Source organism: Euleptes europaea, chromosome 3, assembly GCF_029931775.1.
Source record: "Euleptes europaea isolate rEulEur1 chromosome 3, rEulEur1.hap1, whole genome shotgun sequence".
Taxonomy (NCBI): Eukaryota; Metazoa; Chordata; class Lepidosauria; order Squamata; family Sphaerodactylidae; genus Euleptes; species Euleptes europaea.
The window spans coordinates 9,417,819-9,551,644 of NC_079314.1; the positions used below are offsets into that span (position 1 = coordinate 9,417,819).

The 133,826-nt window shown below is 51.0% G+C and overlaps 5 protein-coding genes across 5 annotated transcripts; all 5 read left to right on the plus strand.

The window, feature by feature from the left end:
* The first annotated feature begins 3,820 nt into the window (after positions 1-3,820).
* On the plus strand, positions 3,821-6,705 carry LOC130474614 (F-box only protein 17-like). The gene is made up of 5 exons (XM_056846307.1): positions 3,821-4,172; positions 4,502-4,556; positions 5,127-5,222; positions 5,633-5,768; positions 6,571-6,705. The coding sequence occupies exons 1-5, from the start codon at positions 3,821-3,823 to the stop codon at positions 6,703-6,705; spliced, it is 774 nt and encodes a 257-aa protein (XP_056702285.1).
* A 3,733-nt stretch (positions 6,706-10,438) lies between these two features.
* LOC130474615 (kelch-like protein 13) lies at positions 10,439-21,631 on the plus strand. Its single transcript, XM_056846309.1, has 4 exons — positions 10,439-10,598; positions 11,547-11,625; positions 19,812-20,039; positions 20,158-21,631. Exons 1-4 carry the CDS (start codon positions 10,439-10,441, stop codon positions 21,629-21,631), a joined length of 1,941 nt encoding a protein of 646 aa, XP_056702287.1.
* Positions 21,632-33,673: 12,042 nt separating this feature from the next.
* On the plus strand, positions 33,674-60,791 carry EML2 (EMAP like 2). Its single transcript, XM_056846310.1, has 20 exons — positions 33,674-33,869; positions 37,935-38,055; positions 43,949-43,977; positions 44,472-44,601; positions 45,439-45,588; positions 46,635-46,704; positions 47,285-47,395; positions 48,672-48,767; positions 48,862-48,996; positions 51,144-51,243; positions 51,498-51,652; positions 54,580-54,705; positions 54,835-54,966; positions 55,327-55,394; positions 56,514-56,602; positions 57,256-57,353; positions 58,083-58,170; positions 59,122-59,217; positions 59,563-59,693; positions 60,666-60,791. The coding sequence occupies exons 1-20, from the start codon at positions 33,674-33,676 to the stop codon at positions 60,789-60,791; spliced, it is 2,247 nt and encodes a 748-aa protein (XP_056702288.1).
* A 45,903-nt stretch (positions 60,792-106,694) lies between these two features.
* On the plus strand, positions 106,695-107,795 carry GPR4 (G protein-coupled receptor 4). Its single transcript, XM_056846311.1, has one exon. The coding sequence runs from the start codon at positions 106,695-106,697 to the stop codon at positions 107,793-107,795; it is 1,101 nt and encodes a 366-aa protein (XP_056702289.1).
* A 17,733-nt stretch (positions 107,796-125,528) lies between these two features.
* Positions 125,529-128,713, plus strand: OPA3 (outer mitochondrial membrane lipid metabolism regulator OPA3). The gene is made up of 2 exons (XM_056847649.1): positions 125,529-125,703; positions 128,382-128,713. The coding sequence occupies exons 1-2, from the start codon at positions 125,562-125,564 to the stop codon at positions 128,708-128,710; spliced, it is 471 nt and encodes a 156-aa protein (XP_056703627.1). The 5' UTR covers positions 125,529-125,561; the 3' UTR covers positions 128,711-128,713.
* Positions 128,714-133,826: the final 5,113 nt, after the last annotated feature.

A 133,826-nucleotide genomic window follows, 5' to 3' on the forward strand; every position in this document is an offset into this window, starting at 1 on the left:
TAATGAATGTATAGAATAGATGCTGACCAGTATTGTTACATATCAGTTACATATCAGACAGCCAAGGGTTCATAATGAATGTATAGATGCTGACCAGAACTTACATATCAGTTACATATCAGACAGCCAAGGGTTCATAATGAATGTATAGATGCTGACCAGAACTGTTACATATCAGTTACATATCAGACAGCCAAGGGTTCATAATGAATGTATAGATGCTGACCAGAACTTACATATCAGTTACATATCAGACAGTCAAGGGTTCATAATGAATGTATTGAATAGATGCTGACCAGTATTGTTACATATCAGTTACATATCAGACAGTCAAGGGTTCATAATGAATGTATAGAATAGATGCTGACCAGAACTGTTACATATCAGTTACATATCAGACAGTCAAGGGTTCATAATGAATGTATAGAATAGATGCTGACCAGAACTGTTACATATCAGTTACATATCAGACAGTCAAGGGTTCATAATGAATGTATAGAATAGATGCTGACCAGAACTGTTACATATCAGTTACATATCAGACAGTCAAGGGTTCATAATGAATGTATAGAATAGATGCTGACCAGTATTGTTACATATCAGTTACATATCAGACAGCCAAGGGTTCATAATGAATGTATAGATGCTGACCAGAACTTACATATCAGTTACATATCAGACAGCCAAGGGTTCATAATGAATGTATAGATGCTGACCAGAACTGTTACATATCAGTTACATATCAGACAGCCAAGGGTTCATAATGAATGTATAGATGCTGACCAGAACTTACATATCAGTTACATATCAGACAGTCAAGGGTTCATAATGAATGTATTGAATAGATGCTGACCAGTATTGTTACATATCAGTTACATATCAGACAGTCAAGGGTTCATAATGAATGTATAGAATAGATGCTGACCAGAACTGTTACATATCAGTTACATATCAGACAGTCAAGGGTTCATAATGAATGTATAGAATAGATGCTGACCAGAACTGTTACATATCAGTTACATATCAGACAGTCAAGGGTTCATAATGAATGTATAGAATAGATGCTGACCAGAACTGTTACATATCAGTTACATATCAGACAGTCAAGGGTTCATAATGAATGTATAGAATAGATGCTGACCAGAACTGTTACATATCAGTTACATATCAGACAGCCAAGGGTTCATAAGGAATGTATAGAATAGATGCTGACCAGAACTGTTACATATCAGTTACATATCAGACAGTCAAGGGTTCATAAGGAATGTATAGAATAGATGCTGACCAGAACTGTTACATATCAGTTACATATCAGACAGTCAAGGGTTCATAATGAATGTATAGAATAGATGCTGACCAGAACTGTTACATATCAGTTACATATCAGACAGTCAAGGGTTCATAAGGAATGTATAGAATAGATGCTGACCAGAACTTTTACATATCAGTTACATATCAGACAGTCAAGGGTTCATAATGAATGTATAGAATAGATGCTGACCAGAACTGTTACATATCAGTTACATATCAGACAGTCAAGGGTTCATAAGGAATGTATAGAATAGATGCTGACCAGAACTGTTACATATCAGTTACATATCAGACAGTCAAGGGTTCATAATGAATGTATAGAATAGATGCTGACCAGAACTGTTACATATCAGTTACATATCAGACAGTCAAGGGTTCATAAGGAATGTATAGAATAGATGCTGACCAGAACTGTTACATATCAGTTACATATCAGACAGTCAAGGGTTCATAATGAATGTATAGATGCTGACCAGAACTTACATATCAGTTACATATCAGACAGTCAAGGGTTCATAATGAATGTACCGTATAGATGCTGACCAGAACTGTTACATATCAGTTACATATCGGACAGTCAAGGGTTAATCGTGAATGTATAGATGCTGACCAGAACTGGTCAGTCAAGGGTTAATCGTGAATGTATAGATGCTGACCAGAACTGGTCAGCATCTATACATTCATTATTAACCCTTGACTGTCTGATATGCAACAAAGCTCGCTACCTAATGCCCAACACCTGGGACCCTCCTAACCCCTTCCTCAATTAAGTGGGGTGGGGCGGGGCTCTAAAACTGGCCCCTCTTCGTTCGAGCGCCGCGCCCGGAAAGCGAGCCTCCCCGCACGTGCGGACGCCAACACGCGCGTCACCCCAGCGGCAGCTCCGCCCGTGCATTCCCTGGCCCAGCCCCGGGCATGCGCGCGGGCGCGCGCGCATGCCCGGGGCTGGGCCAGGGAATGCACGGGCGGAGCTGCTGCTGCTGCGGTGATGCGCGTGTTGGCGTCCGCCACGCCTGCTCGCCCGCCCCGGTCGCGGGTCTTCCTCGCTGGCCGGCCCGGGACTTACCGCCCGTCGCCCCCGGCCCAACCCAGCCCAGCCCCGACGCTGCTGCCAGGCAGGCCGCTCGTCCTAGTCCCTTGATTTCTACCCCGCCTTTCTCCTTTCGCCCCAGCGGGGACCCAGAGGGGCATACCTAGTTCTCCTCTCCTCCACTGTATCCTCACGACAGCCCTGTGAGGTAGGTGAGGCTGAGAAGGCCGCCCAGCACGCTTCCACGGCAGAGTAGGGGTTTGAACCTGGGTCTCCCAGACCCTAGTCTGACACTGTGGCCCCTACGCTGACTGTTTGAGAGCAGTTGGCAGGGCCCCTCTCTGCAGGATGTGGGTCTGCCCGCAAAGAATACCCGAGAGGTTTACTATTTTAGTTAGTGAGCTATAGAAATCAGTTTTATTACTTTTTTATTATACTGTTAATGGAAATTTTAAAAACTGTTAAGACACTTCTTCGGAAGTCTGGTGATGGGTCACTTTTTAAGGTGGGTGGAGGGTCAAAAGGGTATTTTTTGTTTTCTGAATTTTACAATTTTGTAATTATGAATGTATTACTAAGAGCATATGATTGATACTCTTTCGTATTTTTAATTTTATTATTATTATTGTATTTGTTTGTTTTGTTTAATGTTATAAAAATAAAAAAATTATATATATATATAAAAAAGAATACCCGAGAGGAGATGCAAGAAAGGTTGAATCCCCCCCCCCCCATTGAGCAGATTTCGGGGGGTGGTCTGGTAAGGATGCTGGAGATTTGTCCTGCAACACAGCCCGGCTGCTGTCTCAGGAAGGTCCCATTGAGGGTGGTCCCCTCTTCATGGCAGGGCTGGGGGATGAATCAGGGAGGCCTGCCCTCAGGGGCTGTGGGACCCCAGGAGTTTCGGAGATGACCTGAGGGGTTTCAGGAGCATGTTAAGGTGCCGGGGTGGGTGGGGGTAGAATAACAGATTGTAAAACGCTAGATAAGGTTGGTGTGAAAACAAGCCAACACTCATATTGCGTGTTTTAACTACAGGCTTCAGGCAGCCCTCAGCTGGCTACCCCCCACTGCTCAGGGTGGCCCATCCGGCATCGGCCAGAGCCCAGGGCCTTTTCCATCGTGGCTCCAGCTCCATGGAACAGATTCCCTGAAGAGGTGAGGGTGGGTCCCCTCCTTGGAGACCTTCAGAATTCCCTGCCAGGCCTGCCTATTTGCCAGGCCTTTGGAGGGGGGTTAAATCAGCAGGTGTCTTTGGCGGGGGGGGGGAGATTTGAGGTGTGCTAGTTTATTTTTGGTTTTTAAACTGAAAATGTTTCTCAACTATTATTGTAAGCCACCTTGAACCACAAGGGAAGGCAGGAGAGAAATGTATTAACGAGTAAAGACCTGATTTTGTTCGACTCCTTGGTGTCCACAACGGCAAGACAAAGGAGGGGATCTCAGCCCCACATCCTCCCGTTCCAGGCAAGGCTGACCATGGGCCAGGCGAAGAGCAGGAGAAGAACCTGCACGACCCCCCCTCCACGCGGCCAAGAAATCCGGGGCTGGATTGACCTGAACCTCCTGCCTCAAGAGCTGCTGGTGCTGATCCTGAGCTGGGTGCCGGGTCGGACCCTGGTAACCTGCGGCCGGCTGGTGTGCCGGCAGTGGAGGGACTTGATCGACGGTCCCCTTCTCTGGAAGCTCCAGTGGGAAAGGGACCCCTTGAAGCGGGAGGCTCTCCCGGCTGCCCTCGAAGTTGCCCGCCGCTGCCCCCGCATGGAGTGGGCACGGGTGGGCATCCTGCAACCCTTCGGGAGGAACCTGATCAAGAACCCCCGAGGGGAAGGTGAGAGCCGGGCCTGGCGGGGCAGGGGAAACGGGGGGAGTCCCACACTTCTCAGCTGAGAGATGGTGGGGCTGACTGGGAACTCTGGGAATCCTTCGGTCCTCAACACGGATGGGGGGGAGTGATTAGGACCCCTCCGTGGTGTGAGGAAGTGGGCGCTGTCTGTGCTTAGAGCCGCCCAGCCAGTCCTTGGTTGGAAACAGGTCCAGAAAACAGCCTCCTCTGTTGAAACCAAGTCCAAAAAGGGCAGCCGGTGGAGGGTGGGAAGAGGGGAAGCGTGATCCCCTGGGCGTGCCGCATCCACCTCTCCTCTGCATTTGCATCCACAGAACAATTCCAGCACTGGCAGGTTGGACATGGGGACGGCATGTGCCTGGGGGGCAAGTGAGTCACTTTCACGATTGTGGGGGGTGGGGGGTGCCAACTAGTCATTCACTTCAGCTGCCCCTGTTCTTCAGGAAGCCAAGGGGGAATTCTGGCCCATGGCACCCTTGGGCTCACAGGTCAACTATGGAGGGCTGAGTACAGCTTGGAGCTTTTCCTTGCCAAGACCGGGGGGTAGGGGGTGGGGACCTTTAGTAATTTGCCAGGATTTTGGCACCTTGAAAAAGGGTTGCAACCAGCCAAACTTACAGAAAAGAGCAAGGAGGCATTAGGGGGGGGGCAGGGCCTGATGGAGTGGCCCCACATCTGGAGCTTGGCAGTGTCTTCAAGTCAGGTGGGCAGAGCCATCTCTAGCCGGCAGTACTGTGATCGGACCACCTGACTCCGGGGCGGAGCGTGTCCCTTTGTTCAGCACCTTGCACACCATTGGTGCTTAAACTTTCTTGTAGTCTTTAAAGACCCTCACCTCTCCCCCTCCCCCCCCCCGCCCACCAAGGATTTGGGGTGACAGCAATACACTAGATGGGTCCACAGGTTTTTCTGTTTCTCTTCCCCCCTCCCCGCACCCAGCACCTGCTGGATATCACAACTCATCGATTTGGTGAAGGAAGGTCTGTGGGAAGACCTCTTGGACTCCTTCCAGCCGGACATTTTTATCTCTGACTGGTGAGTCCGAACTCCCTTTTAGCCCGGGTTCAGATCGGATCGCAGGATATTTGAAAGTGCCCCAAACACCAGCCAGAAGAGAGGCAGTCCGGCTTCTCAGCAGCTGAGGTCTTGGGTGCTTGTACTGAATGCAAATGACCTCTGGGCAGGGAAACCTTCAGACGGCAGGTACTTTCAAGCCCACGGGGATGGGTGGTCAGGCTGTGGATTAGCAACCTTGGCGGACTTCTCAGGAGCAAGGGTGCATTGCAGACAGCAGCTGATCCCTCACTGCTGTACCTGGGCAACACCCAAGAAGCCGTTTGACAACCATTGCATTGGCCGCCAGGGAATACCCTGCATCCTCTGCCCCTTCGGTCTTCTTCCTTTTATTCTGCCACCTCAACTGTTTGTTCTCCTGCTCCCCACAGGTGGGGCACCCACGAAAAATGCGGCTGCACCTATAACATCTATGTCCTTCTCCTGGCAGCGGACAAAAATTCAGTGATCGCCAGATTTGTCACAGAGATGGACCCCACAGAGGAGTGGAACGTCCCGTTTCAACAGGTGCAGACATGGCCTGTTTTACTCTCAGCTCTCGTGGGTTCCATCTGGCGGGGGGGGTAGGGAGGCAGTGTGCTGCTCCAAACCAAGGCCTGCTCCGTTGCTTGACTGCCCCAAGGTCACCCAGTGAGCTTCATGGTAGAGTGAAGACCTCCGAGTCTAGCAGTACTGTAGAGACCAACAGGATTTTTGGAGTATGAGCTTTTGAGAGTCAAAAGAAGAAGAGTTGGTTTTTATATGCCGACTTTCTCTACCACTTAAGGAAGAATCAAACTGGCTTACAATCACCTTCCCTTCCCCTCCCCACAACAGACACCCTGTGAGGTAGGTAGGGCTGAGAGAGCTGTGACTAGCCCAAGGTCACCCAGCTGGCTTCGTGTGTAGGAGTGGGGAAACCAACCCAGTTCACCAGGTTAACGTCTGCCACTCATGTGGAGGAGTGGGGAATCAAACCTGATTCTCCAGATCAGACTCCGCCACTCCAAACCACCGCTCTTATTTTATTTATTTATTTATTGTTTCAATTTAATACCCCACTCTCCCCGGCCGAGACCGCTCTCTTAACCGCTGCACCACGCTGGCTCCCTTTGTCAAGTAGCTGACTCTGAAACGCTCATACCCCAAAAACCTTGTTGGTCTCAAAGGTGCTGCTGTACTCGAATCTAGCTGTTCTACTGCAGACCAATGTGGCAGAGGGAGAATTTGAACACAGGTCACACCAGTCCTACTCCAGCGGCTACACCATACTGGCACACACCATTGTGTGGTTATTGCCTTGACGCCGCCTTTCCTTTTCTCTTCACAGGCTTCCCACGTCTTCAGACAATACGGCCCTGGAGTTCGCTACTTGCGCTTCCAGCACATCGGCAACCGGCCTGGGGTGGAGCACACAGAAGCTCACATCACCAACTCCACTGTTCTGGTGAAACTCTCACAGTAGACTCGGATTAGGACCCTTATCTGTTGGGAAAATGTATACCCTGCCATGCCGAAAAGACCTTCCAGCAACACCTCCATCCATTCTTCCTGGGATGTATTTCTGAGAATTGAAGACTGGTCTTGTCCAGATCGAACTTGTCTCGAGAATAGTATTTCTGGAAGTGTTTGGAGAGCGGGGGGTGCCCTTATAAAACCTCTTGGAGAAACCTCTAGTGCAGCGGCTCCCAAACCTTTTGAGTCATGGAGCACTTTTCAGGAGAGAAATTAATCACGGAGCACTAATTTTCACCTAGCACCTATAGGGCCAACGTGATGGGCGACAGACGGCAAACTTTTGAGTTTGGCACAATGAACGCTGACTAGCCCTTTATAGTCACTGCTTCACAGCACACTGCAGGAGCTAAATAATTTTTACTCAATACTTACCGACACACAAAATTCACGATTTTGAGATCTTGTCACATTTATTTTATTTGTTTTCCTTTCCAATCTCTTCTCGGAGCACTAGGAGATGTTTCACAGAGCACCAAGTGCTCCGTGGAGCACAATTTGGGAACCGCTGCTCTAGTGGATAAGAAGGGGAAAGATTTATAAGGAGTACTTGGAGGGAGAGCCAGCATGGCGTAGTGGTTAGAGTGTTGGAGTAGGAACTGGAAGACCCAGGTTCTAATCCCCGTTCTGCCATGGTAGCCTGCTGGGTGACCTTGGGCCAGTCACACACTATCGGCCTAACCTAACTCACAGGGTTGTTGTGAGGATAAAATGGAGGAGAGGAGAACAATATAAGCTGCTTTAAGTCCCCATGGGGGAGAACATAAATAAGTAATATCCAGCCCAATAAAATGAAGTAAGTCGCTTTGTCTGTAAACAGGAGATAGGGCAATCGAGACATTCCTCGTATAGACTTTGCTTCTGAAGGATGTTGCCGCTTTTTCTTGCCTTTTTCATTAGATGTAAGTTTGGACATCCTGTGTTACATTTTGACCCTTGGGCTCTTGAGATGCTAAGGAACACTCAGGAGAGAGGAGGGGCTGAGAGGGAGAAGCCGTCCGAGGGGCTGGGACCTCCAAACTAGGCCCATGTTCGTGCCCACAAGAAGGGGACAGATGAGATGGCCCCTTCGCAAATCTTGGGGGAGGGCATCTGTTGGTAAGGTAAAATTTATTTATTTATTTGGGGTATTTGTATCTCGTCCTCCCCCCCTCCTAGGCAGGGCTCAAGGCTGAAACTGTGGACTGGCTGGACGAGGGGGTGCATAGAGATGTTAAAAAGCATTAGGGCGAGAACAGCCCCCGAGGCAGCCAGGTTGAGGTTCTCTCTCCCAGTGCCACCCTCTGTCCCTGACCTTAGAGAAAAGAGCCATTGCAGGGCAGTCCCTCGAATTCCAGTGAGGTGGTGGGTCAACAGATTGTGTTCGGCCATGACAAACGCTGCCAAAAGATTGAGCAATGATAGCAACTGCCTCCTTCAGAGACCCCGGGAAGACGAGCTAAGGGCTAGGTTTATAATAGCTTCCAGGGGAGCTCACCCCCCCTGCACTGGCCTTAACCAGCCAGGAGGGGCAGGGATCCAGGAGACAAGTAGTTGGTTTCACTGCAACCATGATCCTATGGACGTCAGTCCATGAGAGCCGGCTGAATTGGTCCAATGTAGGGCCAGAAGATGGCCAAGGGGCCTCCCGTTAGTTTACAGAACCAAAATTGGCTGGAAGGTCATGGTGGAGGGACGAGACATTGACTGCTAAATAGCTCGCAAATGCCTCACAGCTAAAAGTCGAATTGCTAATTTTTTGGACATTCCCCATAAGGGAAGTTAGAGACCACATTACCCTAATCAGTTGAGCCAGGCAACAGCTAGCAGAGGTGTCAAACATATGGCCTGTGGGCCGGATCCGGCCCCTTGAGAGCTCTTATCCAGCCCACAAGCCAGCCAAGGCAGCCACCCCCCTCCCACTCCCGATCTGGGCTGGCAAGGCATGGCCCGGCCCGACCAAGTGACATTTATGTCATATCCAGCCCTCATAAATGAGTTTGACACCCCTGCTCTATAAGATGTTGCTGCCTCCTCACGAGTACACTGCCAAACTTGCTGTTGCTGTCTAAGCTCCCACGTTCTATCCCTCAGCTCCTCGGTATATTTAGTGCAGGGATGAAAAGGGCATCGGGGAGTGATCCTCTCTATGTCCTTTGAGAGGCGCTGATGCCAGTCAGTCATGAGGGCACTCAGGGAATCGCTGAGGGGGAGGGAATTGGGTCCCACAGAGTATTTTGGAAACCATGTGGATCTACAAAGATCAAATCCAGTGTGTGGCCTGCTTGAAGTGTGGGACCTGATACACCTTGGGAGAGTCCAATTTTGCCAAAGCAGGCACCAAGTCCACGCTTGGACTGCCGTGCTGGATGCATTCTGGCTTTGTGGTGTTATGCCTAATAAGCCAATGGATTTGTACATCTTTATCATAGCTTGTGTGAGTTGTCCCCTCCATACTCCCCCCTACATGCACACAACCTGCCAGGTGACTTTCCCTCCTGCAAATATATCTCTCATTCACCTCCTCAAAGGTGCCCATTCCCTGGATGTGACTGAATTAGGTTCTGGTGGTTAGAAATCAGGTTGTGAGTTCAGGTTATTCCAGGGAAAGCCAGGCTTTGAGAAAGGGCAGCCTGTTTCAAAGGCTGGGACGTGAAGGGGAAGAGCGTACCTTGGGAAACGGGCAGATCACCTTTTCATGTTGAATAACTCCCCCACCCCCAATCTGAAAGAGGCTCTGGGGATTTTGAGGGAGCTTTTAAGGGTGGGGTGGGCTCTTTTCATTTGCAGAGATCTGGGAGGAAAGATGTCCCTAGAAGGTAAGGCGGGGAATCTCTCTGTGTGCGCGCGCGTTCTGATATTTTCATCATGGCCTTCCTCCGAGGCATGGGGAGCTGTTCCTTGGCCCTCGCTGCTCATGAGAATCCAGAACCAGCCCAAAGTCTCTTTGTGGCAAAGTGCAGAATTTGAACCAGGCTGTCCGCTCTATGCCACGTTATCTATGTCACCCTGAGGCTTTTAAAAATATACACAAAATGAACCAAAACGATCCCCTTACAGAGCAAAATTAAAACCATGCCGTCCTCTAGCACCATGCCAAGCCCAGCAGAAATCCCAACAGGTGCATCTTCCCCCTAGCACCATGCCAAGCCCAGCAGAAATCCCAACAGGTGCATCTTTCCTCCTAGCACCATGCCAAGCCCAGCAGAAATCCCAACAGGTGCATCTTTCCTCCTAGCACCATGCCAAGCCCAGCAGAAATCCCAACAGGTGCATCTTTCCTCCTAGCACCATGCCAAGCCCAGCAGAAATCCCAACAGGTGCATCTTTCCTCCTAGCACCATGCCAAGCCCAGCAGAAATCCCAACAGGTGCATCTTTTCCCCAGTCCAGAAGCCGCTGCAAGGCAAGGGAAAAATGCCCCCGCTCACATCCTCCCTTCCCCACCAGGACAGAAAGCAGCCGCTGCAAGGGCAAAAGAAGAGTCTTTTACCGTAGCAGAAGCTTGGAGGGGCTTGGCCTGTCTTCTGTCAGATGCCTGCAGTGGAACATCAGCAAGGTGTGTGTGTGGGGGAACAACTCTGTCAACTGGTTGATGACACTGCTATGTAAAACTCAAAGGACAGGCCCAGGTGTCATGGCAACCATTGTGGTGGTGATGCATCCCCCTGGGGACCCTGCGAGGCCAAGCGGCCCTGGGCCAGAATGCCCTCTGGGCCACAGGAGAAGTCCTCCACAGTGGGCAGCTGCTTGGGCTTCGGGGGCCCAGCTGGCAGCGCCATGGACCCGCCGGGCTGCCCGCAAATCGGATGGGAGTCTGAGGAGCCGGAGCCCTCCGTCTCTCTCAAGGCCTGTTTCAGCCAGGGTGAGTCTGCTGCCGAGACAGCGGCCCGCTGGAGCCGTTCGCTCAGCTGCCTTCAGGGCCAGCCAGGGCTGCCTGTGTTGTTCTCAGCCCAGAAACGCCGCCGTGGTGGGGCTCGATCCTTGAAGCCGCCTCCAGGGCTGGAAGTGGTGCAGAACCAGGCGGGATGAAGCCCCTGAATTGATCGGCCGCCCTTCAGGCTCCTCCTCCCAGCAGCCTGCAGCCGTTCCACTTTCCACGTGCTTCTGGCCGCTTCCTTCCTATTCTTCTCGGCCCCTGTTGGGGTCTCTGTGTGTGTGTGTGTGGGGGGTCCTTGATGGGACACAGGGGGTCTAGTGACTCTGCCTCCTCTTCAAAGTCAGGTTCGGGGTGGTCAGGGGCCATGACAAAGCTCCTCTTGGGCCAATCTCTCTCTGAGCCTGACCTACCTCATAGGAGCGTTGCATGGGTAAAACGGAGGGGGCAGAGAACTATTTATTTACTGATTTATTCGTTTTCTTCATTTATACCCTACCTTCCTCCCCAGTGGGGACCCAAGGTGGCTCCCACACCTCTCCTGTCCTCCATTTCATTCTCACAACAACCACCCTGCAAGGTCAGACAGGCTGGGAGCGTGTGACTGGCCCAAGGTCACCCAGCGAGTTCCCATGGCAGAGCAGGGATTCGAACCTGGTTCTCCAAGATCCTAGCCCGACGCTGTAACCACTTCACCATATCGGCTCTCTCTTTGCATACCTCGCCCTGAGCCCCATAAAGGAAGGGCAGGGGGAAAACAGATCCATGAAAGATGTCCCGAGCTTTTGTGATTGTCCCAATATCATCCCTGTCCCAGACGTTTAGCAGAGGGCTCGATATCCAAGACCAAGCTTGAGTTGTCAGGAGTTGGGGAGGCTTCTTGACATTTTTCCTCCTGGAAAGGGTACCTGAACCACAAACCTCCTCCCCTTCCAGGTTTGAAGCAGCTGCATCACACCCAGGAGCTGTGCAATGCCACCTTGCTGGCAGGAGGGAAGCGGTTTTCTTGCAACAGGTGAGTCTCCGCCCCCCCTCCCCCACAGCCATGCAGGGAGCCTGAAACCACCTCCTTAGCAAAGGGGGGGGGGGACCAGGGAAGAAGTTTCTTCTTTGGAGAAAAATGTCCCATAGGGTTTCCAACTGCGGCCTGGTAAATTCCTGGAGATTTGGGGACGATGCCTGTGGAGTGGGGAATCTGGGGAGGGATTTCACCTAAAATCATGGGTCGCAGAAATTAATTCCAGGGGGGTGGGGAGCAAAGTCTTTTAATGACACCCATGGGTTATCAACTTGAGGTACTGTAGTCTTTACACCCCTGGCAACACAACCTGCCCACCAGATGCCATAACGTGGTGCCGAAGAGAAGCAAATGTAGTGAGTTCTCTCAGAAGGCGATTTACTGCAATGTAGGAGCTTGCACATTTCAGAACTAACCTGTAACAAAGTGCTTTTATTTTTCCATGTAACAATAACAGTGAAAGGCACTAAAAAGACATGGAGCTTTCATTTGGTTAATGAATGACAAGTTCTAGCGCACATTGAACCCCCAAAAGCAAAAGAAACAATTAAACAGCAGCTTTGGGACCGTGCCTTGCAATCAAACAGGGCTCAGATACAGAAATACCCAGTTATTCTGCAGTGGGCCAAATCTTTTTGACCAGCAGATTATCTTAGGTCCCTTGGGATCCCCAAATATCGGAGAATTTTTACACTGGCACGTTTTAATGCTTTACCCTCTGCCCTTCTGGAAGGCAGGTCCCATCGCTTCCTGCTTTCTGAACGACTCTGTCCGTGTAACACTGGGAAGGTAGAGTTCTGCTTTGTGCGTGTTAAGTGCCGTCAAGTCGCTTCCGACTCATGGCGACCCTGCGAATCAACGTCCTCCAAAACGTCCTATCGTTAACAGCCTTGCTCAGGTCCTGCAAACTGAGGGCCGTGGCTTCCTTTATAGAGTCCTCCATCTCTTGTTGGGTCTTCCTCTTTTCCCTCTGCCTTCAACTTTTCCTAGCATGATTGTCTTTTCCAGTGACTCTTGTTCTGCTGTACTGCCCATTTTTTAATAATATTCAACATCAGTATAGACCTCTAGCTTTCTCAATCATACTGGGAAGATCTGAACAATTTTATGCCTTCTTCCTGCTGACTCTTCCCATGAGATAACTTATAAAGTTGCTAATTTTGCCTGCGGGAGGTGAACTCGGATGCCTGAGTCTCAGTAACTCTGCCTGACTGGTGGGGGAGGGCTTTATCCTTCTCTGATTCCCTCTCAATTTATGTTTACTGTTTTTTATTTGCCACATTCTATGTGTTTACTTTTATTTTTATTCTAACCATTTGTTAATTTTATGGAGCTGATTTTGTATCAAAATAAATGTTGATGATGGTATGATGGTGAAACCAAGTTAGAGCCATGCTCCCAATGTTGCATTTCATGGCTTTTACATAGAATCTGCCTTTTTTAAGGTCTTACTGTAATATAAAAAGGAGATCATTCTTGAACAAAAACTGGTGTCTGAGGATCCTGGCCAAAACGGTTTCTTTTAGAAATTTCTCTGTGGATAGGTCTTTCACTTTTCGGTGGATAGGTCTCTGTGGATAGGTCTTTCACTTTTCTCTATGGATGCTCAACAGACAATGCAGACAATTGATTTTCACTAAAATGGGGGCAGTAAGAAAACATTTGACTTCACTTGGGGATGAGATTGTCCCTTCACAAACCTGGATTGTCCCTTCACAAACCTATTTACTGTTACAGTAAAACAGGTATTGCTGGGGGATCTTTATAAAATGGCTGGACTGCATTGCTGTTGCTTGTAACATGAAGTTTTAAATAAGGCCTAGGTCACCAACTTAATTATATCAACTATAATAACTCTCCTTCAGCGTGTCTGGAAGTATCCCTCATTTAAACTGTAAAGCCTCAGTCTGGATGTTATTGAGATGTTGCCTTCCTGGAGACCCTGTGCGAAACTGGATCTTCCAGGAAATTAAGACATACAGTAGGAGGCTTCTTCAAACATTAATTCTCCAGGGTAGCGGATGGGCAAAAGTCACTGTGAGGCGCATCTCTGGGCGTGTCCCTTCACCCACCCTCCACCCTGGCTCAAGCTGGACTAGGGTTGCCAGGACCCTCTTTGCAACCGGCGGGAGGTTTTTGGGGCGGAGCCTGAGGAGGGCGGGGTTTGGGGAGGGGAGGGACTTCAATGCCATCGAGTCCAATGGCCAAAGCGGCCATTTTTTCCAGGGTTACTGATCTGTCAGCTGGACCAGAGCCAAGGCCAAAGAGGAGATGGGCTGGGGAGAGTTGATGGTGCAGAGAACCTGCTGGCCAGTGGTTGGGAGTGGAGCGGCTTTTGCAGTTCCCACCAGCTTTGAGGCCGCAGAAGCTGACAAAGGTCCAGCTTAGGGTTGCCAACCTCCAGGTAATGGGAGAGAAAATAGACACCACTGTACAAGTATCTAGAGATTTGGAAATCAGTACAGGAGCTAAAATAATTTAAACAAAGTGCAAAATTTTTTTATAAGCTACTATATGAATGTAAAGACAACACAAGACAAAGTGTACAGAAAAGACCTACAAAAGCCATCTATAAGTATTCAATTGTACAATAAGAGTAATTGTTCAAATCTTTCAAAGTTGTCTCAGATATGAGAACAAATTCTTTTTTTGAAGGCAATTATCATGTAGTAAGATAGAAGCCACCAATTTATGGAGGATACGGCCGTTTCAAATTCTTGGCTATTAAGCAATTCTTCTTCAGTCCTTCATTAAGCATCCTTCGTATATTTCTACATATTTCATTTTCAAATTGTAGGTTACATCGGATATCCCACAAAGGGTAAAGTGCCAGTGTACGTCCCACAGAGGGTAAGGATACAAAGTGTAGCAGTCTACAGTAGGTAACAGCTGGGGATCTCCTGCCGTCACAACTGATATCCAGCCAATAGAGATCAGTTCACCTGGAGAGTTCCTTGCTGACCTGGACAAACGAAAGGCCTGCGTCTGTAGGAGCGCACTGTTTAGCAGGGGTGCGCTGGAGGGGGTCTGCAGAACCAGTCCTTTTTCCTGAGCTGTGACAGTGACGCCATCAACAGGGTCTTTCCCAACACGCTGGATTTAATCTGTTGAGACAGAACTGAACAGGAAGCGAGGTGGGCGGGATTCAGGGGTTTGGGCAGTTTAGGAGAAAGCCTTGGTTTGTACTGTTGCTTTCTCTCTTTATCCTCTCAGTAGAATAGAGGGGAAAGGTTTTCTGTAGCACTGATTGGGGGCATGGCCATGGGAATTCAAGAAGAAAACCGGCTGGGCTGCCCCTAGGCAGAGTTAGTACACTTTCTAGTGTGCATAAGTAGCTGCTCGTGTTGTATTAGCAATGTGCAAGAAAAATAGTACTTTCCCTTTAAGAAAAGTGCATGCTAGTTACTATAGTTTAGGAACCCCACTAGTCGCATGTCTCTGTATTAGTCCAGTAATGGGCCAGACGTAATTCCTTTCCCCTCCAGCTCCAACTTGCCCGCGAAAATTGCCTTTGTTTTCTTTGTTAACCGGAGGAAGAGAGAAGTGTGTGACTCTATTATGTTTTCACGGACAGCTACAACTGGACTCTTATCAAGAGAATGAACGCAGATGTCTTCTGTTCAGGTCGGGAGTACACTGAACTGTTTGGATGCATGTAGCTTGGAAAATAAAAAAATGATTTGAGATCATGCAGCTTCCAGCTGAACACTTATCTCGCGAAGGATCTTAACTACCGTAACATAAGATTGCGTGTCCTCTCCCCAACGAGATTGAGAAACTGGAGTCGTTTGCATGTGCGTTTGCAGAACAAAAGAAGCAGCATCCCAACCTTCTGGTGCAGTTTCTCTCCTCTGTAGAGCAAAGCAGAGGAGTTTCCCTGCCCCTCTGGGTTCTGCACTTCATGTTGCAAAGCACAAGCCAGCCCACAGCGTCCCCAGCACCTTCAGTTTAAAAACAAGCCTGGCTGGCAGTAGCTTTGCACAGCTACAAGCAAGAGTCCCTCCTTCACCGAGCAGCCCCAAACGAAAAGATCAAACAAAAGCAAGCCTTCTTCCTTAGGGAGCAAAACAAAGGAAACCTGCAGCTCCTTCCCTGCCTGGGTTCATTTGCATGCACAAGCCTTGGGGGCCCCTCCGTGTCATAGCTCAACCTATTGAGTTGCAAATGCCAGTGTAACTGTCTGCAAGCCTGCCTGCAAGTCTATCCAAGCCTGCTCTTCCCAAGCTCAGCCTTGAGAACAGCATGTAAGAAACTGGAGACAAAGCCTCAAAGTTGTAGGGGGGAAAGGGTCAGACCGGAGATTTCCCCCAGCTAATCAGGTCAGCTGGAGAAGGGCATCAAAGCTATACAGCCAAATCTCCTCCAAATCAGAGAAAAACGTCTCTCGTGTGTGTTGCATCGGCCTTTACTTGGTGTGAGCTGAGTGCTCAATGCCATCGAGTGGGCGAGGTGAGCGATTGCAGGCAAATCCCTTTTCAGCCCTCAAGCAGAGCACGCACAGACCGAGGCTAAGCGAGGCAACACCGACGTCTGGTGGGTCAAAATTAGCACTGCGGTTCCCCAGCATTTAGTAACCGGGAAGACTTGTCATGAGTGACTCTTCTGGCAATGTGCCGCCACTCACTGCAAATGACACCATCACCCTAACGACACACGGTTCATCCACGCATGCGCCAATTTCATCCCCCGAATCAGGGCAGTTGACCCAGGCGCAAGGAATCCCCAAAGGCGATGCAGGAGACTCCAGTTCAGCCACGAATGTTGGATTGGAAATAGCATCTCAGCAACTCTTGCGGGCAAAAACGCTGACGTCTAAGATGAGAGACCGTTTGTCCATTGAGAAGGAAGAATTATGTAAAAAATCGGAGAGGGCCTGGGGAAAGGTGCAAGAAAGCTTGGAGGTGAGCTAAGAGCTGGATTCCTCACATGCTCTCAACCCCGGCCCACCAGAGTTCGCACTGGCAGTGCCCCTTTTGCACCAACCCGCCCCTATAGTTCCCACAATGAAGGCCCCAGTAACAGCAGCATTCACTGCAGGGCAGCCAGAGCATGGGAACCTATCTAGAGTGTCAGAAACTGCACAGGCCATTTTCCAGAGAGTCATTGGAGAAATGAGGCTGCGCGCAGATGAGCTGACCCTTTTGACTGTGTGGCTGGGACCAGCATCCTCAGAGCAGGCGAAACGAATGTATGCAGCGAACGTCAAGGATCTAGAGAAAATGCTCAAATGAGTTTGGGAGAGGCTCAATGATCGCTACAGAAACCCAGCGGTGACTGAGAACCTCCTCATACAGAGACTGGAGAACTTTCCCAGGATGACCAAGAAAGACCCTCGTAAGCTGTGGGATTTGGTGGATGTCCTGTAACAGTTGGAAGCAGCCAAGGAGAGTCCAGAGCTACCAGGGCTCGTGAGTCTTGACCAATTCAAGACACAAGAGGGCATTATGGAAAAGCTTCCAACGTTGCTACAAAAGAGGTGGAGCATGGAAGTATACGAATACAAGGTGAAGCACAAGGTCTATCCCCCCTTTTCATTCCTCGTAAGTTTCGTCAGACAGATGGCGACAGAAAGAAATGACCGACAAATCAGCTTGGCCACACTCTACCCCCTTGTAGAGAAGAAAACCACTAGAGACACAAAGGCTAAGACAGCAGTGTCCAGGAGGAAGACGGACGTATCAAGACGCCTCGCCAAAACCCCAAAAGGAAAAACCAACGCATCCATCCTGCCCGCTCCACAAGAAGCCACACCCCTTGAACAAATGCAGAGAGTTCAGAAGGAAACCGCTGGAAGAGCATAAAGCCCTGTTAAAGGAGTACATGGTGTGCTTCAAGTGTTGCGAGTCCAAGGGACATGTGGCTAAGGACTGCCAGGCCAGCATCAAGTGCCGAGAGTGCGGCAGCGACAAACATCCCCCTGCCTTACACCCAGACTCCAATACACTGCAGCCATCAACAACAGACATCCCAGCAGCGAAGGCTCCAGTGGAAAAAATGGACAAGGCGGACCAGAGCATCAGAGGCCTGGGCTTCCAGGTCTGCGGTGCAGAGGTTGGCCAAAGGACCTGTCACAAGGTGTGCTTGGCCAGGGTCTTCCCGGCAGGTCATCCGAAGAAGGCTATAAAGATGTACGTTGTACTAGATGAGCAAAGCAACCGATCCTTGGCCAGCCCAGAGTTTTTTGAGCTCTTCAATTTAAAGGGACATGAGATTCAATACACCCTCAAGACATGTGCTGGGGTCCAGCAGACAGCAGGGAGGGAAGCCAGCGGGTTCCAAATCGAATCACTTGAAGGCAGAACCCTGTTCTCTCTGCCAACTTTGCTGGAATGTGATGCTCTACCAAACGATCATGACCAGATCCCCACACCAGATGCTGCACACTACCATCCTCATTTGAGACTGCCAATCAAATTCTGGAGTTGGACCCCAATGCCCAAATCCTGCTTTTGTTGGGAATGGACTGTTCCGACCTGTTTCCATGCCACAAACAACTCGTAGGGCCTCCCGGCCCAAAGGTTAGGACTGGGTTGGGTTATTATGGGAAGCGTGTGCATAGATCGCCTGCGGATGCCGAACAAGACCAGTGAGCATCTTGAATGCCCACACCTAAAACCATGTCCGGAACGCTTCATGTTGAGTGAGAAGGATCCCGGTTTGGGAACTACGGTGTTCCAGACAACCAAGTAGGCAATGAATCTGCTTTATCCATAGAGGGCAGACGGTTCTGCGGCTGATTGAAAAGGATATAAACCAAGACGAGTCCAGGAGTTGGGTTGCCCCACTACCTTTCCACACACCTAGACAGTGATTACCCCACAACCAGGAACAAGCCCTGTCTTGACTCAATACCTTGCGCAGGACTCTGGCACAGAAGCCCAACATGAACACTGATTTTGTAGACTTCGTGGACAAAAGGCTACAGAATGAGCATGCAGAGCTTGCGCCACTGCTGAAAGAGGGTTAAGAATGCTTTGGAGTGTACCACCCACAGAAGCCTGGCCAGATCAGAGTGGTGTTCGACTCCAGTGCACAATTTTCACTGAACAGAGCCCTCCTTACTGGGCCGGATCTGACCAACAGCCTACTCAGCATTCTCATTACCTCTACACCCCTGGTGTTTAGATGAGGACAGAGGGGGAAAGGTGTAGTTATTCTGACTTCTTTTAACCTGTAGGCTCAGTTCAGTCACTTCAGTTACTAATCCTTTGTTTAGCTTTTTTACTCAAGATTTCCTTCTCAGGACTGCTGCTGTACCCCTTTGAACCAGAACGAAAAACAAAATCAACCCATGTATGTTTATGCGGAACTAAATTCACTACAAAGCTGGCTAGTAGCATCATCCCCGCTTGGCCCTCAAGACAGTAACATCTGGATCCTGGGAGGAGCGGGAGACAGAGGCGCTTCCAACTGCCCTTTGCCGTGAGAGGGGAGCGCAGCACTCAGCTCCTTCCTGCTCCACCTGCAGCAGCTGTGCTGGCCAGCATAGCCACTACTCCGCTTTATGTCTTTTTCTCACCCATTTCTTTTCAAGAAACAACCTGATCCTTTATCAAATGCCATACATCCAGCAGCACAAAAACCTATTTCACACCGCACAATTATTTTGACAAGGCACAAAACATATGTAGCTGCAGATTAGAATAATTCTTGAACGGGAGCAGTCATTAGTTCTGTTGGGCAGAACAAAAAGTGAAACTTGAAATAATTGGTCTGCCCCTGAAACAACATAAAGTTCAGTAAACGAATGTCACCAAATTCTCACAGCAGATATTTTTAAAGAGGATCCGCCGCTCAATCTGCTTGGAGAAGAGGGCCTTAGCAGGGTCCAAACCAAGCAGAGAAATTGATTCAGGTCCTGGAGGGCTTTTGTAAGCAAGTAACACTGAAAGTAAAATGTAGTCTGACCTCTTTGCCTAGAATCTACGGCATACCATAGGGTATGTTCTCTGGAGCTGCCATTTTCTCTGTGGTCCAGAGATCATCTGTAATTCCAAGAGAACTCCAGGCCCCACCTGGAGATTGGCAACCCTTACAACCCATAATGCAAAGGTCTGGGGAATGAATGGGTTGGCAGAAGTGGGGGAGATTGGGGGATACAGCAGAGGGTTAACACCGAGCCAGGGGCCCACGGCTACCCCGCACCTCTGTGGTCCTGACAACAGTCTTGGCTTCTCTTCCAGGGCACTGCTTGCCTCCGTCAGCCCTTACTTCCAAGCGGTGTTCACTAGCGGCTTCAAGGAGTCCAGGGACGGGGAAGTTCTGCTAAAGGACATGGATCCCTCCACCCTCCAGAGCCTGCTCGCCTGTCTCTACACAGGGAATCTGGAGGCCAGCCCTGAGACGGCTGAAGACCTGTTCGTGGCAGCCAGCCGCCTCCAACTCCTGCCCGCCCTGGACCACATCAACAGGTAGCGCGGGCAGCTGATGCTCAGAGAGCCGTCGCGGGCGCGCCTGGCTTCACCTTTGCTTCCCCGTCCGAGTCTTTCCAGTGACGCTCTTTTCTCCCGTTGCATTCTCCGTTGGCAGATATTTAAAGGAGAGTCTCTCTGGGGAGAACTGTCTTCGCCTTTACATGCTGGCTCACGACCACAACGACCCCACTCTGCTGCGGGCCACCTTACGCTACCTGGGCTTCCACTTTGAATCCCTCTCAGAGCACGAGGATTTCCCACGCCTCGACCTGGGCGCCCTGGGTGGCATCCTCTCATCCGACCACCTGGCCGTGGCCTCTGAAATGGACGTCTACCGGGCCATGTGGTGCTGGGTGACGGCTGTCCCCGCCGAGCGCGCTTCCATGCTCAAGGCCCTGCTGCGACACCTGCGTTTCCCGCTCCTGACTCCTGCAGAGGCTGCTGAAGTCCAGGCTGACATCGCAACCTTGGACTCCCAAGTGACGTTGCGGTGGGAGGACCTCGATGGGGCCAGGAGGTTGCAGGCGAGCCAGGGGCTCCGGCAGGGCATGTACCAGGAGCACATTGTGTGCATCAAAGTGCCGCGCTTGAGGGACATTGTTTCGGGAAACAGCGAGATGGACTGTTACATAGAGTGCGTGAATCCAGGCACGGGGTTGCGGATGGCGCTGCCCCCTTTGGAACTGCTGGCCCTCCCTGGCTGCACCTCTCTGGGGCACAAGCTCTACATTTCCGGAGGAAAACTCTGTGACAGCTCCTACTCTCAGGCTCTGCACGAGTACGACTCCCTGGCCGACAGCTGGACTCAGCTCCCTGGCATGTCGATACCCCGCTCCGTCCACATGCTCTTGACCTGCAAGCAGAGGCTTTTTGCCCTGAGCGGCTGGAATGAATCAGGCCCTCTGGCCTCCGCAGAGAGCTTTGACACGGTGCGGCAGACGTGGTCGCCCATTGCCAGTCTGCCCATCATTCTGCGCTTCTCTGCCTCCGCCCCGTTCAGAAACAGGCTGTACCTGATAGGAGGGGACGCAGACTCCGACGAGGTGGTCTATCAGGGCATCCTCATCTACGACATCAGCTCGGATAGCTGGTCACAGGTGCCCCTGGAATTCAGCCTGTACGGGGCGGCCGCAGTCACCATGGATGCTGGGATCTGTGTCATTGGCGGGTTCTTCGCAAGAAAGAACCCATCTCCCAGCCAGAGGTTCAGCCAGCTTCTCCCTTGCACCCCCAAATGCTTTCTCATGCTGGAGGCCGGTGTGATGAGCACGGACATCACCATCCCTCCGCTGCCGTTGCCTCTCGCCTTTGCCGGTGCCACTCACTGGCAAGGGAAAGTGTACGTGATCGGCGGGGTGTGCGCCTCCAGAACGCACGATGCCATTTACCACTGGGAGCCTGGGGAAGCGGCCTGGACCCAGTACTCGCAGAACCTCACGGGCTGTGGGAAAATCATACGGAGAGTGCTGAAGTGCGTGACCCTGAGAGTAGCAGGGCCCAAGCTGAAGGCCCTCTTGCAAGAGACTTCTGCCAGCCGGGTGGCTGTTGGGCTCACAGACCCCGAGGACTCCGGGATGGAGGGAGGATAACCGTCACAGTGGTCCTCCTCTTCCCCTGACATCTTTCAGACTTTCCAGGACTGGAAGGCATCACATAACAAGGGAAGAAAGAGCTTCACCTGGTCTCCTCTAACTCATTAAAAGCCCGTGGCTTCTGTCCCCCACAATCAGCCTCGTTCTGATTTTCCTGCAAGACAGAGGAATCTGCCTCATACAGAACTGGACCACTGGTCTGTCTCGCTGGGCTGGCGGGCAGCAGCTCTCCGAGTGACACCTCCGGGGGGCAGCGGGTCACAGGGGACTTGAGCCTGGCACAGGGGGGATGGTACACCACGCCAGGGGGCCTCGTCCTGGGCTTCAAGCCCATCACGGGACAAGGCCTATTTGTGTCACTTTGGGAATTAAACAGGACATTTTCTCTTATGAGATTGTACGCATGGACTAGGATGTCTGGGAGGTCACCTGACAAGTTTGTAAAAGGAAATAATGTTTGATAACTAAGGCCAAGGGTGGTCTGGCTTAGCTTACACCTTGGATCGTATTAATTTAAAGATTTTTTAAGAGGGAGATTCTGTGGAAGTAATCAGTCAGATCTGCTCAATATATCTTTTTTAAAAAAATACAATAAATAGAAGTAAGTTCCATTTTATTCAATAGGATTTACTCCCTGGAAAGTTACTAGGATTGTATCCTGCACTGCTGAGCAGGTGAAGTCTCTGTTTCTTGTGTAAAAGCAGAATTATCACCATGTTGTCAAACATTACTTTAACCATTCCTAGTCTTTAAATATTTACACACACACACCGAATGACAGGTACAAATGCAGGGAGAGAAACCCAAACCCAACCCAAGTGAGTGGGGCAACTCATGCAAACAGCTGCCATGTAGGTATTGGCACTGACATCTGGAAATCCCAAAGAGAAAAATTGTGCTTGTTTAAAAATATTTATATCCAGCTTCCCCCCTCCCCGCCTTTTTTTTTCTTTTTGTGCTGCAAGAACCCCAAAGTGAGTTCCTTACAGGGGCTGAAAGCTCTCACATGAAACCAAATGCCCAGTGCTCCCTATTCTTTTAGGGTCATGTCAATCCTAAGATCCGAAAGCTGGGTACCCAAGGTTGGGTGGAGAAGGTAAAATGATATAATAGAGAAATATTTTTATTTTAAGGCAATTATATCAGGTATAGGAGCCCCGTGGCGCAGAGTGTTAAGCTGCAGTACTGCAGTCAAAAGCTCTGCTCACAACCTGAGTTTGATCCCGACGGAAATCGGTTTCAGGTAGCCGGCTCAAGGTTGACTCAGCCTTCCATCCTTCCGAGGTCGATAAAATGAGGACCCGGCTTGCTGGGAGTAAAGGGAAGATGACTGGGGAAGGCATTGGCAAAACCACCCCGCAAACAAAGTCTGCCTTGGAAACATCGGGATGTGACGTCACCCCATGGGTCAGGAATGACCCGGTGCTTGCACGGGGGACCTTTACCTTTTTTTACCTTATATCAGGGTTAGGGGGTTAGGGAGAGGGGCTGTGGCTCGGTGGTAGAGCATCTGCTTGGCATGCAGAAGGTCCCAGGTTCAATCCCCGGCATCTCCAATTAAAGGGACTAGGCAAGTAGGTGATGTGAAAGTCCCACTACATGAGACCCTGGAGAGCCGCTGCCAGTCTGAGTAGACAATACTGACTTCGATGGGCCAAGGGTCTGATTCAGTAGAAGGCAGATGCATGTGTGTTCATGTGTTAAAAACATTAAAAATGATAAAAGAAGGCACAATAGCAACTTATAAAGTTGATAGACTTAAACCACACACCATACACGTTTCAGCCAACAGGCCATCAGTGGTCAAATGAAAACCCATGTAATGTTCTACTCTGGGCTGTATTAGTCTCTTACTCCAAAGGTGCTCAGGCTCCGGGGGCCTCCCTTGGACACTCCTGCTTCTCATTCGGCCTTGTTTCGTTTCTTCCTGCACTGGTCAAGTGACTGGCTCTTTGCCACTGAACTCTAGCAAAGGCTGACTTGCTAGCCTGAACTAGCGAATGAGCTCTTGCAGAGCTTATCTTTCTCTTTGAAGCCAATACTTGCAGGGAAATGTGGAATAAAAAAATTAAGAAAATAGAGATGAGCAAAAGGGCTAGGGACTTCCACGCTGATAGTCACAAGGGGGTAGCTGTGGTAGTCTGTCATAGCAAAGTAAAACAAAAGTCCAGCTCTTTTCGGTAAAGGATGTATTAGCAGTGGGCAAATGGAAGAGCTGTAGGTATGTGTGTATGTTATGGTTGCCAGCTCTGGGTTAGGAAATACCTGGAGATTTTTGGGGCAGAGCCTGAGGAGGGTGGGGTTTGGGGAGGGCAGGGACTTCAATTCCATAGAGTCCAATTGCCAAAGCGGCCATTTTCTCCAGGTGAACTGATCTCTATCTGCTGGAGATCAGTTGTAATAGCAGGAGATCTCCAGCTAGTACCTGGAGGTTGGCAACCCCAGTGTGTGTGCGTGGTGATTGATGGCTGGATGACAATATCAGCTCGGTGTGTTGCAACTGAAAAAGGCAAATTCTACACAAGAAAACGCTAGGAAAGGAACTAATAAGACAGTATCTTAACGTGCTGCTATTGAGCTCTGGTATAGTTGCATTTAGAATATTTTGTACAGCTCTGACTACTGCAGGATATTGTAGTATGAGGAAAGATTCAAAAAAGGTCACAGAGCAAGGAAAGGTTTATTTTGGGGGGGGGGACCCCAAACATCCTCTTCTCCCTGCACAATTTCCATTCCGCGCTCTCCTGTGATATTTCAGATGCATGTGGGGAGGGACGTGTTGCTGTTCCATCTTTTGCCACTAGATGTCACAGCACACCCAGCCCTTCCTTTCCAAATTCATTGCTGCTGGAGGTGGTGACAGGTGGTGAAAGGGGTTCATGGAAGAGAGGCCAGCAATGGCTTTATTGGCCATGAGGATTAAAGGAAGCCTCCACATCCAGAGGCAGTCAACCTCTGAATCCCAGTGCCAGGAGGCAACATCAGGGGAAGGCCTCGGCCTCTATGCCCTGCTGTTGAACCTCCAGAGGAACTGGTTGGCCAGATGCTGAACTAGACTTACCCTCACTGGTCTGATTCAGCAGGGCTGCTCTTATGTTCTTATGCTCCGTCGGCTTCAGCAGCTTTTTAAAAGGCTCAGACAAATTCACAAAGGCCCATTTCTCATGGCAGCCAGGAATGTGGGTTCCATGTCCAGAAGGAGCAAAGAACAGGGCAGCACCTCAGAGGCTGGCATAGCTCTTGCCATGTGCCAGAGCCCAGTGTGTGTTGTGGCCACATCGTATCTGGTAGTGAACTGGCTGACCTCTGTGCGGATGAACAAAGCCACACCACAGGGCCACCCACAGACAAGGCCCGGGCCTCGTCCTACTCGGGGTCTCCCTGGGAACCAGAAAAGGATGACTTTGTAAAGTAATCCAAATGGCCTCACCAGGGCTGAGCACATCCCAAGAGACAAGTGATAGTAAGAATCTGGTGGTGTTTTACTGGCAATGCTGGTATCCCGCCCCACCTCCAAGAAGTCCACAGCCACATGTGTGTTATTATCCTTACCACAACCCTGCAAAGTCAGCTCTCCTGCTCCATCAGTTCTCCCTGCAAAAGAGCTGCAACAGAAGAACCAGCCGCTGATATTTCTCTGTCGCCTCTTTGGAAGCCAGTTACAATAGCCCTTATTGCCATCTGGGCCCTGACCGGGATAGTTCAGGCTGGCCCGATCCCATCAGGTCTCAGAAGCTAAGCAGGGTGGGCCCTGGTCAGTATTGGGATAGGAGACCACCAAGGACATCCCGGGTTGCTACGCAAAGGCAAGCAATGGCAACCCACCTCTGAACTTCTCTTGCTTTGAAAACCCCATGAGGGGTCGCCAGAAGTCAGCTGTGACTTGACGGCACTTTCCACCACCATGTCATCCTAGGGCTGCGTGCCCCAAAGGACCAATATGAGCAGGGAAGGGGGTAGAAATGCTTTTGGCTTGGGTTGTTAAACCCCCCTCTGTTCGGAAGCCTCACAAACCCTATTTTTTTGAACATTCAGAGAGCAATTTAGAAGCGAAATGGAAGGGGGGGGTGAGGGTGTACCTCAACCTCTCAGACAGGGAATGTTACTTTGCACGTGCTCAGAGGGACTGCAGGATCACTTGGAGCATGGGGGAGGAGAAGTGGTTCAGTGGTATGGAGAAGGTGCTGGTTCAGTCCTTGGGGTGGGGGGGCGCTGCTGCCCCCAGGCCAGCCACAGCTGCCCTTGAGATGCCCACGGTAGGCAGCTTCACACGTGCTCACAGATTTCACCCGAGTGCAGGACCAGCCGGCTGGCCTGCAGAAGGGGAAAGGGGAGGGGTGGGTGAGGCCGATTGCAGCGGGGAGGGCAGAAGCTGGGAGGGAAGCATTTGGGGGTCAGATGAAGAAATCCCTGGGGAAAGGAGGTTCTGGGGTTGGGGGTGGCAATGCTAGAGGAGGGGGGCGGAAGAGCATTTAAAACTGAGGCAGGGGTGTTGCCAGAAGGGCGGGAAGCAATGGGCTTTGGAGGGTGGGGAGATTCTGCTGGGGGGGGGGGAGAAGTGAGGGTGGGACCCGAGAGATGGATCTACCCTGATCTTCAGGCAAGTGATGGGAAAAGTGCTTGGAGAGTGGCTTCGGAGGGAGGGAGGGAGGGAGGGAGGGAGGGAGGGAGGGAGGGGGGACCAAGAGATGAAGGTTTGGGAAGGGAGGGCTGAGCAAGGAGGGGCTGATGGGGCTTGGTGGGTGGGTCTCTCGGAGAGCTGCTGGGGTGGGGGGCAGAGAGTTCATTTGGTTGGCATAAGTGTGTGTGTGGTGGTGGTGGGGGGAACACCTGAAGACTGAGGAGCCCGAGGAGAGACCCTCGGCAGTGCCCTCGGCGTTGCCGGCCAAGAGGATGCAGGAAAGAGGTGGGTTGCTATGGCAACAGGAGGCAGGCGGGGACCAGGAGGGAGGGAGGGAAGGAGCGGTGGGTGGGGAGGCAGAGCGAGGCGAGGTGTGAGGGGCGGTGGGGGGACAGGGCAGGCGGGCGGGGAGGCCGGGGCCGGAGGGGGGGCGGGCATGGCCCAGAGGATGCCCAGCTGCGGGATCCTATACGACACTTCTCTGCTCCTACAGTTCTGCTACGGTGAGTTTATCCCTGTGGGCCGCCCGTGATGCCCCCTCCCCGTGTCTCCCTGGGGAGGACCCTCCCCAACTCCCCACTGCCGGAGCCTCACCCATGCCTGAGAGTGGAGGTGCAAGGCTTCCGTCTCGTGATGCCAGGGAGGTGCCTGCTTGGCTCCCACGGGCAGCTTTGCCAGGAGGTTGGTAGGGGGGGGGCGGGAGTCTCTGTGCTTTGGCATGGTATGGAAGCCGCAGCCTGGAAGTTCATGGGAGGGACTGGCAGAGCCGGGGCTGAAAAGGAAAGCGGGGAGGGGTCTGCGGCTGGCAGGGCAGGGGGTGTTTGGGCACAGGCTCTTCCCGGCCACTGGATGCAACCACAGGGTCCTCTTCTTGCCCTGCCACTCATCCACCCCATTTGTTCCACCCAGTCAGACCAGTGGATCACCATGCCAGCTCACCCTGGAGTGTGGTCAGCCAGAGGTAACCCAGGAAGTCCCTACCCCCCACCCCCCAGTTATCCAATCCGAGAATCTGTCACTGAAAATGGAGACTCGTTTGAATCACACACAAAATCACCCCCTGGTTAGATTGATCTGCAGTTGCTGGCAGCCCACAGCTACAGAAGTGGATCAGCAGCCCTGCTTCATCCCGAGCATCAATGTACCAGATGAGTGGCTTTTGCCCCCTGGATCATTCCTATGGTTAGTGGGCAAAGACAGGTGGTTCAAGCGTGTTTCAGGACCACTGAGAGTTTTATGAATACTGTGGAGTGTCAAAAAGACAAACCAGCGGGTTCTAGATCAAATCAAGCCCGAACTGTTCCTAGAAGCTAAAATGACTAAACTGAGGCTATTGTACTTTGGTCGCATCATGAGAAGACCAGACTCACTGGAAAAGACAACAATGCTAGGAAACGTGGAAGGCAGCAGGAAGAGAGGGAGACCCAACATGAGATGGGTTGACTCAGTCAAGGACGCCACGGCCCTCCATCTGCAAGGCCGGAGCAAGGCTGTGATTGAGAGGGGGGCGGTTCCCGATAGGGGCTCCGACATGGGGAGAGGAAGGGTCACACGCAAGCAGGGCGTTCCACAGGCCTTTGGGTGGCAGCTGGCATTTCTTGGGCTCCAAATCCCAGACCAGGACCAATGCACTAACAGCTCAGGAGGCAGGTTTGGTAGGGAAATGTTAGGGGTGCCCATGAAGCACACTCTGCACATGCTCAGAAGCACTGTTCTTGAGCAATGATTTGCCTGAGTCCAGGACATTCAGCCCCAGTTAAGCACTGCATACTTCTTTTTAATAGTAAATGTTAACTGGGAGGGGACTTGGGGCTCAATGCTACGGCATCTGCTTGGCGTGCAAAAGGTTCAACCCCCAGCATCTCCAGCTGAAAGGCCCAGGTAGCAGTTGGTGGGAAAGACCTCTGCGTGAGATCCTGGAGAGCTGCTGCCAGTCTGAGTGGGAAAGACTGACCTTGATGGTCTGATTCAGCCTAAGGCAGCTTCCTGTGTCCAAGGGCTGAGCTCCGGCATTCTAAGCAGGTTCTGAGGATCAGGTTTTATTTATGCATTGCTTAAGTATCCCATCTTTTTATTTATTTATTTAAAACACCTTTCTCCTTTATGGAGCTCAAAGCGGCTTACAACATAAATAAAATACATTAAATAGAGTACATAAAAACACACAAAACCAAAATGTAAAATCACAATTCAGTGTTCATGAGGGTGGTTCTATTTGATGCTCACAACAACCCTGCAAGTTAGATCAGACTGAGCTTTGTGGATAAGTAGGGATTTGAACTCGGGTCTCTGCAACCCAATACCTTCTTTGCTTACCAGTCGTACCAGTTTCTCACCAAAAGCTTTCTTTTGTACGTTTCTCAGGACCAGGGACACCCCCCAGCCCCATTGTGCCGAACCTCTGGGGCTCTGGGTTCATAGAATCATTGAGTTGGAAAGGACATCCAGGGTCATCTAGTCCAACCCCCTGCAAAGTGCAGGAAATTCACAACTACCTTGTCACGCTGTCTCCGTTCCACATGTGCACACGCCTTCCCAGATGAGCAACGTCCCCCCAGCCCAAGGTCACTGGGAGCACCTCGGCCACTGTGCTGATGAACAGGCGCCTGTCCATCCCTCTGCCCGCCAGAGCCGGTTCTCTGCCTGGCTGCAGCGCCCGCTGCCTGTGATTGGACCGCGGCTCAGAGATGCTGCAAAGAGGGAGGAGGGAGGGACGGGCTGGGACACCCGACTGCAGAGGAGAGGGGCCAGCTGTGAGAAGCAGGGCAGGGAAGGAGCCCCCCTCGACAGCAGAGGACAGGAGAAGGGCAGGCGGGGGGCACCGCGGGCACTCGCCAGCATGACAGGTGGGTGGCTGGCTCGGCCTCGCCCCGATTTGCCTGCATGCTGCTGCAGCCCCTCCGCAGGGAGCGTCGGGGATGCCAGGGAAGAGCAAGCCTGCAGCCCTGCATGTGTGTGCATGCGAACACGCGTGCCAAGTTTGGCAGTGCCTCTCTCATGCCTGAATGCTGGCAGGCGGAAGGCTGGGGAGGGGGCATGCTCTGGTGGGGAATCGGGAGTGGAGGCTACAGCTGAAGCTCTGCCCAGGGCCAGAACGACAGTCCGGTCACTGCTCGGCTGGGAAATCCCACCAGGATTTGCACAGACCTGACAAAACCTCTGGACGCCCAGCAGCATCACCCCCACCCCTATGCCTCTGACCCATGCCAGGCATGGCCTGGGGGCACACGGAAAGCCCAGTCCTTTCCCCACCCCACTGGGCACATTTATTTATTTCAGGGGTCCCTATCCTGGTGCCTGCCAAGTGTTTTTAGAATGCAGGTGGGGCCAGGTGGGGCTTTTGCCCAGCAAGGCCTCTGATTGGCCATTGGAGATTTGATTGGCTGTGCAGATTTTTGAAAAATGTTGCTTTGGCAGCTGCCGCCACCACAGCACAAGGATCTTCGCTGGGTGACTGAAGGTATACCGTGGCAGCCATTTTTCGGCTGTGCCCGCCACGCTCTGTCAGAATTCCAAAGGTGCCCACAGGCTCCAACAAGTTGATTTGTTTGTTTGATCTCAGTGCTGGAAGGTACCACCAGGGTCATCTAGTCCAACCCCCTGCCAGCGCAGGAACAACCACTATATAATATCCCCAACAGGCAGATATCCACATTTAAAAAAACAGCTTGCAGGCAGGTACACGAGGGAGAGCATGACTTAACGGTCTGGAGCCCAGCCTCAGCCCCAGAACCTGTTTCAATACCAGAGCTGTACTCTAGAGCATGTAGGACGGCAATAGAGACGGATGCCTCTGAGAACATGCACAGTGCCCCTCCCCTGCCCAATCACACCTCTGTACCAAAGGTTTTCCAAAGCTTCTGGGTCAGAACAACCCGTTTTTATAAATTAAATGGGGAGGGTTTGGGAGGATGCAGCTGTTATCTGCAGAGCTCTTTCCCGGGGCCTGAATTAGGGTTGCCAACCTCCAGGTGGTGGCTGGAGATATCCCGCTATTACAAGTGATATCCAGGTGATAGAGATCAATTCCCCTGGATAAAATGGATGCTTTGGCCATTGGACTCTATGGCATTTAAGTCCATCCCCTCTCCAAACCCCGCCCACCTCAGGCTCCACCCCCAAAACCTCCAGGTAATTCCCAGCCCTATGCAACCCTGTTCTAAATGCTACAGAAGTCCAGCTCAGCCGGCTGCAGGATTCTCTGGCGTTTTGGGCTCTTGGGACCTGTGCTTCTTCTGGGGGACAGAGGTCAGGCGCCTTTGGGGTGTCTATGTGCAAAAAGTACACAGTATTTGAGCCTCTATCCTGAAGGGTCTGGAAACATATTTTAACTCTACAGAGACCAGATTAATAGACTCAGGACAGTTTCATTAGCTAACCCATAATGAACTGTAACAATCCCTTGTTATTCCAGTGGAATACTACAGATCCAGCAATGAGAGTTAGTTGCCCCTTAACACCCTTGTACTTTGCTGTGGCTGTGTGTGGAGCCAGTGTGCTGGAGCTGGGATTGGTTGTCCTGGATTCAAATCCTGACTCTGCCAGGGAAACTTGCTGGGTGACCTCTCTTTCACCCTAACCCAGGGGTGGGAAACCTTTTTCCCGCAAAGGGCCATTTGGATATTTATCACATCATTTGTGGGCTGTACAAAATTATCAGCTTAAAAATTAGCCAACCAAGCCCCAAGCAGGCAGCTGCCCCAGATGCCCCCCCCCCGGGGCACGGGCAAGCAGGCACAGGCAACCAGTGGCGCACTTGCCCACCTAGTGGCGCACTTGCCCACCTAGTGGCACAGGATGGTCTGTTGCACCAGCCAGGCATAGCCGTCCAGCTGCATGCCAGAGTTGCTCCTGCTCTGCATGGTTGGGGCCGGATTCTACAGCCGGCTCCTGCTACCTCCACCTGCAGGGATGACATGAGGACACACTGGCTAAGAACTGCCCCCCCCCCAACACATTCTGGCCCTGCCCCCTTTAACCCCTCCATTGTCGCCACTTCTGCCCCCAGCTCTCTTGTAGTACAGAGGGAATACGTTTCTCCATGGCCCGGGTGGGAAAGGGTTAACACATAGGGTTGCCAACTTCCAGGTATTAGCTGGAGATCTCCTGCTATTACAACTGATCTCCAGCCGATGGAAATCAGTTCACCTGGAGAAAAACGGCCGCTTTGGCAATTGGATTCTTTTTTTTTTATATAATAAATTTTTATTATTATTTTCTTCATTTCATTAACATATATAAAAACATCAATTATTTAGAATTTGATAAGGTAATAAAAAGGAAATAATTATAATAGTTAAAACAAAAAATGACTTCCCCCTCACTCTCTTCCATCTTAATTTAAATTGTATATACTTTTGCTAACAAAACTAATCCCCATCTTATTTGATTAGTATATACTTATCTTATCTTGTCTAATATTGTTAATTCAATACCTTGATATAGCCATAATACAAAATATATATAGGGGATTAAACCAAAGAATATCCTTTAAATCACTGGTTCCCAACCAGGGGTCCGTGGACCCCCAGGGGTCCGCGAGAACTAAATTAAGGTCCGCGAAACAAAGTTATAAACCCATAATAAATTAATATTTTCAATTAAAAGTTCTCTATTATAAAAATATATATTCAAATATTATTCTAAGTTAAATGTTTAACTAACAGTTATGATTAAAGTTTATTTTCAAATTCTCAGAATTTTTATTTTGAACCTTGGGGTCCCTGCACTGAACAAAAAAGTCCTAGTGGTCCCTGGTCAAAAAAAGGTTGGGAACCACTGCTTTAAATGATCCCATTAAGAATTGCATTTCACAGTAAGTTCTCCACACCTCCCATTCCCCCCAAAATTGTACATTGTCAGTCTGATTTCTCAAAGCTGTAAGTTTTGCCATTTCTGTCAATTCCAGCATCTTATTTATCCAGTCTGTTTTAGTCGGTATCTCGTCAGTCTTCCATTTAGCTGCATATATCAAGTTTGGCAATTGGATTCTATGGCATTGAAGACCCTCCCCTCCCCAAACTGCACCCTCCCCAGGCTCCACCCCAAAAACCTCCCGCTGGTGGCGAAGAGGGACATGGCAACCCTATTAACACAGTTTCTTGGGCGGTCCTAGCAGCTCCATAGCTAACGACTCTTCTGCAAGGTGGGGGGGGAGTTTCCTTTTCTCAGCAAAACAAACTCACATCCACCTTGAATAGAGGCGATTCCTGTCCGCGGGAGGGGGCGGATCGCCAGACTTAGATCCTTCTGAGCTAGAGATCTGCCAGGACCCACAAAGGGTCAGACCAAATGATTTTGCCGTGTCTGACATTCCCAACCCCTGTCCAAACCCCTCTCGTGGGGTTGCCGAGCCAACAAAATGGGAGGAAGAACTGTATACTATCCTGAATTCCTTGGAGGACTGATGGAATGAAGACAGAGGGGTGTATGACTGAAGGACAGTAAAAAGTGGTATCATCGCCAGCCAGCTCCTGCTTTTTGGGTGTATTATTACTGGTGAGATGGGGATAATAATATACATTGAACATGATCCAGAACACAGAACCGGAGGGAGGGTGGTTGTTGGTGTTACGATTTATATAACCTCATCCATAATATCTATTTATTTAAAAATTAGAACACATCACATTTGTATAGTACTTTATGTATTCAAAGAACTTCACAGATGTTACCTGACAGCCAGCGTGGCGTAGTGATTAAGAGCGGTGGTTTGGAGCGGTGGACTCTGATCTGGAGAACTGGGTTTGATTCCCCACTTCTACACATGAGCGGCAGAGGCTAATCTGGTGAACTGGATTTGTTTCCCCACTCCTACACACAAAGCCAGCTGGGTGGCCTTGGGCTAGTCACTGTTCTCTCAGCCCCACCTACCTCACAGGGTGTCTGTTGTGGGGAGGGGAAGGGAAGGAGATTGTAAGCCAGTTTGATTCTTCCTTAAGTGGTAGAGAAAATCAGCATATAAAAACCAACTCTTCTTCTTCCCGGAGCCCATACAACAGCCCTGACAGGCAGGGCAGTCTTCTCTTCCTCCAAAGGCCACCCAGGGAACTTCTGGCAGAGGCAAGATCTGCACCTGGGATCTCCCAGCTCAGCCTCTCTGCTGCTCCGGCTCCCAATGCAGAGCCGTGTGTGTAGCTCTGGACAAAGCACAAGACAAACAGGTCCCTGACCTGAGGAGCTTACAGATTAACAATTGGAGCCAACCAAGGAAACAGGATGGTGATTCAGTAGCACTGCTTGTATCAGCTTGCACTGACACTGGAGAGCCTTCGGTTAATAGTAATCGCTGTTTCTTAACCGAGCCTACCTCACTGGATTGTCGCATTATGAACAAGGCTCTAGCTGATGCCACAGAAAGTGATCCAAATATTTTTCTATCCCTCCCCTACCCCCCACTCCCTACCCCTGCCTCGACCATGCTTCCCCCAGATGATAACCTCTCTGGCACCAGCGGGATGGAGGTGGACGACCGCATCTCCTACCTGGAACAGCGGCTCCAGCTGCAAGAAGACGAGATCCAGGTGCTGAAGGCGGCCCTGGCGGACGTCCTCCGGCGCCTGAGCACCTGCGAGGAGAATGGGTTCAGCCTGCAGAAGAGAGGACCCAACAAAGGTATTGGGGGGGGGGAGAGACAGCTGAGGCTAGAGCTTGAAAGCCCCCCACCCCGGGAGCCAAGCCTGCTTGGGGTCTGGATTTTTAATTGAACTCAGCAGTCTTTGATGTCACCCGGAGGTTCTTCTCTGCATTTCCCTCCAAAGTGCAGCAGGGTTGGGGGGGGTTGGGGGGGGGAGGTGGCGTGTATTGCTTCTGCAAGACATCGTCATATATTCATCTACCTTCCAGGTGTTTCCTTGCTCAGCTATATCTTTTCCAAAACCTGCTCATGCTCAAAGGGGGTTTGCCACTATGTGGACAGGAAGGTGCGGATTTGCAACCTCAACATCCACATTCAGGGAAATTCCCACCCCCACTCCCTCAAACACACACATACCATTGGCATGCTTTTCCCCAGGAAATTTTTTAAAAATGGTAGTTAGGTGCATTGCTGGAGGGAAGGCAGCCACGGTACAGCCCGATCTCGTCAGATCTTGGAAGCTAAGCAGAGTCGGTAGTTGGAAGGGAGACCACCAAGAAAGACTCTGCCGAGGCAGGCAATGGCAAACCACCTCTGCTTAACCACGTGTCTTGAAAACACCACCAGGGGTCACCATAGGTCAGCTGTGACTTGAGGGCACTTTACACACACGTAAGGGTATAGCAATATGGCAGGAAGTACCATCAAGTCACGGGCAACTTATGGTGACCCCAGGTTTTCAAGGCAAGGGACATTCAGAGGAAGTTTGCCGTTGCCTGCCTCTGCGTAGTGACCCTGGACGTCTCCCATCCAAATATTAACCAGTGCCAGCCCTGCTTAGCAGCTCAGATCTGACCAGATAATGCTAGCCTGGGCCACCCTTGTCTGGGCAACAGACAAACAGAGGTGGTTTGCCACTGGCTGCCTCTGCATAGCAACCCTGGACTTCCTTGGTAGGTCTCCCTTCCAAGTACTAACCAGGGCCGATCCTGCTTAGCTTCCCAGATCTGATGAGATCAGGCTAGTCTGGGCTATCCAGGTCAGGGCATACCTACCATCATTTTTTTCCCCTTTTTTTAAGCTGGCAAACAGCATACCAGTGGCAGGGGGGAGGAAAGGGCAGGCATGAAGGGATACCAGGGAGCAGCCCCCCACACACACACACTCTGTGGATGCTCTGTTGCCACGGTGACTCTATGCATTCACACCAGCAGTGAGAGAGCAACAGGGAACCCTCCCCATGGAGCAGCACGATCCCTCCCAAGGCATCAAGACCTCTGAGTGGTCTCCCCGTCTGTTTAGCTGTCAGGCAGGGACAGGGACTTCTTAGCTGGGGCACATCCAGCGTGGTGCAGCGGTTAAGACTGGTGGTTTGGAGTGGTGGACTCTGATCTGGAGAACGGGGTTTGATTCCCCACTCCTCCACATGAGTGGCAGACACTAATCTGGTGAACTTGATTTGTTTCCCTGCTCCTCCCCATAAAGCCGGCTGGGTGACCTTGGGCTAGTCACACTCTCTCAGCCCCACCTACCTCGCAGGGTGTCTGTTGTGGGGAGGGGAAGGGAAAGTAATTGTAAGCCAGTTTGATTCTCCCTTAAGTGCTAGAGAAAGTTGGCATATAAAAACCAACTCTTCCTCTTCTTTTACTGTAAATACAGTAAAAACAAACCAACCAGCATTTAGTACGACACAAGGTATCACACATTCTATAAGAACACATTTTCCCCCAGCATATTAATTAACTAAATCTGGGAAATGTACCATCTTTCCTTTCAATACTTAATTCCCATTTGACAGCATAAAAGTCATGCAAGTGATATAACTAGCCCTCCTTCAGATAAAAGACAATGTTGTCCTTCTCTGAGAGAATCCTTTGTCTCCAAGGAAATCCCCTCTTCCCCACTCTCTCTTTCCAAACGCCTCTGAACCCTCTTGACCACTTGCCTCCTGGACGTTCCCCTGGGAGAACGGTGGCCGACCAGGCCTGTGGCTTCCAGCCAGGCGGGGCCTTTCAGCTCCTGCCTGCCTTCCAGAGCTTGCCCCCCCCCGAAAGGTTTGGAGTGGCCAATTGACCAAAGGCAGAAAAGGCCTTGCTTCTGGGCAAGCGGCCAGAGAAGCAGTGAAGCTGGGCCAATTTCTACCCCGCTCTGTTGTTTTTATTTTCTAAGGATGTACAACTTTAGTGAACAGACTGTTTGTGCCGGGCTCCGTTCCTAGACCCAGAGGGTCTCTCCCCCTGAATTTTTGATTTGAAGAGCTGGCTACCTTAGAAGAGCTACATGCAAAATCCGGGTGGTTTTAGTAATTCTGGGGCCCTGGGCCAAAGTCCAGAGTGGAGTCCTGGAGTCACTGCCACCCTAGTTCTGACTCCCCTGCCAGGGCCATGCAAAGGGTGGTGTTCACCCCATGGTGGGTGGTGGGTGGGAGCCACCAGTGCCGCTAGAAGCCTGACCCCAAGTTGGGGCAGGGGCAAGTGGCAACAAGACCCTACTCTTCTTCTTCTCTGCCTCCCCTTCAGGGTGGGACAGGGCTATGCACAGTTGGGGACCTCCCAAGTGTGGGGGCAGTTGTCCATGTTTCCCATTGGCTAAGACTGCCCCTGTGTAAAATGGGAATGATTCAGGAGCTGTGTTTTAGTGCCCCTCCCCAGCCTAAACATTGAGGAGCAAATCCTCCAGTGGGTCGGGGATGCCAACAGGGCACTCGGGTGGATTCCTCACAGCCTTGTCCTTACACCGAGGATACCAGCCTGTACACAGAGACACATTTGAAAAAGGCCTCCAAGCATCTCCCCGAAAGGCAAAATAATACCTCACAATAATGTTGACCACTTGGCTCAGACTTTCAGCAGTTCAAGCACTTTCCATACACAATCTGGGTCTAATCCTTGCAACAGCCCCGTGAAGTCAGCTGGTCTTGTAATCCCTATGAAATCTCAGGACTGGGAGAGAGAAGCTTGCCTAAAGCCACCTGTTAAATTTCTGGCAGAGGCGAGATTTGAACCAGTAACCTCCCACTTTACAGAATTCCAAAATCAGGCAGGGACAGGGACTTCTTAGCTGGGGCGCCTCAGCTGTGTAGATCACAAGGATGCACTTGCCACTCATTATTTTTTAGGTTTTGATGCAGGTCAAAATGTGTGTTCGTTGACTTCTGTCTGCATTTCTTGGCTGGATTTTAAATTATCCATATCAATCTAAGGCTGGGTTTTAAGATATTTTAATTTAGTATATTGTATGGGACCCGGATTTTATTATCTTGCCACATGTCTGCTGACTTTTACTCTTTGTTGGAATTCTTGATATTTGTTTTTGTAGGGTTCCCCCCCCCCCTTTGTTTTCTTGTTAACTGGCTTCAGGAACTAATTCGGGCGAGTCATAAGCGCACACGCCATGGAATACCTTACTTCAGAACTAACCAAAAGAACGTAAAGCACAGTGTAACTGTTCACACAATCCCTGGAATTCCTCCAGGCTGGATTTTTAATTAAAAACAACAACAGTGCAGGGGGTGCAGGGGAGAGAAATGTTTGCAAGCCCTGCTCGAGAAATGTTTGCAAGCCCTGCTCGTAAGAGTCCTCTTCCAGGCATCCTGTGCAGAACGCCAGGCAGGCTTCAATAGGGGGTGCTGGGTGGAACTGGTATGGGAGCTGGCACTTTCAGCCTTCTGGGAAGAAGCGGGAACGGCAGCCTGCCAGCGGAAACCTAAAACCCAGCAGGCGATCGAATGCGTCTCCTCCATCTCCACGCCCAGGCCCCTTAAAGTGGAGAACGTGGTAGTGATCCTATTCACTAGATTACTTTAAAAGATCCGCTGGTGAAAGAGCCAATAGAAGCCAAACTGCGTAGAGGGGCAAGAAACCCCACAAACACAGTCTCTTTCCAGGTCATCTTCCTGCAGTTGAAGAATCCCCCTCTTTGTCAGTGAAATGCAGGTAAATGCTTATCATAAACCAACCTCTAACTCTCTTAACTTCCCCCGAAACAGGCAGCGTTTTCTGCCCAGGGGCAGGTGTGAGAAAATGCTGAGACCGAAAGAGGGCCCTTTGGGAGGAGCTGTCTGGAACGGAAAGCAAACCCCTGTCTTTTCCTCTCCGCTGCAGTCTACCAGTTGCTGAGGGGGCTGCCCTCCAGGCCCAGCTTGAGCAATGGGATCGGGCCCCAGAGACGAGGCTACTCCACGTCCCCGTCGTCCCCCAAGAGAGAGCTGCTTCCTGGGAAAAGGTGATCTGCCCATTCCCGCAAGGGCTTTGTTCTCGCAGGCCTCAGGCCTGCTGGTGCCGCGGAAATTATTACTAAATCACCGTCCTCATTTTATCTGCACTGAAAGCGATGTGGGGGAGGGATCTCTCCTGAGCTGTTTAATCTCTCTGAATTTTGTCTCAGTTGGCTGCTGACTTTGACATTAATTACTCATTTGTTTTTGGTTACCCAGTCATAAGCCTGTTTGGATCAAAAAGGTGGGGAATGTATTTTAAAAGAGACAGAGAGAGAGAGAGAGAGAAGATGAGACTTTTCGTCAAATGCCGAATGTCACCACGTTTCCAGTTCTGAATCAGAAATTCCAGACTTTGGAGTTTGGTTCTGAGGAACAGGGAAAACAATCCTAGGTGCTCTTCATGGCAAAATCAGGATTTGAACTCGTGATCTGCTCACAACTCTTTTCTTTTTTGCACTGAAATTTCAGCTAGAACATTCTGCTGGAGGGTTTCCCCTTGCCAGTCTTTTCCCATTTGAATATTGTTTATTTATAGGCTTTTTCTTCCATTTTGCCCTTTCTCCAAGGAGTCCCCCGTCTCCCCCCACCACAACAACCCTGCAAAGTAGGTTAGGCCGAGAGAGAGTGACTAGCCAGGACTTCTCAGATCCATGGCTGAACATGGATTTAAACCTGAAACGTAACCACGGCTCTACACTAGATGTTGTGGGGCCAGGAAAATTCCCTCCCTTTCACATTTTGAAGAGATTTCACAGCTCGGGAGAGATTAGACAAGGCATAAACACAGAATTCGGAGATCAAAAAGCCAGAATCTGCTCCACAAATCAGCCTGGCTTCTTGTCAAAACCTTCTGTATCTTAGAAACCGGTTGATTAGTTTCCTTCTCTCTGTCTCCCTCCCTGCAGATTGGTTCTCAAGGGAGGCTATGGGATAAACAGTCATTTGCAAACAAATGTTAACTGTATACATAGTTGTACCTGTTCATCTCAGTCTAAATTCCTGTATTGTCATTTAGTTGGGGAGGCGGGTAGACGGCAGCTTCCCCCCCCCTTGTAAAGACGTATTTAGAGAAGGGGGGGAATCACTTTCAGTTGCTACTGTTGATCCATGGTGTGAACAACAGCAAAACCCGAAAACAAAATTAACATGCCAGTTTTAAGAATGACTTTGCATCACCACCTGATGAAGAGCCAACTCCTCCTGTCCTGTTCCGCATCCTGTTCCTAAGAGCAGCTGGCCAGGTGCCTCCAGAAGCCCAAACGCAGGCTGTGAAGGCGACAGCCCTCCCCTATAGCTTGTCCCTCTGCCAGTAATATTCAGAGGTAGACTGCCCCCAGCATGGAGGTTCCATTCCAAGCAACCATAGCAAATAGCCTTGTTTTTAGTCCTTTATGCTCCCACAATTGCTCTTTTTCACCAAACATGGTGCAATTTGGGTGTATGTTTGGGGGGGGGTGTGGATCAGACGGCATGTGTTGTCATCTTCCCTCCCCTGGAATTGCAGCATGGCTTTTCACGGGCACCCTGCATCTTTTGCTCCTTGCTGAATCCCTCCTGCTTGCTGTGGTGATGTGGCTTTCCTACCTGGACTGGCAGTAGAGGTGTAGGGGGGCATAATCTACTTTTGGAAAGTCCTGCTCATGAAGTCATGGGAATAGAGGGGAAACCACAGTGGTCTTGGCAGAGGAGGGGGGCCCTAAGGAGAGAGAGGGAGTGGTGGGGACTTGTTGCTCTCGCCGATTTCTGATTGAAGGCACCACCTTGTGCTGAGGAAGGGGCCCGTTCCCCTCCCCAGTTGGGTGGGCCCCTGGAAAAGCACAACTGCCTTTTTGTGAGGCGTGCCCTTTGGCTGGCTTGCTAAAGCTGCCCGGACTCGCCTGCTCTGCCCAGGCAGTGCCCCTGCAGCTAAGCCGGCAGCTGCCTGGCATGGGAAGGCTTGGGCTTCCTGGCCTTCTCCATTTATACTCCCCCTTTCTCCCCAATGGGGACCCGAGGCGGCTGACGTTATTCTCCTCCATTCTATCCCCACACAACAACCCTGTGAGGTAGGTTAGGCTAAAAGAGCCTGATTGGGCCAGGTTTACCCAGAAGAATGGAAGGAAGCCAAAAGGCAGGCAGGCAGGAAGGCAGGAAAGCAGGCCGACATCCCCCCCCCCCGCTTCCACTGCGCCCAGGGCGATTCTCCCGCTTTGCTCCCGCCGGCTGTTGGCACCCGCCTTGGCGGGCTCTGCTTTGCGCTGCGGCCCGAGGCCTTCGGGAAAACCCTCCCTGCGGAGCAGCCCCATCCCCGGTTCAGCCTCTCTCTCCCGCAGCGGGCGCAGCTGCGCCTCCCCGGAGCGGCCGGCCGCGCTCAAGCGCTCAAGCGTCAAGGACCAGCGGAGCCCCGCGCACCCCTCCTCCTCCTCCTCCTCCGGCAGCTCCTGCGGCGGCAAGCGCGAAGGGTACGTGTGAACCCGAGACGCGCGTTCGGCGCCGCAGCGCCCCCCCGCTTGCAGCGCAGCTTCCGCAGAGCGCGCGAGCGAGCGGGCCCCACGGTGCCACTCTTTTTATATATATATAACATTTTTTATTGTTTTTTATATTACAGTAGTTGCCATCATTCATTAAGATTATATGATATAAACAATATTTCTCTATTCTATATAACTAATTAATTCATATACTGACGTTGACTTCCCCTCTCTCCTCTATCTTTCTGAGTTGTCACCTTTGCATTCAATTTAATTCAATACATTACTTCATATATAAATCGGAACCATTCTTAAAATCTCAATCATGTATCTTAATGGCATTTCTACCTTAATCAATTGAATTAGAGCAAAACATAACCTTCAACCCTTCCCAATTTAAATTCATTTGGACAAGATATGGTCCGCGCCTCCCATTCTCCCACAAATTCTGTATTCTCCTTTTGACTTGCTAATGCCGTCAGTTTAGCCATTTCTGCTCGTCCCAACATTTTATTTATCCAGTCCGTCTTATCCGGTATCTGAAAGTTTCCACTTTGCTGCATAAACCAGTCTTGCAGCTGTAGCGGCATAGATCAAAAAAGATCTCGGGGTTAATATGGGGCGAAAACGCACGGTCGCTTTACCCTCCTTTCATCCCTGTTCCAGCCAGGATCGAACCCATGCGTTCCGCCTAATGTGCGCTCGATCCTGGCTAAAACAGGGATTAAAGGAGGATAAAGCGGCCAGGCGTTTTCACCCCATGGTTTCCGGTATAATACTTAATAACCTCATTTCCGGCGTTGGAGGGATATTCTGTTGCAGAATCCGTCTCGATTCATTGTAGATCACATCCCAAAAGTTCTCGGCCCCCGGTGCCAGTCTGGCCAGGCGCCCGGCCTGCCTTCGGAAGGGAGGTCGGGCGCGGGCAGGGGGCCAACGCGGAGACTCGTCCGGGCGCGCTCCTGCCGCTCTCCGGCACGGCCAGGGTTAAAGAGGAGGGGGCGGGAGGCTTCCCGCTTCGGCCCCCCGGGGCCTCCCTCCCGCCCCGCCCCCCCCCCCGGGGAGGCGGCTGGCCGGAGGGCGGGGCCCGGGCGGGAAGCCTCCCGCCGCCGCTCGGCAGAGTCCCGCCGCGCCCGCAGCGGCAGGAGAGCCAGTTGTGCGCCTCCGCCATGAGGAAGGCTTCGGGGAGCAGCAGCCCCAGGTAAGGGGAGCAGCAGCCGCCCCGCCGCCTCTTTGCCCCGCCGGGGCTGCTGCAGAGCCAGGGCGCCTCTGAGCGCGCGCAGAGTGCTTTCAGCGCAGAGCGGCCGCAGCCACTGGCACCGCAGAGCTGGTGGGACAGAATCGCCCCCCGCCCTTAGTGTGCGCGCCCCCTCCTCCGGATCTGCTGCTAGATCTGGATCGGAACTCTGCCCCTCCAGGCGCTGGTGGGGGGGTTGTGGAGTGGGCACATGGCACACTGGGGCTGCGGGCAAAGTTTGGTTGGGGGTCACGTTGGGACAGAAGGAGGGGGGCTGTGGAGCGTGTTCACAGCAGTAGGTGGGTCAGGAGCCGGTTGCCCGCTGGGGTGGCAGAGAAGGGGCGGTCCTGGGCAGCCCGTTTTTTGGGGGGGGGGTCGCGTGGATCCTTGCCCCACCCAGCACCTGTTCTCTGTGCCAGCCGGGCAGGAGTTCAGGGCCAGGGAAGAGGGCAGAAACCCACAGTGGGTTTTTTTTTTAGGGGGGGGGAGTCTATGCAGGAAAACTTTTCTGGCAAGATGGCTCTGCCAGAAGTTGCAGGTGCCAGTTGCCATTCTGGAGGGCTGCCGGGTTGGTGGAGGGAAGATGGCAGCCAGGCTCTGGCATAAACAGGGCCGGAGGTCTCCTGGGCCCGCCAGAGCGCCTGCAGTTGCCAAGAGCAACTTTGGGTGCAGGAAGAAGATAAAAGCCTTGGGCTGGGAAGCTGCTCCCCCCACCCCGCCCCAGTGTTAACCCCTTGGCTGCCCAGACTTTCCATCCCTGGGAGTCTGGCGGCTCCCGTTCAAGAGGAGCCCGTTTCCGGCGGCGGCAGAAGAGCGCCTGGGCCGTCCGAGAAGGCACCTTCAGTTTCGGTGCCCACAACTAGCCTTGTAAGAGGTATTGAATAATAGAGTTTCCACCCTCCCCAGGCGGTGCGCCTGGCCCCCGCCCTTTCCATCTGGAGGAGGCAGCTGAAGGCAGCGATGGAGGACCGCGCTTGGTTCAAGCGGTCCTCAACTATGGTCTTAAATTTGGGTTCTAGATATTTTTACGGGCTCTATTTTATGTCTTTTATTTATGTTACAAGCCGCCTTGAGCTCCCTAAGGAAGGAAAGCAGCTAATAAATAATCAGAGAAGCGTGGGATGCCGCTGGGGTGGGGGACACGGTTCAGCCCTTGTCCGCAATGCCAGGGCCTTTGCCCTCATGGGCCAGAACTCTACTGGCTTCTGGCTGGCCCTCTGTGGGGAAGGGGGTGCTGAACACAGGGGACCCTTGGCCCCCGGGCCAGCCGTTCCCTTCTCTTCAGCAGCACTTGCACGAGCGCATGAAGCTGCCTTATACTGAATCAGAACCTCAGTCCATCGAAGTCAGTATTGTCTGCTCAGACCTGCTCAGACCGGCTCTCCAGGGTGTCAGGCAGGGGTCTTTCACATCACCTACTTGCCTAGTTCCTCTTAACTGGAGTTGCCAGGGATTGAACCTGGGACCATCTACATGCCAAGCAGATGCTCTACCACTGAGCCACAGCCCCTCCCCATGTATTCCTTTGGGATGCTGTTTTCACCTGGCTGATCCCAAGGACTCAAAGGTTGTAGAGCCAGCCCCCCCCCCCCCCGCAGTATCTCTGAACACGCAAACGGGATCTGGGACATAACTCCGCTGCAAAGGATTCCCCATCACTTAGGCTTGGCATGCCGGCATTGTCATCTGGTCAGTCAATTATTGGGGTAATTATATATACGTTAGAGTAAATCAAAACTAATTTGACGGCAGTTGAATATTGTTTCCTCTGCCAAGTATGCCATGGCACAGCTTCCCTTTCTCAAATTTCCTTCTGGCTCCGTTTGTTCGCCAGGGCAAGTGTGAGAGACATGCTTGTTCCTGCAGCGGGTCTGGGGACGGGACCTAAACTAATACGCACTAACATACAACATCTGCAAAGTAGCATTTACTGCCTCTAAGATGAGTTTTTTCCTGCAAGGATTTGTGGCGGGCAGAGGACTGGTTTCCATGCATTGCTGAGCTATTTTGATGTTACAGACTGACTGATATTTGTTAGTTGTTCTTCCCACTGAGAAGGTGTTACTGGGAGGAGCACAGCCCTAGAGAGCAACTGACCCTGGGGGGTGGGGGTGGAGCTGAGTGCAGTGGGGAGGGCATCCTGTTCTCTCCCCCCCTTTCCCTTCCCTTGTGACTTTCATATCTCTCTCTCTCTCTCTCTCCCCCTCACAGCAAACCTAAGGAAGCGTCCTTCAATGCTGGTGAGTGGGGGGCAACAGCCCATCTGTTTTTTGGGCTGGGGCAGGGAACAAGATTCAAGGAAAGAGCCAAAGGATGGGAACTGGACACACCTTTTGAGTGGAGGGAGTCTGTGTGGGAGTGAGTGCTCACGTACTTGAACTGGGGCAGTGAGGGTTGAGCTGGCGCCGGGGAGAGGAACAGTCATGGAAAACCTCTTGCTAGCTTTTCAGGTGGCCCAAGTAGACTTTGCAGAGGTTCCCTGCTTGGTCACCTGTTCGACTACTGTACTGGCCACAGGAGACCCGATCATATGCAGGCCTCCTTTAGGGGGATAAGAGGGTTGGGAAGAAGGAGAGGGGTGTGATCCGTGAGTTTCGGAGGGAGTCCGGAGTCCCACAGAGTGGCGACAGGCTCCCTCTGTAGCCCTCGGAGCTTGGAAGATTGCTTGCGAGAATCTCTTCTCTCATGGTCTCTCTCTTCTCCCCCCCCCTTTCTCTCCTTGGTTTCCACGCAGACGATGGTTACGTGAAGATGTTCTTACGGGGCCGGCCCATCCCGATGTTTGTTCCCAACGCCGTCGTTGCCACCTACAGCCTCGATGCCAAGCTGGACCTGCCCCATAAGAAGCTAAAGCTGGACTGGGTGTATCCTGCCCCACGTGCATGGCTCCAAGAGAGCAGGGAGGGAGCTGGGGGTGACGGGGGAGCAGACGAAGCAGCTTGATACCAGACCTGGGCCCACCTCACTCACTGCTGTCCCCTCTGACTGGCAAAAGCTGCCCGGGGCCTTGGGCACAGTGAGTTCACTCCCATCCCACGCCCTGAGCTCCTGGGCCCACTCAGCCTAAACCAGGGGTTCCCAACTTGGTGCCCACCAACACCTTTCCTTCTGCCCGCCATGTTTTTTTAGAAGGTGGGCAGGGCCAGGTACAGCTTGTGCCCAGCGGGGCTTCTGATTGGCTGTGCAGATTTAAAGGCATCCTATTAAATAGAGCTTCTGCCAGAGATATTGAAAGACTTGCTATTAGAAGTATGCATGACCTCATTCCCTGACGCTTTGTGGTTGCCTAAGCTGCTTCTGGCTCCACCTCCTCCGGCAGCCATTGTGTGGTTGCGCCCACCACCCTTTATCAGAACTCCAAAGGTGCCCACAGGCTCAAAAAGGTTGGAGAATCCTGGCCTACCCTCCCTTCACTCTTCCTTGGCCCCAGAATTTGTACCAGGACTTTCTTTGCTGATTAGGGTTGCCAACCTCCATGTACTAGCTGGAGATCTCCTGCTATTACAACTGTTCTCCAGAGATCAGTTCCCCTGGAGAAAAATGGCCGCTTTGACAATTGGGCTCTATGGCACTGAAGTCCCTCCCCAAACCCCACCCTCCTCAGGCTCCGCCCCAAAAACCTCCCCCAGGTGGTGAAGAGGGACCTGACAACCCTATTGCTGATCCTATTTTTCCCCTTGACCCAACGTTGCACCGTCCAGCTATGGGTATCGGGGCCGCGACTGCCGGGCCAACCTTTTCCTGCTCCCCACAGGGGAGATTGTGTACTTTGTGGCCGCTGTGGCCGTCCTGTACAACGTGGAAGAACAGCGCCAGCGTCACTACCTGGGCCACACGGACGACATCAAGTGGTAAGAGGTGACAGTGAAGACATTATGACACACACAGGCTGCTGCAGATGAGCCGGAAAAAAGGGCTGGCAGTTTGCAGAGGCGTGACCTCCCCACACCCACACCCACACACACAATAATGGGAATTTAGCTTGAATAGCAATAGCAGGATATGGCTTTTAGGTGGGGGCATTCCACCCTCTCTAGGAAAACTGAGTTCCCCTCTCCAAATTGTGTGCCATATAAGAAGTGGGTTTCCTATGTGGATAGCAGTGATGCAGGGTAGATAGATCTTGTTCCCAGACGCCTGGAGAGAGTTGTCTTCTCCGGCTCAAGAGTGGGATCAGAGCATTCTCCCCCTGCAAGGCAGCCATTCTCCCCAGAGGTTTTTATGCGCTGACACCTGAATCTGCGTTACGGGTTTGCTTTTATAATATGATAGCTAGCCTTTCCAGAAGACTCTATCGAAGGCAGTCAGCTTAAAACGGAGTTAAAGGCCATGAGATTTATTTTTTTTTGAAAGCATCCTAGAGTGGATCTCCAAAGCTGAGTGTGAAAATTCCAGGTCGTAGCCAGGACACTGACTTGAAAAAGAAGGTTTAACTGTAACTGCAAAATAGGGGAGGCATTTCTGGGGTGGGGTGGGGGATCACAACAGGGAAGGCGCTAATCTTCCCCCCCCCCCCGCAAATCAGCCCGCAGAAGATGTGCCCCTCCTTGAGGTCTTTGCAAATACTGGGGTCCATATGGGTGTGGGTATGACCAACCTACCTGTTGGATGGACGCAGGGAGAGTCAGATGCGAAGCGTCCAAAGGGGCACCTTGCAACAGCCTCCTGGTTGACCAGATTGCCCCCCCCCCCGGTGCATCCACTGTGCATATGCAGAACAGAAAGATCGATGTTCTCTTTCTCCCACAGGCAAAGGGAAGTGGCAGAGTGTTTTGCAAAGTGGTCTGCGCATATTAGAATCTGAAATAAATTCTGGGAAACAAATGAGCTTGTGGTTGGCTGGAGGCGGGGGGGGGGCATCAGTCTGTGTGACTGAGCTCTTTTCTGTCTCCCCTAGCCTGGCTGTGCATCCTGATATGGTAACCATAGCAACTGGACAGGTGGCCGGGACTTCTAAAGACGGAAAGGTAGGGGTCCCGGTGCAAAGCAAAGAGCCTCAGCTACGAGGTGGGGTTGGCGTGGAAAGAGATCCCTTCCACTGAAACCAAAGGGCTGTGTAGTCCAGCATTCAGTTTCTGAAAGGGGGGCTGCCAAATTCCTTCAAATGCTCATGTGAAGGTCCCCCCCCCCCCCGGACCCCTGTTGCCTCTGGTATTCAGGTAGACTGTCCCTAAGCAAGGAAGTTCCTTTTTGCCTTTGGTGGATAATAGCTGTTGAGAGACCTCATCGTCCATGAAGACAGTTTCACAGCAGAGCCATGTTGGTCTGCTATAGAGCAGCTTGATGTGAGTCCAGAAACACCTTCAAGACCAGCAAGATTTGGGGGGGAGGGGTATGAGCTTTTCAGAGTCAGAGCTCCCTCTGGCTCTCAAAAGTTCATACCCTGCAAATGTTGCTACCGGACTCAGATCTAGTTCTTTTTCCGTGACATTTATTAATTTTTTTTAAAGCCCTTTAAGCTTGTAGGGAAAAACCTGTCCCGGGGCAGTGAATTCCACACTGTAACTGTGTATTGTGAGAAGAAGCTACTTCCTTTTCTCTCCCTAGCCACTGCCTCCCCACGTTCGAGTCTGGGATTCTGTGAGCCTGAACACGCTTCACGTCCTGGGGCCGGGGCCCTTTGACCGAGCCATCAGCTGTGTGGGATTCTCCAAATCTGTGAGCAAGACCCTCTCCCTCTTTTGTCCCTAAACCCCTCTGCCCCCCACTCCACTTCCCTTCTTGCATCAAAAGAAGATTTTAGGAGACGTTTGCAATATGCTGTTTGCCTCTCTGGGGGCTAAGGCTGTTACCGCACTAGGTATTCCCAGCGATATATCAAGAGTTTGGAAATGTTATAAAAAACATCGCTTTAAAAGGGTTTTTGGATGCCACAGCTAAAAAATGGTTGGAAGACGTCTTCACAGCTAAAGGGGCCAAACAAAGTGCGAACAGTATTTTTTATAACAGTTTCAAACTCTTAATAACATCGATGGGAATACATAGAAAGTGCGAACAGTATTTTTTATAACATTTTCAAACTCTTAATACATTGCTAGGAATACCTAGTTCGGTAACAGCCTAAGTCTGGCGCCTGGTCTGTTCCTGTTCAGGAGGTGACAAGCAAGTCCAGGGTTAGAAAATGAGACGGGAATGAACCGCCTCTTGTGTCGTCCCCCCCCCTGTGTGAATCCCAGTTTGCTTTGAGCAATTAGAGCTTCCTCAGGGAGAATATGAAAGCTGCAATCTCCAACGATTGTTGTAGCTGATAACTGCTTTGGGTTTGGTGGGGAATAGGGGAGAGATTAAGAAACTTATTTTGTGTTCCTCTACACACATAGAACAAATAATTGTCTCCTGAAAGCTTCTAGGTTGTTTCTCCCCCTCCCCGGTTTTGTTGTGCTGCCCTCAACGGGCTCCCACCAAAGGTTCCTCTTCTGGCATAGTCAGAATCAGAGCCTTACAGAGAGGGAAAGGCTACATGGGCAAGAGATCATCTAAAGAATCTGGGGCACGGGGTAAGAGATGGCATGATTGGCAGAGCCCGAGATCCAGGCCTTTTTGTATTCTACCATCCCTCTTTTAAAAAATCCAAATTTTGCCACTAAGAGCTCTGCATTCTGCAGTCAAGGATGCATCTGTAAGGTTTTTTTTTACAAAATTGGTTTATTCCTTCCTCCATACGGGAGATCTTTCAAGAAGTCCTAAAGCAAGTGATAACAGAAGGGTGTGGCGAGAGAGGAACAGTGCGAGAGATCCTCTGTTGCCAAGAGGGCTGGAAACCTCCTTATCTCTTCAAAATGAAAGTGAAATTTCACATTGGAGTCTTCATCACAAGACCTTCAAAGATCTGGGAGTGGTTGGGTGGATCGGGTGCAGAAAATGGCTGTAATTCTTTCATGACAAATCCAACAGCAGTTTTAGGCATCTGCCCGTGCCCCCTTTCTCTCCCCAGAATGGAGGAGGCCTTCTGTGCGCGGTCGATGATTCCAACGACCACGTCTTGTCCATCTGGGACTGGCAGAAGGAGCAGAAGCTGGCCGATGTTAAGGTGAGCCGCCCCACCCCTCCCTTCGCACCACACACACACCCCAGCTCCGTCTGCCACAATCTGATGCCCTCTCCTCCTCCTCCTCCTCCGGCAGTGCTCCAATGAGTCTGTGCTGGCTGCCACCTTCCACCCGACGGAGCCCACGCTGCTGATCACTTGCGGGAAGTCCCACATCCACTTTTGGACGCTGGAAGGAGGAAGTCTGAGCAAGAGGCAGGGCATTTTTGAGGTGAGTGGGGGGCACAGTGGGTGGGCTGGGTGGTTCTTTGACCCCCTCCCCCCGGGGCCATTGCAAGCTGCCTTCTGCTCTTGCACAACTTTGCTGATGGGTTGGGTTGAGAAATGTTGCACAGACCCTTTCCCTTGCCAGTCATGTGGGCAGCAGTGAAGCACAGTGCATTTGAAGGCTTGAGTTCAAATCCCACCCTCACCCACCCCAAAGCTCACAGTGTGCTCTTGGGCAACTCCAGTTTGAAGCTCACCTGTGAACTCACAGGAAGCTGCCTTAAACTGATTCAGACCCTTGGTCCATCAAGGTCAGTATTGTCTGCTCAGACTGGCAGCAGCTCTCCAGGGTCTCAGGCTGATATCTTTCTCATCTCCTATTGCCTGGTCCATATAACTGGAGATGCTGGGTATTGAGCCTGGGACCTTTTGCCTGCCAGGTAGAGTTTCTACCACTGAGCCACACACCCCAAAGTTCCCTCTGTACACATGAAGCTTCTACTGAATTAGACCCTTGGTTTATCTAGGCCAGTATTGTCTACTCAGACCAGCAGCGGCTGTCCAGGGGGGTCTCAGGTAGCGAAGGGTCTTTCACATCACCTGTTGCCTGATCCCTTTAACTGGAGATGCTGGGGATTGAACCTGGGACCTTCTGCATGCAAAGTCGAGGCTGAACCTTCTGCATGCCGAGCAGAGGTTCTGCCACTGAGCCTCAGCCTCTCCCTGAAAGTGGGCTTTCACTCTTATTTTGTTTTCTCAAATGGGTCTGGTGGCAGGTCAGCCCCCCACCCCCAAATCATCCAGACCCCGCAGTGAGACACTGCACCCTCCCTCTGATTTTAATCAAAAGCAAGGGGAAGGGAATTGGCTAATTCTGCAAATCTTACCTCTGGTCTTTGAGAGTTCAAAGGGGTACAGAGTCCACAAAATGGACCCTGAGGCCTTCTGTGCGTGCTCGGAGCTGCTGCTTTGCTGCGGTACCTGCAGGCTCGCAGCATAATTTTTGACCAAGCCTCAGTCTCCCAGATGGAGTTAAATGGAAGTAATAAATGGTGTTCTCTGCTGCCTCAAAAAACTGGTGCGGGAACTGGCAAGAGGAAAATTGTGAGACTGTGGCTCAGTGGCAGAGCCTTTGCTTAGCATGCAGAAGGTCCCGGGTTCAGTCTGCGATGTCATCTGCTGAAGATGGAGGGTGAGAGATTCAAAACAGATACGAGGAAGTATTTCTTCACACAACCCATAGTTAAATTGTGGAACTCCCTGCCCCAGGATGTAGTGATGGCTGCCAACTTGGAAGGCTTTAAGAGGGGAGTAGACTACTAGTCAAAATGGATACTAGTCATGGCACATACCTATTCTCTCCAGGATCAGAGGAGCATGCCTATTGTATTAGGTGCTTGGGAACACAGGCAGGACAAATGCTGCCGCATTCGTCTTGTTTGTGTGCTTCCTAGAGGCACCTGGTTGGCCTCTGTGTGAACAGACTGCTGGACTTGATGGACCTTGGTCTGATCCAGCAGGGCTTTTCTTAGGTTCTTAATCCCTGGCATCTCCAGTGAAAACGACCAGGCAGTAGGTTATGTGAAAGGCCTCTGTCTGCCTGAGACCCTGGAGAGCTGCTGCCAGTCTGAGTAGACGGTACTGACCTTGATGGACTGAGGGTCTGATGCAGCAGAAGGCAGCTTCATGTGCTCAAATTCAGAAGTATTTTGCAAAGCAGCAGCTGAGAATATGAAGCTCTTCAGCATGTTTGCCCCTCGGTGCAATATGATGCTTAGCCAGAGAGATCCTCTTGCTAGCTCCGCTGGCCTGCCACGTGAGAGACTGCAGCTCCAGGCAGTTGCGATTTTAATCTTTGCCACTGACAGTATGGTGCGTCTGTCAGAGAGGCGGGTGTTTTCTCCTCTCCCTGCTTTCCAAAACTCAGTTGCTTACATAGCCTGGGAGGACCGGTTCTGTCATGTTTACTAAAGGGGCTGACTCTGATTTCTTGCCTGTGTTTGCTACCCAGTTGGGATACCCTTGCCTTCCTGGCCCAGCCCCCATTGAGCCAGAGCGCTGGGTTGCTTGGGGAGCGGGGGAGGGCTTAATTCCTGGTTTGGGGGCTCACTTCTTCCCTCCTCTCCTCCTCCCCCCTGCATTTCTCCACAGAAACACGAGAAGCCCAAGTACGTCCTGTGCGTGGCTTTCACAGAGAACGGAGACACGGTGACCGGCGATTCTGGGGGGAACCTGTACATCTGGGGGAAAGGTTAGGCTTTCTGCTCACCTGCACTTGTTGCATTAGGGCCGGATCAGTAATGCGCATCGACCCAATTAATCAGCATGTTCTTTCCCCTTTATTCACGGTCGTGTCACATGTTGATGCCTGCATCAAACGGCCAGGCGCTCTTGTGCCCTTTATTGGCGTCTAGCATGGGAGAGAAATTCTTCCAGAGAGAAACGAAGCCCGCGCAGAGACTGAGATGCTCGTTCTGTTTAACAGCGGTGTCCTTTGCCTGGCAGGGGGGAATCGGATTTGCCACTCTGTGCCCGGCGCCCATGAAGGTGGCATCTTTGGCTTGTGCGTGCTGCGGAATGGAACCATCGTCACGGGAGGTGGCAGGGACCGGAGGGTGGTGCTTTGGGGACGGGACTACCAGAAGTTGCAGGAGAATGAGGTAATGGGTGAAAGGGATGGTGCTCTCTCTCTCTCTCTCTCTCTCTCTCTCTCTCTCTCTCTCTCTCTCTCTCTCTCTCTCTCTCTCTCTCTCTCTCTCTCTCTCTCTCTCACTCACATACACACACACACACACACAGCTACCTTATACTGAATCAGGCCATCGAACCATCAAGATTAGTGTTGTCTTCTCAGACAGGCAGCAGCCCTCTCCAGGTGTCGCAGTAGCAGTGATCTCATCCCCAGTATAAGGAGACACCTGCAGCTATGCCATCCTTTGCTTGCAGTTTTAGTGTTTAGCTGATGTAATCCGGGGAAGTTCTGGGAAAGTTTTGAACAGTTATTTCGATGAGAAAGCTTATGATCTTCTGTCTAGCTATTTCAGAAATATATTTATCATGTGATAAAGTAAACAGATGTGTTTATGCTGACTTGCTTATTACAATAGCCAACCAGGCACTTAGCAATAGTCACATGATTGTGATAAGTGACTTCAGAGATTGATCAGATAGATAGGTTTTCTCTATAACTATGCATGAGTCTGAGGATCAAATCAAATTTCCTTGGACTGAAGCTCAGCTGATAAGAGATTGAAGGACCCTTGCTTGGTAAGGTATTAGGATCCTTCTGGCTTATTTGGTATACCTTAAGAGCAATGAATAAGAGACTGAGTTATGATTTATTCTAACAGACTACTAGTTTTAATATGCATTAAAATAATGTTAGGAAAATTTAATATACTTGCCTGCTTAATTGCGTTCTGTATAAGTTCAATAATTTTAGTATTCTATTTTATACTTCCCTTTTTAATGAAACAAGCCTTTCCCTTTTTTAATAAAAGATAGAAAGATTCACACAGGTGTCAAATCATTTGCTGGTTACCTGAACAGAAATACAAAAGACCTATGTCCTGAGAGATAATATTGTATTATCAAAAAAGTTGGAGAAGGTGGCAGCCTTTTCTAATTTAATAAAACGGGGAGGATTGTGAGACTGTGGATGCCAGCCAAGAGCAAAGCCTTGACTTATTCTCAGCTGTTCTCTGAAGTTACGGGCAGAAGCCTTGCTCGTTGCACAAGGTTTCAGGCAACAGCCTTTTGCATCACCTACTGCCTGGTCCTTTTATCTGGAGGTGGCAGGTATTGAATCTGGGACCTCCTGCTTGCCAAGCAGATGCTCTATTTATTTATTTATTTATTTATTTATTTAATCAGATTTCTACCCCACCCTCCCCAGCAGAAGCCGGGCTCAGAGCAGCTCACATAACAATGTAGCATGTAGTAAAACAGAATAAAAACATTTTAAAACAACAATTAAAACTAGCCCTATATAATCAATAAATGAAGGACAACGTGTGTCCGATGGCACCCTTAGTTCTAACTTATGGCTGCAGCAGGGCTTATAGGAGAACAAAACCCCATACGATGGCATAGGGTGAGCAGGGTAGGGTAGGGAGGCCAGCATTGATAAAAAGATACCGTAGCTGGCCTCAACCGTAGGCCTGGTGGAATAGCTGTGTCTAGCAGGCCATTCAGAACTTCTTAAGGTCCCGCAGGGCCCTGGTCTCATTGGAGAGGCTATTCCACCAGGCAGGGGCCAGGACAGAAACGGTCAGCCAGACACTCTTTGGGCTGGGGACTACCAACAAGTTAGTATTAGATGATCGTACGGTCCTCTGGGGCACAAACCAGGAGAGGCAGTCCCACAGATACCATTGAGCCATGGACCTGGCTTCTTCCAGGTCCATCAAAGTCAGTATTGTCTACTCAGACCAGCAACAGCTCTCCAGGGTCTCAGGCAGAGGTCTTTCACATCACCTACTTGCCTAGTCCCTCTAACTGGAGATGCTGGGGACTGAACTCGGGATCTTCTGCATGCCAAGCAGATGCTCGACCACTGAGCCACAGGCTTCTCTCCCCCGAGAACATTTGTGTTGTATTTTAATTTCCGTTTGCATTGGGGGGGATTTTGATGGCTGTGAGCTGCCTGTGGAACCAGTTTGGGATGAACAGCAGGCTGGAACTACCAGTAAAGATGGTGGTCTCTGGAGTCCAGCTTTCCCATCTTGTGGTGGGGGCTGGCCAGAGGCCCCCAGGAGGCCCCCAAATGGTGCCTGAAGGCATCCCGTTGCACCTGGTAACTGGCAAGAAACCACAGGGAGGGCACGTGAGTCGGATGTGCCCGCTGAAAGAGTCATCTTCTCTGGACTTGTTTAATCTTTGCAGGTGTGCTTATGTCTTTCTGAAACACAAATGCTTTCATTCAATGAGGACTTTTTCCTAACGTTTAACCCTAGTGTCAAGACTCAACCTCAGGTGTGCTTACTTGAGAGTAAGCCCCCATTGAATTCAATTGGACATACTTTCTAAGTAAATGTGTGGGATCCAGCAGTGTGTCTTTTTCATACTAATGACCTGGGCTTTCTAGCTTTGCAACTTTAAATCTTAAAAGAGCAGGAACGATTAAAATGTGGAACTGGCTGCCAGAGGATGTAGTGATGGCCACCGGTGGAGGCGGCTTTAAAAGAGGATTAGACAGATTCCTGGAGGAAAGGTCCGTCAGTGGCTACTAGCTATGGTGACTGGAGGGAACCTCCACATTCAGAGGCAGTCAACCTGTGAATCCTAGGTTCTGGAGGCATTGTCAGGGGAAGTCCTCAGCCTCTATGTTCTGCTTGTTGAACCTCCAGAGGAACTGGTTGGCCATTGTGTGAGATTGGGATGCTGGACTAGATGGAGCCTCACTGGTCTGATCCAGCCGGGCTCATCTGATGTTCTTATCTAATTTACTGCTTTTTGGATAGCCAAATATGGTTTGTTGTTTGTTTGTTTTTCTTCATGCATTCTTCTGATGCAAACCACAACTTCGAACTGTGTGCCCATACCGGGTGGCTGACCCCTGAGCTGCTCTGTCCGTCTCCCCCTGCAGGTTCCCGAGGGCTTTGGCCCAGTGCGTACCATTGCCGAAGGAAAGGGCGACTCCCTCTTCGTGGGCACCACCCGGAACTCAGTGCTTCAGGGATCCTTGGCGACCGGCTTTTCCCTGCTGGTGCAGGTAACTGGGCTGTGGGAATGATTGCAGCGATGCACCTCTGGGCTGGGGACGGGACGCCTGGAGTCGAATGGGGTCCTGCCGGCCGGGTCAAATGCCTGAGGGCCCCCCTGTCTGTCTCCTTTTTGCCAGGGACATACGGAGGAGCTGTGGGGTCTGGCCACCCACCCTGCCGTGGACCAGTTCGTGACGTGTGGGCAAGACAAGCAGGTTCACCTGTGGAGCGTGGCCACTCACCAGCCCCTGTGGAGCAAGGGCATTGAGGTGAGCCAGAGGGGACACAGGAAGTTGCCTTCTACTGAACCAGACCCCCCTGGGGTCCATCAAAGTCCGTATTGTCTACTCAGACCGGCAGCGGCTCTCCAGGGTCTCGGGCAGAGGTCTTTCACATCACCTACTTGCCTAGTCCCTTTAACTGGAGATGCCGGGGATTGAACCTGGGACCTTCTGCATGCCAAGCAGATACTCTACCATTGAGCCGCAGCCCCTCCCCTTATGGGTGGGAGAAAGAACGTGGTGTGAGTCGGGGACTGACACATTTCTTGCATCCCAGCTTTGTGGCAGCATCCCCTGGCTTGCGGGTCAGGAGCTATACTTTTCACATCTGTTTTCCTCTTCCTTCAGGATGCGGCACGCTCGGCTGGCTTCCACCCCACTGGCTCGGTGCTGGTGGTGGGCACGGTGACTGGCCGGTAAGTTGGCACTTTAAGAACCACAGACATTATGGATGGTCGCTCTGTAGAGGAGGGAAGAAGTGCGGAGAGCCGTCTGTGGGGCTTTCTCGTGGGCCGTTGTCCTGTGTGGGCCCAGCTGAGGGGGTGAGGAGAGCAGAATGCCCCCCTCCCCAACAAAAGCCAAACTCCTTGGGGCGGTTGTTGAATACATAGCCTGGCCAAATATCCATGGGGGGATCCACGTGTGACCCAGGCCTCGTTCGTAGGGCTGTCTTTGGGGTCCCCAACCTTTTTGAGCCTGCGGACTCCACTGTGATTTGGACACAGTGGAGTGGGCGCAGCCACTGAATGGCCACCACGGGAGGTGGAAACCACAAAAGGTCACCCTGTGAAGATGGTTGCACTGCTGCTGCAGCTGGTGCCAAAGCAAGGTTTTTAAATATCTGCCCAGCCAATCAGATCTCTGAGGGCCACTCATAAGCTACGCTGTGGGCAAGAGCGGTACTTGACTCTGCCCACCTTCTGGAAACACTTGGCAGGCGCCCCTTTGGGGACCCCTACCCTATAGCTGTCGTCATCATCTTTTCCTGCCATCCATCCAATAGAGGTGGTTATTCTCCCCCCCTCCAGCATGGTGTAGTGGTTAAAAGCGGTGGTTTGAAGCGGTGGAGTCTGATCTGGAGAACCGGGTTCGATTCCCCCACTCCTCCACATGAATCCAGCTGGGTGACCTTGGGCAAGTCACACTCTCTCAGCCTCACGCACCTCCCAGGGTGTCTGTTGTGGGGAGGGGGAGGGAAGGTGACTGTAGGTTTGATTCTGCCTTAAGTGGTAGAGAAAGTCGGCGTATAAAAACCAACTCTTCTTCTTCTTCTCCTGGGAGGGGTCCCACACACACACAGATGGTCCAATTACATATTGCCCTTCCCAAAATATTACCTCCCCCCCCTTTTGCAGCGTCGCTCCCCGGCACAAAAGGGCAGGGCCAGAGAGGGGCCCTGGAAAGGCAGGGGTCGAAACCATGCTCTTCTTCTCTGCCTCAGCCTTCCCTATTTCCACCCTGCCCCGTTCAAGTGGGTCATCCCAGCCCTCTCCCACATGTTCCCCACCCCACCCCCCATGTCGCTCTCCTCCCAGGTGGCTGGTGCTGGACACAGAGACCCGAGACTTGGTGACCATCCACACCGACGGAGCGGAGCAGATCTCCGTTGTCAGCTTCTCCCCAGGTAGGAGGGGGCAAGGCTTGGAGAGGTGGCCCCGAACAGGCGGGACGGGGGGCTTACGGGCAGGACTTGGCAGGATCGAGGCCCTGATTTGGAACTCCAGGGATGTCTGCCCCAAGCATCTGGGTGGTGATTCTGGTGGTGGTGTTCTTATAAGGGTCTTTGACGTGGAGGAGGAGCGCTGGGTCTGAAATATATCAGAACTGGTGAGCTGATATTACTGATGGCGCCCCTGTTAGGAAATCTCACGGGAGAGATCTCGGGCCTATCTCCTCCTGGCAAGGCGGCACTGAAGGCCAGAAGCAGCTTGGTACAACTCTGAGAAGCTACTGCTGCCCCCGGGCCCCTGCTCCGAGGCCCCTGCCCATGTTTATTTCCTTCTTTTGTATCTCATTCATATCCTGCTCTTCTCCCCAAAAGGGGACTTGGAAGCAGCTTACATGGTTCTCCTCTCCTCCATTTTATTCTCGCAACAACCTTGCGAGGTAGGCTAGGCCGAGAGTGTGTGGCTGGTCCAAGGTCACTCAGTGAGCTCTCAGGGCATAGGGGGCGGATTCGAACCTGAGCCTCTCGAATCCTAGTCTGACACCCTAACCACTACTCCCCACGGGCGCCTCCCCCCCACCCATGCCTGACTCTGCCTTTGTGCCTTGCAGATGGCAAATACTTGGCCCTGGGTTCCCACGATAATTTTGTCTACATTTATGCCGTGTCGGAAGGCGGCAGGAAGTACGGGCGCGTTGGCAGGTGCTCGGTGAGTGTTTGTGTTGCTCTCGGAGGACGTTTCTGAGCAGAATCTCTTGTGTGCAGTCCTGAGGCCCCCCCCCCCATCCTGACTAGAGCCACGAGTGCCCGCTGTTTAGAGCCACGAGTGCCCACTGTTTAGCTGCAACACTGAGCCGGGCAGGAGGGCGTTTTTTCTCCCTTTGAAAGCAGAGCCCCAGTGTCATACAGAAAGTGGCCAGCAGAGGGCAGTGCTGTACAGGAACAGATGCAAACGCAGGCAGTGCCTTCTTTGGTGGGGCCCCCGAGCAAAGCCCTGGGACCGACACTGGCAAAACTTTCCCATTCTTTGAAGAGCATTTCCCCCTCCCCACCACCAGCACCACCGTTTGATTGGCAGCTGAGGCTCTGCTCCACCTATTTAAAGTTTATTTTCAAATTCTCTGAATTTTTATTTTGAACCTTGGGGTCCCTGCACTGAACAAAAAAGTCCTAGTGGTCCCTGGTCAAAAAAAGGTTGGGAACCACTGTATTAAACTAATTTCTGGGGCTTGATTTGCAGCAGGAAATGAGCACTTCTCATCACAGACAGACTGACTGTCTTGGCCTCGTTTGGGATGAGTGGGAAGATTTTTTTAAATGATAAAAACCAAACCAAAGCACAGCCTAAAAGGTTGTGGAGTGTCTTTTGACAGGGGGGAACGAGCGCTGCTTCGCTTCCAGATCCTAAGTGGTTGATCTTCTTCCTCTTTTGCTCCAGGGTCACTCCAGTTTCATCACTCATCTCGACTGGGCCTTCGACAGCAGCTGTTTGGTTACCAATTCTGGGGACTACGAAATCCTGTACTGTGAGTAGAAGGCCTGGAGTCTGAGGGATGGGGGGGGGTTGTCTGGGTGGGGCCTGTTTTAGGATGGGAGGCAGGCAGGAGGGCAGGGTCTCTCTTCCAAGACACACTCCCCTTTAGGGTCTGTTTCCGCAGTCAGTCAGCAACCTCAGACTCCAGTCTCTGGCGTCTGTTCTCCCATGCTTCAGACTGTAGTTTAAAACGAGAGCTGGCGATCCTGGCATGTTGGGGGGAACTTGAGTTGCACACCCCAATGCCATAGGTGGTATAGACACAGTACCATAACTAGGCAGAGTTTGCTGTTACACAGAAGTTGCCATTGTTATCCTGAGATAATAACCCCACTGGACAAGCATAAGCAGATCTCAGAAGAGGCTCTCTCTGCCCATCAAGGGGGCCTCCAAGTGTCCTGGGCATGGCCCTTTTAGTGTGGCGAGACGGGGCTTCCGGGCCAAGAGAGTTATGCGCCTGGTCAGTCTGCCCATTGCCTTTGGTCCGCACCTCTGCTGCTTGAAAGTTTTGGTCAGCCGGCCTCTCTGCTGCAGACTCAACATGTGCCGTTCCACTCTTTGAACAACCAGCTGCCTGGCATGAACGCATGAAGCTGCCTTATACTGCATCAGACCTTGGTCCATCAAGCTCAGTATTGCCTACTCAGACTGGCAGGGTCTCAGGCAGGGGTCTTTCTACTGCCTGGTCCTTTCAACTGGAGATGGCGGGGATTGAACCTGGGACCTTCTGCATGCCAAGCTGATGCTCTGCCACTGAGCCACAGCCCCTCCTCTCCCTTTGGATTCTGTTCTGGGTGGGGGAGGGCAGCCTAACACAGTCAGCTACCCCCAACCCCCCCCCCCGCTGTTTTTCAATGTTTAGCCTTCATCCCTCCAGCCTTCAGCCCAAATCTTGGGGCATGGGCTATTGTACACGTTCTCTCCTGTCTTCTCCTTCCCCCAGGGGACCCCTCCACTTGCCGGCAAGTCACCAGTGCTGAGGCCGTGCGCAACATTGAGTGGGCCACCGCCACCTGCGTGTTGGGCTTTGGGGTTTTTGGTGAGTGTGGTGAGGGGGGCTGGGGGGGGGGCAGGGTGAGTGGCTCCCTCTGCTGGAAAGAGGGGGCCCTTCTGCCTGGAACGGGAGGAGGGGAGTGTACAGCGGTTCCACAGTCTCATTTTTGGAGAGGCAGGAGCTGGAGGGGAAGGGGAATCCCATTGCCGGGGCCTCTTACTGCACCCCAATGGACAAGAATCCCCGTGTGGTTCAGACTCATGCACTGGAAAGGAGTGGGGGAGATGCCGCCCTGTAACTGCAAACTGCGGGTGCCGTAGGCTGAACCCGAAGCCGGGAGCCGAGATTTCGCTGGGCCCTGGTGGGTCACTAGATATCTGTCCCTTGCAGGGATCTGGCCGGAGGGCGCAGACGGTACAGACATCAACGCGGTGTGCCGCTCGCATGACGGGAAGCTCCTGGCATCTGCCGACGACTTTGGCAAAGTGCACTTGTTCTCGTACCCCTGCTGCCAGCCTCGGGTGAGCCCCCGGCCCCTTCTTGCCTGCGTCCCGGAAGAGAGACTGCGCTGTCTCTGTGGGCCTTTCCCTCTCCCCCTCCTCCTCAAGCCCCCTCTCCCCTTCACACTGGCCGAACTCACGTGTCCTGGCAGTAGCCAGCACCTGTCTCCCGGGGCTTGAACACATGAAGCTGCCTTCTACTGAATCAGGCCCTTGATCCATCGAAGTCAGTATTGTCTACTCAGACCGGCAGCGGCTCTCCAGGGTCTCAGGCAGGGGTCTTTCACATCACCTACTTGTCTACTCCCTTTAACTGGAGATGCCGGGTATTTGAACCTGGGACCTTCTGCATGCCAAGCAGATGCTCCCTGGCATCTTGGTCTGCCCAGCCCTGCCAGGGCTGCTTTCCTGTTGTTCCCTTAGAGAAGGGCTGGAAGAGCACTGGGCAATGTTTGCCTGCTCCGGAGCCTAAACTGCAGCTGCCAGCACCCTGGGAAGACAGGGGAAGCTTCTCTTGCCTGGAAGGGGAAGTGGCAGGCTGTTGTGCATGACCCCCCCCCCCTCCGGGGATCCCATCAGTTTTCCAGACACAGTCCCCCTGGCTGAAGCTATCGGTGTCTGGAGGGGGACCTCCTGGGAAACCCCTCCTTCCGATTTATGCTGGCTTGAGTTGGATTTAGATGTCATGAACCAGGGGTATAGTGGGCACATACACACACACACACACTGCAAAAGAGGAGTGAGAGACCAAAATAAAACCCGAATGGTGGTGGCAGGTGCCGCTGGAATGACGTCATTTCAATCCGCATGGGTCGTCAGCTCTCCAGTGGCCTAGCCCCACCTAGCCATTTCCTGGTGCCGTGAAAGACTTCAGTGGGCGCCCACAGGGACTACATGGGGGGACCCCCGTCATAAGCCATATAGGGGGAGGAGTGGGGGGCTTCCTGCCTTGCCCCCTTGGCCTGGCCTCCCATCGTCTCCCTCTCCCCACAGGCCCCAAGCCACACCTACAGTGGCCACAGCAGCCACGTGACCAACATTGCCTTCCTCCACGACGACAGCCTGCTCTTCTCCACCGGCGGGACCGACACCAGCGTACTCCAGTGGCGCCTGGCCTAGGGATGCTTGGGCGGGGGTGGGGTGGAGTCGGGGATGGGGGGTGGGGACAGCTGATGGGGATGTCCCCTTTCAGGGGGAGGGAGGGGGCAGTGGCACAGGAAGGGTGGGGGGTGGGGGGGAGATTGGACACTTTTAAGGGGGAGTGAGATGGTCACGTACCCTCCCCTGTTTGGAATCGCTGAGAGGTGGGGAATGGAAAGAGGAAGCCAAAAGAGGAGGCGGAGAAGCTATATTTTACAGAAATCTCTATATGAATAATGATAATATATATATATATCCAGATCTATCTCTATATATATATCTATATTTAAAGGCTGAGGGTTGCACAGGCTGAGAATGTGACGTTGGGGAGGACCAGAGGGGGTGGGAAGTAAATGGAGGGGGGCCCTCCTGCCCTCCCCCACTCTAGGGGAAAGTAGAAGGTCCCTTCCCCGGCTGTGTCTAGATGGGTATTGTTGGAGCCGGGAGCCGGTGGGGCTGGCGTATGAATTCCCCAACTGAACTGAGCGGGGGACAGCTGCCCTCAGGGTTTTCTCAGAAGCTGGGCTGAACCCTCACAGTAAGCTACTGCCTTAGACTGAACGGGACCCTCGGTCCATCAAGGTCTGTATTGCCTACTCAGACTGGCAGCTACTGGACCAAGGGTCTGATTCAGTCTAAGGCCAGCTTCCTGTTTCACCTACTGCCTTGTCCTTTTTGACTGGGGATCGCAGGGATGGAACCGGGGTGGGGGGTCCTTCCGGATGCCGAGTGGAGGCTCTTGCCTTGAGCCCCAGCCCTTCCCCTCGTGGACGGTCCTTGTGGCAGTCATGAAGCTGCTAGCCCCCATCTCACCCCCAAGAATACATTAAAGGGGAAGAAAAACAGCTTAGATTTTATTCAGCACCTTTACCCCCCACACACACACCACCACAACCACCACCAAAGAAAAGGAGCCCTCCAGTAAGCTAAGCGCTGGGGCAGGGAGAGAGAGAAAGAAATCCCTCCTGGCTTTCAGAGCCATGAATATGTGGTGGTAGAAGAGGAGAAGATAGGGAGAGCAGGGGCTGCCTGGCACGTCTGGATGAATTTCTACATCCCAGATGTAAACTCGGTTTGAGACCTGAGTCGATTTGCCGTGGCTCTCTTCACCTACCGCCTTTCAGATTTTATGGCAGGCACTGTCTTTTACTGTTTCTGCCGCCTCCCTTTGTGGAATGTAAAGCATTCCCATTGTTTTTTGGGTGGAAGCTGAAGACAGTCTGAATCCGTTCAGGTTTGCAGTGTAGACAGGCCTTTAAAGAAACGGGGAGCGTTCTGCAAGCAGTAGCGCGGAGGAGATGAAAGCCAGTGTGGTGAAGTGGTTAAGAGCGGTGGTTTGGAGCAGTGGACTCTGATCTGGAGAACCAGGTTTGATTCCCCACTCCTCCACATGAGCGGCGGAGGCTAATTTGGTGAACCGGGTTTGTTTCCCCACTCCTCCACATGAAGCCAGCTGGGTGACCTTGGGCTAGTCACAGCTCTCTTAGAGCTCTCTCAGCCCCACCTACCTCACAGGGTGTCTGTTGTGGGGAGGGAAAGAGAAGGTGATTGTAAGCCGGTTTGATTCTCCCTTAAGTGGTAGAGAAAGGCGGCATGTAAAAACCAACCCTTCTTCTTCTTCTTATACCCCAAAATTCTTGTTGGTCTCTGAGGTGCTCCTGGACTCCAGTCTAGCTGTTCTACTGCAAACCAATACAGCTAACCTCTGCAAAAAAAATTCTGTGCTGTGGGGAGGGGGTAACTTTTGCAAGTTTTGTCCTCTTTCCCAATGATGCTATTTTGGATGGAGGGTGGCTCTGTCCCCATTCTGTATACAGCTCTGGCTTAGTTTAAAATTGATTTTTTTTGGGGGGGGGGCTACACTGTGGCTGCCATGAGCCCATTTGAAAGCTCTTTTTGGGTATCCCATCACTCTCTTCCACCTGCCTCCCCCCCAAAAAAATAATAATTCTGAGGAAGAAGAATGGGGAGAATAGATTCTTTGCTTCTTTCTTCCAACTCCTGGGGTAGAAAAAGAAATTGGGGGAAACAGAGGGTGAAAAAGCAAGTGTGATGAAATGGAAAGTAAGCTTTGGGAACTTTTTCATAATTTTTGCATACTGGAATATTAACCTCACCATTGACAGGGGAATGCACGTGTGCGCGCACTCCCTCTGAATGGGCAAGGTGTGCATTGGGGGGGGGCAGGCATGAAGAACTACTTCTTCACCTCTTTTCCCCTTAGCACTCAGCTGGAACCAAGCTAGATGTCACGGGACAGATGTTAGAGTTCTACATGTCTGTCAGATTAACTTATACAACTGAAGGGTGAATGTTGAATTTTTACATCGAAGGCGGTGCATGGGGGGGGGAGTTCAACCCTCCCCCATGTGCCTCCCTAGGCTCTGTCCCTCCCCAAAGTCTCGTTTCTGAGGCTGAGCTGAGACTGTGGTGCTTAAATGACAAAGAAGGGCCACACACCCCTCTTTTCATGTATAGAATGGTGGATGGGGGTGTGTGTCTAATTTTGACATGAATGTGGGAAGGCCTGTTGACTTCTGGAAATGCCAGTTTCATTCTTTGCACAAGGTGCGGGGAGAGAAGAAGAATCAGGAATCTATTGGGGGGGGGGTAAAACTGCTGGGGATAGAGTGTAGGCGATTGGGGATGTGGCATCACCCCACGGGTCAGTAATGACCCGGTGCTTGCACCTTTACCTTTAAAACGGCAGGTGTTCTCTCAGAGTCCGATCCGAGTCACATTTTCAGCCCAGGCTGGCGGTATTTTGCACTGGACGTATTGATGGTTTGGGGGGGGGGGAGGTTGGAGCTGGGTTTTCCTTCAGGTAGAGATTGTGAGGGCCAGGGTGTGGGCAGACGGGGGGGGGGGACGCGGTCCGCAGCACGGCCATCTTCGGTATTTTCCAAAGAAAATGTGGCTGAGAATAGACAGATGTTTAATAAGAATACAACCCAATTAAAAAAAAGCGGTCTAACAAATCACACCTCCTCCTGTGTGTAAATGTCATTGCCGGGGCAACTCTCACAGCTTCAACAAACCCTGCCGGGCGAGTTAAACAAGCAGCTCTTGTGAGGTGAGGCTGCTTTGTCCGCACTCGGGTCCGTGACGCCGTGGGTGTAGATGCGGCTTTACTAAGTAACGGGAATTCTCCCTGCCTCGTGCAGCCGATAATGTAAACGTACATAACATCGGCCTGGATGTGGGGCGGGCGCTTGCTGGACCGGAGCTGGGCCCAATGGTTGCGGGGAGAGGATTTGCACGCTCTGCGGGGCCAAATTCCTAAAAGTGAGTAGGGATGTTTAAGCTGAGGTGCAGTAGTCCGGTTGAGGAATCCGGACCCCTGGCTCCCTTGAGGGGCGCGGATCTGCCCCGCCCTTGCCCTGCAGCCCCACCCGGCTTAATGGAATGCCTCCCACCGGCTGAGAAGGCACCTCCTTCGGTGACCTCTCGCGAAGGGCTTCCAAAGTCCCACTGCTGAGCCTCGAGCACCCTGGGACCAGGCCAAGGTATCTTGGATTGCCACAAATTTCAAGCTCTTAAGAGAAACACAAACACACATACGCCCTGCCCAGAAGGCTAATGAGCCCCAGAGGGGACTTGGAGCCTTGCTTGGCTCCTTCCGAGTCTGCTGCAAGATTCCTCCCCCCTCGCGTGTCCTCCAGATACAGGATTTAAGCAAACAAAGGCAAAAGGGAGGGGGAGGTTGGTATGATTACATAGCCCAACTATCGGGTGACGTTACCTGACATGCAGCACAGTCACAAAAGCAGAGGTCACTGACCCTCTGTGTCAAACTAGGATCTGGGAAACCCAGGTTCAATCTACACTCTGCCATGGAAGCTTGCTGGGTGACCTTGGGCCAGGCTCGTACACACTCAGTCTAGCCTACCTCACAGGGTTGTGAGGATAAAACGGAGGTGGGGGCATTGTTAGCCCTGTTGGCTCCCCAGTGCATAGGAAAGCGGGGTATAAATTAAGTAAATAATAAATAATTATACCTCCAGATTTTGGGGAGGGCCCCCACAAATCAAAATGCCCCTGCTCAGGTTGTTGAGGTGTGGGGCCAAGAAGTGGCATCTTTATCCATCTATAGTATACCTTTAGAATGTCCCACCTGTTCTTAAAAGTTCTCCCAGGTCAAAGCCTCCTCTATAAGAACATAAGAAAAGCCCTGCTGGATCAGGCCAAGGGCCATCAAGTCCAGCAGACTTTTCACACAGGTGCCTCCAGCAAGCCCACAAGCAAGATGATCATTTATCCTGCCTGTGTTTCACAGCACCTAATATATTTGGCATGCTCCTCTGATCCTGAAGAGAATAGGGATGCATCATGACTAGTAGCCAGGAATACCCCTCTCCTCCATGAACATGTCCACTCCTCTCTTAAAGCCTTCCAGTTAGGAAGCCCCACTATTCCAGCTCCTGGGTGGGGGACAACCAATTTTATCCCCCAAACTCTTAGTCAATTTTTGATGCTGAATATCAGCTGGCTATGTCATCTCTCTGTTTGGCATGGTGTCATTTTTGAGGTTTGATTTCAATATTTGCTGCCTGCCCGTTCATTTGACGAATAACGGTGCTGAGTATTTTACTGTGTTTGTTGACGTGCAGCTGGCTGGGTTTATTCTCCGGGAGTTGATGGTTTATGAGATCTTGCCACTGAGGCATGCCAACATTAAACCAAGAGATTCCAGCAAGTCAAAAAAGCGCATGAACCTTAAGGCAGGATTCTGTACACAAGTTTCAGACTTGGTTTTTTGCGTGCGAGGTGCCACATGCAGAACCTGTAATGAGCCGCTCAGGTGAGACGCAGGTGAGACCAGAATCGGCCTCGATCCTTTCAAAGCAGCCCTTCCGCTAGAAGGCTCTTTCGCTGCTCTCGCCGTCCCCTTCTCCCCACCTCTGGTCTTCTCTAGACGAGACCAGGTCGTAGTCGGAGGCCTTGCACGCCGCAAACCAGGCTCTGCTCCTTTCCCCCCTTGAGCTGGGATCCCAGCCCTCAGCCTCCGGCCATCAGAACAAGCCTTGCGACTGATCTCAAGCGCTGGGCCTTTGTTGGGTTGTGTTTTTTAATGCTTTCAGACAGAGGTCAAGCAATTACCTTGGTTTGATTCACTCAGCCGTGTCCACTGTGCGTGTGTTTATTAAAAGGAGACGCTCTCCCTGTGGGGAAGGTGCAAGCACGCCTCCCTGGAGAGGAATTGTTCATGTTGGCAGCAATGCCCTCAGCGTTCGCTAGCAACCGGTGGGAAAGAGGAAAGTGTGGAAGAGTCTGAGCTGGGGACAGGCATCCCGAGGCGGGGCTCCATCAACCCCCTCTTGACCTTCATGGTAAGGCCTCAAGAACCTGGGCAGGGGCATGCCGGGCCTCTTTCTATGGCACTTTGTTCTTGACGAAGCTGGCACGATTCGCCTTCCATTCGCTTGCCAGAATTTGAATTAGCAGCGCCAGTTTTCTTTCAGAAAAGATTCGAAGAACATTCCCCATCGCAGATAGTGTGAGGGGCAAGTGTGGTCGGGCAAGCCAGCATTACTGCATTAAAAGATCTACAAGCTTTTAAGGTCAATTTTTTTTAATGTGGCACAATAAAATACTGAATTAGAACAAGCAAACAAAGATCAAATCTGAAAACTCCTAAATTCTGTGTGGTTTCAGATGTCTGAAATGTTCAACTGGCTGCTCAGACAATCGAAAGGCTCCAGCTCAGGTGAACAAAGTCCGTCAAAAGCCAAGGACACCCCCCACCAAAAAAAAAAACTTCATGTTTAGGTTTAGCCTTTCCCCCTTGTTTAACCCACAGCAGCCTCCAAGCCAGCCAGCAGGCCACCGAACCCTTTTCTCACTGGCCCATTTTTCAGCTCCCAAATTCCTCCTCCCCAAGTTGCCCCCACCCTGCATGTAGGAAAGAGCATCTCGGAGAAGATGGGGTTTATAAGCTGGAAAATATCTGGAAGGTGAAGGGTGCTGCAGCTTCCCCTGATCCCTCCACAGCTCGGCCTCGTGGGCTGCTTTGTAACATCCAAGTGGCGACATCCCTCTGGTCCAAAGACAACCTCGTCAGCTTCTACAGTGATGCCCTGTAGGAGACTGAAGTTGGTTCCCCGTTAGTTCCCAGTTCCTTATTCACATCTCCTAGTTCCTGAATGATATTGAGGACAAATTAAAAGCTCTGCACCCCAAAATAAAGGTTGGGCCACCCCATATCAAACACCCCCACATTCAGGGGACTGTGCCCTCCGAGGGGGTGCGTGCTGGGTCCTGGATCTTGTGCCAGCTGCTCCCAAGTGGGCTGCCCCAGGACAAATGCACATACAGACACTGGGGCCCAGCTACACCCCGAAGCAATCTTTGAACTACCACCCCACATTACATACCCCTACAACCAACTTCAGCCTCATCTGCCCTCTCAAGTGCTTCGCTTCCTGACCCCCTCGCTGGACTGAGCTGCCTCGTCCTCTGAGAGCAGGGACAACGGCCATTCATCTCTGGCTCCTCTCAGAGTAGTTGCTCCTTGCATCCCTCCATCCGGGTCTGGAAATCCCTCTGGAGCGCAGCTTTCTGTGCCATTGTGTATCCTCTGGATTCTCTAGAGCCGGTGCAGGCGCAGCCCCCGCGTGGCTCTGGCATGGGTTTTTTACAGAAAGGTCTAGGATATCCTCCAATTGGGGTGGGGATATCTGGCTTGGTGAAGGGACGGCTGGGGCAGATTCAGGCCGGTGTTCTGCTGACCTGATCCTCAAGACCACCTGTTCACAGCGTGGCTTGGAATCAGCCCCCCCTTTTTTCTGGCGCTGCAGGAATAGGGAGGGAGACGGAGCGCGCTTATCAGATGTGAGGTGGCAGAGGAATGGGCAGCAGGCTGGGTGTGGACTGAGGGGGACTCAGTTTCAGATCATCAGCTGTGGAAATGAAGACGACACATGACCTGTAGAAACTTTAGCTGGCAAACAAGGGAAGAGATTAATATTCAAAACCTTGAAGCAACCGACCGCTGTGCTGCAGGCAATTCAACTAAAGGCAGCCAACAACACTAAACACATGAACACATGAAGCTGCCTTACACTGAACCAGACCCTTGGTCCATCAGTCAGTATTGTCTACTCATACGGGCAGCGGCACTCCAGGGTCTCAGGCAGGGGTCTTTCACATCACCTACTTGCCTGCTCCCTTTAACTGGAGTTGCCAGGCATTGAACCTGGGACCTTCTGCATACCAAGCAGAGGCTCTACCATTGAGCTATGGTCCCTGCCCTAAAGCATTAGACATTGGGGGGAAATGGAAAACGGGGGGGGGGCATATGATATTGCTCCCCCCCGGGTTGGCCCACCTTGTCCTTAGAGTCCATCATCAGAAGTGAGAAGCTGCACCAAGGCAGCCTTCCCCCCCCCCTGCCCCCCAGCCTCATCCTGATAGCAGGCAGCACACCAGAGCGGCACAGAGGCATGGCGGCATCTGCCTGGGGGCCAGGGGGGATGGCGACCTCAAGTGACGGTGTCAGCATCTGAATGGATGTTTAATTGGATATCAGCCTACTGGCAGTTATCCAACGTTACCCTCTCTTGGAGCCTTTGGAAATGGGGAAGAGTAGAGATGCAAAACAGTTAAATTACCTTGGAATCTTGCTGAACAAAAGCAAAGAGGCTCCATTTCCCAGAGATTCTTGATCCCAGGCAATGACGAAACCCACCTTGCTTGCAGTTCTTTCACTCTCAGTTGGAGAAGTTGTCGTGGTACCCACTTTGGGGAAGGGGAAAAAAAAAACCTTTTCCGCAGCTCACAACTTGGTGCAAACTCGCCTCCCGCTGGGACAATAGTGCATCTGGGGTTTTTTTTTGGGGGGGGGGGGAGTTCCTTTGCTTTAGCGTCTGGGCTCAGCCCCACAACATGTAAAAGTTTCCATGGGCTTTTATTCCACTTGAATAGCACTGGAAGTGGCTGCTGCTGCTCTTTTATGACAATCATTCCTGTAGGTTTGTGCTATAAAAAAAGCAACTGAAAGCTTCTGAACTCCCCCCCCCCTTGAGTATGCAGCCTCTGGGTCTCTGCACAAGCATCTTCTCTGGGCTTGCGTCTTGCCAATCAGCCTGGGGAGGGGAGGGACCTCAGCAGGGTATAATGCCATAGAGTCCACCTCTAAAGCAGCCATTTTCTCCAGGGGAACCGGTCTTGGTCATCTGGAGATCAACTGCAATAGCGGGATATCTGGCAACCCTAACAGGCGTGGCATGCCTGTTGTCCTCTCTTGTGACAGCGCCCCCTGCTAAGAGAGGCCAAGGCGGGCTGCAGAGGCTTCACGTTCAAGTCATGTAGACCCCCATGAGCTCAGGATGGTGGTCTTGGCGTCTGGCTTGTTTGCTTTACTTTTGGTCGCTGAGTCAAGCTGGTGACGACATACAGCAACAGGCCATGTTTTTGTGCTGGGCTTTAAACCCTGATCTCTTAAGAGATCTTGTGGTGGAGGGAGGGAGGAAGTTTGACTGGAAAGTGACTCCTTCTGTTTTTTGCCCTTCTGCGTTCAGAGCTCTTCCTTGTTGGTTCCTTTCTTTGCAATGAAACAAAGGGAGATGAGAGCTTCAGATGGAGGGTTTGGAGTGCTGCTAAAGACACCCCAACCAGCAGCAAGCCCACCTGCACAAGCCCCAAAGCACAGGAGCCGCGCAGGAGTGCTGTCACGCCTGTCCCCAGCCAGCTTCCGAGGGGCTGCCTTTGCCAAGTTCTCAGAAACGTCAGCTGGTCCAGAATGTAGCCGCCTCTGTTGAAGGGGGTTGAGCCACTATCAGCCTGTTTCATCAGCCTAAATCCATCATCTCTGGTTCCCGGCTTGTTCTTGGAGGCTCTTGGAGGTGTGGGCTTCAACCTTTGAAACCCTCAAAGATTCAGGGGCAGACAAACTCCAGGGTTGCCGCTTCCTCCTCTTCTCCTAGCTGGAGAGTCACAGCTACGGGATTTTCCACATGGTTCTGGCCCCATAGTGCATCAGTTTATCCCCTGATTTCTGAATGCATTTTGGTGCCTTTCATTTTCACTTCAGGTTTTTGGTTCCCCACCCCCCTCCTGGGGGGAGGTTCTGGCTCTTTTGAGACTGCTGTCTTCACAGGTTCAATGAGCATGCACAGATGACAGGGCCTTCTCCGTAGCACCACCAATCTTCCAAAAACCCCTCCCCAGCACAAGTGCCCGGCCCCTTCCCATCCGAGTTTGAGAAGGCCCTCCTTTTCCATTGGGTGCTTGAGCTGGATTGAGGGTGTTGACCCCTCTTTTGATCTTGGTGTGTGTATTCTGGGTGTGATGGTTTGGACCGGTTCTGTCTTTTGTCTAGATGCAAGATTGGGGGTGGGGGATGAGCGTTTGAGAGAGCTCCCTTCGTCCCTCCACCACAACTCCTTACGAGATCAGGGTTGTCGGTCTCTCCGGGGCTCCTGGACTTGAATCCAGTGGTTCTACTGCAAACCAACACGGCCACCCTTTGAAAAACAGGGTTGCCCCTTACCTGCGACTGTTGTTCATCGAGCGGTCTTCTTTTTTTTTTTTAATCCGTGGCTCTCTTTTGTTTCCTGCTCTTTTATCTGTTTTTGAAATCTGTGGCTCTGTTTTGTTTCCTGCTCTTTTTATCAGTTTGCTGGGTTTCAGAACACTGTTGTGATAAATCGTTGGTTGTTGTTTTTTTAACACTCTGTATTGTAAACTGCTTGGAGGGGTAAATGAAAGACAGAACGTGAATGCTGAGAAAGCTTCCCGAAGGCTCTGTGCTTCCTGGCCCAGGCCAGTTTCTGGATAGCTCCCTGTATAAATTCGTGGAGGGGAGGTATGGGGGGGGGCGCTGGGGTTGCCCACCTTGGGAGTCCAAATGTCTTGCTGCATGCCTGTCCTGCAATTATACACAGAGAGGCAGAATTGCGGGGGGGGGGCTTCCCCACCCGGGCAAGACTTGCTTGGCTTCAGTAAAGCAGCGGCGCTCTCTGCCCTTTGACAGGAAGAGACTGATGCACACACACGCATACGCACACCCTGCCTGCCTGCTTCCAGTTCCCCTCGGCTGCTCCCCGGTACCACCTGCCCTGTGACAAAGCTCTTGTCTGTCCACAGACCTTTCCTGGGCCATCTTCCTCTATTCCTCACTGACTTATTAATGATCAGTTGCTAAACGCCGCGCCAGCTTCCCTAAGCCAGGCTGGCCCAGCTTCTGGCTGCTGTGCTATCATCATATTATTTCTTTCTTGAAGACGCTGCAAAAAGCCCCGCCAGTCCTGGAAACGGAGCCTCAGCTCAAGTCTGGCCTGGCTGGAGGTTTCTTGTGGTTTAGCACGACCAGCGCTCGGGCCGGCCAACAACCCCTGCTGAAAGACCTGAGCAGACACCCAGGCAGCTGGACAAAGGGACCAGTAGTGGGACGGCTCAGGGGCCTGGGAGAAAAGCACTCTTGGGTGCTTAAAGGTGGCCTGCCCCATCCATCCAATAAGTTTCAGTCCAAATGTTGTTTGGATCTGTGATCTAGCAAACTCTCGCTCAAATTAAGGCTCGATTCACTGCGTTGCTGGATCAGACCAAGCAAGCGCTTGTTGCTTGGGAATCTCACCAGCATGTTACAAAGAGGACAACTTCCGGTTTCCACTATATGTAACAGCCCCCTTGTTATGTATGTACATAGTTAGGATAGTAAGCAGGGGGAAACCTAGGAGCTTGAGTTCCAGGCGAAGGCTCCTAAGCCCTGCCCGCGCGATTAACCCGAGCCAACGCGCCCCATTGGCCCTAAGCCGGGTTGCGCTATTGGCGACCCAGGGGTTGTTCCCCCCCCCCCATCACGCGGCCAGGGGGAATATAAGCGGGGCCGGTTTTCACAGTTCTCAGTTCTGTACTACAATAAAGCGTTGTTGTTGAAACTCCGTCTCGACCTCGTGTGTCCTCCCCACGCGGACTGAACACCCCTTCTCCTCTTTAAAAGGCTCCTTCACTACATCTCGTGCTGATGAATGTTGTACATGAATTGCACACTGTAATTAACCAACCTCTGTTCAACCCCCTTCTCTAAATGTCTCTCTCAGTTTGGAACCTGTTTTTAACTCTGGGTTCTGCCTGTTGCTCTTCTCTGTACTCCAAAGGGCCAGTTGTGTTGTAGAGGTCAGCGTTCCAGGCCATGGCCTGAGAGACCCAGGTTCGAGGCCACGGTCTGCCACAAGCTCATTGGGTGACCCTGGGCCAGCCACAGTCTCTCAGCCTGACCTACCTCACAGAGCTGTCGGGAGAATAAAATCGGGCAGGGGGCAGCCACATATGCCATCCTGAGCTCCTTGGAGGAAGAGGAGGGTAAAAGTGCTCAGAAAGAGAAGCCAGCTGCTGTTATGCTGTGTGCAATTTGTGTTGTTTTATTTGCGTTATTTATAGCCCACTTTCCTCCCCGGGACTCAAGGTGGATTACATGGAGAGAGTTAATGCAATCAACACAATGGGACATCTGATAAACGATGCAACAGGATTAGTCTCGAACCAACCAGAAGTCTTAAAGGCAGAACTGAAGCACAGCATGACACATTTAAGTGGTGCAAAATAGGATCCTACTTACAGTAAGCTATCTGCAGCATAGACCACAGTCCCGAATCACTGATCCAGCCAAGTTTGTAAAAACATTTTGTGCAGTGCAACCCTAGGTAATAGGTGCAACCTCCAGGTGGTGGCAGGAGATCTCCCGCTATTTCAACTGATCTCCAGCTGATAGAGATCAGTTCCCCTGGAGAAAATGGCTGCTTGGGCCATTGGACTCTATGGCATTGAAGTCCCTCCCTGCCCTCCTCAGGCTCCGCCCCCAAAATCTCCAGGTATTTCCCAACCCAAACCTGGCAACCCTACTATTGCCTGGGGAGAAAACCCCTCTTGAATAAATCAGTTTTGCACAGTTTGCGGAAAACCAGGAGAGAGGGAGCCCCCAGTCCAGCATCTAGAAGAGGGCAGCGTCAGGAACTGAGGGGGCTGTACCGCTAGGGCAGGGGTCCCCATCCTTTCTGAGCCTGAGGGCGCCTTTCGAATTCTGACAGCTTGGTGGGCACAGGCACAAAATGGCTGCCACAAAATAAATGCCACAGGAGGTGCAGCCAACCACAAAACAGCTGCTGCTGCAGACATTCAGTCCTTAGACCAGGGGTGGGGAACCTTTTTTTCTGCCAAGGGCCATTTGGATATTTATAACATCATTCGCGGGTCATACAAAATTATCAACTTAAAAATTAGCCGACCAAGCCCCAAGCAGGCAGCTGCCCCAGATGACCCCCCCCCCCCGGTGCAGGCAAGCAGGCAGGCATCCAATCAGTGGTGCACTCGCCCACCTGGTGGCACAGGATGGCCTGTTGCACCAGCTGGGCATAGCCGTCCAGCCGCATGCCAGAGTTGCTCCTGCTCCCCATGGTCGGGGCCGGATTCTACAGCCGGCTCCTGCTACCTCCGCCTGCAGGGATGAAATGACACACTGGCTAAGAACTCCCCCCCCCCCACCGTGCATACTGGCCCTGCCCCCTTTAACCCCTCCATTGTCACCACTTCCGTACCCAGCTCTCTTGTAGTACAGAGGGAATACGTTTCTCCATGGCCCGGATGGGAAAGGGTTAACACAGTTTCTTGGGCGGTCCTAGCAGCTCCATAGCTAACGCCTCTTCTGCAAGGGGGGAAAAGGGTTCCTTTTCTCGGCAAAACAAACTTGCATCTGCCTTGAATAGAGGCTGTTCCTGACCACGGGAGGGGGAGGATCACCAGTCTTAGATCCTTCTGAGCTAGAGATCTGCCAGAACCCACAAAGGGCCAGACCAAATTATTTAGTGGGCCTTAAACGCCCCCCCCCCGGGCCTGATGTTCCCCACCCCTGCCTTAGACAGTGAAGATCCTTGTGTGGTTGTGGCAGCTGACACCAAAGCAACATTTTTTAAAAAATCTGCACAGCCAATCAAATCTCCAGTGGCCAATCAGAAGCTTTGCTTGGCAAAAGCCCCACCTGGCCCTAACCACATTCTGAAAGCACTTGGTGAGTGCCATGGGCACCACGTTGGGGACCCCTGAGCCTAGAAGCTGTCTTTGTCCTCATGGGTGGGGAGAAAATTTAGATACTCCCCCCCACTCCCAGGGTGACCCTTGAAGCAAAGCCTGTAAAAGTTTACTTTCTCTTTCACTTTTTATGGGGAAAGTCCAAGCGCTTGTGCAGTTTGGGCAAAATGCGCTCTTTGCCCATGACTGTGAGAAACCCTCACAGACGGGCATCTGACAGGGAGGGGTGCTGTGCGCATCTCCGAGCACAGATGTGTTTATCCTGCTGCCCATCACAGCATCCTTGCAAAAATACTATCCCTCCCCCCTCCATGAGCTTCTTGTTTGATGACACGAGAGTGCCCTGTTCTTTTCGGATCTCCTCTCACTTTCCAGCTGCTACCACCAGACAGTAGGGTTGCCAGGTCCCCCTTTGCCACCGGCGGGAGGTTTTTGGGGGTGGAGGAGGGACTTCAATGCCATAGACTCCAATTGCCAAAGTGGCCATTTTCTCTATTGGCTGGAGATCAGTTGTAATAGCAGGAGATCTCCAGCTAGTACCAGGAGGTTGGCAACCCTACCGGACAGTAATAATCGAAATTATTAACAGAAGCGAGGAGCTGCCTTGTGCGCTTGCTTTCCCTTGTCTGTTGGGCTTTTCATGACACCAAGTCCCCAGGTCTCAAGGTGACTAATTATAACATCTTCAAAACCACCCAAGGGCCCCACAATTAAAATATTAAAGTCCTGAAGCCACAGCACCAGAACAGGATTAAAAGGGGGGCTTCTCTCCCTTGCGTTCTCTCTCTCTGACACACACACACACACACACACACACACGTGCCAGCCAAACCCCGGCCACGAAGCGCAGGCTCCCACAGGACGGGTGTTTGCCACTCCCAGGCTTGAGCAGAACTCTGCCCAGACAGAGATCCTTCCCAGGAGGCCTCTGCTCCAGATGCCACCTCTGGGGGCTGGAATGGGCACGGGGGCATCAGTCTGAGGCAGGAACCAACTCTGCCTCTCACAGGCAAGCGGATGGTCTTCATTCATTAAGTGCCAGGCAGGGCTCCACAGGTCCCTTCGCCCAGGTTCTCTGGGGGGCTTCTGATTTCCCTCCCCCCAACATCATTGCCCTTTCTTTGTATGCATAGCTCGGTCCTTTTTAAGAACATCAGAATAGCCCTGCTGGATCAGACCAGTGAGGGTCCATCTAGTCCCGCATCCTGTCTCACGCAGCGGCCAACCACTTCCTCTGGAGGTCCAACAACAGGGCACAGAGGCCGAGGCCTTCCATGATGTTGCCTCCTGGCTCCGGATTCGGATGTTGACTGCCTCTGAAAGTGGAGGTTCCTTTAGTCACCGTGGCTAGCAGCCACTGATGGACCTCTCGTCCATGAATCAGTCTAATCCCCTTTTAAAGCCATCTCTGCCTCTGGCCATCACCCCATCCTCTGGCAGCCGATTCAACATTGTAATCACTCGTTGTGTAAAGAAGTGTTCCCCTTTGTTCTTTTTGTCAGTCCTGAATCGACTGTCCCTTCAGTTTAATTGGACGTCCTGGAGTTCTAGTATTTTGGGAGAGGGAGAAAAAGATGTTTCTCATCTCTCTCCATCCTGTGGGTCATTTTATATGCACTAGTGGAGAGAGTTGACAACTGGAACTTTTCTCCCTCTCCGGGGCATCCAATGAAGCCTCTGTAGTAACAGGCAAAGGGGAACCTGAAGGTGCAGCAGCCCCAAGTATCACAACAGCTTCCCCACCACCACCACCCCTTATTGCCTGGTGCCAAGCACCTGAAGGCTCTGTGAAAGGGAAAAATCTGGATATGAACCTAAGAACGTAAGAAAAGCCCTTCTAGATCAGACCAAGATCCATCAAGGCTAGCTGTCTGTTCACACAGTGGCCAACCAGGTGCCTCTAGGAAGCCCCCAAACAAGACGACTGCAGCAGCACCATCCTGCCTGTGTTCCACAGCACCTAATATAACAGGCATGCTCCTCTGATCCTAGAGAGAATAGGTATGCATCATGACTAGTATCCATTTTGACTAGTAGTCATGGATAGCCCTCTCCTCCATGGACATGTCCACTCCCTGTTAAAGCCTTCCAAGTTGGCAGCCATCACCACATCCTGGGGCAGGGAGTTCCACAATTTAACTATGCGTTGTGTGAAAAAATACTTCCTTTTATCTGTTTTGAATTTCTCACCCTCTAGCTTCAGCTGATGACCCCCGTGTTCTGGTATTACGAGAGAGGGAGAAAAGCTTCTCCCTGTCCACTCTCTCCATACCATGCATAATTTTTTAGACCTCTATCACGCCTCCCCTTAACTGCCTTCTTGGTACTCAGAGGAAACTGCTCCTGTCTGTTTGCTACAGAAGGAGGCCCTGGACACCTGGTTCGGATCAGCTAGAGCAGAGGTGTCGAACTCAATTATTACGAGGGCCGGATATTACATAAATGACAGTCGGGCTGGGCCATGCCTCGCCAGCCCAGATTGAGAGGGGGGGGGGCTGCCTCACTGGCCGGATAAGAGCTCCCAAGGAGCCGGATCCAGCCCTCTGACCTTATATCTGACACCCCGGGGCTAGAGCCTCTGGGTCACTAAAGCAGCCCCCCCTTCTCCAGTTTTTCAGCTATTTTAAAATACTATGGTGTTTTTTAAAAAAGAAGAAAGAAAAAGGTTTCAGAACAAGAGGAAGACAAATGTACATTTAACTGAATCAATACTTTAAAAATAGAAAAAGACAAAAAGTGTGGAGGGTGGGGGGAGTGAGGCGGAATCACGTGGGCCATGCATGGTGGCAGCAGGAAGAGGCCGGCGGCTTGCAGAGAAGGAAGGTGGCCCCGCTCCTGGTTTTATGGCATGTTTATATGACACACAAAGGCAAATTATGTGAAAGAGATTATTAGGAAAGAACGTGAAAAGGCAACCGCCAGAACCGTCGTGCCCTTGTACGGGTCTGTGGCATGGCGGCTTTTGGAACTTTTTGTCCAGTTCTGGTCACCATGCCTCTACAAGCAGAGTTGTCAACTCTATGTAGGGAAATTCCTGGAGGGTGAAGCCTGGGGAAGGTGGACTTTGGGGGAAAGAAGGGACCTCAGCAGGATACGATGCCATACAGCCCACGTCCACCCCCAAAGCAACCATTTTCTTCAGGGGAACCAATCTCTGTCATCTGGAGACCAGTTGTAACTCTGGGAGATCTCCAGGCCCCACCCAGAAGTTGGCAATCCTCCTCCACACAGATGTTGTAGAGTTGGAAAAGAGCCAGCAAAATGAGTGAGGGGCTGGTGTTCCTTCCCTATGAGGAAAGGCTAACTGGTCAGGGCTTTTCAGCTTAGGAAAAAGACCGTTAAGGGAAGGACAGAATATGACAGATGTTTAAGATAATGCAGGTGGCAGATAAAGTGGTTGAAAAGAACCTCTTCCTCTCTCACAGTGATCGAACTTGGGAGCACCGAATTAAATTGAAGGGATATGGGTTGAGGACGAAGAAAAAATATCCCACACAATGCATAATTAATTTTTGGAACACTTTGCCACAGAATGGGAGCTGCTTTAGATGGCAGTGCCTTAAATTCATGAAGAAGAGGAACATTGATGGCTACTACCTAGGCTGTCTAAATGGAGCCTCCAGGTTTAGAGGCAGTATACCTCTGAATAACAGTTGGGGTTGCAACAGCGGGTGGCTTTGTCCTCTGTGCCCTCCCTGTGCCTTCCAGGGACACCTGGTTGGCCACTGCAGGGAACATGAAACTGGATCAGCTATTTTTATTGCCTTACCAGGTGGGCCTTTTCCTGTGTCTTTGTCGTGGCTTACAAATGTAGCCAAACAAAACACTAGGATGGACCGAACCCCTCGGGACAGCCAGATTTAAAACATTACATTTTCCATGCAGAGCACTCTCTGCAAATTAAACAAAAACCCCAGCAACCAACAACCATCACATCAGGTTGATATAGGTTTGCCAACCTTCAGGTACTTGCTGGAGATCTCCTGCTAGTACAACTGATCTCCAGCCCATAGAGATCAGTTCCCCTGGAGAAAATGGCTGCTTTGGCAATTGGAGTCTATGGCATTGAAGTCCCTCCCCAAACCCCACCCTCTTCAGGCTCTGCCCAAAAAAACCTCCCGCTGGTGGTGAAGAGGGACCTGGCAACCCTAGTTTGACATGTTCAAGCCAAGACAATTCCTTGCAAAGATGCCTTTCTACTTACGGAAACCCCTAGGTTGAAAACCACTAGGATGTAGCGGTTGGAGGGTCAGACTGAGATCTGGAAGGCTGCAGGTTCAAATCCCCTCTCTGCCATGGAAGCTCGCTGGGTGACCTTGGGATAATCACACACTCTCATCCTAACCTACCTCACAGGGTTGTTGTGAGGATGAAATGGAGGAGAGGAGACCAATGTAAGCTACTTTGGGTCCCCATTGTGGAGGAAGGTGGGGCATAAATTAAGTAAGTAAGCAAAGTAAAAGTTTTAACACACACACACACACACACACACACACACACACATAATCTTCCACCAGTGGTCTGAAGTGAAATAGCGCTTGGGGTGGCCAGGTCACCCCTGGCCATGGTGGAGGATGGGGGGCACTGTACCTCTGACCTTCACCACCCCACCTCATTCCACTGCAGCTAGGGTTGCCAGCTCCGGATTGGGAGATACCTGGAGGTTTTGGGGGCGGAGCCTGAGGAGGGCGGGGTTCCTCAGTGCCATAGAGCCCAATGGCCAAAGCACCCATTTTCTCCCGGTGAACTGATCTCTGTCGCCTGGAGATCAGCTGTAATAGCGGGAGACCTCCAGCTAGAACCTGGAGGTTGGCAGCCCTCACTGCAGCTGACCTGCTGCATAAGTGGAGGGTAGGAAGGGGTTAAAAGGCCCTTTCCCCCCCCCCCCCCGCCAAAGGGGAGCAAGTGGAGACAGACAACCTAATGGCCATTTGGCCCTTGTTCAATTCCAAATCTGGCCCTTGTGAAACACCGGCCACAGAAGGCAGTTTCCGCCTAAGGCACTGTGTTTGCCCCCCCCCCATCCAGGCACCCCCATCAAGGATAACAGCATGAGTACACCAACAGCCAAGATGATTCAGCCCCCCAAAAGGGAGGGGGGATGTTGGAAAAGGATAGGGGCAGCAGGAGGAAGGGAAATGAAGGAAAGACGTCTGAGCCAGGCCGGAATTGGGGGAGGACGGTGGAAACTGCAAACAGGTGAGGGTAGGGTGTAGGGTGGCCAGGTCCCTCTTCGCTACTGGTGGGAAGTTTTTGGGGCAGAGCGTGAGGAGGGCAGTTGTTTGGGGAGGGGAGGGACTTCAATGCCATAGAGTGCAATGGCCAAAGCAGCCTTTTTCTTCAGGGGAACTGGTCTCTATCAGCTGTAATAGCAGGAGATCTCCAGCTAGTACCTGGAAGTTGGCAACCCTAGGTGAGGGCCAGAAGGATGACCACTACTGGTAAAAGGCCAGTGAGGCTCTGGCATTCTGCTGCTCGCCCTGGCCACAAAGGAAGCCTCTCTAGCCCCTTCCTGCCCCTGTCTGGATGGGATGAGAGCTCAGTCCAAGAGCAGCCCTAACGGCCACCCCGGGACACAAACGGAAGACTGTTTGGGTTGGTTCCTCAATACTTGGGTCCAGTTCACAAGCATATGGCTCCCTGGTTGGCCACTGTGTGAACAGACTGCTGGACTTGATGGGCCTTGCCGCCTTGGTCTGACCCAGCGGGGCTTTTCTTAGGTTCTTATGTTCTTAAGCTTCTCTCTTGTGGCGTCCCGCAACAACCAGCACTTGCAAGAGGAGCCGGCCTCTGAGACAGACCCGTCACCCCCGCCGCTGGCTCTTCATGGGAGCCTGTTCCCATGTTCAGCCGAGAGAGAGTCATCAAGTCTTGGTCAATTCCTCGTGGCTGAACATGTGAACTGTCAGGATCAGGCGTCTGTCCCTAGCAGCTCATAAGCAAACTCATCCAGGCAGGTAACTCTGAAGCAGTAATACTTTATTAGGAGCAAAAAGACAGATTAAAGGACTGACTGCCTACAGGCAGGTGAGGCTAGTAATGATGAACACAGGCAGGTTACTTGCTTAAGACACTACTGACTGAAAAGGTAAACATTGCTAGGCACCCCTGAGATGTGGTTCCCAGGAAGACAGACTAAACATTGTCACAGCTGCAGAAAACAGGATGAGCGAAACTGTACACAGACGTTCAGAGGCATGAGAACCAAGGACTTGACGTGTGGCCAGAACCTGGCCTAACTCATGTCAAGAGCCTTTGCTCCAGCTAAAAGGCAAAGGCCTGACATGAACTTAGTTGCACCCTGAAAAGGAACGGCATTCTAGGTAACGTGGCAGGTCTCACCATGGTGCTAGATCTGTGGCAGTCCACTCAGTCATAATCACTGTATGGAATTCGCTGCCACGGGGCATCGGGACGGCGGCTAGCTTTAAAAGGGGTTCAGCCTCTTCGTCGAGGGGCTGTCAGCTCGAAAAGCTCAATGAAACCTCAGGGCACATAAACCATGGATTCCAATGTCTCTACGTTAATGCACAGAGTATGGGAAACAAGCAGGAGGAACTGGAAGCCCTAATACAGGAAGGGGATCTAATAGGCATTACTGAAACTTGGTGGGATGACTCTCACAATTGGAATATTAGGATTGAGGGGGACAACTTGTTTAAAAGGGATAGACAAATAAGGAAGGGGGGAGGAGTAGCATTATATGTCAAGGATGTGTGTACTTGTGAGGAAATACATGAATCTGAGCTTGGAAGTTCGGTTGAGATGCTCAACATGGCAAAAACAGATACATGATGAGGGAAGGGAGTTGCAGCCTAAGATCGGCAAAGGGGTAGTACATAAACACCTAGTTTCCTTAAATGAAACTAAGTCCTCAGGGCCAGACGAATTGCATCCAAGGAACTGAAAGAACTCGTGGATGTAATTTCTGAGCCTCTGTCCATTATTTTTGAGAATTCTTAGAGAATAGGTGAGGTGCCAGAAGACTGGAGGTGGGCAAATGTTGTCTCCATCTTCAAGAAGGGGAAAAAGGAGGAACTGGGTAACTATGAACCTGTCAGCTTGACATCTATACCTGGAAATTTTTTAGAACAAATCATCAGTCAGTCCTTGAGCATTTAGAAAGGATGGCTGTGATTACTAAGAGCCAGCACAGTTTTCTCAAGAACAAGTCATGTCAGATTAAACTTATCCCTTTTTTTGAGAAAGTTACTACCTTGCTGGACCAGGGGAATGCTGTGGACATCATTTATCTTGATTTCAGCAAGGCTTTTGATAAGGTTCCACATGATATTCTTGTTGACAAGTTGGTACATTGTGGTTTAGATCCTATTACTATTAAGTGGATCTGTAACCAGTTGACAGATCTCACCCAAAGAGTGCTTGTTAATGGTTCCTCATCCTCTTGGAGAGGAGTGACAAGTGGAGTGCCTCAGGGATCTCTCCTGGCCCCTGGGTTATTCAACGTCTTTATAAATGATTTGGATGAAGGAATAGAAGGGATGCTTATTAAATTTGCAGATGATACTAAATTGGGAGGGGTAGCAAATACGGTAGAAGACAGAGCCAGGATACAGCGTGATCTTGACTGGATGGAAAACTGGGCTAAAACTAATAAAATGAGTTTCAACGGAGATAAATGTGAAGTTCTGCATTTATTTGGGAAAAATCAAATGCATAATTATAGGATGGAGGAGACTTGTCTTAAGAGTAGTATGTGCAAAAAAGATCTAGGGGTCTTAGTAGACCATACACTAAGCACGAATCAGCAGTGTGATGCGGTAGCTAAAAAGGCAAATCAACAGTAGTGTCCAGATCACACGAAGTGATGGTATCACTTTACTCTGCTCTGGTTAGACCTCACCTAGAGTGTTGTGCTCAGTTTTGGGCACTGCAATTTAAGAAAGATGTAGACAAGCTGGAACGTGTGCAGAGGAGGACAACGAAGATGGTGAGGGGTCTGGAGGCCACGTCCTATGAGGAAAGGTTGAAGGAGCTGGGTATGTTTAGCCTGGAGAGGAGATGATTGAGAGGTGATATGATGACCATCTTCAAGTACTGGAGGGGCTGTCATATACAGGATGGTGCAGAATTGTTTTCTGTTGCCCCGGAAGGTCGGACCATAACCAACGGGTTAAAATTAAACCAAAAGAGTTTTCGGCTAAACATTAGGAAGAACCTTCGGACAGAGCAGTTCCTCAGTGGAACAGGCTTCCTCGGAAGGCGGTGGGCTCTTCTTCTTTGGAGGTTCTTAAGCAGAGGCTAGATGGCCATCTGACAGCAATGCTGATTTTGTGAACTTAGAGGGAGGGTAGGAAGGGTTGTGTCAGTGCTTGGCTCTCCTGACCCCTTCTTACATGCCCAGGGTAATGCAGATCACCATTTTGGGGGGCAGGAAGCAATTTTTTTCCAGGCCACATTGGCCAGGGATCCTGGATGGGTTTTTTATTTTGTGTTGTTGCCATCTTCTGGAGATGGAGCAAGGGACACTGGGGGTGTTGGGGGGAGGTAGTTGTGATTTTCTTGCATTGTGCAGGGGGTTGGACTAGATGACCCGGGTGGTCCCTTCCAACTCTAGGATTCCATGATTCATATCCAGAGGCAGTGTCCTCTAAAAACCTGATGCTAAGGACAGACCTCAGCAGAGGGCTATTGTGTTCGTTGGCTTTCTGGAAGCATCTGGGTCATCGCTGTCTTGGACCAGATGGACTCTTGGCCGGATCTAGTGGAGCCTGGCTTTTGTTTTTAACTGGCTATAGTTTAGATGATAAAGAGTGACGGTCAAGGCAGTTCTTAAGAGAAGGAAGCGGGGAAAGAGACTTGACCCTCCGTTTTGGGCAGAACTCAACTCAGCTTCTTTAGGATTTCAGCACCTGTCTTATAGCATTTTCTCCCCAAAGTCCAGTACTCCCAGATCTGACATCTGATGAAGGGAGCTTTGACTCTTGAAATCTCATACCCTGAAAATGTTGTTGGTCTATAAGGTGTTCCCGGACTCAAATCTAGCTGCTTTACTGCAGACCCACACAGCTTTTCTCTGAAACAACTCCTAAACTTGAAGTAAATAATTCCAGTATTTGTTTGTCATATTAAGAGCATCTCTTTATCAGAGAGAGAAAGAAATGGGAACAAATGGACTTAAAAACTTCCTAAAACATCTATCACAAATGCATTGTAAAAGAAAAGAAAAATTAACACCCTTTTTACAATTCAAAGCATTAGAGTTTACAGCAAATGTTTCAACAGCCTGATTCATGATATCACTTGTGGGTTGGAGGTCATGTCAGGAGAATTTCTAGAAAGGAGATGCCAAGATTGGGGGAAAGGGGCTCTTGGCATTTGGGCTGGTGGATCAGCGTTCATATATATTGCTTAGTGGTGCAACTCAGACCTAGGCATGCCCGCCCCTGAATTCAGTTTCACTGTCAGGTCTCAGACTGAGGAACATTTGAATAATAAAGGACGGCATCTCTGAGCATGTCCAGAGTGTGGCTGGAGTTTCATAACTGACCTTTTGTTTCAAACCTTGGCCAAAATTATGCACATACTTGAAATCTGATAAAAATTTTGAATATGTAATAGAAGTTTTAGAATATAGGCATTTGATTATGAAGGACATTTTTTAAGTTGAATTTATTTTTAATTATGAGTGAAGACAACGTTTAATATTAAGCGCTCTCAAAACAATATTTGTAACTCTCCTTTCTGCTTGTTTTAATTTGGTGCTTTTAAAATAAATAAATATATTTATATATGTGTGTATGTATGTGTGCCCTAACCTGGATGGGCCAGGCTAGCCTGACCCCGTCAGATCTCAGAAGCTAAGCAGGGTCAGCCCTGGTTAGTATTTGGATGGGAGACCACCAAGGAATACCAGGGCTGCTGTGCAGAGGAAAGCACTGGCAAACCGCCTCTGTTAGTCTCTTGCCATGAAAACCCCAAAAAGTGGTCTCTATAAGTCAGCTGCAACTTGACGGCACTTAACACACACACACCTGTGTGTATATGTATAAATTATTTTATTTTTCATATTTGTAGTCCGCACACACACACACCGCCCCCCCCCGCAAACCGGCTCAGGGCGGATAACATCATTTTAAAAACTTTACAAACATATAATAATAAAAATAAAACTGTAAATAAAATCATGCCTTAAAACTCTATCTATCTATCTATCTATCTATCTATCTATCTATCTATCTATCTATCTATCTATCTGGCTGGCTGGCTGGCTGGCTGGCTGGCTGGCTGGCTGGCTGGCTGGCTAGCTAACTTTGATTTTACTGTCTTTCTTTTGCCACCTTGAGGGCCGTAACTGGGTGGAAAGGTGGGAAACAAATGTGTTAAACAAATAAACCCTGCTTTTGTTAGGACCAAGTGCACAAGCAATTCACTTTGTTTATACATAGTTTGTGGATTTATATATGTAAAACAACATGAAAGAAAATGTGTTTTTTTGGTAATTAATTCAATATAGAGTGTTCCAAATATATTGAGCCCGTGTGCTGTTTTTTTTCCTATACTTCGTGTTTCAGCACTAGTGTTTTCTTCTGGACCACGGCTGACTTGGGGGATCTGAACTCACAGCAGCCGGCAGTTGTGAGAACATGGAACAGCACGGGCGGAACTACTGCAATAGGGCTCCTCATTTCCAGGAAAATGCATCCTTGTGCTCCTTTTTTGGAAACATTTCCTCCTGAGAACAATCATTTATTGTTGCAGAGATTTCATTTTTAGATTTCCATGAGTCTGAGGAAAGACATGGTCTCTGCCATATCCCCTCGGCCTCTGCCCCCAAAGTTAGTGAATCACCACCTCCTCAGGCCATTAGGGAAATAGGAAGGAGAAAACCCAACTTGTCCTTCTGGCAGAGCTCCTGTGGCTTTAATAGGTATGTGGCAGGCAGACATTCAACAGGTAAAGTTGTCATTCCCTCCTCAGCTCTATTTAAATGTTCTTGCTCAGATCTCATTAATTTCAGCTGGGGGCTTATTTATTTTTATTGATGTACCTAATTCATTTATACCTCGCCTTTGTCTCCAACGGGGACCCAAAGCAGCTTACATTGTTCTCCTCGACTCCATTTTCTCCTCACAACAACCCTGTGAGGTAGGCTGGGCTGAGAGCCCGTGACCGGCCCAAGATCACCCGGCAAGCTTCCCTGGCAGAGCTGGGATCTGAACTCCGGCCTCCCAGACCCTAGCCCACCCTCTAACCACTACACCACAGTGGCTTGTGCAGGAAAAGTAGCCATGCCGCGTTGTACCTGCCCTGGTTGCGTGGGTGGGTGGGTAGGGGGGCTGATGAACACCATTCGGGAAGTAGCTTAAGGGGGGGGATACAGTACTGAAAGGGTTAATCCTTTCCCTGCTTCCTCCCTTAACAGATGGGGGCTAACACAGAGAAGGCTATGCCCATCTATGCCTTTCCAAGCCCTCCGAGGCTGCCATTCGGGAAGTAGCTTAAGGGGGGGATACAGTACTGAAAGGGTTAATCCTTTCCCTGCTTCCTCCCTTAACAGTTGGGGGCTAACACAGAGAAGGCTATGCCCATCTATGCATTTCCAAGCCCTCCGAGGCTGATGAACATCATTCGGGAAGTAGCTTATGGGGGGGGGGGGAATACAGTACTGAAAGGGTTAATCCTTTCCCTGCTTCCTCCCTTAACAGATGGGGGCTAACACAGAGAAGGCTATGCCCATCTATGCCTTTCCAAGCCCTCCGAGGCTGTCGTCTCCCTCTATTCCTGCGCCAAGTTTATTTATTTTTTTCCCTGCCGGATGAATGGTGGCCCTTGAAGAGTTAAAACCGGTGGCCTCCCCATGGGGGAAGCTCTGCCCTCCCCCCGCCCCAGGAATTTGATCCAAAGAGGTCTAACCCCAGTTCCGTGGTCATTTCCGAACCCACAGGTGGTGGCTGGTTCTCAAGGGCCATTGATTCCCGGGAGGTTTTGCCTTGGATTTGCCGCTCTCTCGATGCCCATTTCCCCCATCCAAATGCTCAAAACTCGAGGAAAAAAAAATCCCAAATGCAGAGTTTTGAAGATTCAAACGGGGGAAACGGGCATCTAGGGGGCGGCAAACCCAGGGCCAAACGTCCCATGCAGAAATGGCCCTTAAGGAGTTGAAACCCTCCTCCCTAACCCTAACCCCAAATCCTGACCCTAACCCTAACCCGAAACTCAACCCTAACCCTAACCCTGACCCTAACCCCAAACCCTGACCCTAACCCGAACCCTAACCCGAAACTCAACCCTAACCCTAACCCCAAACCCTGACCCTAACCCGAACCCTAACCCGAAACTCAACCCTAACCCTAACCCCAAACCCTGACCCGAACCCCAACCCCAACCCTAACCCTAACCCAACACTAAGCCTAACCCTAATCCCTAACCCTGGCACCCGCTGGCACTCCGAGGGGTCGCCGCGCCTCCCCGTCCCAGACCCCTTCCCCTTGGGGCGAAACCCAGCATCTCGAGGCTGGATGCCAGCGGGAGGCGGGGGGCTCCTCCCGAAACGCCCCTTGGGCTGGGGGCCGGGGCGCGTCCCGGGCGGGAGGGGCCGGGGAGGCAAGGGTTCAGCGGGGCTGGGCGGCGCCGGTGCAACAGACCCCCCCCCCAGGCACGTGCCCTCGCGGGGAGCCTGGCAGCGACGGGGTTAAGCCCGCCCCGGCAGGGAGGCAGGGAGGGAGGGGGCGAGGAGCAGCCAGCGGAGCGCCCCGCCGGCCGGCCAGGCAGCCAGGCGGAGGGAGAGCGCGCGCCCCGCCGGAGCACCTTCCCTCGGCCAGCCTCGCCCGGGGAACCGAGGAGAACGGTTTGCTGCGGGCTCCGATGGGAGGCGGGCGGGATGCCCCGGCAGGGTGACGGTGCCCCCTCGCTGCCCCCCGGAGACGCCCAGCGGAGGGAACCCGCCCGGAGCCCGGGCCAGCCGCAACGGTAAGCACCGCCGGGCGCGGGACGGAGAGAGAGATCGCGCCCCCCCCCCAGTGGGGCTGAAATCGGGGGGGATCGCTTCTGGAGGGAGGCGGAGGATGGAGAGATCTTGGCGACAGGGTCGGGGGAGCCCGTGCCCCAGGAGTTGGAGGCACATGGCACCCGCTGGGTTTGGCCCCTTCTGAAGTTCACCCCGGTCAAAGCAACTCGCTCTCCTGGCAGCTGAGAAGGTGCCCCTAATGTAGGAGAATGATGAGGACCTCAGAACATGTGTGGAGTGCCTTCCTCCCCTGCCCCCAGCACTGGGAAGGCACCGCCTGAGATTGGGGGAAGGATTTCCAACCCTCGGGGCTTCTGCTCCAGTGCCTCCGTTAGAAATTAAGCCCTGTGTGCACGCTTACCGTTTACCTATCCTTCCTCTGGGTGGCTGGCATGCACCGCATGACCCCATGTTATCCTTACAACACCCTTGCGAGGTAGGTCAGGCCCAAGGGTGCTTGCGAAGTTTCATGGCACAAAGGGAGTTTGCCCCCAGGTCCCTGCTCTCGGTACAGCAGATAATGGACATGCGCTTTCAACACGCCCGTGGCTCTCCTGATGTTCCCCTGACTGGGGAACAAGACCTCGACTTAGCATTCCTTTAACAGCAAACTTTTAATTCGGCCGTTTTAATTTCTTCCTCTGGGTCTGGTCGGGTCCCATGAATGGACGGCACAACCCGTGTTGATTCGGACACAGAAAGCTTCTCGAAGCTGCCTGGAAATGCCACCTATTGACCTGGGAAGTCTGCTAAGTAAGTCAGCAGGCGGTTTCCTCAGCAGGGAGCAAAAGGCACGCCCTCCGCCCTTCAGGCCGCCTTTGGGAAATAGTTTCTGGAGTTGAGACCGGGCTCCAGTCAGACCCGAGCCGAGTTTCACGAATGATCGATCCCGGGGGGGGGGGGAGAAAAACTGCTGAATGAATCTTGCTGTACCCCAGGAGCCCCATCAGCCCTGCTTCTAAATGCCAGGACTGGATTCCCGGCTGGGGGGGCATCATCCCCCCCTTCTCTTGGCCCTCTTAATGACAAAGGTGGGGGGGGGAGGCCACAGAGGCGTCCACCCGATGATAAACTGGGCAGCCTCCACCGTTGTCCTCCTCTGGGACAACTTCCATGTGCTTTGATTACTTAACTCATTTATACCCCGCCTTTCTCCCCAATGGGGACCCAAAGTGGCTTACATCGTTCTCTTCACAACAGCTCTGTGAGATAGGAAGGCTGAGAGAATGTGATGGGCCCAAGGTCACCCAGCAAGCTTCCTCGGCACGAGTGGGGATTCGAACCTGGGTCTCCCGATACGAGTCTGACACTCTTAACCGCTATCCTACACTGGCTCTCTGTGTGGGGGCCCTGATCTGCCTGTCTCCCATGCCACCACCCTTTACGGTGCCCGGAACGCACTTTGCTTAGGAAGCTTCACCCTCTCTGCCCTAATGCTGTCAATCCTGCCCCCCCAACACACACACACACACACACACACACACTTCTTGGAAAACCGGGAGCAGGCACGCTGAGAGGCATGCTGGAGAAGGGAAGGGAGTTCAGATACATCAAAAGCAATTTTCTTCATTGTCCCCTTTTTACTAGGCATTTCTCCACCTCTGCATCTGTTGGGTGTGTGTATGGGGGGTGGGCGAGCAGAGCATTCTTCAGCCACTGAGTTCCAAAACCCCAAACACAACAGTCTTTGGGAGAAGCTTTTCTGCGGCTCCTCGCGGGGACCAGCCCTGGTTCAGCATACAAAGCATTCAAATGGCCCACCATCCTCCCCCCCCCGAGCACCCCCCCCCATTGATTGATTTAGCTTTACATTCCCAGCTTTGCCCCATGGCTGATGGTCTTCAGAGAGGCTAACAAAATTGTAACAGTAAAAAACAAATGGGAGAGTAATGAAATTCATAGAAACACAATACGGAAGTCAGTTTAAAAACCCAGGCCGTGGCTGTCAGTCTGCAAACGCTGTCTGCAAGGTCTGCAAACGCTGTCTGCAAGGCCGTGTCTCTCATTCCCCGAAGATGAGCAGGGTATCAGCCTGGCCACAGCGAGGGCACTGCCGCCAAGAAGGCCCTGCCCCTCCCTCCCCACCAACAGAGGTCAGGAAAACCACGGGAGTGGAGCCTCCTCCCCTAAGATCCGCCCCTGGGCTCTAAAGTTCAAAACCCTGCCTCTAAACGGAAAGGGAGCTGATGTTACTTTTAGAGGAGAGGTATAAGATGCTCCCACCTGCTCACACCCACAATCAAATGGGCAGCTGCATTTTGCACATGCTGAAACTTCCAGATTGCCTTCATGTGCATTACGTATCAGAGGCCGACTTATGGTGACCCCGCAGGGTTTTCAAGACAAAAGACTTTCAGAGGTGGTTTTGCCCTTGCCTGCCTCTGTGAAGCAACCCTGGACTTCCTTGGTGGCCTCCCATCCAAGTACTAACAGGGCCGACCCTGCTTAGCTTCTGAGATCTGATGAGATCAAGCCAGCCTGGACCATCCAGGTCAAGGCAAGAGATGAGCAGAGGTGGTTTGCCATGGCCTGCCTCTGTGCAGCGACCCTGTACTTCCTTGATGGTCTCCCATCCAAGTACTAACCCTGCTTAGCTTCCAAGATCAGATGAGATCGGGCCATCCGGGGCCATCTAGGTCAAGGCACAGCCTAGGGGTTATCAGAGCTCATGTTCCGTGAGTGCATCTGACCCCCCCCACCTGATAAAAGGTACTCTTGGCTGAAGCAGCTATGTGGGAATCCAGGTGCAACGCTGGATCCTGCAAACCATGCAGCAAAGTGCAGCCTCCTCTAAAGCAAGTGGGTTATTCAGCCCCCACTCTTGCAGCTCCAGCCCCCCTTTGCAACTTCCACTGCCTCCGTGGAAAAGGAGGAACACACCTGGGTGTCATCAGCTCTGGCAAAGGTGTCCTTCACCGCCAGCCCCACCCCCACCCCGTCATGGTCAAAGAGCACTGGAGAAGAGAAGGAGCCTCATAGATCTCCCTTCTGGAGCCGACTGGCAGGTCATCAGATCTCCCTCGCTCACCCTTTCGGTTTTAGGGGGCTCTGCAGGGGTTCTTTTTGAAGATGAGAGAGATGGCAGGACAGCCTGGAGTCAGCTGGGGTATGTGAAGCTTGCAGCTCGGCTTGTCAGAAGAAGCAAAGCTCTAGGCCTCACGGGTTGCCAACCTCCAGGTAGTAGCTGGAGGTCTCCCGCTATTACACCTGCTCTCCAGCCGATAGAGATCAGTTCCCCGGGAGAAAAAGGCCGTTTTGGCAATTGGACTCTTATCGCATTGGAGTCCCTCCCCTCCACAAACCCTGCCCTCCTCACACTCCCCCCCCAAAATCTCCAGGTATTTCCTAAACTGGAGCTGGCAACCCTACCTCCCGATCAGCAGTTAATTTCTACAAAAAAGAGAAGCCTGACCGGAAAAGCCGGAATTAAGATGGTCAGAGTCACCCTTGATATTCATTCCCATGCTTTAGGGCTGTTCTCTGGCTAGGGTTGCTACTTCCAGGTTGCAAAATTCCTGGAGATTTGGGGGGTGAAGCCTGGGGAGGGTGGGACCTCAGCAAGTCATAATGCCACAGAATCCAGCTCCCAAAACAGCCATTTTCTCCAGGGGAATTGATCTCTATAGCCTGGAGATCAGTCAGAATTCCAGGAGATCTCCAGCCAGCATCTGGAAGTTGGCACCCAGCAAAGGTTGTGGGGCTTGACTCCTAACCCAGTATGGCCTCCAGAGGGGCATGAGATTTGGGGAAGGGTAGCCATGACTGCAGTCCACTTCCAGACTGGCATGATGCCCTGGGCGTGCCCAACCTGTGCAAGCCTGCAGGGACCTTTGGAATTCTTACAAAGGGCGGTGGGCGCAGGAGTCGGAGCCAGCCACAAAATGTCAGGGAGGGAGGCTATGCACAATTCTAATAGTAACTCTTCAACATGTCGTGCAGAAGCTTTGTTTAACAGAATGCCTTTTAAAATGAACATACTGTTCATAAAATATTTTCTTGCGTATACACAGCTTCCCTTCAGTCACACAGTGAAGATCCTTGTGCTGTGGGGGCAGCTCTTGCCAAAGCAATGTTTTTAAAGATCGGCACAGCCAATCACAATGGCCAGTCCGATCCCCTGCTGGTCTGGCACCACTCACTTTCTAAATACACTTGGCGGGTAGTACCAGGAAAGGGGTTGGCAGGGGACCCCTGAGGGAAGCACAAGGCAGGCTCCAAAACCAGGGGCTGGCCAGGCAGAGGCACGCCCAAAGGTGCCAGCAGAAAGCCAGTGTAGACGGACCTCCCAGTATAGACCAGTGAGCACCAACAGCAAAATTGCACCAAAACATAAGAACATCAGAAGAGCCCTGCTGGATTGAACCAGCGGTCCATTTAATCCAGCATCCTGTCTCACACAACGGCCAGCCAGTTCCTCTGGAGGACCAACAACAGGGCACAGAGGCCGAGGCCTTCCCCTGATGTTGCCTCCTGGCACTGGGATTCAGAGACAGGCTGCCTCTGAACAGGGAGGGTCACCATGGCTCGTGGGCACTAGCATCTCTTCCCATGGCTTTCCTTTGCCTCCTCCATGCAGGAGGTACTTCAGAAGGAAGCATTGCCTCTGTGTCCTGGGGGGAGCACCCATTTGGAAGCAGCGCCCTTCCCTGGAAGAAGAGGTCCACATTTTGCCATTAGTCCCGCCCTTCTGCCAGTCATTTTGTGGCGATGCTCACCCCCTGTGGCACTGAAACAGCCATACAGTGGCGTTATTTTAGGGTTGCCAACCTCCAGGTGGCAGCTGGAGATCCCCCGTCATTACAACTGATCTCCAGGCGAGAGATCAGTTCCCCTGGAGAAAATGGCCGCTTTGGAAGGTGGACTCTATGGCATTATACCCCGTTGAAGTCCCTCCCCTCAGGCTTCACCCCCCCAACCCTAGTTGTTTGCCCCATTGAGGGGCTGCAGCCCTGACCAGACTCGTAGCCAGAAGTCTTGTCTCGCCCGGCCCTTAGAGAGCAGGGCTTGGACAAGACCTTTTGTTGCCTGGGACTTTGGACCACCGGCCCCAGTCAAAGTAGCCAACGCTAAGCTCGATGAGCCAAACCCAGCGGAAGAGGGCTTGAGTGGTTCAACACTACGTTCAGCTCAGGCAGTCGACTGCTTGGGTTTGTGGTGGACGGAAGAAAAACAGAAGTGGAGATAATGGCGGGGTGGAGTCGGGGCAAGGGAGGGGGATGGAAGAGGAAGTGACACAGGGCGTCAAAGGTGCGGCTGGGTCCGAGACCAGGAGCTGGGCCGGATGCTGGCAAACAAGCAGGGCGACGTGGTCAGAATGATTTGCACGGAGTAAGTCTCGACAGGCGGACCCCTTGGGGGTGGGGGGAGGCAAAACGTTATCCGCTCCAGAGCCGTTTGGCTCTGTAGCTCACAGGTGGCACTGGAGTTGCCCACTCTGAGTTGGGAAGTACCTGGAGATTTTGGGGGTGGAGCCTGAGGAGGGTGGGGCTTGGAGAGGGAAAGGACTTCAATGCCGTAGAGTCCAGTTGCCAAATTCCTCCAGGGGAACTGATCTCTATCCGCTGGAGATCAGTCGTAATAGCAGGAGCTCTCCAGCCGCCACCTGGGGGTTGGCAGCCCCACAGGCGGCTGACCTTTCAACTGGCACAGGTGGTACTAGGAAGAGCCCCATGCCTTTAAAATCAGAATCTACGTTCCGAACAAGCGGCCAAGTTGACCCATTAGGAAAAAGTCCAAAAGTGACTGTATGTTAAAAACCAACTGAAATGTCCCAGGACTACAAGGGAGAGCCTGTCTTCACCAGAGGGAGGAAGACGTGGCCCTAACCTGGTGAAGGCCCAGCTTCTAGGCCAGCATGGAGGAGGGGTGATGGAGACATTATTGTGTTAGGCCCTGCCAGGTGCCGAATGGACCTCTGGAGGGAACAATGGGGTTGCTTGCCGTTATTCCTTTCTTCTGCCAACCCTCTGTGCAACCCGAGATGTTTTCTGCACCCAGCACGAAGTAACCCAATTAAGTCTCCATCACACCTCCCCCAGCCATCTTACAAACTGCTGATTCCCCAGGACCAACACTCCCCACCCCTCCTGCACATTATTGTTTCACATGCAGCCTGAAAAAAAGAGTTCTGGTGAACACGGAAACTTGCCGATGCTCACTGCTTGGAGAAGATCCCGTTAGCCCCACGCTGAGAAATGCCTGTCGTCACACCTTAATTAACTTTTTCAAAGATCTGGTCTGAGGAACACCAAAGGAGTTCGGCTAATCGAAGGCAGGCAGAAAACCAGACTCTATTAATTACTTTTTAAAAATCCAGACAGACGTTAAACAGAAAACTTTGCAGTCTCTGAACTGATTGGCTATCTTTAAATAAATTTGCATATCACTGGTCTCTTAATACCAGTGATATTTCCTAAACAATTAAGGCAGTGATAGATGCTGCAATTTAATAAGCAAAAGTTATCACTGGCTAGAAGGAAGGGCCATCCCTTCCACATTTTGTAATAGACGAGAATCAAAACAGCCTCAAAATAGATTAATAGAATCATAGAGTTGGACGGGATCATACAAGGAATCTAGTCCAGCCCCCCACCCCAATGCAGGATCAGCCCAGAGCACCCCTGACAATGTTTGTCCAGCCTCTGCTTAAAGATTCCCAGGGAGGGGGAGCTCACCACCTTCCTAGGTAGCTGATCCCACTGTTGAACAACTCTTACGGTAAAAAAAATTCCCCCTAATATCGAGCCGGTGCCTTTCTGTCTGTAATTTAAACCCATTATTGCAACTCCTATCCTCTGCTGCCAACAAGAACAGCTCCCTGCCCTCCTTCAAATACTTAAAGAGAGCAATCCTGTCCCCGCTCAACCTCCTCTTCTCCAGACTAAACATTCCCAACCCCCTCAGTTTTCCTCATAGGGCTTGGTCTCCCGGCCTCAGATCATCCTTGTCGCTCTCCTCTGCACCCGCTCCATTCTGTCCACACCCTTTTTGAATTGAGGCCTCCAGAACTGCACGCAATACTCCAGCTGCGGCCCGACCAACGCAGTGTACAGCAGAACTATGTGATTTTGATGTTCTGCCTCTGTTGATGCACCCCAAGATCGCAGTAGCCTTTTGTGTTGCTGCATCACGCTGGCTGCTCATATTTAACTTACGGTCCACCCGTACTCCAAGATCTTGTTCACACACACTGCTGCCCAGAAGTGTATCCCCATCCAGTATGCATATCCCTCATTTTTATTACCCAGATGTCAAACTCGGCACTTGCCCTTGTAATAAAGGAACGGGGTTTTATTTAATTCTCCACCCCCTCAACTAAAATGTGTCCCGTCACTGATTAGCTGATTAGACTGCAGAGTAAACCAATTAAAATTAACCAGCACATTAATTAACAAATTTGACAGAGTTAAGCTGTAACTCTAGGCACACTTAATTGGCAGTCAGCCCCATTGGACTCAGGGGCTTGCTTCAGAGTAGACATGCATAGGATTGGGTTCCAATGCGTGATAAGCGCACAGCCTGGCTCTCCAAGGCCTCACTGATGTGGGAAGGGACACTTTCCTGCTCACTTGAGTGGAGAAAGGAATTCTGTGGCTTAATGTCAATGTCCAGAGAGATGCTGCCGATGGTGCAGTGTACCATCCTTGTTCTAAATGCAGCATCCTTCAAATCCATCAATTGTGCATGGGCTAAAACGAAACGAGGACAGCTGCTTTTCAGTGCCGGGATGCCCTCAAACTAACGTGAAGAAATCAGAAAAGTTTCCTCTGAGCACAGGCAGAGTGCTGGTCTTGTGTCAGGCTTCAGGGCAACCAGACGCCGCCCAGGGTTGAGAGCTCCCCCCTGGCTCTCCGCAGGCCAGCGGGAGAGGCCCCACGACCATTCCTCAGGCCCAGGCTTGCCCCAAACCCTAGACATGGTTATTTACTCAGACCTTGGATTACGCTGAGCAGGCGCTTGCGAGGCGCGCCCAAACACTGCTGAGGGACGCAGCGGGGCAGGCCGGGCCCTGCGGCTTCCTGCAAAAGCCAGGCAGACGCTCTCTGCCTCGGAGGAGACCTGCAGGAAGCGAGCAAGAGAGGCTGCGCTGACCTGGGACGAGGAATCGATCATATTTGCTTACTTCCAAATCCTGCCCCTGCCTATTTGGAGAAGTCAGCGCAAAGGTGGGGCGGCTCCACAAACACCAGCTGCCGTTGCAAACGAAACCTCAACAGCCGGCTCCACCGCGCCAGAAACTGACTCGCGCTGGAGCGTCTAGTTTAATAATCTACCCATTACAGCCGTCCGCCTGAATTTCTTCGGCAGAAAATTCGGTCCTCCCCAATCTTGGCTCCCAATTTGGCAACTGACCCTACTCTCCACCCCCTGCACAGCCTTGTATGAGAAATCCTACGGGGCGGCTTCCTCAGGCCAGGAAGCTTTTTAGCAACTGGATTTCTGCTTGCCGTACAGCTATGAAAGGCACTGGGCTGATGGATTGATGCCTCCACCTTGAAGGGGGGGGGGGGCTAGATTAGATTGTTCCCTACCCCAATGCTCTGATCCCATGAGAACGATCTCCTGTGGGAACGGCCAAAGTCCCTTTGGCCAGGAATTCCTACCAGCCCCCACCCCGCACATATAAGAGTCGGACATAAAAAATTTTTAGTCCCTTCAATTCAATCAGCGCTCCCAGATGGTTTGCAGGGCTTCTGTCTGGGCCCAGGTGAGAGGGAGAGTGCATTTGGGGGATATAAATAGGCTTGTGGCAGGCTAATCAAATTGGGGTCTGAGCACAGGCTGTTATCAGGAGGGGGGGGTACAGCACCTGTTAGAGTGGGGGTGGGGAGAGGACCGGCCAGCAACCAACGTAGGGTTGCCAACCTCCAGGTTGTACATGCAAGCACAAAATGCAAAATAAACGTTAGGCAAGAGAACATTAATGCACTAACTATGTGTACAACACTAGTTAGTGCATTAATGTTCTCTTGCCTAACGTTTATTTTGCATTTTGTGCTTGCATGTACAATACAGTGATTGAATAATCAGTATATCTGTGTCTGTTTCGCCATAAGTGCTTGAGAATTCCAGTAGTTACTTTTGGGGCACTAGCTCTTGTTTCGGTTGCACAACCTCCAGGTAGTAGCTGGAGATCTCCTGCTATTACAACTGATCTCCAGCCAATAGAGATCAATTCCCCTGGAGAAAATGGCCACTTTGGCAATTGGACTCTATGGCATTAAAATCCCTCCCCTCCCCAAACCCCGCCCTCCTCAGGCTCCGCCCCCAAAACCTCCCGCCAGTGGCGAAGAGGGACATGGCAACCCTAAACCAACGTCTTTGCAACAGGCCATCCATGCGCTTGGTAGCCTTCAGCACCCCGTGCAATGTGGGGACACAGAGGAAGAGGCTTCCTGACCTCTGCTTTGGGCTGGGGGTCAGGGTGGGAACGTGACATTTCCTGCTTAGGTGCCTGTGTCTATATTTCTGCCACAAAGGCTTCCCAAAACAGCTAAACCTCAGCAAGACCAGCCAACGGAGACTCCACATGGCAGAGAAGGCCCGCCTGTGCTGCAAATATTTAGTTCTTGTATTGACCGATCCCTCTGAATCCTGCCTTTCCTCCCTGGGGAAATGGGTGGAGGTGATCCCACTTTGTCCTCCCTGTAAGCTTCAGTGGCTCCCCCAAGGCCCACCCAGCAATCAGCAGGGCTCAGCAAGGATTTCAACCCAGAGAACAGCAATTAGTCATAAGGCCCCGTCCGACATACAGAATAAAAGTGAAATAGTCAGGAAAGGAGAAGAGGCACGAGAGGGGAGCAGGAGAGGAAAACAACACAGGGGACAGAAATGCATGCGGCCCCTTTAAAGCACCGTTTAAACCCCACCCTGCTCTCAGTTTTGCAGAAGGGAGAATTTCTACCAGTGCAGCTTCTTCCCCTCCCCGGCTCACTGCTTTGTTTTTCAAACAAGGTGCCAGAGATTACCCGGCATGGAGGCTGCTCTTTTCCCTCTGTATACCGTGCCTCCAAACCCATGCGCGGCAGGGACTGGCTGTGGGTAATTGGTCATGCTGGAAGGACATTCGGCACATGCCCCAGAGCACTCTCATCTTGACAACCTCTGCTGAGTCTGATTTCTGACATTTTGAACCATGTCTTGTGCCAAGACCGAACCTTCCTCCCCCTGGAAGATGGCTAGGGGGGATCTAGACATTTTGCAGAGTGCTTCCTAGGCAGGGGGCAGAGCCAGGTGTTTGTGGGGCTGGGAGGGGTGGTGCCTGGAGAGGAGAGGTTGAAAATTACGGATGCCAGAATCCAAAAGACATTTATTTGGAGAGTCCCAGGTGTAGCCAGAAGACCGTGCCCCCCCCCCCACCAACTCCAGCCAAACACAATGTTCTTGGTCCCGTCTTTTAGCACTGCTAAAGTGGTTGGAGAGGCTGGGAACTGTGCTTCAAGGCAGGGAACATGTGCCTTCCGCTGGCTCGTGGCGGGAAGCAGGTGGGCAGTGGAGCTTCGGCTGGCTTAATCTCGTTTGGGCTGGTAATAAGGAAAGAAGAAGCCAATGTCCTTCTGGGGAGGCTGGCCCCCGCCTCCCTCCGCCGTTTCTCTGCCTCATTCCGTAGGAGCTGCTTTCTGCCCAGGCCTGGAGGCTTTCCCGTACCAGCTCCTGAGTCCTGGCCTACGGGCCACCTTGGCCTAAGCCCTCGGGGTGAGTCTTCGGGAGATCCAGCCAGCAACTGGAGAGAACTGGGATCAAATCCCCACTGCGCCATCACACTCACTGGGTGGTCTTGGAGCAGTCGCTACCTACCTCGCAGGGCTGCAATGAGGACAAGGCGGGGGAGAGGAGAAGACGGACATTTAACGCTGCTCCGAGCTCAGGGGTGGAAAGGCAGAATAAAAAGGGGGGTATTGCTAAATTAATCAATCCATATTTAAGAAATGTTGGGTTAATTTTAGAACCCAACCTGTTCCAATTTTTAAAAGGAACTCAATCCCTCTCTACCCAGCCTTGGCTTTCGAAAGGATGCCCTAGGGAACTCTGAACGGAGAGGCACTTGGGAGCTTGTGTGGAAGCCAGGCCGGAGTGAATATTTTTATTTTGGCAAGGTGACCATATGTGTGAGCATTCTGCAAGCAGCGAGATCACACTGGACTGCTTCCAAGGAGTGTGGGGGGTGCCAGCAGTGGTGCGCTTCCGTCTCGCCACTTGTGTGTGCCACGTTAAAGCATTCAAACTAGGGTTGCCAGGTCCCTCTTCACCACCGGTGGGAGGCTTTTGGGGTGAAGCCTGAGGAGGGCGGGGTTTGGGGAGGGACCTCAATGCCATAGAATCCAATGGCCAAAGAGGCCATTTTCTCCAGGGGAACTGATCTCTGTTGGCTGGAGATTAGTTGTAATAGTAGGAGATCTCCAGCTAGTACCTGGAGGTTGGCAACCCTAATTCAAACCTTGGTGGCAACCGTGGCCTTACTGAGGGCTCCGACCCAAGACCCGGACTAGATTCCAGGAGCGAGGGGTTCCGCAGGTGGGAGCAGCCGAGCACTGAGAACCCTTCTGCCGGGTCCCCTTTCTCTTTGAATTAGGTGCACATCAGCTGCACTTTGTATCCTGGGACTGCAACGTGCAAGCGCTGAGATTTGTCTGGAGGCACCCAGGTGATTTCAGTGCTCAGTTTAAAACTAAAACCTGGGGCTTCAAAACCAGGAGAAGACGGAGGAGGATTTACAAGGGTGGCCGAGCCCTGCTCTCTGCATGCAGAAGGCCTCAGATTCCGCCCCCCAGCATCTGAATCTGGATGACATCCTGGACGGCTGTTCACTGTCAAAGGACTGAGCTAGATCAGGGCCCCCCCCCCCAACCTTTTTGAGCCTGTGGGCACCTTTGGGATTTTGACACAGTGCGGTGGGCGCAGCCACAAAATAGCTGCTGCTGAAAGTGGAACCAGCCCCAAAACGGCTGCCGCAGCTCCCACTCAGACACACAGCGCAGATCATAGAATCATTGGAAGGGACCACTAGGGCCATCTAGTCCAACCCCCTGCACAATGCAGGAAACTCACAACTACCTCCCCCACTAGGGTTGCCAGGTCCCTCTTTTCTTCTGGCGGGAGGCTTTCGCGTTTTAGCATGTGCGTGCGCCGACACACGTGCGGCGCTTCGTTTAGAACTGGAGGTGCCACCTCACAAAGGGCCTTTACCTCTTAGTTTGAGTGGTAAAGCGGTCCTTTACCACTCAAACTAAGAGGTAAAGGCCCCTCGCGAGGCAGAACCGGTTCTAAACCAGAAGTGCTGCGTGTGGTATGCACGCATGTGTGCACGTTTGCCCGACGACCCTCAGGTGGTTGGCGGGCAGAGGGGGCAATTGCCGGGGGTTTGCCCGCCAACAGCGGGCACTGGCAACCCTATCCCCCACACATACCCAGTGTCCAGAAGATGGCCAAGATGCCCTCCCTCCCATGAACTGCCCAAGTTCATAGAATCTGCATTGCTGACAGATGGCCATCTAGCCTCTGCTTAAAAACATCCAGGGAAGGAGAGCTCACCACCTCCCGAGGAAGCCTGTTCCACTGAGGAACCGCTCTAACTGTTAGAAATTCTTTCTACTGTCTAGATGGAAATTCTTCTGATTTCATTTCAACCCGTTGGTTCTGGTCTGACCTTCTGGGGCAACAGAAAACAACTTGGCACCCTCCTCTATATAACAGCCTTTCAAGTCCTTGAAGACGGTTATCATGTCCCCTCTCAGTCTTCTCCTCTTCAGGCTAAACATCCCAGCTCCTTCAACCTTTCCTCATAGGACTTGGTCTCCAGACCCCTCACCATCTTTCCTCGTGCTGTGGTGCCAGCGGCTGCCAAAGCAACATTTTAAAACATCTGCACGGCCTGTCACATCTCCAGTGGTCAATCAGAAGACTTGCTGGACAAAAGCCCCACCCAGCCCCTCCCATTTTCTAAAAACACTTGGCGGGCACCAGGAAGGGTGCTGACAGGTACCCACGGGCACCATGTTGGGGACCCCGAGCTAGATAGCCCTGCAGTCTGACCAGCTGGCATAAGAAAGCTTCATATGAGGTTATGCCAAGGAGCACACACACTTGAGCATGATCAATTTATATCGTTTCTTCATATGTAGAACTTGGCATGATTCTTGCCAGCGCACTAAGCTGGGTGACTCTCTCTCCTAATTGGCTGCTCAGTCTAGTTACAGAGTAACGATGTTCCTCCTTTTGTTTAAGCCTCTCCGTCCCCCCCCCCCCAAATCCTCACCATTAGCGATACCAGGACAATTATTAACGGTGGGCACAGAGCAGCACGGATGATGGATGTCTCTGCCTTCCACTTCATTTCACCCTGGCTCTTCCACATCACAGGCTTGGAGAGGGGAACAGATCAGATGGGGGGGGGGGGCAGGAAGCCGGAAGCAGCAGGACGCCAACTCTTGAGCAGTCTGCTGCCCCTATGTCTTGAATGGCAGCTCAATCAGCTAGCGTTGCCAAGTCCCTCTTCACAACCAGTGGGAGGTTTTAGGGGTGGAGCCTGAGGTTTGGGGAGGGGAGGGACTTAAATGCCATAGAGTCCAATTGCCAAAGGCGGCCATTTTCTCCAGGGGAACTGATCTCTATCAGCTGGAGATCAGTTGTAATAGCAGGAGATCTCCAGCTACTACCTGGAGGTTGGCAACCCTATTGATAAGCAGATGTTTGCAAGAACTCAGTTATTGTTAGCTTCACACCCTTGGGCCAGGGAAGCCCTTCTTTTGAATTCCAGGTGCGTTGGAGTTGGCTGAAGTTTCTGAAAAAAGCTCTCTAGCCATGCTCAGAAGCCCTCCTCTCATTATCATCCCTGCCAGGGAAATTAGTTAATAGAGCTAAGCCCTAGTTCAAACGGAGCCCTTGCTTATGTCCCCCGAGATCAGCGGCAGCATCCCGAGGGCAGAAGTCGTGCAGCGAGGCTACCAGCTCAGGGAGCAGATTTTGGATGCAGCCGAGTGGCGAACAATAAAACCTGACCCACAGGGCACCACCCACCAGGAAGTCCTCCGCACCACCCTCTTTGAAATGAACCAGGCGCTCCCGAGTGTTTTAAGAGGGCTTGCATAAGAAAGCTGCTGGCAGATTGCGAGCGGTTAATGAGCGGAAAGCAGTGTGCGTGTGTTGCGCCGGTGGTGGCAAGGACTCAGATTTTCCACCTGGGGCTCCAGAATGGCTCAGGCCAGCCCTGCCTGGAAGGCTGTCGAGATTCCACACTTTGTACGAGACCCCCCCACCGCACCCCTACCCGGGCAAAAGCAAACACCTGCAGCCACCTTTAGTGCTGGGCAGGCAAGCTTGTCAGCAACCTCCGTGCCAGATTAATGGCACCGTGGGATGAGGTGCGCACCTGCCCGTTGGGGGAGGGAGGGGAGATGCAGCCTCATGCAACGTTCCAGCGATTCTTCTTTTAATTCACTTATTATTTATTTACTTCATTTATACCCTGCCTTTCTCCCCAGTGTGCCTCCAAAGCAGTTTGCATCATTCTCTCCTCCTCCATTTTATCCTCACAACAACCCGGTGAGGAAGGTTAGGCTGAGTTTGGCTAGCCCAAGGTCACTGAGAGCTAGGGTTGCCAACCTCCAGGTACTAGCTGGAGATCTCCTGCTATTACAACTGATCTCCAGCCGACAGAGATCAGTTCCCCTGGAGAAAATGGCAGCTTTGGCAATTGGACTCTATGGGATTGAAGTCCCTCCCCGCCCCAAGTCCCGCCCTCTTCAGGCTCTGCCCCAAAAGCCTCCCGCCAGTCGCGAAGAGGGACCTGGCAACCCAAATGAGAGAACGTCTGTGGCAAAGCAGGGATTCGAACTTGGGTCTCCCAGACTTTAGTCTGACACACTAACCACTGCACCACACTTTGTCACGATTTCCTTTTGGATGAGCCAGTTACAAAGTCCGTTCCTGTTTCAGCCCCCTCCCCCTGTTTTCTGCTGCTCTAAACCTGCAGGGAGTGCACGGGAGAAGGGAGTTGACCAGATCTCAGCTTCCTGGCCTCCCTTCCTACGGTGCCCACTGGCAGTCCTGCCCCCCAGCAGCACGAAAGCAGCGCTCTGGGTTATGCCTTGTTTTTTTTTTCTGTGTTAAGTGTCCCTAAACTGCTCTGTCGGAGAACAAAATCCTGGCACCTCACCCCACCCGTGCTGTAACCATTAGGCCCTGCCTCCTGCCAGGTGCACCCCGACACCCCTGATCCACACCGCCGATGCCTCACTCCTTCTCCAAGGTGGAAGTCAGGCCGACCTCTGCTTCTGCTCCTCCACTTCGGCGGCAGAAGCCTGCCTGCAATCCCCCCCCTGCCCGCCCACCGGTGAACTGCTTTAGCCTCCCTCTCCCTCCACACCCACCACATTTCTCTCTGCAATTATGCCTCATTTCAGCAGTCGTGATGCCGGTTCCCGTCTGCTCCTCTCTACCTCTCAGAGGGCAACCAGGCCATTCCCCTCTCCCGGGGAAGGCAGGCTTTGGAAGAAGGCTCCATTAGATATCCTCCGGCTCGTCTCAAAGAACCTCACCTCCCAGGGAGGGGTTCTGTGCCCCAGGATGGCGGTAGAAGCAAATGCCTCCCTAGGTTTCTCTCTCAACGTTTTCGCCGAGAGCCAGCGTGGTTGTCGTGGTTAAAAGTGTCAGACTAGTATCTGGGAGACCCAGGTTCGGATCCCCACTCGTGCCATGGAAACTTGCTGGGTGGCCGTGGGCCGGCCACAGCCGCTCAGGCTAACCTACCTCACAAGGTTGTTAGGATGATAAAATGGAGGAGAGGAGAATGATATGAGCAACTTTGGATCCCCATTAGGGGAGAAAGGCAGTGTATAAATAAATGAATAAAATGAAGAGTTTGGAAAATGTAGGGAGGGCTATTGTATTTTATTGTATTTTAGTTCACACGCCCAGTACAGCAGTCTTCACAGGGTAGGGTTGCCAGGTCCCTCTTTGCCACCGGCAGGAGGTTTTTGGGCCAGAGCCTGAGGAGGGACTTCAGTGCCATAGAGTCCAATGGTCAAAGCGCCCATTTTCTCCAGGGGAACTGATCTCTATTGGCTGGAGATCAGTTGTAATAGCAGGAGATCTCCAGCTATTACCTGGAGGTTGGCAACCCTATCACAGGGTGTTGTAGCACCTTGGAGACTGTACAGACATTTCACAATTTCTGGAAATTAAAAAGACACCCTCCGCAGTCCTTGGTCTGGATTTTTCATGAGTTCCCCACTCCCTCTCCCAGTGTCCTCAAAATGCCTTAGAGTAAACAGGACAGCACCAGAGTGAACTGACATACCTCCTTCCCCCCCTTCTGCTATCTGCAAGGCAGAGCTATCGGTTTACTCATGGTAAGAAAGAGCTTTGTTGAAAGAAAGGACGGCCACCCGGTGAGGGAAGACAAGTGGGGGAGGAAATGAGGGTCCATGACCCACACTTATTGTTATAGATTGAGCTGACGCTGAACTTTTAATCGGAGGGAGAGGCTGAGCGGCGGCTTCTTCCAGCAGCCTGTTTGGGACTGGGGGGGGGGGGTGCTTGCCTGGGTCTTGCTTTGTTCCTTGCCCTTTAGAGCATAACAGGGGAGTTCCAGGGGAGGGGGTCCTGATGACCTTCAACTCCAGCCAGAAGGATTAAGGCCCCGAGAAAGGTCAGCGTTAATTTTTCAGGAGCATTTTGTGCAGAAATTCGAGGTGCTGCACTTTCAGAGGCAAATTAATTAAGGAGCCAACACTTGCAGAGTTAAGACAGGGATAAATTCCCGACAAGTGAGAGACACAGACAGATGCTGGGGCTCAGGGCTGGCTGGAGGCAGAATCCTCTCCCCTGGAAGTCCTTCCATCACATCCCAGGTCTGAGCCCCTAGATGCAGTGGCTTGGCACTGTGGAACTCTGTGCATGTTCAAAAACTTAGCTGGGCAAATGCAGGCAACCGTTTGCAAACAAGTTACCCAGAAGACAGACAACCGTGCAAGAAGCTGATCGGCAGTAGATTCTCCTTGTGTGCGAAGGAACCCCGACTCGCGGATTTAAAATGTGGGGAATTGATAAATGTATATCTGAATCTTCTGTTCATTCTAAGTGCAGACCAGACAGGAATCTGCACAGGTAGAAGTTCTGGGATGTTTGAGACAAATCAGCCCAAAAAAGTTTTTCCTTGTGCATGTGGAGTGGAATATTCTGTAAGTGCACATACAGAAAAGGCTATGCATAACCCTTTTCCCTGACTCGCTAGTTTTCTGTGTGGGTGGTGAATCATTTTTCCCCGGTAGGGAAGAATTCGCACCTGTCTTACCATCATTGTACAGACGTGCTAAAGTGTCTGTTTCATTCTCTTCTGTAAAGCTGCCGAAGGGGCAGGGAGGCAAAAAAGCTCAGGAGGAGGATTTGACCACATTTTCTGAAGCCCCCCCACCTCTACCACCTGTTCCCCCTAACCCACAGCATCTGGTAACTGTGGCTATGGTAACCTTGTTAGATTTGAGGGCGCAAGAGGGAGAGAGCAGCGTGAGCCGGAAACAGCTTTGCCCAAAGGACCAGCTGCTTTCCGTGGCTGGCATGTCGTGGACTCAAGCTGCCCACAAGGAGCTGGCCTGCATACTTACACTCGGCCCATGCTTGCTCCTGCGTTCTTGTTCTCCTGTCCAAAATTTTGGCCCTGGTTCTGATCTTCCAGCTCTTTCCTGCTGTCTTCGCCTCCTAGGCGCACTGCAGCCACTCTCTGGTGAGACAGCCCCTGCGGGTGGTCTCTGCTTCCCAGAGGCACCCAGCAGCACCCCAAGGTCCGGGGATGGGTTGGTTGCTTGCCCGGGCAAAGGCTGCACTTTGGTTCAGCTCTGAGCCACTAATCAGGATGGGAAAAGAGTCTCGTCTAACGTGGTCTGGGAGAAGTTCCCACTTCAGCCTTGCCACACCTCTGACCATGCCCCTGCCCCCTCCCTTGGCCACGCTGTCCCCCTAACTGCCATTCCCTGCCACTAGCTGTGGCTGCCGCCTCTGGTCCCAGGGGGGTCACGTATCCTTGTGGACGGGGCAGCACACACTCCTTCCTACAAATAAACAGAACTGGCAATGGGGCGGTTCAGATTCTGCGCCAAAACAGCTGAAGCCTGATGTTATTCTCAGTGTGTGAGTTGGTCTGATCCTGAATTGTTTGCTTTGCTTTTGCTACTTGTGAGGAGGGGGCAAGAGCTCTGCCAGGCTTGGGAGTCCACCCCCCTTCTGCCAAGAGACATCTTGTTCTCAGGCTTTCCAGCCAGTGCCTAAATACTTACAAGTATCTGCTTAGTGTAAAGGTTTGTTTTTATTTCTTTATTTTTAAGAAAGAGTTCTGAGATGGTCAGGAAATGGAATTCTGCAACCAGCTTTCTGTGTTCTTGAGCTGTTTCCATCCATTTCCATGAGGCTTATGCAGGACACATTCCGATGGAGGTTTGTGTCCTATCTTGGTTACTGGAGGGATGGGGAGGGGGAAGCTCTTTGGATTTTGCATCTCAAGCAGTCAGTGTCTAAGGTCACTCTTAATACCTTTTCTTGTGCGTGTGTAAAGTGCCATCAAGTTGTAGCAAACTCATGGTGACCTGTAGGGTTTTCAAGGCAAGAGACATTCAGAGATGGTTTGCCATTGCCTGCCTCTGTGCAGCAACCCTGGACTTCCTTGGTGGTCTCTCATCCAAGTACTAACCAGAGCTGACCCTACTTAGCTTGCAAGATCTGGTGTGACTGGGCTAGTCTGGGCCATCCAGGTCAGGGCAGGGAGAGTAGAGGGTCCTGAGAATCTGTCCCCACTATCAGCGTTAGAAAGCTGGTAAAGGTTCTTTGTTCCCTCCCACATCTTATGCCTCTGTTTACTCACCTGCCTCATTTCACCAACCCTGCTTAGCTCCTGAGATCTGATAAGATAGGGCTAGTTTGGGCTATCCAAGGCAGGACAGAGATAAAAATAAAGGTGGTTTGCCATTGACTGCCTGTGTGTACCAACCCTAGTATTCCTTAGTGATCTCCCATCCAAGTACTAACCAGGGCCGACCCTGCTTACTCTCCGGTCTTTTATGCATGGCTGTTTCCCTCGATGTCCACCCCTCCAATGACTTTGGGTCTTTGTGTTGATAGTGCATGCCGTTTCTGACTGTCGGAGGTCGTCTCGCTCTCCCCCTGGTTTCCCCGCGTTTTCAAATTAAAGATAAAACAGGTCTCTGAAAATGCGGGAAAATGCAGGGGGAGAGTGAGGTGACCTCTGACGGTCAGAAACGGCATGCATAATCAAAACAAAGACCCAAAGTTATCGGAGGGGTGATGGCGAGGGAAACAGCCATGCATGAAAGACCTCTGAGATCTGACAGGATTGGCCCATCCTGGATTAGGATAAAACAGGATTCTGAGAGGGGGAAATTCCTCAGGACATGGTATTAAGACCTGTTCACGTCTGCAGAGAAGCAGAGCTCATTCAGATGGTGCCGGTCAGTCCTGCCCCTCAGGGATGCAGCTCCCCAGGGACACCCAAGATCTGGTTGCCTCCTGTACCCTGGAATACAAGAAGAGCTGCGCATTATGACAGGAGGTGCGTAGGAGCCACAACTCACGTGGGACACGAACTGCTGTGCCTTCACATAACTTAAAAAAAAAACACTGGTCTTCTTCTTCTTCTGTAGATCCGAGGCAGGAGCCGCCAGAGAGACAGGAGCCGCTCCCAGACCAACCACGCTAATTGGAGTTTCCAGAGCCACGGTGGGAGGGGCCGCCTAGGCTTGGCCTATGGCGCTCCTGCCGCCCATCCTCTCTAGGGACTTCCTTGCAAGGGCCTGCGTGGTCCTGTGGACATACCACTTCCAGCCCCACAAGCTCCTGCCCTGACTTCCTTGCCGGCCCACCCAACCTCCGCCTCGAGGATGTGCAACGTGTCTCTGATGAGCTGCCACGTCGACTCGAAGGTCGACCACCTCTTCCCGCCCACGCTCTACATAATTGTCATCACCATCGGCCTCCCCACCAACTGCATGGCACTCTGGGCGGCCTACCTGCAGGTCAGGCAGAAGAACGAGCTGGGGGTCTACCTGATGAACCTCTCCATCGCGGACCTGCTGTACATCGGCACCTTGCCCCTCTGGATCGACTACTTCTTCCACTACGACAACTGGATCCACGGCCAGGAGTCCTGCAAGCTCTTCGGGTTCATCTTCTACACCAACATCTACATCAGCATCGCCTTCCTCTGCTGCATCTCCGTGGATCGCTACCTGGCCGTGGCGCACCCGCTGCGCTTCGCCAAGTTCCGGCGGGTCAAGACGGCCGTGGCGGTCAGCGCGGTGGTGTGGGCCATTGAGATCGGGGCCAACTCGGCGCCGCTCTTCCACAACGAACTCTTCCACGACCTCTACAACCACACCTTTTGCTTTGAGAAGTACCCCATGGAGGAGTGGGTGGCCTGGATGAACCTCTACCGGGTCTTCATCGGCTTCCTCTTCCCGTGGGTGCTGATGCTCTTCTCCTACCAGGGGATCCTGCGGGCCGTGCGGGGGAACATCTCCACGGAGAAGGAGGAGAAGGCCAAGATCAAGCGCCTTTCACTCAGCCTGATCGCCATCCTCCTCATCTGCTTCGCGCCCTACCACGTCATCCTGCTCTCCCGCAGCACCGTCTACCTGAGCAAGCCCTGTGACTGCAGCTTTGAGGAGAAAGTCTTTGTGGCATACCACACCTCGCTGGCCTTCACCAGCTTGAACTGCGTGGCCGACCCCATCCTCTACTGCTTCGCCAACGAGGGGGCCCGCAACGACGTGGCCAAGGCCTTGTCCACCATGGTCCGCTTCCTCACCAGCTCCAAGCCCCAGGAGATGGCCAATGCCTCGCTCACCCTCGACACCCCCCTCTCCTCCAAGAAGAGCAGCTTCTGCCGGCAGTCCCTGCCCCTCCCTCTGCCCCCCTCGCAGGCTGGGGGAGGGACGCGGGACGAAGAGCTCCAAATGAAGATTTTGACTTTTAACCACTGAACTTTCCCCAGCAAGCTCCTGGTGCTAAATTGTGAAGAAGAGGTATAGCACCCTGCTGGCAGCCTGCTGGGGCAGACAGCCTGTACATACAGTATTGGTAAAATAAAATATTGTTATTATTATTATGACTGCATTGAAACTCCTGTGTCTTGACAATGAATCCAACAGGCTACGTGTGATTGTACTTCTCTTTGGCTGCTTCCACATAGTGAGAATTCTCCACGTTTATTTATTTAACCAGTGTGGTGTGGCTAAGAGCAGTGGTTTGGAGCGGTGGACTCTAATCTGGAGAACCGGGTTTGATTCTCTCCTCCTCCCTATGAGTGGCGGATGCCAATCTGGTGAGCTGAGTTGGTTTCCCCACTCCTGCTCATGAAGCCAGATGGGTGACCTTGGGCTAGTCACAGCTAGTCACAGCTCTCAGCCCCACCTCCCTCACAGTCTTCACATGCTGGCAGGGAACCAGACCAATCTCCCTGGGGAAGGAGTTCCAAAGTTTTGGTGCCATGACAGAGAAGGCCCTTTCTCAGGTTGCCACCTGTCTAGCTTCCAACGGCGGGGGCAACCAAAGCAGGGCTCTGAAAATGACTAGAGTGAGCAGGTAGCCTTTGCCTGCCTCTGGATGCAGAGGCAATGCTCACTGATTATGGAGCTACCACATGTGGGGGTTGTCTCCATAAGCTCTTGTCTTTTTTTGACTTCTGCATGTTCTCCACAGTGGCTCTGTGCTGGCTGTCAGGCCCACGGTCATCACTGTTGGAATATCTGTCATGGAGATATTCCGGTATTTAGCAGAGTGCCTTAAGCTTAGCAGCAGCAGAAGCTACACGTGCGTGCGTGAAAATAAAAGGAGCATCAGTCGTTTGCTCTAATCAAACTAAAGTACATTTATTGTTGAAATACACATTGGATAGGAAAGGACAAACAAGGGTCTCCTATCCTGGTCTACCTTGCTAATTCTCTAGGTATAAAAGGGTATCTGCCTTCCACTCCATCTTGGGGTGGGAAGGCCTGGACGCGCGGAGCTCCCGGCTCCTAGATCTTGCTTGGGTGATGGGCAAAGGGCAAGAGAGAGAGAAGGGAAGTTTCCCTGACAATACATCCTCTAAACATCAAAGGGGCAGGAAATGAGGGCAAGGTGTCACTAGAGATGACCTTCCCCTGTCCTGTCTATCTATCTGACTCTGTGGTCAGTTCCCCCTCTCAATGTGCAGGCAAGTGACACCGTCCTAGAAAGGGCAGGTTTTCCAACAATCACGGCTGCCATTTTTCTGGCTCTTGTCTTCATTTGTGCATCATAATGGTTCTGTTATGAACCATTATGATGCACAAATGAAGAAAAGAGCAAAAAAAAAATGGTTCTGTTGCCCTGACCTGGATGGCCCAGGCTAGCCTGATCTCGTCAGATCTCAGAAGCTAAGCAGGGTCAGCCCTGGTTAGTATTTGGATGGGAGACCACCAAGGAATATCAGGGCTGCTGTGCAGAGGAAGGCACTGGCAAACCACCTCTGTCAAGGCTCTTGCCTTGAAAACCCCCCAAAAGGGATCGCCATAAGTCGGCTGTGACTTGAAGGCACTTTATACACACACACACACACACACTGGTTCTGTTAAAACAGAATAGACAAGTGACAGTAGAGCATTACAGAGCTATACTGCTATAATGAGCTATACTGCTATAATGATCTATTGCTATTTATTTTAAATAGAACCAGTGTATCAACACTACTACACTTATTTTTTTTAAATCACTGATTTTTAAAAAAAGCCCTCTGGTGGCATACTGGGGGTGGGAGAGCTGGGGAATAAGCCCTTGCAAAGAGGTGAAGGCAGGGAAATGGTGCTGATTGGGGGGGGCGGTGGCTCTGCAGGTTGGAAAGGGCAAAACCTGGAAAGAGGACGATTACAGCGGGAGTTTGTGTGGAAGCTCCAAATAGAAAGCTTTTCAGTTTGGAAGCCCTCTGTGTGGAAGTAGCCCTTTTCTTTACTAAACAAACTGCCAGGCTGTTTTTCTGAGGGCTAGTGTCTCACAAGTGAGAACCATTTATTTCCCTCACCATACATTTTTCTGAGGTTTACAAACATCCATCAACCTGGCTCCTTCTCTGATATGAACCAAATTTTCAAGCTGCCCTTAAATCAACCATGAAAAATCTCAGTTTCAAAATGTTCCTGTTCTACTGCACAGGTGTACACTCACATCTAATGTCTTCTAGGAAGCTGGGCACCTTCAGAGACACCCTGGGGCATGCAGGACCTGTGGTATTGATTAGGGTTCATGCCTTATGTTAAAAAAACACATTTCGGGTCCACAGATAACCCCCGCTGCTCTATGAGAAGAGAAGGCAGGAAACTTCTCAAGCCTCTCCACCATGTACAGTCAAGCCCCATTGATCCTTTGCTTTGCATTTTTAATTAGGGTTGTAGCACCACAAAATTAGGGTTGTAGCACCACATTTGGCACCCAATGAAGCCCCACTGTAATCTGGTATGGAGGGCTGCCCCAGGCCCCCAAGTACACCACCCACAGACGGACGCATTTTCAGGGCCAACTGAGTAATGGTGAATTCTGAAAGGGAGACCGCTTGGAAGCCATGTCCTCGGCTCATCCAGATGGGTGGCTCTTCCGTGGGAAGTGGTGACACGGGGCCCGTGCTGTGGGGCTCTCATTGTTTCATGTTCTCTGAGGGTGCGCCGTGGCTGGTGCTGAGCCACTGAGAACAAATGTTCATCTTTGGTCTTCTGTGCAATCTCACACTGAGCTGTGCGCAGGCCGGCCAATCGGGATTTCTTTTTAAAACCACTCGGAGGGAGCCCCTCCTCTCTGGAGTGCGCAGGCCGTTTCCTGCTTAAACGGTCACGTGCTCCAGGGAGGTCCTTCCTCTATCAGTTGTTTCTTTGCTGCTGCATTGGGAAGTTAGTTTTTCTACCGTTCCAAATATTTTCTTTGCCATTGGATTTGCTTCATTTCTGAGACAGTTTCTATTCATCATGTCTCAGAAGGTGCTTTTCAAGGAGTGTTCTGAATGAGGAACAAAAATGACGAGGACGGACGAGCATGCCCTGTGCCCCATGTGCTCGGGGGAAGGCCATAATGTCTCGGTTTGTAAGTACTGAGACGACCGAGCCTCTCAGAAGTTCTGAATGCCTGGCAGCGAAGTCATCTGCCTCGGCAGAACTGGACCCAGCTCCCGAGCCAAAGCCGGACCCTCCAAAACCACATCATCGACTGTCTCAGTTCCGGCATCGGATCCGGCCAGAATGTGTTCCACGTCTCTGGAACCACACTCACCCCTTTCCGCTTTGGAGCCTCCTCCTAAAAAAAGCCAAACACAAGTCTCGGCATAAGGAGAAATGGCTCTCTGTTCCGACTGAGCCTGAGAAATGCTCGGCTCCAGAGTCTCCTTCGGGACTGGAGGATCTGCTTCCTGCTTGAACATCATCATTGCAGTCATGGTCTCCCACACCTTCACTCTTCGAATGGGACATCCGTTCCGAAGTGTGCTGCCTAATGGAACTGTCGGATAGGGGATGTCAGATCGATGGGGCACTGATACTACCCACAGGAATGGGGGGATTAGGCTCACCCTTTGGAACTGAGACCCTGCTCTTCGAAACCGAAGGAGACCCTGCTCTTCGAAACCGAAGGAGACCCTGCTCTTCGAAACCTGCTCTTCGAAACTTTGAAACCTGCTCTTCGAAACTGAGACCCTGCTCTTTGAAACCAAAGGAGTTTCCACTGATCCCTGCAGGGTGGCCCCCTTCTCGGTCTTCATACCTGAACACAGCGGATGTGTCCAATCCCAAGGGCATGTCTTCTGGCACCAGTTCCGAACTACCATTGGATCCCTCCCCTGATGATACTGTGAGGGACCCGGACCCCATTCCCCCCCAGTGAGGACTTAACGCTCTACTCAGAGCAGATATGTCAGTCAGGGCACTGTCCTTGGAAATTAACATCACTGCTACTGATCCTAAGCCAAGAGACAAAATCTTCGGGACACTATGTGGATGCACCTGGGACCATCGCTTCCCCACACCTGGAGGGTATCTCTGAGGTTGCAAAAGTGGTTTGGGAGAAATCTTCATCCATCCCAACCACAGCCAGGCAGGTGGAGATTGTGTACCAGGTGCAACAAGAAGGAGGCTTTTTTCTAGCTAAAAAGGCAAATGCGATCTTGGGCTGTATCAACAGAAGTGTAGTGTCCAGACAATGCGAAGTGATGGTATTGCTTTACTCTGCTCTGGCTAGACCTCACCTAGAGTACTGTGTGCAGTTTGGGGCACCGCAATTTAAGAAGGATGTAGACAAGCTGGAACGTGTCCAGAGGAGGGCAACAAAGACGGTGAGGGGTCCTATGAGGAAAGGAGCTGGGTATGTTTAGCCTGAAGAGGAGAAGATTGAGAAGGGATATGATAACCATCTTCAAGGAGTTGAAGGGCTGTCATATAGAGGATGGAGCAGAGGTGTTTTCTATCTCCCCAGAAAATCGGACCAAAACCAGCAGGTTGAAATTAAATCAAATGAGTTTCCAGCTAAACATTAGGAAGAACTTTCTGACAGTTAGAGCGGTTCCTCAGTGGAGCAGGCTTCCTCTGGAGGTGGTGGTGGGCTCTCCTTTTTTGGAGGTTTTGAAGCAGAGGCTAGATGGCCCTCTATCAGCAAGGCTGATTCTGTTAACTTAGGTAGATCATGAGAGGGAGGGCAGGAAGGGTTGCATCAGTGTTTGGCTCTCGTGGCCGTTTCTTGCATGCCCAGGGTAGTCCCAATCAACACTTTGGCCAAGGATCCGGGAAGGGGATTGGCCAGGGATCTGTTTTTTGGGGGGCATGGTCACTGTGTGTGTGTGTGTGTGTGGGGGGTGGAGATAGTTGTGAATTTCCTGCATTGTGCAGAGGGTTGGACTAGATGAGCCTGGTGGTCCCTTCCAACTCTATGATTCTATGATTCTTTTCTCTCACCCTGCTCCATCCTCCTTAATAGCAGAAGAGATGCAGGCAAAACACTGCCAAGTGTTCACTCCACTCCTGTGGATAAGGAGGGCAGGAAAATCGACATGGTTGGTCGCAAAGCTTATTCCTCCTCAGCTCTGAACCTGAGAATTGCTAACTACCAAGCTATTATGGGAGGATATCGACTCTTCCTGTTGGAAAAGCTGTCCATGTATTTAGACATGTTACCAGATGACAAAAAAAAAATTGGCTTAATTGATCCAGACAGAAGCCATCAGGTTGTCTAAACAACAAATAAACGCTGGTTGGCCATTTTCTTCCAGGTGAACTGAAATAGCAGATCTCCTGCTACTACCTGGAGGTTGGCAACCCTGCATGGGCGGCCGAGCGGGGGGAGGAAAGCAGCTGGAGCATAGCCCCCACCTCTTCAGTTTGGTTCTTTTTCCAACTGTTATCTTCATACAAATTTTAAAAAGACTGTTATGCGGGGGGGGGGGGGCTGATGGTGGGGACAGCCCTCTGCATGCGCTCAGAGGCACCTTCAGTTGCATGTATGAGCAGAGTGGAAACCCGAGCTAAGCGAAGGGCTTGGCTCCAGCACAAACACCAGGCGGGCCCCGGTTTGGCCCTCACTGCCAACCCCCTGCCCTGCAGTCACCAACCAGCCAGCCGCAGACGGCCGCCCAGGCGTCCCACTCCCGGTCCAGCCCTGTCCCGGCTCTACCTCTTCCAGTCCTCGGCAGAAGGCTCGTTGTTGTCTTCACTTCCAGAGCGCGCAGCCGGCGACTGCGGAGAAGGCACTGGGAAGGAGCCCGGCGCTTCCCAGAGGAGCCGGGAAGGTACCGCTGGTCCCCAGCCTCCTCAGCCGGGAGAATGAACTCAGGCAAACTCTGCTGGGGCGACGGCTCGCGTGCCCACAAAGAGGGCTCTGAGTGCCACCTCTGGCACTCCTGCCATAGGTTCGCCACCACTGCCTTAGATCATGGGGGTGCACCATCTATCCCTATTTACACGATTGGCTATTAGTCGCTCAATCTGCTGAATGTTTACAGGAGACCTTGGATTTAACTATCTCCACCTGTCAGAGCCTTGGCCTCATTATTAATGGGGAAAAGTCCAAACTGGTACTAGTACAAAACAAATTATATGTTGGGGCATCCTTTGAGTCTGTGGCAGGGTGCTCCAGGAGACTAGGCTGCTCGTATTAAGAGTCTGGTCACACAGTTTACTAATAACCATTACCAACAAGCTGTTAAAATCCAGAGATTGTTGGGCCTTATGGCGTCTTTGACGTCTGTTGTACCATATACAAGATTGCACATGAGGCCATGGCAGAATTGGTTGGTCAGAGTGTTTAAACCTTGCCTGCATGCACAGGCCCAGAGGTTCTCCATACCACGTTAAGGGGGTTAGGGGCCTCGATGGAAATGTTACAACATTTTTCAGGGGATTCCATTTGAGCCTAACTCTCCTGATCACATAGTTACTATGGATGACTCTTTGGATGGTTGGGGCGCTTATTGTGGCTCTCTGTTAGGGACACGTTACCACACAGAGAAAATATTACATATGAAGGTCTTAGAACTTAGAAAATATTACATATGAAGGTCTTAGTGCAATTCGTACACCATTAAATCTTTTTCCTTCTTGGCAAGAGGATACTTCTACTTACAGACATTATTACAGCTATGTCTTATCTGAACAGGCAGGAAGGCACAACGTCGCTCACATTCTGCGCCAAGGCCATGACTGTATGGATTCATGCTATAGACCACAGGACGTCTTTGCATGCCATCCACGTTGCAGGGTCTGACAATGCGGGGCACATGTACTCAGCAGCACGAGCAGTTCTGTCCACAAATGGTCCCTAAATCCCTGCTACTTGGCTCCCTTATTTGCAATATGGGCCCACCCATCTGCAGACCTATTTGTAACAGGTGCCAAACCAAAGGCCCCCATGTTCTGCTCCAGGGCAAGTATTGACCCTCAATTATTAAGGAGATGCCTTTCAAATACCTTAAGTGGGAACCCTGTTTTATGCTTTCCCACAATTCCCTCTAAGAGAGAGTAGTGGCCAAAATGTGCAGAGATGTCACAACTTGCATACTAATGACCCCATTTTGGCCCCAGAAGGGTATGGTTCCAGATGCTCATGCAGCTGTCCAGGGACAAGTTCATTCACCTACCGGTGGTCCCAGGCTTGTTGCAAACAGGGACTCTGTTACACCACGACGTAGGCCGCTTCCACCTGTTGGCGTGGATGGTGGGACCTCCCAGCTAGATTTTTCCCAAGTGGCAAAGGCCCTCAGAGGACCTCCGCTAGGTGTTCATACAGCCTTAAGGGGAAATGTTTTTACTCATGGGCAGAATCTAAAGGTTTGAGTACAACCACTTGCCCCTTACCATCTATTTTGGAGGAACAGCTTCAGTTAAAAGCTACAGGTTAGTGGTCTCCTCGATTAAGGCAGCGATTGCAGCCTCACATGCCTGGGTAGAAGGGAAATCACTTTTTTCTCACAAGGCATCATGTACATTCCTCAAGGGTTGAATAATGTATACCCCCATGCAGCGCCCATTTGCTCCTCAGTGGTCATTATCAGTGGTTCTGGCCCAGCTAACGCTCTTACCCTCCGAACCCTTAGCAACTTGCTCACTATCCCTTTTGACACTGAACGTGGTCTTTTTGGTGGCCTCCTCCAGGAGGGCTGAGGAATTAGTCCTAAGAGCCGACCAATATTTCACTAAATTCCATGAAAATGGGGCCATCCTACAACCCAGCATGGCGTTCCTGCCTAAAGTTGTATCTTCCATTTAGGGCTGAACTTTGTGCTTCCAGTTTTCTTCCCTAAGCCCACCTCATCGTCAGAAACCACTTTGCACACAACAGATGTCAAAAGAGTGTTGTTGTTTTGTTTAGATAGGACAAAGGGTTTTAGGAAGACACGTCAACTGTTTGTTTTTCCGGCCCTTCAAAAGGGAAGGCTGCGTCTGCACAAACCGTGGATGGTCTCGTCCCCCAAACTATGTTATGAACAAGCTGGTCTATCGCGTCCAGTTCATGTTCGAGTTCATTCCACCAGAGCGCAGTCCATGTCGGCAGCGTTTGTGAGGGGCTTCCCGTTACAGGACATCTGCAGAGCGGCGACCTGGTCGTCTGAGGACACGTTCGTTAGACATTATTCTGTAAACACAGGAAGGGAGAAGTCTGTGGGGAAAGCTGTTCTACATTCTCTCTTCCAATGAGAGCACCGCCACCCCTCCTCGGGGTGAGTGTTGCTTGCCAGTCTCCCAATGTGGGACTGCGCAGAAGACTGAAGATGAAAACTGTGTTGCACTTACCTGTAACTGTTGTCTTCCGTGCAGGCACACACCCCCTCCTTCCTGCGCCACTGTGACCTCTCCTTGGTCTGATAAAGGACTGGCTTGCCGCAGCAGCAGAAGAGAACTGAGGGAGGGAGCGTCTCCCTGGAGCAGGTGATTGTTCAGGCGGGAAGCAGCCCCTGTGCTCCAGAGGGAAGGGGCTCCCTCTGAGAGGTTTTACAAATGGCTAATAAATTGCCGATTGGCTGACCTGCATGTGGGCAGCCCAATGTGTGCCTGCACAGAAGACAACTCGATGAACAACAGTCACAGGTAAGTATAACACTGTTTCCTCTCTATAAAAAGATGCCATAATGACTAAAGGGGGATCTTCCAAACCCAGAGGCGGTCATCCTTGGAATACCAGCACTGGAACCAGGAGGAAGACCTTGGCCTCCCGGCATCTGGCTGGCCACTGAGTGAGACTGGACTAGAAGAAGTGCTTCTCTGTCGGAGCAAGGCTCCTCTAGTGCTCTTCAAGTTTCTAAACCCAAAGCATGCAAGTCTTAAATCCAGCACTCATGTTTGATGCAGATCAGGGAATTTAATTCCAATAAACTAACTGTTAATTCCAATAAACTAACACAGGATAAGAACATAAGATAGACTATGCTGGATCAGACCCAGGCCCATCAAGTCCAGCAGTCTGTTCACACAGTGGCAAACCAGGTGCCTCTAGGAAGCCCACAAACAAGATGACTGCAGCAGCATTGTCCTGCAGCACCTAATAGAAAAGGCATGCTCCTCTGATCCTGGAGAGAATAGGTATGCATCATGACTAGTATTAATTTTGACTAGTAGCCACGGACAGCCCTCTCCTCCATGAACATGTCCCCTCCCCTCTTAAAGCCTTCCAAGTTGGCAGCCACCACCACATCCTGGGGCAGGGAGTTCCACAATTTAACTATTTAACTTGGGATACAAAATTATGCTCTTATGAGCCAGCAGAGCTTCCCAGCATTCCACTGCTATAAAAAAATGGCAAAAAAGGCACCCCATTCCCCAAAGCAACTGCATTTCAGCACTTAAAAAACATCCCTGCCATGTTCAGTGCCCCCCCCCCCCTGCCCACTCTGCTTTCCACCCAGGGCCAGGGATCCCATTATACACCCAGAGGTGGCCTCGACATGCTGAACGAACGCTTGTCAAAATGCTTCCCAGCTTGAGCTCAATCTGGGTCTTGTGTGAGGGGCCCTGGAGCTCTACTGATGATGACTCCCCTTTCCAGGAATGCATGAAACAGAGTTGAGGGCCAGTGAAGTCCCAAGGAGACGGCAGCCGAAACCAAGATTCCGCTGAGAGCGGAGAGCATTCCTGGGAATAAACAGGAAGAGGCCAAAGGCGAGACCGAAGGAGCATGCCCTGGCAAGGAGGGGACATCTCTCGAATTGCCTCTGCCAACCAGCCCACCCTGTGTGCCCTTGCACCTCTGGCCAGGCAAGGGGGAGCTCATGATTAGCCTGTCCTATTCTGAGAGATTGGCCACCCCACCTGAGGATCCCCAGATAATTCTTTGCTGGGGTGGGATGGATTCCAGCATGGGATTATTTTCTGCTTCTGTTTATTTAGTTTGCTCTTTCGGCTAAATCCTCTTGATCCCCTTCCCATTACAGCTGGATCACCAAGGCCATAAAGGGACAACGTTTGCTGGTGCGAAGGGGAGGGACCGTTGGGCCCTTTGGCTCCAATCAGGGCTTGGGATTCCTAATTACAGTTTCCATTCCTTACTTCCAAAGGGCAGTGTTGAGCAATGGTCAAAACAGGGTTGCTGGGAATTCCCAGGACTGTTGGGTTGTATTGCCTGCTCAAGGAGCATCCTGCCTCGGGATGGCATCGTACTAACCTTCTTGGGGAGTCTTTTGCATCTGGCCACTTCGCTCCATGCCTCAGCTTAACTTCTCCCTCTGTAAATCCCATCCGACTTTTCTGAAGTCTTCCAGGAAGGCTGAATGAAGCAGCTGACATCAGACCCAAACAAGGCCGGAGGAGGAGAGTCCTCTCATTCTTGGGCTGACCCCATTTCCTCCCAGCGGCAGCCGCATTTGTTCGCAGGGTCCGAGTGACCCTGTGAGAAAGAACGAGCCGGGTGTCAGTGTCCTGGCCAGGCCAAATACTGCCAGCGACTGAGGGCAAACCAGCAGCCCCAAAGCAGACGGGGACAGCCAACTTATTTTGAAAAATACCCCTTACGCCTATCCATGTGTTTAAAGCCCCATAGCTTCTCAGAATTCAACAGCATCCCACGGACTGAGGGCTAATGAGGCGACTTCTAAACACGTTCAGAAGTAGAAAGCACAAACCACACCTATAAGGAAACGGAACAGATCAAAGGGAAGCCTTATTAATATCAGTCTCAGCAACAAAAATTAATTGGCATGTAGAGCTTATTAATAAAATTAACTGCAAATGCCAGGAAGTGAAAAAGAACAAAAGGATGAAATAAAATCTTTGGAGAAAAGCAGATGGAGATGCTATGATCTGTGATTACCGTATTCATTAATTCTAGCCAGGATTTATAGTGACATATTTTACATTTAAAATACATTAGAATATACGAAGAGGAAAACTGAGAATGCCTGAATTAAGAACACAGAGTGCCAGCCCAAGATCTTTACTCCTCGTTAGGGCTGCAAAACCCGGGCTTTCGGCCTCCTTCTCCGGGTTTCCAAGGGCAGTCAAGTCTCAGGGTGAAGAGCCATAATGAAAGTAATAGGGCTGATGAGAGCTTTTGGTATTGCTGTGTGTTCCCCCCCACCCGCAATCCATCCATGTCCCTCAGACATGAAGCACAGCCAGGCTCCCAGGTACCTCCTCCACCCTCACCAGGCGCCCCAGGCTCGGCTCAATGACCTGCAAGTCCCTGTGACGATTGCCACGGGGTAGCCAAGTCAGTCTGTTTTAGCAAAATAAAACAAAAGTCCAGCAAAATAAGAGATCCCCTTAATATTGGAATAAATGTTGCTGGTTTTTAAAGTGCCACTGGACTTTTGCTTCATTTTGTTATTAAGTCTCCAAAGATAATAATGCTAGGAAACGTTTAAGGCAGCAGGAAAAGAGGAAGATGCAACATGAGATGGGTTGACTCAAGAAAGGAAGCCACGGCCTTCAGCCTGCAAGATCTGAGCAAGGCTGTTAACAAGAGGACATTTTGGGGTGGATCAATTCACAATATATTTTTGCCATCGTCACATCTGACTTATGGTGACCTTTGATGGACTTTTCAAGGCAAGAGACTTTAGGAGGTGGTTTGCCATTGCCGGCCTCCGCGTCATAATCAATTCATACCATCGCCGTAAGTCAGAAGCTGCTTGATGGCACATAACACACATACATCTCCACCCACGATCTAATATGGGTCACTCTTTAGCTCCTAACCCAGCTGCACCTAAGGACAATCTGAGGAAGGGTGGCTGTGCTAAAGATCTACCCTACCGGATCAAAGAATGTCACAGCACCCAGGAATTCTGCAGGTGGAGTTTATTAATAATAATAAACTTTTATTTATACCCCACCCTCCCCTGGCCAAGCTGGGCTCATGGCGGTTACCAACACAGTTAAATACACACATCATGATGTATCGGTTAAGAGCAGTGGTTTGGAGCGGTGGACTCTAATCTGGAGAACCGGGTTCGATTCCTCACTCCTCCACATGAGCGGTGGACGCTAATCTGATGAAGCCAGCTGGGTGACCTTGGGCAAGTCACAGCTCTCTTAGAGCTCTCTCAGCCCCACCTACCTCACAGGGTGTCTGTTGTGGGGAGGGGAAGGTGATTGTAAGCCGGTTTGAGTCTCCCTTAAGTGGTAGAGAAAGTCGGCATATAAAAGCCAAGTCTTCTTCTTCTTAAAATATAAATAAAACAATCAAACATATTTAAAAACATAAAACACAATAAAACCTTAGCACGCTGTAATTCTAATAATCTAACTTCAGTGCCCAGTTTCCTATGCAGGGAGCGATGATGGTATGGTTGGGCTGGCTGTTATACAGCATCATGCCCATATTACAAATCTCAAATCTCAGGGAGGGGGGCAATGGACCCGGACATATGGGGGAAGGAGGGGTTTAGAATAGGACCAGCAGCCCCAAAAATGGGAAGGGTAAGGGGAAAAAAGAAAAGGATGGGAGGAGAGAAGGGAAGAGGGGGGGAAGGGGAGGAAAGGAAGGGAAAGGGGGTAGGAAAGGGAGGCCAGTACTCCGATGGTACCATTGCTGTCCTCAACCATAGGCTTGGCAGAACATCTCTGTCTTGCAGGCCCTGCTGAAAGTAGGTAAATCCTGAAAGGGCCCGAGTCTCACTGGACAGAGCATTCTACCAGGCTGGGGCCACAGCTGAGAAGGCTCTTAGGGATGCTCTTAGGGCCAGGGATCTCCAGTAATTATTTGCCAATCGTAGCCCCCCACCCCTGGGGGGGGGGTTGTATAGTGAGAGGCGGTCCCAAAGATACAGTGGTCCTGACAATACAGTTTCGCCCAGCACATCTTAATGCTAGGAAAAGCGTCACCTGCCACTGAACTAGTGTGTGTCTGGTTGCTGCTAAAGGCAGGTGGGCTTGGCTTGCCACCTCTTTTTCCGCTCCTGCTGGACTGCCTTTAACAGCAAACTGGCACCCTCAGCAATCTTGCCAGTGAAGCATTTCCTGGCATGGAGACAAAGTGGTGGGGAAAAGTCACCTGAGAAATGTCTATTAAAGGCAACAAATCAGAGACAGGGGAAATGTCCACGGCCTGGGCAGGAAGGAGAGAAAGAAAAACAGCGCTGCGGCAAACACTGTCGCTATGTGACAAATGGTTATTATGATACTTGCAACAGAATACACAACAACAGAAAATACAGTTCAGATACCATAACTGAAGAAAGAAAATTCACATTCAAATGCAGTACAAGTTCAGACAGGAATTCAGATGTGGCCGTTTCAAGGGATTCTTCTTCAGTACACGGATCCCCCCCCCCCAAAAATGTACAGAGTACATTTCTCTTGTACAGAGTAATGTATGCGCTGTGTCATATACAGACAGAAGTCAAATGCAGCAGAGAAACCTCTTCCAAACATATTCGGACATCTGAGGCAGAGACCCATAATCTTTTGCTCGGAGAGGAATCCCTCAGAACAGGGCTGCATCCAGATTCCTGCCTAAACTTGCATTGCATTCAAGTGTGAATTGTCAGGCTTCAGTAAGTTCTTTGAACTGTATTTTGTATTACTGTCCTTTTTTTTGCCATTATTGTAATAATTATCATCATACATTCAGTGTTTGCTGCAGCACCATTTCCCTTTATCAACAATGGGGTTCCTCCTTATGTTTTTTCTTCTGGATGTGCGGCAAAGCACCCCACCAAATGTAGATCCAGCTGAGGCTGCGCTCAACTGTCTCCCCCACCCAGGCAGCCGCCCTTCCTAGTGGCAGCCATTGTTGCCTGTCAGGCTAAGGATCTGTCTACTTCAGCATCGAGTTTCCTAGAAACCAACCAGATGCCCCCAGAAGGCTTATACAATAGGGAAAGAAGGTGTCCAGCGGAGACCTGGGACAGCCCCAGGGTTTCCCAACCTCCTGGAGATCAGCTTGAAGGAACAGAAGGCAATAGCCTCCCCCGATGTTCCTCCCAACACCAACTAGTATTGAGGGAACATGGAACTCTCAACTGAGTCATCACAGCTCCTACAGACCAATGGACAGCTATTGCTGTCCTTCACGAATACGTCTGTCCATTTTATTCAAGCCATCTAAACCAGAGGTCCTCACATTCAATGGTACTGACTTCCATGAGACAATTATGTGTTGTACGAAACAAGTAGTTTGTCCATCCTGAATCTACTGCTCATCAATTTCATCAGGGAAAATTCTAGTATTACGGTGGGGGGGGGGGCTGTATCCTATTTCCCCACCTCATGCATAATTTCATAAATTTCTAGCATAGTCCCACTTTAGTCAATTGTTTTCCTAGATTTAAATCCCTCAAATTCTTTAGCCTTTCCTAATAAGGAGGATGCTCCAACCCCTTGCTCATTTTGGTGGGCTGTTTTGGCACATTTTCTAGCACCACCACCTCGTGTTTGAGATCAGGCAACTGAACTACACACAATCAAAAAGATTTATGGCACTGACCAACTTATTTTCCTCCCTTTTAAAAATGATTCTTAAGGAAAACAAAAAGAAACAATGCCATCCCTACAAGAATTCTTGGCATTGTATCCTGACATGATCAGGAGAAAAGGAGGCATATAAATATTTTTTATGGAATATCTCCCTTTTACTACAGCTGCCCACTGTGGGTACTTTCTTATGGAGCTATCTGCCATGACCTCAAAAACCCTTTCCAGGTTCTGACTAAGATATAAGGACTTGGAAATCTCCATTCCACCTCCTATCTAATGAATGAACCTTTGACTCATCCCCCAAAACATCTTGTAGGTCTATAAGGTGCTGCTGCACTCGAATCTAGCTGTTCTACTACACTGACACGGCTACCCTCTGAAACTAACCCTTCCCTGTTAGTGGTTGTTGGCTCAGACCCATGTGTGTGACTCGTGTGCGCATCACTTTACTTACGTTACACCTCACTTGCCAAGCTTATCTCAAATAACTCCAAATAGGAGTGGGGGGCAGAGAGACATCCTTTTGCAGGGGCCATGTTGATCCTAAACAGGGCTTGTGCCTCTGGGCATTTAGTCAGGCTCTCTTTAGTAACATATTAGGACAACTGTCCTGGAATTTCCCTTTTTTAAAAACTGGCATTACATTATCTGCAGGGGAGACTGATTTTAAAGATAAGCAGTGTATTTTTTTGCTGGAAGATCCTGAATTTCATATTTGAAGCTCCTTAGGAACCCTCTGGGGTAGGCCCCTGGCCCCAGCTACTTGTCTTTAGGCCACCTGACAATTTCACCTCTCATCAGTTCTTTCAACACTCTTCCTGAAAAACAGAAGCTGCAGCACAGGTAGCCTCCCCCACCTGTTTATTAGCTGCCGTTCTACCTTGTGGAACTCAAGGTGGTTTCCAATGTAATACATTCTGTAATGAAAACCAATGTAAAGATTACATTCAGTTTTTCTGTGTCTTCATTGTCCAAAGGCCTTCTTTGCTGGCTTCCTGCTTCTGGCATATTAAGAAGAGGTGGTTTTTCTCTACCTTTTATGGAAGAATCAAATTGGCTTACAATCACCTTCCCTTCCCCACCCCACAACAGACACCTTGTGAGGTAGGTGAGGCTGGGAGAGTTCTAAGAGAACTGTGGCTAGTCCAAGGTCCCCTAGCAGTAGGGTTGCCAGGTCCCTCTTTGCCACCGGTGGGAGGTTTATGGGGTGGAGCCTGAGGAGGATGGGGTCTGGAGAGGGGAGGGACTTCAATGCCATAGAGTCCAATGGTCAAAGCGGCCATTTTCTCCAGGGGAACTGATCTCTGTCAGCTAAAGATCAGTTCTAACAGTGGGAGATCTCCAGCTAGTACCTGACAACCCTACCCAGCAGGCTTCATGTGGAGGAGTGGGGAAACCAACCGGGTTCCCCAGATTAGTGCCCGCCGCTCCAAACCACTAAACCACACTGTAATAACAAGAAAAAAATTCTTATTGATAACATTTTGAGCCATACACTCCTCATAGTCTCTCTTTTTGCACACCTTATCCTCACACTACGTTGAAGGGGGGGCAGAATCCCTTCCCCTCCATATTCCTAACCTGTGGGATACATTTCTTATCTGGGCTTCCATCTATCATTGTGGAAGTCAACAACTTCCAAGCATCTAGGAGATAAGGGGCCAGATGATCACCAACTCTGGGTGTTGGGAAGCCCCTGGAGATTTGGGGTGGGGTTCAGGCCCACCCTCCAAGGCAGCCATCTCCCCCAGGGGAGCTGGGCTTTTTAATCTGGAGATCACTTGTAATTCTGGGAGATCTCCAACCCCTTCCTGGAGGTTAAGCAACCAAAATAAACACCATTGCACTGATACCACAGGTAAGGAAGAAAATTGCTGGAATTACTGAGATATAACGGACAACACACAAGTGTGACAAAGTGTATCAAGTAGTCAAAAAAGGGCAAGAGTCCAGTAGCACCTTAAAGACTTTAAAGTGCTACTGGACTCTTGCCCTTTTTCGACTACTGCAAACAGACTAACACGGCTACCCACTGAAAGTGTATCAAGTGTACAAATTAACATATAATAAACACACAATATAATACAAAACTCCCGGTGGGAACAGCTGAAATGTTGAATTTGTCTGTACAATCTGTGTATTGACAGTGTTGTATCCTGTATTGGAACCTTAATTTGAAAGACCATACACTATCAGTTTGAGAAAGAGACTGTATTTAAATTGGATAACCTGATGTGCATATAAGAGAAACTTGAACTAAATGGAACTGATGAAGAACACAGAAACGATCGTCTTCCTAGCAACTTCTATATGAAGAATTCCTTGATGCTTGGCTCTTAAAACTAGCAATTTCCAAGAACCTGGAAACAAACTCACATACCTGAAATTGATGACTGGAAAGAAAAACTTCTGGAATATGCAACCATGGCCAAAATGACTTTTGAATTAAATCCTAAACCTAGTGAATCCACTGAGCAATTCGAGAAGTGGGTGTCTTTCTATACTTACATGAAATGAAGCTAAACTAAACGAAGTATGTTTAAAAATTATAATAAACTCTGTACTATATTTTCTTATCTCAATTAACTGCCAAGTAGAATATGAATTTTTAAAATATTAGAAATCAGCCTGATGCAAGTATAACAAACTAAAGATATTCTGTAATTATGTTCTATTCAGAAATCATTTTACAATACTGTATTGTTTTTATAATGATAACGTTTACCCCTTCCCCTTTTTCTCTTCCTGTACCCTCCAATTATATAAATAAAATAATAAAAATAGCAAAAAAAAAAAAAAAACCTAGCAATTTCGTACCTTGGACTTTGAAAGAGTTTTGTATTATAGTGTGTGTTTGTTAGATGTTAATTTGTAAACTTTGAGACACGTTGTCCCAGTTGTGTGTTGCCCGTTGCATCTCAGCGATACGGCAAAAGATTATTACAAATTGCTAAATCAGTGGATCTTCCATAGTCAGGGGAAGTCTACCTGCTGTCACATCAGCAATTCCAGCAGTTCCTGCACTTTTCACCACCTGGGGGTCGGCAGCCCCCCTGATTGTCCCCACTGGCTTCTTGCTCCTCCTCCTCCCCTCACTTCGCGCCCCGCAGGTCTTGCACGCGCCGCCTCCCACGTGGAGGCAGGAAAGCCGCCTGGACCGGATGTTGCCATAGAGGGAGGGAGGGAGGGAGGGAGGGGAAGGCCGGTCTTCCGTCCACTAGGCGACTCCTCCCGGCCGTCTCTATGGCGGAAGCTCTCCCTGGCGGCGCTTCCCGCGGGGAGTCACGTCAGAGGCGGCGTCTGCGTCGGCGCGAGGACGTCAGATGCCTCCGCGCGGGGGCCGCTGGGAGCGCGAGGATGGTGGCCGGCGCCTTCCCGCTGGCCAAGCTGATGTACTTGGGCGTCCGGCAGCTCTCCAAGCCCTTGGCGGCGCGCATCAAGGCCGGGGCGCGCGCCAGCCCCTTCTTCCGCCAGTACGTCTGCGGGCCGCCCGCGCAGAGTGAGTGAGAGAGAGAGAGAGAGGGGGCCTCATGCGGCGGACCAATAGGAGGGGGGGCCTCATGCGGCGGACCAATAGGAGCGCGAAGGGGGCGGGGCGTGCGCGGGGAGGCGCCGGAGAGAGAGGTGACATTGAGGGGCGGCACGTGGTCTGGCCGGGGGCGGGGCCAGGGCGGTTGACTGGGAAGGGGGGGGAGTCCCAAGTGGAGCCTCCCAGTGCCAGGGCAGTCCACCTGCGTTTCCCCCGCGGTTGGAGCCAGAATGCTGGGCAGGCTCCACGACTGCCCAGCTGGCCTTGGCTTTGCCAACTTCAGGGTACTTAGTAAATCATGAACTAGCAGGAAATATGCAAAGTTTTATACTGCAATCTTTTTAGTTATCAAAAAGGGCAAGAGTCCAGTAGCACCTTAAAGACTAAGAAAAATATTTTCTGGTAGGGTATGAGCTTTCGTGAGCCACAGTGTGAATTATCTTTTTAGTTAGATATATGATTCACAAATATTCACATTATCCTTTCCTTTCCTTTTATCCCTTAGAAGCTCCTTGATCAATTGATCTTGAGCAGCAAATATTCACATTATATTAAAGTTCGTATGTGAATTTGTACAATCACAATATATCAATTGACCATCGTCAGATTATGGGATCCACAAGGAGCGTGTGACTATACAGCCCTGGTTGGCAGCTGAAGAAGACCCCGAATGGTCGAAATAGGGAATATCCGGCACCTATAATCTGAAGATTGCCACTTGGCTATAAATTGGAAATTGCCACCTGTGAGACCTTTTATCTATAATACTGTGGCAAGAAGAAAAGACTACCTTATTGCTAGAAACCCTTGCCACTGGGACTACCTTCGCGTCTCCAAGACGCAAGTCAAAGCGAGATATTTGCACAATTTGTGATCGTCAATATATTGTGATTGTACAAATCCATATATGAACTTTAATATAATGTGAATATTTGTGAATCATATATCTAAAAAGATTGCAGTATAAAACTTTGCATATTTTCTGCTATTTCATGGTTTACTAACTACTTATATAGCAGGCTAACTTCATATTTGTTCAACTTCAGGGTACTAGCTGGAGAGCTCCTGCTATTACAACTGATCTTCAGATGGTAGAGATCTGTTCCCCTGGAGAAAATGCCCGCTTCAGCATTTGGACTCTATGTCATTGAAGTCCCTTCCCAAACCGTGCCTCCCCCTCCAGGATCCACCCCAAAAATCTCCCGCAGGTGGTGAAGAGGGACCTGGCAACCCTACTTTGGCCTGGAGTCTCTGAGCATGCAGTGCCTTTCCCTCACCTGGGTTTGGCAGCCAGAGGGAATAAGTTGGGGGGTGCGTGCGCACTGGGAGAGATGTTTTAGGGGTAGAATCTCTGAGCATGTACAGAGTGCATGCCTGTGGCTCCTGACTAGCCACATCCCTGGGGTGCAAAAGACACCTAAGAGTGTGTGTGGGGTGAAAGCAGATGGCTAAATTCATTTTTGGCAGAGTTTCATATCCACACTTTAAGTTAGTCCAGGGAGCCTCTCTGTCTTAAGTGTGCGGGGAGCGTCCCCTGAAAATGGGCTTGGGGTGCTACCTCCAGGTTGGGATATTCCTGGAGATCTTGTGAGTGTGGGGTGGGTGGGTGGGGGTGGAACCAGAGAAGAGTGAGGTCTAGGGAGTGGAAGGAGCCAAGTAGGGCACAGTGCTATAGAGTCCACCCTCCAAAGCAGCCATTTTCTCCAGGGGATCTGATCTCTATAGTCTGGAGATCAGTTATCATAATGGGAGATCTCCAGCCCCCATCTGATGTGTGACGATAGGAAGACACTTATTGCATTCCCCCCCTCCCAGATGTGGGGTCAAGAGGCTAGCTTATGGCTTATTTTTCTGAAAGGTCCAGAAAAAAGAATGAATGAATTTATTGAAACACCTGTACTCCCACCCAGCAGCCATGAAAATGGGCACAGCTGCCTTTTCTTCTCCAGACAGGAGCTCAGAACTTGTGTATGGAAAGAGCAGGGGTGGAGGTTGGGGGGTCAGTTACAAGATCTAGTTGGCAACTGAACCTTCTGGCTTGTGTCGCCTCCAGAAATGCCCAGGGCAAAGGAAGGTTGAACACATTAAGCTGCCTTATACTGAATTAGACCCTCGGTCCATCAAAGTCATTATTGTCTGGTCCATCAAAGTCATTGCTCTTGGGGTCTCAGGCAGAGTTCTTTAAGGGGAGGGGCTGTGGCTCAGTGGTAGAGCATCTGCTTGGCATGCAGAAGGTCCCAGGTTCAAATCCCCGGCATCTCCAGTTAAAGGGAGTAGGCAAGTAGGTGATGTGAAAGACCTCTGCCTGAGACCCTGGAGAGCTACTGCCAGACTGAGTAGACAATATTGACTTTGATGGACCTTGATGGTCTGATTCGGTATAAGGCAGCTTCACGTATTCACCTCACCTACTCGCCTAGTTCCTTTAACTGGAGATGCCAGGGATTGAACCTGGGACCTTCTGCATGCAAAGCAAATGCCCTACCACTGAGCCATGGCCCCTCACCTAAGGTTCTGTTACCTTGTGTGGCTGGGTGTGAAGCTAGTCACCTGCTAGCCTTCCTTTGGCCAGAGGGCTTCCAGATCTTGACCCCTGAGTGAAGCAGGTCATTCCCAGACCCTCCTCACGTGTCCCTTCTCCCCTGCAGTTTATCACTGGATCGAGATGCGCGCCAAGATGCGGATCATGGGCTTCCGGGGCGCCTCCATCAAGCCCTTGAATGAGGAGGTGGCGGCTGAGCTGGGTGCGGAACTGCTGGGTGAAGCCATCGTCTTTGGGGTGGGGGGGCTGTGCATCTTCTTGGAGTATTCCCGCCAGAGCAGCAACTCCAAGAAGAAAGAAGATGAGCTGAGCAGTACCCTCCTCAGTCTACAAGAGCAAATAGCCGAGCTCGCCTTGACTGTGGAAACGCTGGATGCGCAACTGCGCGAGGTCAACCGGGCCCTTGTGGCTGTCTCAAACTCTCCAAAGAAATGACTGCCCCCCCCTCCCAGGGAAGACGCTGCTTTCTGGAACTGTGGCCTTGGGTGAGATGGAAGAAAGTCTCCCCCTCCCCACCATATGGATCAGCACTGAGGGGAAGCATTATATGCCGCAGGTTTCGGGGTGCGACATCTGGCACCCCACCTCACTGCTGCTGGATTGCCTGACCTCTTCCTACCATGTAAATAATGAATCATTAAAAGAAAGCATGAGAGAGCGTTCACGCTGGCGATCCTGCGAAGGAGCTATAAACGTTGACGGTGCATTTTGTTAGAAAGGCGCAGGGAGGGCTTGGGAGAGAATCACACACTGTGGGCACTACTACTGTTTCCCAAAAACATCTTGTAAATTTAGGGACTTAAACATGAAGGGGTGTACGGTTCTAGCATTGGATGTAAACAGAGATTTTGGATTAAATGGGGCTCGGGGGGTTTCTGTCCAGCTTGTGTCTCTGATTCAGCCCTCCCCTGAATAGAGGACGAGAGGGGCCGGCCTATCAGCCATTCTGTCTGCAACATTTTCTTAAAAGGGGGGGCACAAAGCCTCATGTTATCTCTGATTTAGTGGAACTATCCCCAGTGTTCCATAAGGAAAAAGGGAAACCTGGAATGGGCAGGGGTCCCAAATGAGACCTTCTGCAGTGTGAACCCTCTGATCTGGTCCAAGGGCCATTTCCTGTGCCAAATTAACCGCCAGAAGGCAGGTCCGAGTTTCCCATCCCTCCCCAGTGGCAAGCCGAGCTCAGTGACTCCATACTTTGTGTTCCATAGCCCCCGGCGCTATGCTGTCTAACTGCTTAAATAATTAACTTCTCTAAAAGCCTTTGTATTGACTGTGTTTTGCAAGGCAGAACGCAGAGGAAGCCCGCACAGTCATAGCGGCGCAAGGCCAGTTGAAGATCAGCATTGTTTTTCCTAGCCCCGTTGCAGCAAGTAAAGGTTGCCTTGGATTTGAGATTGGTGGACTCAAAGATCTCCCTTAATCCCTGTTTTTAGATTAGGATTACCTGGGCTGCTAAATCTCAGGTAAAATGAGTGCACTGGCCCTGAAAAGATCAGCATCTAAGTGGAGCGAGCTTTCTGGGGTGGGGGGTTGGAGCTTAATAGCTCCTCTGTCCTGGCTGGATAGATACAAGACACCCGGTTTCAGAGTCTTCTCTGTTCTGGAGCTAAATAACAAAGCTGGGGCCAAAATCAATGCGCATGGGGGGGTCATATCTCCCCCAAGAATCTGTCTTCCCTATAGCTGTCTTCACCCTCCCCTCTATTCCCACCCTTCCTAATTTCTTCTCTCTGCCCTCAAGGATTCCAGATGTATGGGTTGAACCATCTCAGGCCCCCGCATGAGTTACTATATAGTATTCTAAAAATCAGAAGGGGCCATTTTAGAGGGGTGAATGCAAGGGGTGGGGGGGAGATAAACAATTTGGAAATATTGTGGATTTTTAAAATGCTTTCTGCAATATTTTTTCTCTTAGGACAACTAGTTATTATAGACAATTGTACTACTACAAAAATTGGTAGATCATAGAAGTCTCATCAGCAGGTACAGCGTTGTACCTGGATTACCAAATAAGCCATGCTCCTAGGGCCGGCTTTTGGAAAAATGCTTCACATGCAGCTGACCGGGCAGGGATCTTCTGCCTGCCTGCTGGAGCCAGGGCCTCTGGCTTCAAACTTGCCCCAAATACCTCCCATCTTCTGCCTTACAGGGGATAAACTGCTGAATATTTTAGTATACACCATAGAGGAGCCAAGAAGTATCTTCAGTTTACACAAGCCCCGCATTTGCTGATGTTTCAAGAGAAAGTCCAGAAGCAGAGGCAAATGATCTTTTAGACAGGAGCAAGAAACGTATTTAAACTTTAACTGACAGTCAATGTGATGCAGCGGTTAAAAGTGTTGGACTGGGATCTGGGAGACTCAGATTTGACCCTGGGTGAACTTGGGCCAGCCACGAACTCTCTCAGCCTGACTTACCTCACAGGGTTGTTGTGAGGCTGACATAGAAAAGGAGAATGATGTAGCCACTTTGTGTCCCCATTTAGGAGAAAGGTGGGGTACAAATGAGCAAAATATAAATAAATTATGCCAGGATTTTGGAGGCTATCTCATGGGGGTCAGATAAGACTAGATGACAGTTCAGAATAGCTGGTTTTCTCTTCCCTTGTTATGAAACTTGCATCTTAGGCTTACTCAGAAGCAAGCCTCCCCACAAAAAAGTGTGCAAGACTCCAATGTCTATCGTTTGAAGGTTGCTGTGCTGGTCTGCAGAGGAAAAGCTAGAGTGAAGAGCAGCAGCACCTCAGAGACAAAGATTTTGGGGGTATGAGCTTTCGAGAGTCAACGCTCCCTTTGTCACATATAACAAAGGGAGCCATGTCTCTTGAAAGTTCATACCCCAAAATATCTTCCTGGTCTCTATGGTGCTACCGGACTCGAATCTAGCTGTTCTAACCCTGATGTTTATGATTATGCACCGTTACCCAAGTTCAGCATTACTCCATAATTACACATTGTAGACATTCCTGTTTTCAGAGGTTTGCCATCTAAAAATATGAGGGGTTTTTTTCTGTTTGTGGTCAAGAATGCTAAAGACTGCACCATTTCCGAGGCTTGTCTTTGCTTCAAGCAATAGAGACGGTTTCCATTTTCAACTCTCCCTCCCTGAATTTTCTCAAGTGGCAAAAACTAGGCCAGCTCCCACTAAGCCCTGATGGCCAGCAGGTGGCACCATTGCATTAAGAAGAGGGGCTAACCTGACCCTTTTAACGCTCCCCCCAGTCCCATTTTTTGCCATGCACTGGAAACCAGAAGACCAAGACAGCTGCCTCCCCAGACCCCAAAGCAAAGGGGGGCAGCCCTCTTCTTCCATCACCCCCAGCCATGTTAACGATTAATGTAAGGGGCAGAATTCTACTTTGCACATCATTTAATTAATATTTCCACAGTGGGGGTTGTTCCCCCCCCCCCAAGTAGGGTTGCCAGATCCCTTTTCGCCACCAGTGGGAGGTTTTTGGGGCAGAGTCTGAGGAGAGCGGGGTTTGGGGAGGGGTGGGACTTCAATGCCATAAGAGTTCAATTACCAAAGTGGCCATTTTCTCCAGGTGAACTGTTTTCTATCGGCTGGAGATCAGTTGTAATAGCAGATCTCCAGCTAGTACCTGGAGGTTGGGGGAGAAAAACGGCACCTCTGTACTCGTACCAAAAGGTATAGAAAAACAGTACAGGAAACTGTATATACACAAAGTGCAAATATTTATAAGCTACTGAGGTGAAACATAGACCATATACGTGACATATATACAACACAATTATATACAGTATGTACAGTTCACAGAAAAAATGTAGAGAAATTTCCAAAGGTCTCAACTGAGTACCAAAAATATATAGAGGAAGTTCCAAAGGTCTCAACTGAGTACCAAATGAATGCTAATATTGTAATCCTTGTGTAAAGTTCATATAGAGCCACAATCATCGATGGATACGGCCGTTTCAGATCCACAGCAGTGGAAATCTTTCTTCAGTCAATACAAAAGTGCTGTTACATATTCATCATTCCTTCCCACACAGGGTAAGTATGAGCAATCAGATGTCAGTAAAGTACATCACATAGTGACTAGCTGTGATGTACTTTACTGACGTCTGATTGCTCATACCCTGTGTGGGAAGGAATGATGAATATGTAACAGCACTTTTGTATTGACTGAAGAAAGATTTCCACTGCTGTGGATCTGAAACGGCCGTATCCATCGATGATTGTGGCTCTATATGAACTTTACACAAGGATTACAATATTAGCATTCATTTGGTACTCAGTTGAGACCTTTGGAACTTCCTCTATATATTTGTGGTACTCAGTTGAGACCTTTGGAAATTTCTCTACATTTTTTGTGTGAACTGTACATATTGTATATAATTGTGTTGTATATATGTCACGTATATGGTCTATGTTTCACCTCAGTAGCTTATAAGTACCTGGAGGTTGGCAACTCTATCCCCAAGGCAGACTAGGACATAAAGGCAAGGCACGATTAAATCCTTCTAAAAATCACTTTAATCACCCCCATTGTATTTACCCAATTAAAAGCCAGTTTCTGCAATGGGGGGGGGGAATAAGAGTTGTTGGGATGAGAAAGACACAAGGAAAAAGTGCTATATAGCCCCTTCTCAGTGCACCCCTTTCAATTGCAAGCCCCTCCCGCCTCCAGCATTGTGTGTTAAGTACTATCAAGTCGCTTCTGATTCGTTATGAGCCTTGCTCAGGTCTTGCAAACTGAGGGCCCCTGCTTCCATGACCGTCAGGGTTCGGTCTTCCTCTTTTCCTGCTGCATCCCACTTTCCTTAGCGTTCTTTTCCCATGAGTTGTGTCTTCTCATAATGTGACTTCTCATAAAGTACAATAGCCTCAGTTTATTTGTTTTAGCTTCTAGGGAGAGTTCAGGCTTGATGAGATCTAGAACCAGCTGATTTAGTCTTTTTGGCAACCACGGTATTCGTAAAACTCTCTTCCAGTACCACATTACAAAGGAATCTACTTTCTTCCTGTCAGCTTTCTTCATGGACAGGACCGTCACAGCGTGGTGTAGTGGGTAAGAGTGGTAGTTTGGAGTGATGGACTCTAACCTGGAGAACCGGGTTTGATTCCCCACTCCTCCACATGAGCAGTGGATGCTAATCCGGTGAACTGGATTTGTTCTGCTCCTACACATGAAACCAGCTGGGTGACCTTGGGCTAGTCACAGCTCTTAGAGCTCTCTCAGCCCCACCTACCTCACAGGGTGTCTGTTGTGGGGAGGGAAGGGAAAGTGATTGTAAGCAGGTTTGATTCTCCCTTAAGTAGTAAAGTCGGCATATAAAAACCAACTCTTCTTATGGGGAATACTATGTTATGAATTATCTTGCTCGCCAGCAACCCATTCTTACACTTAAGGAACTTTTCTAGCTCCTTCATGACTGCCCTTCTCCTCCTAATTTCTTGGTTGTAGTCTCCCTTTTGGTTGATGATGGAGCCAAGGAATAGGAAGTCTTGAACAATATCAGTTTCTACATCATCAACCTTTAAGTTGTGTAATTCCTCAGTAGTCATTAGTTTTGTCTTCTTGATGTTC

Excerpts from the sequence above, each read along its gene's own strand:
- LOC130474614 (XM_056846307.1), top strand. The coding sequence starts at position 3,821 with ATGGGCCAGGCGAAGAGCAGGAGAAGAACCTGCACGACCCCCCCTCCA. Across the intron at positions 4,173-4,501 it reads CAAGAACCCCCGAGGGGAAG|AACAATTCCAGCACTGGCAG; the intron begins GTGAGAGCCGGG and ends TTGCATCCACAG. Across the intron at positions 5,769-6,570 it reads GGAACGTCCCGTTTCAACAG|GCTTCCCACGTCTTCAGACA; the intron begins GTGCAGACATGG and ends TTCTCTTCACAG.
- LOC130474615 (XM_056846309.1), top strand. The coding sequence starts at position 10,439 with ATGCCCTCTGGGCCACAGGAGAAGTCCTCCACAGTGGGCAGCTGCTTG. Across the intron at positions 10,599-11,546 it reads CAAGGCCTGTTTCAGCCAGG|GTTTGAAGCAGCTGCATCAC; the intron begins GTGAGTCTGCTG and ends CTCCCCTTCCAG. Across the intron at positions 20,040-20,157 it reads GCCCTGGACCACATCAACAG|ATATTTAAAGGAGAGTCTCT; the intron begins GTAGCGCGGGCA and ends CTCCGTTGGCAG.
- EML2 (XM_056846310.1), top strand. The coding sequence starts at position 33,674 with ATGCTTCCCCCAGATGATAACCTCTCTGGCACCAGCGGGATGGAGGTG. Across the intron at positions 45,589-46,634 it reads CACACGGACGACATCAAGTG|CCTGGCTGTGCATCCTGATA; the intron begins GTAAGAGGTGAC and ends TGTCTCCCCTAG. Across the intron at positions 48,768-48,861 it reads AGAAGCTGGCCGATGTTAAG|TGCTCCAATGAGTCTGTGCT; the intron begins GTGAGCCGCCCC and ends CTCCTCCGGCAG.
- GPR4 (XM_056846311.1), top strand. The coding sequence starts at position 106,695 with ATGTGCAACGTGTCTCTGATGAGCTGCCACGTCGACTCGAAGGTCGAC.
- OPA3 (XM_056847649.1), top strand. The coding sequence starts at position 125,562 with ATGGTGGCCGGCGCCTTCCCGCTGGCCAAGCTGATGTACTTGGGCGTC. Across the intron at positions 125,704-128,381 it reads CTGCGGGCCGCCCGCGCAGA|TTTATCACTGGATCGAGATG; the intron begins GTGAGTGAGAGA and ends TCTCCCCTGCAG.